Source organism: Bufo bufo, chromosome 2, assembly GCF_905171765.1.
Source record: "Bufo bufo chromosome 2, aBufBuf1.1, whole genome shotgun sequence".
In the NCBI taxonomy this organism is placed as follows: domain Eukaryota; kingdom Metazoa; phylum Chordata; class Amphibia; order Anura; family Bufonidae; genus Bufo; species Bufo bufo.
The window spans coordinates 210,677,036-210,821,214 of NC_053390.1; the positions used below are offsets into that span (position 1 = coordinate 210,677,036).

Below are 144,179 nucleotides of genomic sequence, written 5' to 3' on the forward strand. Positions count from 1 at the left end.
ACAAAAGGCACATTCATGGCGATATTTACATGATGCCGGCCACCTACACTGTGCTTCATTGAAAGCAAAGTAGGTGCCCTTTTTTAACAATTGAGACTGCGGTACTGCAGAGGCTGACTGCTGTTTTGGGGCAGAATAAGATGAACGTTGCGGCAACAATAAATTAAGCCACAGCCCAACATCCTTTGTGCCCCACCGCATACTAGGATATACGGACAGCCTCTGTCTGAAATTTTCGTCATACACAAACCAACCTATCCCTCCAAAATTCTTATATGCCTCCAAAACATTATCTAAATGTTGAAAAAGGCCTGAACATTTTGCAGGAAATTTCTCACCCATCACGCTGCAAAAGATACAGTATGCCTGCAACCAATTATTAAAGGTACGAGGGATCGGGCGTCTCCTATCCTCTTCAGACTTATCCTCCCTTCTATCTAATTTAGCGACAAAATCTTTTGAAGCAGGTAACAACGACAATATGTCCACAAATTCATTTCTCCATATCTTCTCTTTGACCGACATGGAGAGATGAAAGCCCAAAGGCGAAATATCACATGGCAACATTTCTTTATAACATGACTCTGACACTCCTCCACGTTTAGCCACCGCTGGAAGAGGGAGAGAGTCATCACTATCATAATCCCCTCCCGTCCCCCGACCGCTAAAACGCCAAGCATCAGAAAAATCACCTGCCGTACCAGCCGGTTCAGGAGCAGGGGGGGGAAGAGGAGCAAAACTCTGTAAAGAAGAAAGTACAGAAGACAAGGACGCAATAACGGTGCCCAGTTCCCTGGGGAACTCACCACCCGCTGGAGCAGCACTCCGGACACCAGAAGAAGATGCGGATGCCTCTGGTCTCTGCTGCGTCACGCTTTCTAAGCACACACCGTCCCGCTGCTCAACGCCGGAGCGGCAGAGACTGGTGCTGCACAGGCTGTGGCTCAATTCTGCGTCGTCTGCGTCCATGTTGCCGCGAAGTATTTCCAGGGGGCTCAAGCGATGATATTCTCACAGCAGGACCTTCCTGGGAACCAAAATGCTGCAGGGCAGAAGCGGAACCAAAAAACTGCTCCAAGTTTCCTGGGGACGCAGATTCAGGACGGACCTCAGCCTGTGATGTCATCCCCAAGCGGCCACTTCCGGTTTCTTCCACAGCAGCACTTCTCCTCTCTGATCTTCTCCGCTCCGGAACAGACCTACAGGGTGAAGGAGAGAAACGGGTGCGCTGCCTCTTCTCTCTTCTTGAAGAGCGCAGCGCAGGCACCACAGGGAGATTTCCAGATAGGTCAGCCGCAGACACCGCCGGGACCGGAACATCGCCAGGATCGCACACCACTGCCGGAACAGCCGCAGATGAAGACCAGTCAGCTAAGCAGGATTCTAGCCAGGACGCCGTCTCTCCATCTCCCGCACGCCTCCGCAGCTCAGCAACGAAATCCTCCATCACCAGGTACGCAGACAGGCAGCACCTCCTCCAGACGCTGATGAGATGACAGCCTAACACTGCCTGCTACCGCTACTATATAGCCCTAACCAAGGGGGGCCCTGAAACTGTCCCACCAATGAACTAACTGTTGCTGGGCATCCCAGGCTACCCTGCCCAGCAACACTACCCCATAGGTCACTTAATGACCCAATAATTTACCTCTGCCCCAAACCCCCCAGCAACTAACTATATTTAGCTCACCTATACACACTTTTAGGCGGGAAAATTTCCTGCCACAACTATACCCAAGCTAATGGGATGATTATAATCCCATGTGGATCCCTCTATATAATTCCGGGATCCATACATTCAATACATATGGAACAAAATCACAGAAATATAGTGGCCAATATGGGGGAACTGCTCAAACCCCAAACACTGTAGCGTGTTTCTCATTGGGGGAGCAGCCCCACCACATGTGGACCGCAGCAAACGACCATCCCCAGCAAAAAATGCGTACAATGGAGGATGCCGACACGGTCCACATGCACCACAAAGGCATCCTACACAAAACGGAGCATTGTGCGTTGAAAATATAATTATATAAATCACAAAAAAAAATGCACCAAACGGATATGCCACTGACTATACTAGCTAGTCATACAAGCAGATATTAAAAGCTGAGACTTTTGCCAATATATTCCTGTCAGGAACACATCGGAGCCCATCATGATGGGCTCCGATGTGTTCCTGACAGGAATATATTGGCAAAAGTCTCAGCTTTTAATATCTGCTTGTATGACTAGCTAGTATAGTCAGTGGCATATCCGTTTGGTGCATTTTTTTCTGTGATTTATCTATTGATGACCTGTCCTCAGGATAAAGAGGTAAGTATAGCAGCATTTTTTATTTTGCAGCATTTGAGGCATGTCTGAGATTTTCTGTTATCTTGGACAACCCCTTTAATCTTTGAGATGTTTCAATATTATTTCATCTCATATGGTCAAATGTGTCCTTAAACTTGAATAAATCGGGTATTGTTCAGAGTACCAATAGATTTGGACAACTGACTCTGCTCAAGAGCTCAAATGACCAAAACTGTTTAGCAGGAGAAGGACTCAGGACTTCAGTTCTATTTGGTTATAACATGATGTCTGGCTGCAGACTGCGGTAAGGAGACTTCATAATGAGAATTTCCTTTTCAAAGCCAATTTAGGCACAACTGTCTTCACCAATGGTTGGCCTATGTTGTGCCATGTGACTGTTCCCTATCAGCATCAATAGGAGCTGTCATTTCCCTTACTTTGTCTTGTAGCCATAGACTAAAGATCACAACACGCAGAAGGGTTAAAATATTGTGGCAACAGAAACTGGTCCTGAGGCAAACCAGATAAAGTTATTTAAAGGGAGTGGGTCCCCAGGAAATTCACTGTTAAATCAGACGCTGGATGTAATGCTGGGTGCAATCCACTCTGTGCACCCTTGTTCCTCCTGCTTCCTCTGTCCGCCTCTCCTTCTCCTCCTTAATTGAGAGTGCTCCGGCACAGTCATCTTGCCTGGCCCTGTTAATCATGGAGAGGGAGGGACTGGCAGAGGAAGCACAATGGGCAAGGGTGCATAGAGTGACTTGGATGGGCCCTCGGTCCACTTAAAGGGGTATTTCAGTTACAAGTCCTGTGGACAGAGGATAACTATATCAGTGTCCATTCCAAGCCTGACACTATTCAGACAGTGTGTGATAACTATGTGGACAGAATCCTGGGTTTAGTAATGAAGAGATGCAAGCTATATTATTGTGTTGCCATGTAGGCAGTACTACCAGCTGTCATAGAGACACCGGACATATAACACCCGCTGAAATACTGGACATAGGACACATTTACATATAACTGAAATGTCTTTTTCTCTCCTCTTTAGAGTCAATTATTCCGGTCAGCACGAGTTCCGTTTACTAGGAAGAAAGAGATCTGCAATTCATGGCCGGACTGAGTCGTCCACAGTGGGAAACAGTGCATCTTTGCTTTTGCTAACAGACATGGGAAATTCTTTCCCCTCTATGATATCCACATGTTCTACCTGGCCATATAGAATGGAGACACCCTCTTTAAGGCTACTTTCACACTCGTGTTTTGTGCGGATCTGTCATGAATGGATCCATTCAGATAATACAACCATCTGCATCCGTTCAGAACGGAACGGATCAGTTTGTATTATCTTTAACATAGCCAAAACGGATCCGTCTTGAACTCCATTGAAAGTCAATGGAGGATGGATCAGTTTTCTATTGTGCCAGATTGTGTCAGTGAAAATGGATCAATCCCCATTGACTTACATTGTGTGATAGGACGGATCTGTTTGGCTCAGTTTCATCAGATGGACACCAAAATGCTGCAAGCAGTGTTTTGGTGTCCATCTCCAGAGCGGAATGGAGGCAAACTGATGTATTCTGAGCGGATCCTTTTCCTTTCAGAATGCATTAGGACAAAACTGATCCATTTTGGACCGCTTGTGAGAGCCCTGAACCGATCTCACAAACGGAAAGCCAAAACATCAGTGTGAAAGTAGACTTAGTGAGACACTCAAGTACTGTACCTCTTCAGATGTCCTCTGCTTATACTACCCACATCACTATAAGTACTTTAACCGTTTCTCGCAGCATGACAAGTAGTATATTCTCGAACTATGCTATACATTTACAGCATAGTGATGGAACCGGCTCACTTACTGATACCCTGCTGCAACAGCTGCAATCGGAGCTATCTCTGATCCTGGCCATGACTGCAGCACCTAAGTGGTTTACAGAGGAAGGACACAAAAGATAAAATTGCTTGTTTTATAAAGCGGTCTGGCCACCTGTGTAATAAATAGAGCTCAGCAGGCCGAGCTGTATGAGATTGTGCATTGGGTGTGGGGATCAGGGGCAGATCAAGTGCATGATAGGCCCGGGGCTGTCTACCCATCTCGGGTCCCTCCCTCCTAAAAATTTTTTTTTAATGTTTTTATTTAAGACATAGTACTTTATACATACAACAAAATGTATAATCAACACATATTAACATGTCCTGCATATTAACATGTCCTTTATTGTAATCCAGCGAGTGCCTTCCGTAGATCATATTCCAGCCATTGAGTGAGAGTGAAGGGTCTCATAATGTTTTCAATCTCCAAGTTAGTGAGGAGTTGTGCCAGAAACCCACGCCATTTTATTATATTTTTTTAAACCATACATTTTATTTTTTATTTTATTTTTTTCTTTTAAACAATCATACATACATATAGTAAATCTTTTCTGGTACAATTATGTAAATAAACATTTCTCTTACAATGAAAGTATCATGGTTACAGACCAATGTGTAAACATGATCATCCATACATTTTTCGTTCTTGTGCATCTTTATCCAGAACTATTAGAAAAACTTCAATAAACAAACAATACCTTTCCCGCCCTCCCCGCCCCTGTCTCTTTTATCTTGTTGGTTTTTCAGAGTGCTTGCCTAACAATCAACATCCATCTAATTGTTTGGTGTGAAAGATAAAAGATAATGCTTTTTTTTTTGTTGCTAAATTAATTGACTAATTTGTAAACATTGAATGCCATGGATCCGATGTTCCCAGTTTCAAGAACCATTCAGTGTGTTGGAAGGGGCTTACCGTTGTCAGAATTTCCTCTTTTTTGAGGAAGGAAGACATATATGGCCTTCATTTTCCAATGAAGGACTTAGTTAGCCTTGATTTATAATACTCTGCTTCTATTCGTTCTAACGTCAGACATCTCGTGGTAATTTGCATTGTCTCTTTTGTTGATGGAATTTCTGAGCATAACCAGTAATTTAATAAACTTCTTTTTGCTGCCAGTAATAGCACATTGAATACTGGTGGGATTTTGACCTTATGCGCCTCACTCTTTGTATGGAATAATAAGATCAGTGGATCTAGAGGGATTTTTATCTGGTTTCTGGTTTCAATCATGGTTAAAAGATTGTGCCAGAAATCCTTGACTTTAGGACAGGACCATGGGTTATATCCGTGTTAGGTATCTGACATTTAGGGCAGAGAGTTATCCTGCCATCTCTATTTAATGAAAGATCTCTAGGAGAATGAAAACCATATATCGCTCTATGAAGTATTTTAAATTGTGTCTCCCTCCAAACTTCGCTACATACATGTTTTCAGATCAGAGCCCAGCCCTCTAGTAATTGGTCCAGAATGATCAGGGATGAGAATTCTTTATGCCAAGATTTAAATTAACCTGAGTCTCCTTTTTTAGACTTGAGATCCCTAATAGAACTATAAATGAGCTAGCTTTTCCCACCAAGTATGTAAGAGCATCAAAGGGATTGATGGCGAATTCTTTCAATAGGTCTCTCACTCTAAGCCTTAGGAATGCCATGAGGTGTTTATTAAGCCAGGAAGTGAGAGCTTGGGATTTGATATGTAGTTTGAATTTCCTGAAAGGGGATAGAGCTCTTCTCCAATTGATTCCACATAAGCCGAACTTCTACTATACCCCACACTGGCCACTGTATAAATTGTTTGTTTGTTTATCGAATGAGCTTGGAACTCTGGATGCTTCCATAGTGTCATTCGTTTAGATAGCAATGCTGGAAGATCATACAACTTCCTGATTGCTTTCCAGGTTGCTAATGTGTCGCGTAGTAGAACGCTAAGCTTAATTTTCCTAGGCAATAAGGAGTATTTTGCATGTAAAATGGCATTAAGACTCCAAGGGCTAGCCAATTCCATTTCAATGGGTAAGACCGAAGAGTGGGAAGTCCCTTGTAACCAATTCAGGCAGTGCCTCATTAAACTTGCTAAATTATATTGTCTAATATCTGGAAATTAGATACCCCGTCTGTTTTTAGGCCTAGATAGAGTGATAAGGGATATTCTAGTAGTGATGGACGAACATCGGCCGGGACGGTTCGAAAGTTCGCGGCGGGCCCCATTCACTTCAATGGCAGGCGAACCTGAAAAACCTTCAGCTCATATTTGCAGCAACCAAAAACTTAGTAAAAGTGCACAAATAGTCCCACAACATAGACAGTGACATACTGGAGGGGGATCAATAACAAAAATTCCAACAAAAAAATATGTGAGTAGTATAGGGACCCATGTCTCATCAAACTCAAAGTGACAGGTGCCCCGCCCCCTTTTCCACACCATAACCCCTCCCAGAAACGCCCTAACCCCACCCAGATCCACCCATTTCTCTCCCCTCGCCCGTCCCAAACCACGCCTAAATGCCGCCCACTTTGATATGCTTTTCATATCATTTTATACGGCTTAATATAAATTTTATATCAAATGATAAGCTTTTTATATCACTTTATAAGTCCTTATCAAATGATAAGCTTTTATTAACACTTTTTATCCCATTTATAACATTTTGATACGATTTTATGCATGGATATCAAAATGATATCATTTTGATATGCCTTTTATATCATTTTGTGCTTTGATATCACTTTGATATCATTTTGATATGAATTTTATATACGTCCATGCTTTTTTCATATCACTTTATAAGACCTTATCAAATGATAAGCTTTTATTAACACTTTTTATCCCATTTAAAACATTTTGATATGATTTTGTGCATTGATATCACTTTGATATGCCTTTTATATACCTTTTATATCATTTTGTGCTTTGATATCACTTTGATATCATTTTGATATAAATTTTATACAAACCGGATTCCGAAAAAGTTGGGACACTAAACAAATTGTGAATAAAAATTGAATGCAATGATGTGGAGATGGCAAATGTCAATATTTTATTTGTAATAGAACGTAGATGACAGATCAAACGTTTAATCCGAGTAAATGTATCATTCTAAAGGAAAAATACGTTGATTCCAATTTTCACGGTGTCAACAAATCCCAAAAAAGTTGGGACAAGTAGCAATAAGAGGCTGGAAAAAGTAAATTTGAGCATAACGAAGAGCTGGAAGACCAATTAACGCTAATTAGGTCAATTGGCAACATGATTGGGCATAAAAAGAGCTTCTCAGAGTGGCAGTGTCTCTCAGAAGCCAAGATGGGTAGAAGATCACCAATTCCCACAATGTTGCGCAGAAAGATAGTGGAGAAATATCAGAAAGGTGTTACCCAGCGAAAAATTGCAAAGACTTTGCATCTATCATCATCAACTGTGCATAACATCATCCGAAGATTCAGAGAATCTGGAACAATCTCTGTGCGTAAGGGTCAAGGCCGTAAAACCATACTGGATGCCCGTGATCTCCAGGCCCTTAAACGACACTGCACCACAAACAGGAATGCTACTGTAAAGAAAATCACAGAATGGGCTCAGCAATACTTCCAGAAACCATTGTCAGTGAACACAATCCACCGTGCCATCCGCCGTTGCCAGCTGAAACTCTACAGTGCAAAGAAGAAGCCATTTCTAAGCAAGATCCACAAGCTCAGGCGTTTTCACTTGGCCAGGGATCATTTAAAATGGAGTGTGGCAAAATGGAAGACTGTTCTGTGGTCAGACGAGTCACGATTCGAAGTTCTTTTTGGAAATCTGGGACGCCATGTCATCCGGACCAAAGAGGACAAGGACAACCCAAGTTGTTATCAACGCTCAGTTCAGAAGCCTGCATCTCTGATGGTATGGGGTTGCATGAGTGCGTGTGGCATGGGCAGCTTGCATGTCTGGAAAGGCACCATCAATGCAGAAAAATATATTCAGGTTCTAGAACAACATATGCTCCCATCCAGACGTCATCTCTTTCAGGGAAGACCCTGCATTCTTCAACAAGAAAATGCCAGACCACATTCTGCATCAATCACAACATCATGGCTGCGTAGGAGAAGGATCCGGGTACTGAAATGCCCAGTCTGCAGTCCAGATCTTTCACCTATAGAGAACATTTGGCGCATCATAAAGAGGAAGGTGCAACAAAGAAGGCCCAAGACGATTGAACAGTTAGAGGCCTGTATTAGACAAGAATGGGAGAGCATTCCTATTTCTAAACTTTAGAAACTGGTCTCCTCGGTCCCCAGACGTCTGTTGAGTGTTGTAAGAAGAAGGGGAGATGCCACACAGTGGTGAAAATGGCCTTGTCCCAACTTTTTTGGGATTTGTTGACACCATGAAATTCTGATTCAACATATTTTTCCCTTAAAATGGTACATTTTCTCAGTTTAAACTTTTGTTCCGTGATTTATGTTCTATTCTGAATAAAATATTAGAAGTTGGCACCTCCACATCATTGCATTCAGATTTTATTCACGATTTGTATAGTGTCCCAACTTTTTTGGAATCCGGTTTGTATATGCCCATGCATTTTTCATATCACTTTATAAGTCCTTATCAAATGATAAGCTTTTTATAATCAATGCCTTACAGACAATGACATGTCTGGACAAGCCTTTTTGGTTTAACCCCCACCACACTGGACAACTTAGTCAACACACTGAATTTGAATTAAAAACCTGAAATGCCACATTCCTGCTATACTACTTGTTAGTTCATTTTAACTCAAGAAATGCAGCTGTCATGAGTACGTCCTGTCAGCTAGGCAACCATTTCTCATGCACTGTACATCCTACCGGAAGCATAATGACACCTCTTCATATTGACACCTCTTGTCACTAATTAAAACACCTCAATACATCTTCCCACAGGACCACACGCGTACATTAGATTGAAACGGGTTATGATCATAGCACAGGACGACAGCTGTTACCTGAAACTCACGGGGCCATACATTCTAACATCAAGCTTTTCATTTCCTACAAGACCTCACATGCGTTCCAGGGCGCAGCTGTGTCCATAGCAGGTGTTATCGCGAAACTCGCATTTCCTACAGGACCTCCCCACACATGAGTTTCAGTGTGGTATCGTTGCAATAGCTGCGGCAAACACTACGCAGTATCTATCCATATTTTATAGCAGCTCTTTTCAGGAAACAAAATGAATGTGATTGTCTGTATCACCGCCACCTATTGCATATGCTAATGGTAAGAAAACCCAAGCAGGATTTGTATACAGTTGCAAGAAAAAGTATGTGAACCCTTTGGAATTATATGGATTTCTGCACAAATTGGTCATAAAATGTGATCTGATCTTCATCTAAGTCACAATAATAGACAATCACAGTCTGCTTAAACTAATAACACACAAATAATTTAAATGTTACCATGTTTTTATTGAACACACCATGTAAACATTCACAGTGCAGGTGGAAAAACTATGTGAACCCTTGGATTTAATAACTGGTTGAACCTCCTTTGGCAGCAATAACTTCAGCCAAACGTTTCCTGTAGTTGCAGATCAGACGTGCACAATGGTCAGGAGTAATTCTTGACCATTCCTCTTTACAGAACTGTTTCAGTTCAGCAATATTCTTGGGATGTCTGGTGTGAATCGCTTTCTTGAGGTCATGCCACAGCATCTCAATCGGGTTGAGGTCAGGACAATGACTGGGCCACTCCAGAAGGTGTATTTTCTTCTGTTTAAGCCATTCTGTTGTTGATTTACTTCTATGCTTTGGGTCGTTGTCCTGTTGCAACACCCATCTTCTGCTGAGCTTCAGCTGGTGGACAGATGGCCTTAAGTTCTCCTGCAAAATGTCTTGATAAACTTGGGAATTCATTTTTCCTTTGATGATAGCAATCCGTCCAGGCCCTGACGCAGCAAAGCAGCCCCAAATCATGATGCCCCCACCACCATACTTCACAGTTGGGATGAGGTTTTGATGTTGGTGTGCTGTGCCTCTTTTTCTCCACACATAGTGTTGTGTGTTTCTTCCAAACAACTCAACTTTGGTTTAATCTGTCCACAGAATATTTTGCCAGTACTGCTGTGGAACATCCAGGTGCTCTTGTGCAAACTGTAAACGTGCAGCAATGGATTCTTTTGGACAGCAGTGGCTTCCTCTGTTATCCTCCCATGAAATCCATTCTTGTTTAGTGTTTTACATATCGTAGATTCGCTAACAGGGATGTTGGCATATGCCAGAGACTTTTGTAAGCCTTTAGCTGACACTCTAGGATTCTTCTTCACCTCATTGAGCAGTCTGCGCTGTGATCTTGCAGTCATCTTTACACTTTACAGTGCAGACAGCCACTCCTAGGGAGAGTAGCAGCAGTGCTGAACTTTCTCCATTTATAGACAATTTGTCTTACCGTGGACTGATGAACAGCAAGGCTTTTGGAGATACTTTTATAACCCTTTCCAGCTTTATGCAAGTCAACAATTCTTAATCGTAGGTCTTCTGAGAGCTCTTTTGTGCAAGGCATCATTCACATCAGGCAATGCTTCTTGTGAAAAGCAAACCCAGAACTGGTGTGTGTTTTTTATAGGGCAGGTCAGCTGTAACCAACACCTTCAATCTCATCTCATTGATTGGACTCCAGTTGGCTGACACCTCACTCTAATTAGCTTTTGGAGATGTCATTAGTCTAGGGGTTCACATACTTTTTCCACCTGCACTGTGAATATTTACATGGTGTGTTCAATAAAAACATGGTAACATTTAATTCTTTGTGTGTTATTAGTTTAAGAAGACTGTGATTGTCTATTGTTGTGACTTAGATGAAGATCAGATCACATTTTATGACCAATTTGTGAAGAAATCCATATCATTCCAAAGGGTTCACATACTTTTTCTTGCAACTGTATATACATGTGGGACAGATCACCACAGGGCATAATCATTTGACATTGAGGCTCTGCAAGAAAACTTATTTCAAGGCAAGCGTAGCTCCATATTACCCTTCTTTTTACTATTTTTAACATGCCAGTTTTAAATTCTTTATTGATGCAATATAACATGCAACATTTGACTAATTTCTCTGCGATTATTACGCCGGATCGTGTCATACATTTATATATCTATCTATCCACTTTATCTATCTATCCATCTATCTATCCACTTTATCTATCAATAGAGATGTCGCGAACATAAAATTTTCCGTTTGCGAGCAGCGAACGTGAATTTCCGCAAATGTTTGCGAACGGGCGAACCGCCATAGACTTCAATAGACAGGCGAATTTTAAAACCCACAGGGACTCTTTCTGCCCACAATAGTGATGGAAAAGTTGTTTCAAGGGGACAAACACCTGGACTGTGGCATGCCGGAGGGGGATTGTGGCAAAACCAACCTCGCCACTGGGTTTCGGAGGGGCCTGGCTACCAGCCTCTTGCCTCAGGATTATGGCCCATACTAACTTTAAAGGAGAAGACAGACCGGCCGCACAGCTTAAATCTGTCTTTGGAATTGTATTTTATGTTATGTGAGGGTACCCAGATAGCTAATTTTATTGTATTCATGTAGTCTGAGTGCCATTCACCTAATAATATGAACTCAGACTTGAGCTATCTGGGGATATGTTAAATGTCTGTGTTTACTGTAAGGGTTGTGACATTGCATGTTTAAATGGTGATTTATGTCCTGTTGTCCCCACATGTGTATTGGTGATTTCCCTTTGTCTTGAGAGATAATTGAATTACTCCTCGGGTGTCTCCAGGGCAGAGAGGAGGAAACCATGATGCATTGTGGGGATGTATTGTGTCTGTGTATCCTGAATTGCTGCATATCTGTTCTGTGTCGCAGTCTTCCTTCTGGTCCCCTAGGGGCGTGTCCACCAGATGGGGACCTGCATAAATACGGGCGGGTAGCCCTCAATAAAGAGTGCCTGTTTTATCCTTCATCATGTTGAGGCTGGTGTTTGGGTAACTGATCAACACTGGGGGATTGCTATACGCTGAAGATTTGCTATACTCCCCTGGCTATAACTACTAGCTCTTGTAAGAGCTGTTCCTGCTCTCTGGATTTAGGAGAGGTTCACCCACTGGAGCCTGGAGCCTTGTCGTAGGTCCAGGGTGGGTAGGAGACAGCGAGACCTCAACCAAGCTTTGGCGGTTTGTGGGGTCTGCAGTGTTTACAGTGTCAAGTGGAGTGCTTGGAGTCCTCGGGAAGCACTAGGAGCAACTATCAACGGAGGTACCCGGTTGGGTTGCTAGGAGATCCGTTACATTGGTGGCAAGCAGTGGGATGGCGTTCTAGTGTGAGGAGAAGCAGCTCGGAGACACCATTCGTGGAGTATATTGAGGGCAACGCTAGTATCCGTACAGCGCCCCTGGCTACAGCAGGATGGAATCGGCTAGTCTTCGGACAGCGTTCTATGACGAGGAGGAGGAGGTAGCCGCAGACTACAGGGATGCAGACAGAAAGGAAGTTTGGTATGATGCCCTGGAAAATGCCCAGCGGCAGCGAGGTGAGAGTCTCCCCAGTTATAAGCAGCGGCTACAGAAGCGTGTGGCGATGCGGATGGGTCTCTTGGGAGAGCAGCCCCTGGATGACTGGGTAACAGAGCTCCAGAACCTGGTATGTAAGGAGCTTTGGCTAGAGGACGCTTACCAGGCCCTAAGGTGGCATGTCATTCAACATTCCCCCTGGATGGCTGAGCACGACAGACCCGAGGGTGAGGATTATGATGGACCTGGGTTACTATGGGATGCCTTGGAGGAGGACATTGATCTTGGCAGCACAGAGGAGTCTAGGTTTTGGGACATCTACGACTACCGGATAGGCATGCATGTTTATGCTGACGAAAGGGAGGTGAGCAAAGACATGACCCACCTGGTAACAAGGGACTGGGAGCTGAAGCAGACCTACCAACACCTGCTCAGCTCCATTCATCCCCAACCTACTCGACAAGCAGAGCCAGATCTGTCCTCCTACAACTGGGAAGACTTGCCGGCGATACCCCCTGCTTCCCTACCAACTCGCAAAGTAGGGAACTTTATCGACTGGTTCTGGGAAGACCTCCCGATGGCAGGTGGAGATGGGACCGAGGTCTCTCCACCGGCCCTACAGAGATGCTGGGCAGTCGGCCCAGATCCCAAACGGCAGCCGGAGTTTCAGGGAGTTGAGACAGTTGGTCTGACTCCCCAGCAGCAGTTTGTTGTAAAGAAGAGACAACCGATCTCTCTCCCCAACCACAGGGGGACAGCACCCCTAACTCTGATGGTGCAGATGGGACCGCGGTCTCTGCACCAGGCCTACCGGGATGCTGGACGGCCGGTTCAGATCCCCCACCAACCCTGCAGGAATGCCAGGAGGAGGAGGTAAGCGATTCCTCCTCTCCACAGCCGATCTGCAACAAGGTCCTGGGGATAGGATTCCCTGACCACATCCCAGCGGAAGAGCTGGCATCTGGGCAGAGCGCAGTCGGCCTCTGGTCTCCTCTATCCTCTTATCCAGAGCCTGACTCCCCACAGGCTACTACCCCAGCAGAAGAGCTGGCATCTGGGCAGAGCGCAGTCAGCCTCTGCCCTCCCCTATCCTCTTCTCCAGAGCCGGACATCCCACAGGCTACCCCAGCAGAAGAGCTGGCATCTGGGCAGAGCGCAGTTGGCCTCTGCCCTCCTCTATCCTCTTCTCCAGAGGCTGACTTTCCACAGGCTACCCCAGCGGAAGCACTGGCATCTGGGCAGAGCGCAGTCGGCCTCTGCCCTCCCCTATCCTCTTCTCCAGAGCCGGACATCCCACAGGCTACCCCAGCGGAAGAGCTGGCATCTGGGCAGAGCGCAGTTGGCCTCTGCCCTCCTCTATCCTTTTCTCCAGAGGCTGACTTTCCACAGGCTACCCTAGCGGAAGCACTGGCATCTGGGCAGAGCGCAGTCGGCCTCTGCCCTCCCCTATCCTCTTCTCCAGAGCCGCACATCCCACAGGCTACCCCAGCAGAAGAGCTGGCATCTGGGCAGAGCGCAGTTGGCCTCTGCCCTCCTTTATCCTCTTCTCCAGAGGCTGACTTCCCACAGGCTACCCCAGCAGAAGAGCTGGCTTCGGGGCAGAGTGCAGTCAGCCTCTGCCCACCAAGTACCTACAGCTCCAAGCTAGAGAGCAACAAGGAAGCAAGGAGTAGCAGATGCCCCCTCAACAGCTGGGGACATACAGAACAGAGCCAGGCCCCAAAATTCAACAGGTCCAGTATTGGGTTGTGGGTGGACTGCCAGACTAACTCAGATACCGACTGGCATGAGGTCAGGTATCTGGTTAGTCTTCCCTGGGAGGGGGAGATGTGTGGCGAAACCAACCTCGCCACTGGGTTTCAGAGGGGCCTGGCTACCAGCCTCTTGCCTCAGGATTATGGCCCATACTAACTTTAAAGTAGAAGACAGACCGGCCGCACAGCTTAAATCTGTCTTTGGAATTGTATTTTATGTTATGTGAGGGTACCCAGATAGACTACATGAATACAATAAAATTAGCTGAGTGCCATTCACCTAATAATATGCACTCAGACTTGAGCTATCTGGGGATATGTTAAATGTCTGTGTTTACTGTAAGGGTTGTGACATTGCATGTTTAAATGGTGATTTCTGTCCTGTTGTCCCCACATGTGTATTGGCGATTTCCCTTTGTCTTGAGAGATAATTGAATTACTCCTCGGGTGTCTCCAGGGCAGAGAGGAGGAAACCATGATGCATTGTGGGGATGAATTGTGTCTGTGTATCCTGAATTGCTGCATATCTGTTCTGTGTCGCAGTCTTCCTTCTGGTCCCCTAGGGGCGTGTCCACCAGATGGGGACCTGCATAAATACGGGCGGGTAGCCCTCAATAAAGAGTGCCTGTTTTATCCTTCATCATGTTGAGGCTGGTGTTTGGGTAACTGATCAACACTGGGGGATTGCTATACGCTGAAGATTTGCTATACTCCCCTAGCTTTACTACTAGCTCTTGTAAGAGCTGTTCCTGCTCTCTGGTTTTAGGAGAGGTTCACCCACTGGAGCCTGGAGCCTTGTCGTAGATCCAGGGTGGGTAGGAGACAGCGAGACCTCAACCAAGCTTCGGCGGTTCGTGGGGTCTGCAGTGCGTACGGTGTCAAGTGGAGTGCTTGGAGTCCTCGGAAAGCACTAGGAGCGTCTATCAACGGAGGTACCCGGTCGGGGTGCCAGGAGATCCGTTACAGGGATCCATGGCAAAACTCCCATGGAAAATTACGTAGTTGACGCAGAGTCGGGTTTTAATCCATAAAGGGCATAAATCACCTAACATTCCTAAATTGTTTGGAATAACGTGCTTTAAAACATCCAGTGTGTGTATACGATCAGGTATGATGTTGTATCGATCAGGTAGTGTAAGGGTTACGCCCGCTTTACAGTGACAGACCAAACTCCCCGTTTAACGCACCGCAAACAGTCCATTTGCACAACCGCAAACTCCCCATTTGCACAAGGTTGGATACCAAGCTAGCCATGTCCCGTTCCTTGCCCTCACTGATGTCATTGAAGGTCTCTTCCTCCACCCAGCCACGTACAACACCAAGGGTCCCCGAAAGGTGACAACAAGCCCCCTGGGATGCCTGCTGTGGTTGGTCTTCCACCTTCTCAAAGCCATCTTCCTCCTCTGACTCCTCTTCTTCAGACTCCTCTCTCTGCGTTGCCGCAGGTCCAGCAATCGACGAAGACAAGGCTGCTTCTGGTGGTGATGGTGACCACAACTCTTCCTCTTCATGCTCATCTACGGCCTGATCCAGCACTCTTCGCAGGGCACGCTCCAGAAAAAACGCATATGGGATGAGGTCAATGATGTTGCCTTGGGTTTGACTGACCAGGTTTGTCACCTCCGCAAAAGGACGCATGAGCCTACAGTCATTGTGCATGAGCGTTCAGTAATGCGGCCAAAAAATACCCAGCTCTGCAGAGGCTATCCTCTTTTTTTTATTAAAAAAATCTGTTCTTACCAGTTTATTCTCTGTTTTGTCCCCTATCAGGGGGCGGTGTGGTGTATGGAATAGATTTTAGGAAACGGGAGATGGAAAAAGATGCTTGGTTGGTCCTCTTACTTCCAACTTGGGGCACTGCACGTGCGCCGTGCAATTTACTGTGCTACCAGATATGAGTGGTATGTTAAGTAGTACTGTTCCTATCAGTTTAATCCCTGTTACGTCCCCTATCAGGGGCCGGTGTATGGAATAGATTTTAGGAACCGGGAGATGGAAAAAGATGCTTGGTCGGTCCTCTTACTTCCAATTTGGGGCACTGCGCGTGTGCCGTGCAATGTACTGTGTAATCCCAATATGAGTGGTATGTTAAGTAGTACTATTCCTATCAGTTTAATCCCTGTTACGTCCCCTATCAGGGGACGTGTATGGAATAGAGTTTAGACAACCGCAAAGAGTTGTCAATAGTTGACACACTCATGACATAAATTTTATTCCTCTATGCTTCAATCTTGGTGTAGTGATGACTGTGCTTGTGCGCACGTTTGGGAGATTGCAGTCGATGGCGGTTTTTCAAAGCCTATGGTTGTGCTGAGGTAGTTCAGTGACAGTTAAATGACCCAGAAAACAATGATTCTGCAGTGTGGGCCCATTGTTGGCCTAGTAGGCTTTAATGATCACCTTAGATGCTATAGGCAACACTTCCATCAATCTTAACCACTTTATTACCAGAGTGTTTATCCCCCTTTCTTACCAGGCCAGTTTTGCAGTTGTAGCAATGGGCATTTCTAACTGCAAATAACTAATTAATTTCTGAGCCAACCTAGATGTATTTGATATTTTTCACGGGACACCTTAGACCTTTCTTTTGTGCCATTAGATAATGGATATAAAAATATTTAATCTTTTTAACTATTACAAAAGGTTTCAAGACAAAACATTTCTAAAACAATTACTGTACGCTTGTACCCTGAAAATGGACACTATTTATGTAATTTATCTACTGGCTGAGCCAGCCGCAAAACTTAAAGTCTGGAGCGCATTTTGTACAGCACCAAAACGTTTCAAGCCCCTTTAAAGTGACTTTTTTTTTTAACCCCTTAAGGACGCAGGGCGTATCGGTACGCCCTATTTCCCGAGTCCTTAAGGACTCAGGGCGTACCGGTACGTCCTGATGTCGCCGTGTGCTCCTTTGTCTCGTTCTCACAACTGAAAACGACCGCCAGAAGTACAATCGGGAAATCCCTGGTGTAGTGTGCGTCGATGTGTGCGCAATTCCTCCCAAATAACATCAGAGAGATGTTCTCAAGTAGGTTCCAATAATGTGCCTGCTTTTAACAGCTAGGCGTGGTTTATTTATACCAGAAGATGGGAGGTGGTCTTACAATCATGACCAATGAGGAGACAGGTTATGGTATGAAGTGATTGGCTTGAAGGCGGTCTTACAATCATGACCAATGAGAAGACAGGTTATGGTATGAAGTAATTGGCTGGCAAAGATGTGAATGATCGCGCGAACTTATGTTCGCGTGTTCACACACATATTCGCGCCCTTTCCATTGCCGCGCTTATCCTCGTGGATGAAGAAACCCTCGCTCGACGGTCCCCATCCCTTCCCTCTCAGCCGGCGCCATGACACTGGTATCCTGCAGTAATACCAGGCCGGGCACAAATCAGCTAAAGGTCCAGGGGTTAATCAGAACGGGATTTCGGCTGAAATCATTCAGCCGGCATCCTGTGACAACGCCAGGGGGGTCATGTGACCCCCCCCGTGTCGGCGATCGCAGCAAACCGCAGGTCAATTCAGACCTGCGGTTTGCTGCGCTTTTTGCAGTTTCTGATCCCCGCGGTCCCTGACCGCGGGGATCAGAAACTTTTGAGTGCCTAAAATCAATATTTTTCACCCCCCCCGCACCCCTGCACGATTTGATGCCGGCGGGTGGTGCGGGGGGGTGTCGCATGCGGTGGGGGCGTTGCGGAAGGCGGGCGGTGCGGCAGGCGGGATCGCGATCCCCCGCCCGCCTCCCCATGAATGATCGTTGGCTTCTAGTGGGTATACCAGGGTGCCAGCACATTGCTGGCACACTGGTATAAACGGCTGACATCTGTGCAGATGTCAGCCGTTTAACCCTTTCCATACCGCGGTCCGTACGGACCGCTGTATGGAAAAAGTTAACTGTCATCGGTCAGGGAGCTCCCTCCCTCTCCATCGGGGGGCTGCTGTGCCTTTGCAGCCCCCCGATGGAGAGGGAGAGAGCCCCCCGACAGCCCCCCTCAGCCCTGTGCTTACCCTTCCCCGAAGTAGTGGCAGACGGGGAAGGTTCCCATGGCAACAGGACGCCTGCTCAGGCGTCCTGCTGTCCATGGTGCTGAACAGATCTGTGCTAAAAGCATAGATCTGTTCAGTGTAAGTAAAATACAGTACAGAACAATAGGGTCAAAAAAAAAAAAAAATGTAAAAAAGTGTGAAAAAAAAGTTAAGATAAAAAAAAAAAAACATTCATCACTGAATAAAAATAAAAAAAATAAAATACACTACACATATTAGGTATCGCCGCGTCCGTAACGACCTGATCTATAAAACGGTCATGTTACTTTCCGCGCACGGTGAACACCATAAAAAAAAAATAATTAAAACTATGAGAAAATTGAAATTTTGCCCACCTTACTTCCCAAAAAAGGTAATAAAAGTGATCAAAAAAGTCACATGTACGCCAAAATAGTGCCAAACAGTCATCTCATCCCGCAAAAAATGAGACCCTACTCAAGATAATCGCCCAAAAACTGAAAAAACTATGGCTCTCAGACTATGGAAACACTAAAACATGATTTTTTTTGTTTCAAAAATGAAATCATTGTGTAAAACTTACATAAATAAAAATAAAGTATACATATTAGGTATCGCCGCGTCCGTATCGACGGGCTCTATAAAAATATCACATGATCTAACCCCTCAGGTGACCACCGTAAAAAATAAAAACGGTGTAAAAAAAGCCATTTTTTGTCATCTTACGTCACAAAAAGTGTAATAACAAGCGATCAAAAAGTCATATGCACCCCAAAATAGTACCAATCAAACCGTCATCTCATCCCGCAAAAAATGAGACCCTATTCAAGATAATCGCCCAAAAACTGAAAAAACTATGGCTCTTAGACTATGGAGGCACAAACTTTTTTTTGGTTTTAAAAATGAAGTTATTGTATAAAACTTACATAAATAAAAATAATTGTATACATATTATTAGGTATCGCCGCGTCCGCGACAACCTGCTCTATAAAATTACCACATGATTTAACCTGTCAGATGAATGTTGTAAATAACAAAAAAAAAAAAAAAACGTGCCAAAAATCTATTTGTTACCTTGCCGCACAAAAAGTGTAATATAGAGCAACCAAAAATCATATGTACCCTAAACTAGTACCAACAAAGCTGCCACCCTATTCCGTACTTTCTAAAATGGAGTCACTTTTTTGGAGTTTCTACTCTAGGGGTGCATCAGGGGGGCTTCAAATGGGACATGGTGTAAAAAAAAACAGTCCAGCAAAATCTGCCTTCCAAAAACCGAATGGCATTCCTTTCCTTCTGCGCCCTGCTGTGTGCCCGTACAGCGGTTTACGAACACATATGGGGTGTTTCTGTAAACTAAAGAATCAGGGCCATAAATAATGAGTTTTGTTTGGCTGTTAACCCTTGCTTTGTAACTGGAAAAAAAATATTAAAATGGAAAATCTGCCAAAAAAGTGAAATTTTTAAATTGTATCTCTATTTTCCATTAAATCTTGTGCAACACCTAAAGGGTTAACAAAGTTTGTAAAATCAGTTTTGAATACCTTGAGGGGTGTAGTTTCTTAGATGGGGTCACTTTTATGGAGTTTCTACTCTAGGGGTGCATCAGGGGGCTTCAAATGGGACATGGTGTCAAAAAAAACAGTCCAGCAAAATCAGCCCTCCAAAAACCAAACGGCGCACGTTTCACTCTACGCCCCGCTGTGTGGCCGTACAGTAGTTTACGGCCACATATGGGGTGTTTCTGTAAACGGCAGAGTCAGGGCAATAAAGATACAGTCTTGTTTAGCTGTTAACCCTTGCTTTGTTAGTGGAAAAAATGGGTTAAAATGGAAAATTAGGCAAAAAAATGAAATTCTCAAATTTCATCCCCATTTGCCAATAACTCTTGTGCAATACCTAAAGGGTTAACGAAGTTTTTAAAATCAGTTTTGAATACCTTGAGGGGTGTAGTTTATAGAATGGGGTCATTTTTGGGCGGTTTCTATTATGTAAGCCTCGCAAAGTGACTTCAGACCTGTAGTGGTCCCTAAAAATTAGGTTTTTGTTAATTTCTGAAAAATTTCAAGATTTGCTTCTAAACTTCTAAGCCTTGTAACATCCCCAAAAAATAAAATATCATTCCCAAAATGCTACAAACATTAAGTAGACATATGGGGAATGTAAAGTCATCACAATTTTTGGGGGTATTACTATGTATTACAGAAGTAGAGAAACTGAAACTTTGAAATTTGCTAATTCTTTAAAATTTTTGGTAAATATGGTATTTTTTTATGCAAAAAAATTAACTTTTTTGACCCAATTTTAGCAGTGTCATGAAGTACAATATGTGACGAAAAAACAATCTCAGAACGGCCTGGATAAGTCAAAGCGTTTTAAAGTTATCAGCACTTAAAGTGACACTGGTCAGATTTGCAAAAAATGGCCAAGTCCTTAAGGTGAAATAGGGCTGAGTCCTTAAGGGGTTAAAGAGGACCTTTCACAGATTATTACACTATGAACTAACTATACAGACATGGAGAGTGGCACCCGAGGATCTCACTGCACTTACTATGATCCCTGGGCGCCGCTCCGTTCTCCTGCTATGCCCTCCGGTATCTCCGTTCACTAAGTTATGGTAGGCGGAGTCTGCCCTTGATCTGCTGTAGCGCTGGCCAATCGCATTGCAGAGCTCACAGCCTGGGAGAAAAGAACCTCCCAGGCTGTGAGCTCTGCGCTGCGATTGGCCAGCGCTAGAGCAGAACAAGGGCAGACTCCGCCTACCATAACTTAGTGACTGGAATCTCCGCCTATTATAACTTAGTGAGCGGAGATATCGGAGGGCATAACGGGAGAACGGAGCGGCGCCCAGGGATAATAGTAAGTGCAGTGAGATCCCCGGGCGCCACTCTACATGTCTGTATAGTTAGTTCATAGTGTAATAATCGGTGAAAGGTCCTCTTTAAGTTTGTCCCCCTAAGGTATTCATATTGTGGAAATTTCAACACTTTAAAAAAGGTTTTGTTTGTTTTTTAAGAAAAAAATAAATAAAAAAATGCACGTTTGTATATTTTACGCAAAAAACCCTGCTATACAAAATATAGCTGAAATGAATACCTAGAATTTTTAAAATAAAAAAAAAGTGTGTATGTTTGTATATTTTACGCACAAATTCCACTATACTATTACTAAAACTAATAAATAAATATTTATTTTTTATGAATAAAAAAAAAAGGGGGAGGGTATTTGTATGGGAGTGAACATAGTCTGCTATGCTATTGTTAATACTAGTAACTATTGCTACAACTTAAATTTTCTGTATTGCTCTTTTTCTGAAATTGTATTTATAACTTATTTTTAAGTGAATTAACCCCTTCCTGCCACAATCAAGGCAGGAAGAGGTTAATTCACAGCATGCAGGCTGACAGTTAAGTTTACAGCCAGCAGGTGACGCGCTTACATAAGAAAAAACACTCCCTGCCTGCTTTTACATTTTATACTGTGATAGTTACTTGCAGCTGAGTGCTGAAAGCATCTTTCACAGCCAGACCGCTCCAGCTAGTCATGACACTTCTCCCTGTGACCGCAGCTGTCTAATGACAGCGTGGTCACAGTGATCGAAGATCGCAATGTAACCAGTCGATTTTATATATCGGGTTCCAGATAGGTGCCTACCACCGCGACGTATAAAGTCGTGCAGCGGTAGGCAAGTGGTTAACCTGATTTCATTAAAGAGGCTTGCTGTAGTGAGTAGCAGCAGCATCATATCTGGCCTGGAAGTACAAGACCACCAGTAAGAAAAACTCTATACCTGGTGGCTGGTCCATTATGCTTTATTTTGGCCCAATATTAAAAAGATTTTATACATATTTTCGGACTTTAATAAATGTGATTTTTGTACACATTTAAAACAATGTACATGTTTTATACTGTGAGAGATTAGACATTAACAAATTATACAACATCTTTTAAGTTTCTTTGCGCTGCACTCGTGCTACACAAACACAACCTCTATAAAAATCTTTTGAAATAGATATTTTCAAGGAAAGTAACAATCCACTTATTAATTTCAAGCAGTGGCTGGGTTGTAAGGCTCGGGGAATATGTTGTTTTGCTGTAATAAAGTCTGGAGTCTTGAAATCTCTTGTTCCTGGAAAACATAAGAATATCTATTTAGATTGAACTCTTAGATGGGATCAATTGAAGAGTCAGTGCAATTATTAGTACAGAAAATAAGATTCCCATTCCATTACACGGCCCCCCTAACAAATCAGGTCACTACTGTACTTTCATTTGAGCAACATCACAATAATTTTTTTCTGCCAGTTAAAACCAGATACAATATATAAAAATATGTTTTGCCATTTCCTGGACACTTATGGGGGCTGCCATATTGCCCTAGCTTTTAACAGCATTTAGAGAGAGGCTTTAGAACAGCGACCGAGGGCCATAAACACAATGGACAGGAGGGGACCTCATTGACTTCTATGAGAGAGTTTTCTGGGCATATTCTGTGACCTGTGCAGAGGTCATTGTAAAAGGAAGTAGTGGATAAGCTTTTGACAATCACCTATTATGAATGGTGGATTCTGTGTTTCCTGTGATGATTGACTACTAAAGTGAACCAAGAAGTGGGTTCTATTTGGATGCTTAGTAGCCAGTGCAAAAACAGCAGGATTTTTTGTTAACAAAGTGACATGGAAACTAAACCAATTTTTTTTTAACCTCTTAAGGACACAGGGCGATCATCCCGCCTGCCCCCTCTCATTTCCAGGATGGCTGAGCGGTGAGCAAGCAGACACTCTGCTTGAAACGGCTGACATCTGTGCTGTGATGTCAGCCGTTTAACCCCTTCAATGCCGCGGTCCGTAGGGACCGCTGAATAGAAGGAGTTTATAGGGAGGGAGCTCCCTCGCCTTTTCAGCCCCCGATTCTTGACGGGATCACAGAGGGAGGGGGCCCCCCTCCCTCCCCATCACTCGTGCTCTGTTGTGGCAGTGAGTGATTATTACCATGGCAACCGGACGCCTTCACAGGCTGACACAGAAGGAAGACGTCTGATCAGACTTTGTAAAGTGAAAATACAGTACACTATATAGTGTACTGTACTGTATCATACAGACATCAGACCTACTAGATCTTCAAGACCCAAGTGGGTCTGGGTTAAAAAAAAATAAAAATAAAAAAGTAAAAACACATTTATCACTGATAAAAAAAGTCGCATGTACGCCAAAATAGTACCAATCAAACCGTCATCTCATCCCGCAAAAAATCATACCCTACCCAAGATAATCGCCCAAAAAATGAAAAAAACATTGGCTCTCTGACTATGGAGACACTAAAACATGAATTTTTTTGTTTCAAAAATGAATTGTGAAAAGTTGACATATTCGGTATCGCTGCGTCCGTAATAAACTGCTCTATAAAAATAGCACATGATCTAACCTGTCAGATGATTGTTGTAAATAACAAAAAAAATAAAAAAAATTGTGCCAAAAACAGCCATTTCTTGTTACCTTGCCTCATAAAAAGTGTAATAGAGCAACCAAAAATCATATGTACCGTAAAATAGTACCAACAAAAACTGCCACCCTATCCCGTAGTTTCCAAAATGGGGTCACTTTTTTGGAGTTTCTACTCTAGGGGTGCATCAGGGGGGCTTCAAATGGGACATGGTGTCAAAAAAACAGTCCAGCAAAATTTGCCTTCCAAAAACCGCATAGCATTCTTTTCCTTCTGCGCCCTGCCGTGTGCCCGTACAGCAGTTTACGACCACATATGGGGTGTTTCTGTAAACTACAGAATTAGGGCCATAAATATTGAGTTTTGTTTGGCTGTTAACCCTTGCTTTGTTACTGGAAAAAAAATGGATTAAAATGGAAAATTTGCCTAAAAAAATAAATAAAAATAAAATCTAAATTCAGAAATTTTATCTCCATTTGCCATTAACTCTTGTGGTACACCTAAAGGGTTAACGACGTTTGTAAAATCTGTTTTGAATACCTTGAGGGGTGTAGTTTCTAGAATGGGGTCATTTTTGGGTGGTTTCTATTATGTAAGCCTCACAAAGTGACTTCAGACCTGGACTGGTCCTTAAAAAGTGGGTTTTTGAAAATTTCTGAAAAATTTCAAGATTTGCTTCTAAACCTTGTAACATCCCCAAAAAATAAAATGGCATTCCCAAAATAATCCAAACATGAAGTAGACATATGGGGAATGTAAAGTAATAACTATTTTTGGAGGTATTACTATGTATTATAGAAGTAGAGAAATTTAAACTTGGAAATGAAGTGAAGGGAGGACGGGTAAGGGGCAGGCTTAGCTTGAGGAGGCCGCTGCCCCCTTGACTTAAAGCTGACTGAGGATAGCGAAAACACAGATTAAAACAGCGTAAATATACAACAACCAGTGGAGGAATGAAAAACATGATTAGGAACACACTGGGGGCTACTGTAAGGTAATGATGTTGGTTTAAAATGTGTTTTGGAGGTGACAGGTTCCCTTTAATCAATAGGTCCTTTTCTGATGACACATTCCTTTTAAAGTTGTGCTAGTCTTTATTTTGTCTACAAACTATTACTTAGTGAGGTTATACCAACAAGAACTTTGCGTGAGGTCTTCCCTGTGTACTAATTGTTTGTAAAAACGTTCACCATAAAAGGTTCTCCAGTAAATATTATTTTGAGCATGCAGGAAATTCATTTAGATAACACAGTATCCAATACTCACCTATTTAACCCATTAAGGACTTGCACCATACATGTATAGCAGATGTCTGCATTTTAAAATGGCATCCGTTCTGGAATTGCCAGGTTTCTGCTGACACCTGAGGCTATTGTCTGCGTTTGCCAATAACACTGATCAGACATTTAACCCTCAGAAGCTATGGTCAGTTGTTACCATGGCATCTGAAGTGGTTTTCCACAGAAGCACTGTGCTTCCAGGGTGGAAAAGGCTTCCATGCTCCAAGATCAGGGAAGCAGTTTGTTAGGAAGGCTCAAGGCTACCAGAGCAATACATTTCATTGGAGTCAGGGCTGTGGCAGGAACATATTGAATATTCCACAGACTGTAATGGTAATTCATTGCAAATAATTCTCATCATGTGAGGCGCCCTAAGGCTGCATTCACAGGGCCATATGTGGTCTATGTGACTGTCAAATTTCCAGGACAGACCGTGGCCCATATGAGCTGCACTCGCTACATCATAGTGATCTATGATGCTTTGGTTTACAGCCTAACCACGGGTCTTATGTCCTGTATTCAAAGCATCATTTTAGTACGGGACATTAGACCCGCAGATAGGCTGGAACTAACAAGATCATAGATCACAAATGCAGTGAGTTTGCCTCACATGAGTCAGTCGGTCCAGGAAATGTGTCCTTCATACGGACCACATTGCATGGACCACATACACGCACCTAAAGAATTATTAGGAACACCATACTAATACGGTGTTGGACCCCATTTTGCCTTCAGAACTGCCTTAATTCTACGTGGCATTGATTCAACAAGGTGCTGATAGCATTCTTTAGAAATGTTGGCCCATATTGATAGGATAGCATCTTGCAGTTGATGGAGATTTGAGGGATGCACATCCAGGGCACGAAGCTCCCGTTCCACCACATCCCAAAGATGCTCTATTGGGTTGAGATCTGGTGACTGTGGGGGCCATTTTAGTACAGTGAACTCATTGTCATGTTCAAGAAACCAATTTGAAATGATTCGAGCTTTGTGACATGGTGAATTATCCTGCTGGAAGTAGCCATCAGAGGATGGATACATGTTCTCATTCTGTTTACGCCAAAAACAGCCTGTTTCAGTTTATTCGTTGTTTTCATTAAATTGAATGCTCAAAAAATGTTTTGTCTCACTCTCATTTCTTCTTGTTGCATGTGGAAGCTCTACTCGGTACCTTGTTAAGATCCAGCCATGCTAAATATGATTTTCTGCCATTTTTCAAGTGGTCTTAAACTTTTGATCAGGACTGTATATTATACTGCAGATTTGCAACATGCATATCTGCACGCAATACACAACGTGAATGTGGCTTTTAAAGGGATTTTCTGAGATTTTATTACCAATGACATGTCCTCTGGATAGGTCATCAGTATTTGATCAGTGAGGGTCTGACACCCAGGACCCCCACCGATCGGCTGTTTGAGAAGGCACTTGCGCTCCTGGGAGCGTCGTGGCCTTCTCAGTTTTTCCTAGGCCGAGTGATGAAACTTTTAAGTGTCACGTGGCCTAGGAGCAACTCTGCTCTATTCAAGTGAATGGGGCTGAGCTGTGATACCAAGCACAGCCGCTATACAATGTACAGTGCTGTGCTTGGTAAGCTGCGAGAAGGCCGTGCTGCTCACAGGAGCACTGGTGCCTTCTCAAACCGCTGACTGGTGGGGTGTCGGATCCCCACTGATCAGATACCGATGACCCATCATGAGAATCTTGGTATTTCAGTTTGATGTGCTTAGTCTCTTGCTTCATATGGCATTGCGCATGGAGAGCTGTAAGTTTATGCTGGGATGTTGGTTTGTTGAGACAAACATCCAAAACCTACCAAGAATTGTCCCACTAATTAGGATGGGGCCCATACACAATATTCCCTAGCCTCAGAACCTGGCTGCTCAGTGTTCAGGTGAGTCCTGGACAATTCCTTTAAGAATGCAAGGAAAGTATTTTCAAGGTGTGTCCAACTATAAAGGCTTGGACTCTGAAAGTAGAAAGAAAAAGCCAGCCATTAAATGAAATGGCCAACCATTAACAGAGTGGACAATTCTCGGTTTTAGCTCATAGAGGAGGGAAATGGACAGGGATTTTCTGTATGACACTTCCGCTTTAAGGATTTGCCCTTTATACAATTTACAAATATTCTTAACAGTTGCTCCAAAGCCTTCCATTGAATGACAGTGTGAACAGTACCTGCTGGGTGCACTGCTGCTCTAGCTGTGAGACTCTGGCTAATAGGGTCTCCTGTTTCTCCTTTAACTTGTGGATCTTTTCTTCTGCTCTGCTCTTCACAGACAAAATGACACCTGTAAAACAAACAAAGTAATCCATATAAAATGAGTAGTTCCTGGATGAAGTGTAGATGCACAGTTCCACTCCATCAAAATGTGAGAAAATTAGGAAACATGTAACACTTTATCTTGAATCTTAATACAGAGGCATTGTGCTACAGCTACCACTGGAGATCACTAGCGGCTGCTTTCTGCTGGTGCTCACCTATCATACATATAGTTTATGCCAACTGACCTGATGTAGTCTAGTAGTAAAGTGAAAAAGGCAATGGGCTATCTGGTTAAAGCTATTATCCTTTACTGCTGATCTAGAGGAAGCCAAAGCAAATATCCATGAGGTAGTAAAGAATCATCCTTATTTTAGTGGAATAAATCCCTGAATCAAAACAAAAACTTTTCAGCCAGAGAACCAGACCACTTGAATCATCAAAGTGAGCATATATTAAAATGGACTCAGTGAGGTGAAGCATATTAGATCGGCATCCCACAGAGGTCGTAGTTAGCTGCCCCTCTCCTACCCTAGCTCACATAATATATTTCAAGGAAAGACAGTAAGATGTAGTTATATTGCTTTAAATACGAGTCAAATGTATTCATCCAGCCACAAAAAAAGAAGAAAAAAAAGTGCATCATGTACAACACAAGTAAAATGCGATAGCTTTCAGCTTGAAAAAGGTCTCTTACCACAACAGCCCAAAACCTTACCTTTGTGATGTACATGATGCACACTTTTTGGCTGAACGAATATATTATGCACGTATTGAAGCAATATAACTACACAGTGCTGTCATTCATTGGAATACAATATTACAGAAATTCGTTGGTGGGATGGATAAAAAGATGGGCACCTATAAAAGCACTGGGTTGAGTGCAGTTGCCTCTTGGAGATGAACAACAGCTCACATATGTTATGGTTGAAGACCTCCATGCTCTTACAGTAAATTCCAATCCAGCTCAAATTAACCTTCATAACATAATGTGTGAATATACACTTAAAAGAGTAACTAAACTTTTAATTAACTTTTTGGTAAGACGTCCTAAATGCCCTAATAACACATGTAATATACTTGAATAATGCATTTTTAATTTTTAATAGACCTTTCCCTCCCTAAAGTGCACCTTTCCCTGTGCACTTAAAATCCCCTTTCCTGTACACCGCTGACTTGTCAGCAGTGTACGGAGTACGGGCTCTACAGTTTATGAATGGGGCCACCGTGCACATTGTAGGGCAGGAGCTCACATTACTGTTCCTGAGTCAGTTCAGTTTGTACAATATGGAGTCACCTACTCGCTTACAGATGACAGAGGCATGGTAACATTATGTGGGAGTGACAACATGTGGGACTTTGAAATTAACATGCTGTAATCCATTGGCTAATTTGCGACCGGGAACATATGACTGCATGGATAGTGAATGGTAGTGAAGATTCTGGGATTTTCTTTTTTTTCTTTTTTATGTAAGGGGTCACCAGCTCCAGCAAGGATGCATCAGACATCTGCAAGTAGTTGTGCAAGTCATCCGGAGTGTTGTCTAGTATCTCAGGGAGTTATGGCATGTGACAAAAGGAGTCACACTTTTGAAGCCACTGCTTTGACCAAGTTAGTCTTCGACCCTTGGTTGGATAACCATAGACTTCAATGTAAGCAACATGCACTAAAAGTTCCAAAGCGAAGTCAAGATGGTCCATAAGCGACATCTTAATTGCAACCTTAAAAACAAGGCAAACTGTTCTCAAAATTGAGTTTTTTTCCTTCGATATGGACCACCTATGGTGCTACCTATACATAACCAAGCCTTTATGACAACTTCCTGCATTGTCACACCTAACATTCTACCTGAAGCCCACATTGCTAAACTGCTACAAGAGGACATAATTTTAAATTAGAGGGGCAAAAGGTTTAAAAGTAATATTAGGAAGTATTACTTTACTGACAGAGTGTAGTGGATGCATGGGATAGCCTTCCTGCAGAAGTGGTAGCTGCAAATACAGTGAAGGAGTTTAAGCATGCATGGGATAGGCATAAGGCCATCCTTCATATAAGATAGGGCCAGCGGCTATCCATAGTATTCAGTATATTGGGCAGACTAGATGGGCCAAATGGTTCTTATCTGCCGACACATTCTATGTTTCCATTCAAGCATCTGTACACTTAATATACAGTGACGACTTTGCAGTGAAGTGAAAGTATGAACGAACATCGCTCTATGTAATAAGCAAATTTTTGGCCGCAGAGTTGAAAAACCTTTGATTTATAATAGTTATCTGCAAGACATCTGCTGGTCTAATACAAGCCTTACAGTAAGAAAACTAATATGAGGTCTCCTATACCTAGGTGTGAAAGGAGCTATTCATAAATGGAAATAAAAGGTCATTGTTCCCTTAAACGTCGTACTCACCTGATCACCACCGCTGGGTTCCGATTCCCACTCTGCGCAGTCTGGTCTGCAGGTCAAGTTTGATGCTGGGGCACATGACCGCTGCAGTCAATCACTGTATGCAGTGGTGTTGTGTCTCCAGTGCAGTGTTGCATGGGTAACACATCACTGCTGCAGCAATCACATGCCCTGTATTAAACTAAATGTTGACGCAAAGAGACCCAGGACTTGCAAAGCCAATGGAGCAGCGATGAAGTCATAAGCCAGCTGGGGCATTTTTTTTATTTTTTTTTTATTTTGGACAACTGCTTAGGGTTATGGTTACACTGACAGCAAGTCGCCGAAAAGTAACACAACACAAATATATTTGCAATTTGTCTGCAACTTGCTGTCACGCAACTATTTTAGAACTCTGAAAATACAGCCAAGTAACATGTAGAGCGCGACTTCCTTTAAAGTCAAACTGAGGTAAAGCTGCATGCGACTTAAAATCTGACATGTCTGGATTTTTACTGACAAACATTACATGATACGCGATTAGCCGTACCCTTAAGATGGCAAATACACGTCAAATATATATTGCAAGAAAAATAGTTACCATTGACAATTCTGGCCACTCTCCAAAGTCTGAGTAAGATTAACAGCCCGACTGCGTTGAAGATATCTTCCCGGGTTATATAGACCACGTCGATGATAAATGATATTATAACAATAACTGCATCAAACACCTCAAACTTGTGGTGGAAAAACTCCAGTCGAAAGGCATATAGTTTACCAACAATTTCCAGCAAAAAGAAGGACAATACAGAAACGCTCAAATAATGGAATATCTGGGGATGAAGCAAAATAACAAGAAACACATTTGTTTATGCAGAAGCACTTTATGTGTGTATTCTATGCTGAAATATAACATTATAAACATACATACACAGTATATATCTTGCAGCTGCAGGGCCAAATCCTAAGATTGCATTACGAGACATTCTGATTTCTGTTCTACATTATGTATACACACACGCACTTTTGCCAATAGAAGCAAATTGTATGTAGCCATTTTTTAAAATACAGTCCTGATCAAAAGTTTAAGACCACTTGAAAAATGGCAAAAAAAAATCATATTTAGCATAGCTGGATCTTAACAAGGTTCCAAGTAGAGCTTCAACATGCAACAAGAAGAAATGGGAGTGAGAACACATTTTTTGAGCATTCAATTTAATGAAAACAACGAATAAACTGAAAGAGGCTGTTTTTCAGCTGATCAAAAGTTTAGGACCACATGCCTTTAAAAGGCCAAATCTGTGCAAAGATGTGGATTCATTGTCATTTTCTGTCAGGTAGTCACACCTTGTGATGGCAAAGGCAAAAAAAACTCTCCCTTTTTGAACGTGGTCGGGTTGTTTAACTGCATAAGCAGGGTCTCTCACAGCGCGCCATCGCTGCTGAGGTAAAAATTCTTAAATGATCCTGAGGGTTATGGAACAAAAAAGTCAAGTGGAAGACCCAAAAAAATTACATCAGCACTGAGCCGGAGGATTCAATTGGCTGTCCGTCAAGACACTGGACGATCCTCAACCTAAATTAAAGGCCCTTACTGGTGCAGACTGCAGCCCCATAACCATTAGATGGCATCTGAGACTGAAGAGCTTCAAAAACAAAAAACGTCTTCAAAGACCTCGTCTCCTTGAATGCCACAGAACTGCTCGTTTGGACTTTGCAAGAGCACCAAACATGGGACATTCAAAAGGTGGAAGAAAGTTTTATTCTCTGATGAGAAAAAATGTAACCTTGATGGTCCTGATGGTTTCCAACGTTACTGGCATGACAAGCAGATCTCACCTGAGATGTTTTCTATGCGCCACAGTGGAGGGGGCGCCATAATGGTCTGGGGTGCTTTTTCCTTCAGTGGAACAGCCGCTGGCTATGTCCAGATGTTGCAGAGAGCATTCCTCATGACTGAGGGCCCTCGTCTGTGTGGTAAGGACTGGGTTTTTCAACAGGACAATGCTACAGTACACAATGCCCACAGGACAAGGGACTTCTTCCAGGAGAATAACATCACTCTTTTGGCCCATCCTGCGTGTTCCCCTGATCTAAATCCAATTGAGAACCTTTGGGGATGGATGGCAAGGGACGTTTACAAAAATGGACAACAGTTCCAGACAGTAGATGGCCTTTGTGCGGCAGTCTTCACCACTTGGAGAAATGTTCCCACTCACCTCATGGAAACGCTTGCATCAAGCATGCCGAAACAAATTTTTTAAGTGATCAACAATAACAGCTGAGCTACTCATTACCGAGTTAATGTTTTCGAGGTTGGATTTCTGTTTTGAGGGGGTTTAGGTTTTTTTTGGAGGTGTGGTCCTAAACTTTTGATCAGCTGAAAAAACAGCCTGTTTCAGTTTATTCGTTTTCATAAAATTTAATGCTCAAATTTTTTTTGTCTCACTCCCATTTCTTCTTGTTGCATGTTGAAGCTGTACTTGGAACCTTGTTAAGATCCAGCCATGCTAAATATAATTTTTTGCCATTTTTCAAATGGTCTTAAAATTTTGATCAGGACTGTATATTTTTGAGTATATTAACCACTTCTGTTTACCCCCCTTCCTTACCAGGCCAATTTTTCAGTTTTAACAATGGGCAGATCAATGCAAATAACTTATATTTATTTCTGAGCCAAGTATTTGATATTTTTTCACAGGACACCTTCACCTTTTTGTGCCATTAGATAACAGATATAAATATTTTAAAAAATATATTTAAAGATAAACTGAAAATAAAAAAATAATATATTATATACACACACAGTGAAAATTAAAAGTATACACACACCCCTGTTAAAATGTCAGATTTCTGTAATGTAAAAAATGAGAAAACAGAAATAATTTCAGAACTTTTTCCACCTTCAATGTGACCTATAAACTGTACCACTCAATTTAAAAAACAAACTGAAATCTTTTAGGTGGAGGGAAGAAAACAAAACAAAAACACTAAAATAATGTGGTTGCATAAGTGTGCACACCCTCTTATAACTGGGGATGTAGCTGTGTTCAGAATTAAACAATAACATTCAAAATCATGTTAAATAGGAGTCAGCATACACCTGCCATCGTTTAAAGTGCCTTTGATTAACCCCAAATAAAAGTTCAGCTGCTCTAATTGGTCTTTCCTGAAATTTTCTTAGTCGCATCCCACAGAAAAGCCATGGTCCACAGAGAGCTTCCAAAGCATCAGACGGATCTCATTGTTAAAAGGTATCAGTCAGGAGAAGGGTACAAAAGAATTTCCGAGGTATTAGACATACCATGGAACACAGTCATCATCAAGTGGAGAAAATGTGGCACAACAGTGACATTACCAAGAACTGGACATCCCTCCAAAATTGATGAAAAGACGAGAAGAAAACTGGTCTGGGAGGCTACCAAGAGGCCTACAGCAACATTAAAGGAGCTGCAGGAATATCTGGCAAGTACTCTGAGAAAAGGTGTTATGGTCTGACGAAACCAACGTTGAACCTTTTGGCCATAATTCCAAAAGATATGTTTGGCGCAAAATTTAAGATTACACTCACCTGTAATCACTTTTCCATGAGCCCATGACAGCACCCTTGAGACCGCCTCCATCCAGGACAGGAAACAGGAACTTTCGTGGAGAGCTCTTAAGGAGGGGCATTGCTCCTATACCACCAGTTAAATCGCAAGAACTTGTCCTAAAATACACCTTCACACAAAAATCCTCTATTTTTTTTATATTTTTTTTTATAGGGCGGGAATAAATCCCGGGTGCAGTCATGGGCTCATGGAGGGAAGCACAATGTCTTGGGTTCTATGGAACATGGATACTACTTTTGGAAGAAAAGAGGGATCTGGTCTGTCATCCAAGATGTTAGTATAGGGCGGAGATGTTGAGAAGGCTGAAATTTCCCCCACACATCTGGCTGAGGTAATCGCTACCAGGAAGGCAGTTTTAAAAGATAGAAGTTTCATAGATAAGTCCTGTAAAGGTTCAAAAGAAGGTTCCATCAAACTGGGTCAGGACTAGGTTAAGGTCCCAGGGGGGAACCGAGGGTCTGACTACCGGTTTGATTCTACCGATTGCTTTAAAGAATCTCCTAACCCAGGGGTGGTTTGCAATTGGAAAGTCAAAAAAGGCACTGAGGGCAGATACTTGTACCTTGAGAGTGCTAGACCTTAGGTTCTTTTCTAGACCGCTTTTGTAAAAAAAATCTAGGATCTTAGACATAGGAGGAGGATTCAAGGGATTCACCGTTTTTTTTTTAAAAGTTTAGGAAAGTCTTCCAAATTCTAAAAAGGTAAATGGTGGAAGTAACCTTCTTCCTACAGAATAGTAAGGTAGATACCACTTTCTTGGAAAGGCTTCTGCGTTCTAGGATCTCCCCTTTAAGTACCATGCTTCGATGTAGTGGTCTCACATTCGGGTGGAAGATAGGGCCTTGAAACAGGTCTTGTCTGTCTGGGAGAATCCAAGGGTCTGCTAGGGAGAGTTTCCTCAACCAGGTTCTTCGAGGCCAAAAGGGAGCAATCAGGATGACCCTCGTCCTCTCCTGTCTCAGCTTTTGTAGAACTCTCGGAAGGAGTCTCAGCAGGAAGAAGGCGTACTGGAGTTGATCTAGCCAAGGGAGGGAGAAGGCATCTATCCCTGTTGGCGAGTCTTTTGACTTTAGGGAAAATAATAGGTTTGCATTTCCTGTTCTCCCTGGTTGCAAATACAGTAGGTCCAGTTGAGGACAGCCCCAGAGGTGAGTTATTTGGTTGAAGATTTCTTGATTTAGACACCATTCTCCCTGGTCCAAAATATTTCTGCTTAAGTAGTCTGCTAATTTGTTTTTTGTTCCCTTTAGATGTACCGCCTTGATAAATGGAACGCAAGCTATGATTAGGGAATAAATGTCTGCAGCCGAGGACACAAGACCCTGATCTGATCTGGTCCCTCCTTGTCGGTTTATATAGGATACGACCGTGGCATTGTCTGAGAAAAATTTTAGACCTTTCCCCCGAAATAATGGTAGGAATTCTCTTAGGGCAAAAAAGAACTGCTCTGAGTTCTCTCATGTTTTGAGAGTCTTGACTCTCCACTGTTCTCCATACCCCCTGTCAGAAATCTCCCTGACAATAGGCACACCAGCCGAATGGACTTGCGTCTGTGGTGATGACTACTAATTCCTGCGGATTCTAAGGGAGACCTTGAGACAGAATTGAAGGGTTCAGCCACCAGTGTAAGGATTGAATTACCTGAGGGGCGAGTGGTGCATCCAGCGGGGAGAAAGCGCCTTGACATTCCTTCAAGATCTGCCATTGAAGGGGTCTGGAGTGAAACTGGCTCCAATTGACTGCAGGTATCGTAGAAGTCATTCTGCCTAAAACAGCAATTCCCTGCCTGATTGTTCATTTTTTTTGCTACCATCAGGGATCGTACCTCTCCTGTTACTCTGTCTATCACTTTGTCGACACAATGCTGACATAACATTTTTTGACCAGGAAGGGGCAAGCTTCCTCTTGCAAACATTCTTTCCCTCTGGTCTTTGGGGTAGCCCTTCTAGGGCCCTCCTTAATTGTCTAAAAATAGAGACAAGAAAAAAAGACCCCCTTTAAAAACTATTAACAAAAGAAAAGGCTGGGGAAATACCCCTTACCCCACCAGGGGTAACGGTCTAACTTAGTGACCCTCCTGCGGGTCGGCGTGCTGACTGCTCTCATCCTCCATGGTAGAAGGCAAGGACTGAGCGTTTTCCATAGTAGGTTCAAGTCTTCCTGTAGGCTGGCTGGTCTCCTGACCGCGCGCTTAAGGGACCATTTGAATCCCTAGGTCAGGTCCCTGCTGGTGCTCCCAAGCGGCCTTTAGTAGGAGAACTCCTCCCCCACTTCCAGAACGCACTCTGCGTGTGTTCCAAATACTGGAAGTTTCGCCACGCACCTCCGTTTCTCGCCCGCTCACGCGAGATTTCACCTCTCTCTGCTCCCCGCCACGTAATGCGCCCAGGCAGGAAAGCCGGAGAGGAGACCCCGGACCTCCTAAACACCGCCAGGAAGCTCCGGCGTGGCGGCCACACCTCCCAGTGCCGCTGGGACTGCCCAGGAACACCAGCCCGAAAAAGAATTCCAGGACCCAGAAGGGAAAATCCAGACTTACCAGGCTGCTTCTAGAGGAGACTTACGCCGAACCATTAACCCCCATTCAGAGTATTCCGGGGACCTGCAGCCTAATCCTTTGCTCTCCACAAAAGTGTCCTATCCATAGGACAGGATACAGGAACTGGTGGTATAGGAGCAGTGCCCCTCCTTAATAGCTCTCCACGAAAGTTCCCGTTTCCTGTCCTGGATGGAGGCGGTCTCTCAAGGGTGCTGTCATGGGCGTAAGGGAAAATACTGCACATCACCAAAAGAACACCATACCCACAATGAAGCATGGTGGTGGCAGTATCATGCTTTGGGGCGGTTTTTCTTCAGCTGGAACTGGGGCCTTAGTTAAGCTAGAGGGAATTATGAACAGTTCCAAATATCAGTCAATATTGGCACAAAACCTTCAGGCTTCTGCTAGAAAGCTAAACATGAAGAGGAACTTCATCTTTCAGCATGACAACGATCCAAAGCATACATCCAAATCAACAAAGGAATGGCTTCACCAGAAGAAGATTAAAGTTTTGGAATGGCCCAGCCAGAGCCCAGACCTGAATCCGATTGAAAATCTGTGAGTGATCTTAAGAGGGCTGTGCACAGGAGATTCCCTCGCAATCTGACAGATTTGGTGTGTTTTTGCAAAGGGTGGGCAAATCTTGCCAAGTCAAAATGTGCCATGCTGATAGACTCATACCCAAGAAGACTGAGTGCTGTAATAAAATCAAAAGGTGCTTCAACAAAGTATTAGTTTAAGGGTGTGCACACTTATGCAACCATACTATTTTATTTTAAAAAAAATTCTTCCCTCTACCTAAAATATTTCAGTTTGTTTTTCAATTGAGTTGTACAGTTTATAGGTCACATTAAAAAAGGTGGAAAAAGTTCTGAAAAGATTTACCTTTGTCTCATTTTTTTACATCACAGAATCCTGACATTTAACAGGGGCGTGTGCGTAAATATATATATATATATATATATATATATATATACACACATACATACACACACACATACATATACACACACATACACACACACATACATATACACACACATACACATACACACACATACACATACACACACATACAAAAAAACACGTGGTGTACATACTCTGCTATACTATTGCTAAAATTAGTAACTATAGCTAGTAACTAATTCTTTAAATTTTCTTTATTTCACTTAATTTCTTATTTATTAATTATTTTTGTACTTTTAATTTAAAAAAAACTGAATTAACCTCTTCCTGCTAGTCGGTTGGAAGTGGCTTGCAGGCTAACAGTTGATTTTACAGCCAGCAGGGGGCGCTCTCACATCAAGAAGAGCATTCTGCTGCTGTTCTGCTTTTACATTTTGATGGATTGTTTTAGCACCCTGCTACAATGATGCCACCCAGAGACCGCTTCTGTTGGTCTCAGAGCTCCATACTGTGACCGCAGCGGTCCAATGATCACACGTTCACAGTGATCTGAAGTGTCACGGCGCCGACAGATCGTAATGTAACCAAACATTTTTAAATGTTGGATTACAGTTAAGAGCCTACCATCTCAACTTTTAAACTCGTGTGGCAGTAGGCAAAAGGTTAAATATCAGTGTTTTTCCAGTCTCTTCAAACAGATTGCCTGTCCTGAGGATAGGCCATGAGTCTGACACCCCACATCTTCAACAATCAGTTATTCTGCAGTAGCTCTTATATGTAGTTACCAGAGCCAATTACTGCAGCACTGTTTTCATTCACTTCAATGGTAGCAGCGGTGCGGTAAGTGCCCTCTCCTAAGGATAGGCCATCAATATAAAAGGATCAGATTTTGCAGATTTTCTGTTTACGTTAACAATCCCACTGAAGTCTAGGGGTAAAATCACTCTACAGAAGGTGAGGAATCGCACGAACCATTAACGCTGCAGATTTTAAAATCCGCACAACAGGTCAATTTCTGTAGCCAAGAAAAAAAAAAAAAAGTGTATACGAGATTTGATCTCATTCACTTTCCGGGAACTGTATTACGCTGCGGTTTTTCCACGTGGAAAAAAAAAAATGCATGTAATCTGCATCGTGTGCAGGTACCCTGAAACTTATGCAATCTTAAGGCTGCTTAAGGCTTATACCAAAGTTTTTTTGTCAAACATTTGAAAATAAAGTTCTGTCTTACCTCTGGTACAATGTGGTCAACTTTGTCATGTAATAATTCCAAGTCCAAAAGTACCTCGATAAGAACAAATAAAGCATCCAGAATAACCAGGCACACAATGACAATCTGTAAAAACAATCATGAAATAGCATGGAGGGATGGATACCACTTCATTACAGTGCAATATGGAAAATAAAGGAAGCAGCCAATAGCTAATGTATAGTATAAGGCTATATTAGCTATCACCTACAATATCAGAACTGCGTATCCAGAAATACTCTACAAATTAGATATGTAAGCAGATGGTGACAAGTCTATACAGAAAGTACCTGAAACTTGTGGCTACCAAAAAGCCACTTTAGAGCATCTCTGAAGGAGTATGAAGAGGTAAATGGATGGGGCGTCTTCTGAGGCTCTTCTTCTGGCTGCTTCTCCTCATCCACGTTCCACTGCCTTTGATTTTGTTTGTCACCCACAGAGGTAAAATGCTTCAGGTACTTGGACATGGTTGTCAGCAGCTAAATGTTAATCACTCTGAGCAGTAGGACTGACGTGATGTACGGTTACACCAATCTAAGATCTGGGAGAGAAGAATGTTCACATTTACAAAAACATACAGGGGAAGATTTAAAGGTGGCTTTCTGTGCTGGTCTCAATATCCCCTGAGCCGCCGGAAAATGCACCACATGGGTGACGAGGCACACATCTAGACAAATTAGGTGCATTCTCCTGCAGTCCGTGCACCTAAGCAGAAATCTACGACAGCTCAGATTTCCGGCTTCATTTGCACCTGAAGATTTAGCCACGCCCCCTTCCCACGTTCCCTTTAGGGAAAGTGGCGAGGGCAGCGTAAAACTGATAGATGTGACAATTAAACAAAAACATACTGTATAAAAAAAAAATTGCAGTTAAAAAGGTTACACCTGCGACATTTTAGATCCAATAGTTTTTATAGATTATAAAACACAAGTTAAGCATAAGTAGCGGACACAGCCGCCGGGATGACAAACACACCAGCTACACAATCCTATGTGACAGATAAATGGAAAAAGGTATACATCATTCTTACATTTGTAGATGAATTCCAGGACATCCGTTTGGATGTAACCAACCTGGTATCCTGACCTATTGGCGTTTGTGGCCACTGAGGTATGACCTGATTAACACTCTATTAGTGGTTGAACACCTAATTATAAAATATAGCAAGCTTGACAATAATCTAGATCGTTTATACTATGTAGTACCACTGGTGTATGCAACAAATCCTTAATGTAATAACTAAGGATGAGAGAAAAAAAAAAAAAAGGCAACAATCAATCAACGACAACAAAATAGATCAGTGAACACTCGATTTTTGCATTAAATCAGTAAGATTCATAAGTGTGAGACAATCAGACTGAAGACCAAACAGAGCAGTGGACGTTGCCATATGTTAGGGTTGTGAGTTAAATGTGCCAATAGACCACAAATGCCATTCATTCTTGAGATATTTTGTTGACAAGATAGGAGTTAATGCCCTCTCATATTGCCAAGTGGTATGGATAGTGGAAATTACTTCTTCCATTGAAGGAGCCAAAGTTTCTTTCCAGTGCCTGGTAATTACTAATTACTATTCTACTGCTTGGAGGCAGTTTTTCTAGATCTAAGTATAGTAACGCGATATGTGCTCTGTTCGGATACGAAACACTTCTTCCCAATATTTCTGAAGGGCCCATAAAATGTGTAACAAGGAGCCTTTTTGGCCACAGTTTCTCCAACATAACGGAGAAGTCGTAGGATATAACCTATGAAGTCTGTCAGGTGTCATATACCAACGTAAAAAGGTTTTCATGGCGGCTTCGTAATGCGTACTGCATTTGCATGCTAATTGGACTACTTTGAAAGCAGATTCCCATTGTTTTGTTTCAAAGACACATCCCGGATCCTCTTCTCATCGTGCATATGGTTGTGTTTTGCAAAAGAAAAATTGGGAGTCGATTAACGCATATGCATATCTCATGATTTTAGATTTATACTTATGAATGGACATTGCTTGTGTGCTACCAATGTTGATACCTTTTTGATGGGTGTTAAGGAAGTGTCGTATACGCAAGTATTTTAAAAAAGTCGGTATTAGGGATAGGGTATTTCCCTGTCAATTGTTCAAAGGTTTGTAGGAGTCCTGTGTCATAACTGAGATACCTTTTTCTGTCCAATTCGAGCACCTGCGACATTTTAATGCCACTTTTCAGGTGCAAAGAAAATGATAAACCTTCCCCACAGTAAATTGGAAAAAATTGTTATGGGTTATGAAGCACAAGGTCATGTCACGCTCAGCTATTGCAAGCCTTCTGAATACAAAATATATCTGTCTTGATACCCCCTGCACTGTCGGAGGATGCGCCTAATTTTTTATATAAATTAGGGTACTTTCACACTTACAGCAGAGAATTCCAGCAGGCAGTTCAGTCGCCGAAACTGCTTGCTGGATCTGGCAATCCAGATGCAAACTGATGGCATTTGTCAGACTGATCCGGATCAGTCTGACAAATGCATTGAAATACAGGATCCGTCTCTCCGGTGTAATCCGGAAAAACAGACGCGGTATAATTTTTTTTGGGCATTTTTAAAGGTCTGCGCATGCGCAGACCGGAAGGCCGGATCAGTTTTGCCGGAACACTTAATACCGGATCCAGCATTTCGGCAAGTGATCAGTATTTTTGGCCGGAGAGAACTGCAGCATGCTGCAGTATTTTTTCTGTCCAAAAAACATAAGAGGGACTAAACTGATGCATCCTGAACGGAATGCTCTCCATTCAGAATGCATTAGGGTAAAGCTGATTAGTTTTTTTTCCGGTATTGAGCCCCGAGGACGGAACTCCATACCGGGAAACAAAACACGCTAGTGTAAAAGTACCATTCTCCTGCAGTCCGTGCGCCTAAACAGAAGTCTAAGACAGCTCAGAGTTGCCGTACATTCCAGGTCTTAATCTGCGCCAGAAAACTGGCGTAAATAAGATTAAATTTGTCGGAGCTGCTTGTCACACCCCCTTCCTGCCCTCGCCACACGCCCTTTATGAAAAGGGACTAGGGCAGCGTAAAACTAGTAGATGCAATATTTTTTTTAAAAGTTGTAATTGACTTTTTAACGCCACTTTTCAGGCACGATCTCCCCCATTGTGTTTCCATTGAAGAACATTCCTGGTGGAATAGCGGAAATAAAAGGACATGTACAGTAATCTAAAATGTACAGTGTATGAGATTAGGATCAATATCTAAGATTTCTTTACTGCACATAAATACACATACACAAGACAAAGCCCTGTACGTGGAGCCTGGACTTTAGGGGAGACACGGTATAGTGCGCCTGTATCACATGTTCTGCCATAGAAGCAATGCTTCTCTAATACAGCACGAGAGTGAACATGGCATGGTGTGCGTTTGTTTTTTGCTTTGCCTCATACAGAATTCATCGAAGCATCCAGAGATGCAGTACAATGAGCCCTCAATGTGATAACTTGTCGGAGACCATTCACTGCTGTTGGCCTATTGTCGGCGGTCGCCTATAACCACAATGAGGTCCTAGGAATGTGTGGTTATATACATTATATGGGTTGTGCAGGAGCATTTCACCATCAGTGGTGATGATCAGTTCCTAACGTGTACAAGCGTGGCCACCGTTGCTAGATTACAGGGTGTTTGTTACCAAGGAAATGAGCGGTGTAAAATGTGAAAAACCTAAATCAAGCCAGCAAAGGAGACAATATGGACGATAATAATATATTAGTAAGTGGCTTGTATTAACTTCCTCTACATGATAAATGCTATGTGATGAAAGGAGACAACCCTTTTAAGAGCAGAGTTCTTGTTCAAGTCATTTTGCAATCTCTACATAGAAATATCGATGCTCACGGAAATTACCTAGTGGAGTTAGTAATAATAGTTTGAATGGAAAGTTATCAGACATTTACACAAAATACCCAGGACAAACCAACACGGAAGTTCCTTTGTATGTTGGCCTACTTTCGAATCCTCCCCTCCCAATCCCTGCCCCCTGCAGTTGGCAGCAGGAACTGCTTGGCACAGGAGGCCAAGCATGAACCTCCTTGCACTTGCTAGGGCCCTAATCGCGCTGTAAAGCCCTGTACCGAGTCTCCATGTGGGCGCTGAATGCAGCAGGAGCGGTCAGCCACAGGTTGGTGATGCAGTCTGAGAAACACGCAGATTAGAGTAACGGGAGCCACTCACGGATACACTGCCGAGTGCAGGGCACATTGGAGTTCAGTCGCCGAAACTGCTTGCTGGATCTGGCAATCCAGATGCAAACTGATGGCATTTGTCAGACTGATCCGGATCAGTCTGACAAATGCATTGAAATACAGGATCCGTCTCTCCGGTGTAATCCGGAAAAACAGACGCGGTATAATTTTTTTTGGGCATTTTTAATGCGCAGACCGGAAGGCCGGATCAGTTTTGCCGGAACACTTAATACCGGATCCAGCATTTCGGCAAGTGATCAGTATTTTTGGCCGGAGAGAACTGCAGCATGCTGCAGTATTTTTTCTGTCCAAAAAACATAAGAGGGACTAAACTGATGCATCCTGAACGGAATGCTCTCCATTCAGAATGCATTAGGGTAAAGCTGATTAGTTTTTTTCCGGTATTGAGCCCCGAGGACGGAACTCCATACCGGGAAACAAAACACGCTAGTGTAAAAGTACCATTCTCCTGCAGTCCGTGCGCCTAAACAGAAGTCTAAGACAGCTCAGAGTTGCCGTACATTCCAGGTCTTAATGTACGGTTGGTCATTTATTTCCATTGTACAGGGCATCTAGATATTTCGCTTTCTAAATAATGTCATTGCAAAAGCAGCGACACAGCCAAATAAAGAATATTGCTAATACCACAAAAACACCCATCTAAATCCATATGCAGGGAGGTCAGTCATGTGGAGACAAAGTTTGGGTTCGGGCAGCATCAGACTCGTCTCTCTTGCAGAGCTGTTGATCACTGTGGGCTTAGGCAGGTCAGTACTATAAAAGTACTGAATGCCATGACAGTCATTGAAGAAAAAAATTGCTGCACTCCAATAATATGATACAATTAAAGTGCAATTTATTTTTACAAAGAGATCGAAGGGCCCCCATGTCCCATACATAGAACCACCCACAACCCATTTATGGCCCCTCCCCTTTCCCTCCCTAACAAAAACACATACCTTGAAGAGGCACAAAATACCTCCCCAGCCCCCCCCCCCCTTCGAAGTAAAATATACCCAGCATTATTGTTCTCGGACAAACCCTCCCCCATTGGCAGCAGCATGGTTTTCATTTAAATGTCTCATCCAGCACGTAACTAGAATCGATTGGGCCCCACAACAAATTTTGAATGGGCCTCCTCCCTCAATGTAGACCGGACCAAAATGGGCGTTTTCACTTTTTGTGCGGCACTATGTCTAGGCACACATGGAGAGAAAATGGGAGGACCTTCTTTTACCCAGTCCACTCTAGTCTCAATGAAGAGCTTTTCTTGCAGTTCTCATCTGCGCCGTCAGGGAGTGAAGGACCTGTGATGAGGTCATCACAGGTCCTGGGAGCTAACCTTCCTAAGGGTACTTTCACACTAGCGGTTTTCTTTTCCGGCATAGATTTCCGTCACAGGGGCTCTATACTGATCAGACATACAGTACAGACCAAAAGTTTGGACACCTTCTCATGCAAAGAGTTTTCTTTATTTTCATGACTATGAAAATTGTAGATTCACACTGAAGGCATCAAAACTATGAATTAACACATGTGGAATTATATACATAACAAACAAGTGTGAAACAACTGAAAATATGTCATATTCTAGGTTCTTCAAAGTAGCCACCTTTTGCTTTGATTACTGCTTTGCACACTCTTGGCATTCTCTTGATGAGCTTCAAGAGGTAGTCCCCTGAAATGGTTTTCACTTCACAGGTGTGCCCTGTCAGGTTTAATAAGTGGGATTTATTGCCTTATAAATGGGGTTGGGACCATCAGTGTCGTTGAGGAGAAGTCAGGTGGATACACAGCTAAAGTAAAGAAAAACGAGTGGCCATCATTACTTTAAGAAATGAAGGTCAGTCAGTCAGTCAGCCGAAAAATTGGGAAACTTTGAAAGTAAGGGCTATTTGACCATGAAGGAGAGTGATTGGGTGCTTCGCCAGATGACCTGGCTTCCACAGTCACCGGACCTGAACCCAATCGAGATGGTTTGGGGTGAGCTGTACCGCAGAGTGAAGGCAAAAGGGCCAACAAGTGCTAAGCATCTCTGGGAACTCCTTCAAGACTGTTGGAAGACCATTTCAGGGGACTACCTCTTGAAGCTCATCAAGAGAATGCCAAGAGTGTGCAAAGCAGTAATCAAAGCAAAAGGTGGCTACTTTGAAGAACCTAGAATATGACATATTTTCAGTTGTTTCACACTTGTTTGTTATGTATATAATTCCACATGTGTTAATTCATAGTTTTGATGCCTTCTTAGTCATGAAAATAAAGAAAACTCTTTGAATGAGAAGGCGTGTCCAAACTTTTGGTCTGTACTGTATCTCCATGCATTCTGAATGGAGAGTAATCCGTTCAGGATGTCTTCAGTTCAGTGATTTTGACTGATCAGGCAAAAGATAAAACCGTAGCATGCTACAGTTTTATCTCTGGCGGAAAAAAACTGAAGACTTGCCTGAATGCCGGATCCGTCCTTCCGGATCTGGTAAAAATGTGAAAAAAAGATACAAGACGGATCAGTCTGTCTGCATGACAAGCGGAGAGACGGATCCGTTCTTGCAATGCATTTGTGAGACAGATCCGCATCCAGTCCATTTCAGTCCCATCCAGATTGGCGGATCCGCCAGGCAGTTCCGACGACGGAACTGCTTGCCGGATCACACTGCCGCAAGTTTGAAAATAGCCTAACCTGGGAACTACACCATTCTCTGTACAGTTCCTTTACTAGATGGTGCAGGACCTGTGAGACGTCATCACCGATCCTTTAGCTTTCTGAGCCTCTGGATCATTAATGCAGTTACTGTTTAATCTTACCAGGCAGCACCCTGACAGCAGGCACTCAGGAATTAAGAAAAATTTGTCAAATGTCATGCAATGCTGATAAATTTGTCACATCTTTAAACATGTCAAGAGATGGTTCTTCATTTGTATGCCACCCACCTACAGGCGGTTACACAACAGTTTTGCAATCAGTTACAGTTCACAAATGTCTCTAAATCTTGGCCAAGCAGTAAGCTGCACCCATTTTTCACTTCATTGTTACAAACCGACGCGTACGGCACAAAGAGTTGATATACATATACATATGTCCCACAGAAGATAAGGCTTGTGTCACACTAGTGTTCGTCATCAATGGCAGGCTGTTCTAGTACATATTCACTATAATAGGCAACCCATCAAACATGCTGAGAAGCAGCCGGATGAAAGCCACTGCACACAGCGGTATTTGTCAGGCCACTTATAGTAAATGGGGGTTGGACAGCGATCTGGAATGTTCCCTGCCAGATCTCAAAATGCTAGCATGAAACTAGTCATCAGGGTGGCTCCCCACTGACTTCTCCTGCCTGGCTAGACTGACAGGATCCACCCTACAGTGTATTAATATAGACCTTTCAATTAACCCAAGCTAGACCAGGGGAAATCCAGCTTTGCACATTTTACTACAAAAGGAAATACTATTACCAACATTGATTCACCTTACTCAGATTTTTGGGAAAAGGTTAAAAATATCCCTATTGCGGATCTCTTTCATCTCAGCAGGATGCCATCGCGAGAAAAAGCTACAAGACCTGCTACAATATGCACCTATTAACCAGCTTTATTTAGCACATTTTCAGAGAGTAGCAGAGAGATTCTTACAGGCCTTCTCCTTCAAAAGGCAACTTACTTCCTTTGAAACTGTTCTATCTACTGGTTTCTTAGCACCAAGGAAAGTGAGAAAAAACTCTACGCCTTACTCATCACTCCACAAACCTTTTCGAGACCTACTTTCATCTCCTCATAGGAAAGGGAGCCGAACATAACTCCCAAAGATGAAGTACAGGCAATCCTGCACACATCACATGGTTTTTCACAGTGTGTAAAACTGCAGGAAAATAACTACAAATTGTTAACCCGGTGGTATAAAACCCCGGAATTTCTCTATGCACATAAACTATCCCAATCCAGAAATTGCTGGAGATAAGAGTCAAATGTTGGCTCCCTTTCCCATATTTGGTATGACTGCCCGCTCATCTCCACTTACTGGAAACGGGTAGAGGGGACCATTCAGGAAGTTTGCTCAACTTCCTTCACTTAAGCTAGATCAAATGGCCCTAGCGAGAGCAAGCTCATCTTACTTACCGTCCAAGAAAAATGTAATCACCCACCTGTCATCCCTCTTTATTGGCTTAGCAAGGATCCATCATCTTTTCAAGAATGTATCTGAAAGGTGAACCAAATATGCCAATTTGAGGAACTCACTAGCATGGCAAGTAGAACCAGGGACAAATCTCTTAAACTCTGGGCACCCTGGAGATAGTGTTTAAGTTTCTAGTGAACTTTGTATCTGGAACTCACTTTTCCACTTTCCTCGGCAAGACCTTCTCAATGTGGCATGTTCATCACACTACGTACTTGTATATCATATACAATCAACGTAATTTTGTATTGACAAAATTGTACTTTTGTTACAACTATGTTCTAGATGGTCATTGTACTTTGCTTTATTGATGAAAAATAAAGAATTTACAAAAAATAAATTGGTGAATTGGGAATTGCTGAAGGAGCAATCTATTGATATTAAAGGGGTTGTCCGGGTTCAGAGCTGAACCCGGACACATCCCCATTTTCACCCAGGCAACACCTCTGACAATTCATGCTCCGATGCTCTCCTTTGCCCTGCGCTAAATCGGGCAGGGCAAAGGCATTTTCTGCAGTTCCAGTGACGAAATGGGCTCTCCATAGGGCAGCCAGGCGGAGACTTCTGCCCAGCAGTGAGCCCGGTGACATCACCGGCACTGATGGGCAGGCTTTAGCGCTGCCCTAGCCGGTAAAACGGCTAGGGCAGCGCTAAAGACCGCCCATCAGAGCCGGTGACATCCCCGGCTCACTGCTGGGCAGAAACCTTGTGATCCAGAGCAGGGCAAGGGAGAGCATCAGAGCATGAAATGCCCTGATGCCAACATCAGGGGGGCTGCCTGGGTGAAATTATGGCTATGTCAGGGTTCAGCTCTGATTGAAAGTTGGAGAGTACATCTGCCGATTTTTATCTCACCATCATACTACGAGAAGGGAATCATAACATGATGATTACCAAATTATTGTTCAGTTAATAGGGTTAGGATTTTTGAGCGCCAACTTTCTACACGTGGAGAACAATACCTGCGTGAAGTAGTGCAAGTGCTCATTCACACGACCGAACTGCGGATCCGCAAAACAAGGATGTCGGCTGTGTGCGTTCTGCAATTTGCGGAACACAAGGGACAAGATAGAAATTCCTATTCTTGTCTGCAAAACGGACAAGAATAGGACTTTTTTTTTTTTTTTGCAGGGCCCCAGAATGGAGTGCTGTCCACATCTTTTGCAGCCCTATTGAAGTGAATGGGTCCGCATCTGATACGCGGACCCAAACAACGGTTGTGTGCATGAGCCCTAATCCAGATACCTCTGTTATAGGAGCTTCCATGGGCCTACTAGCATACAGTATATACACCTTTAGAATGCCTCATTGTTCCCTCACTGCCCCTATCTGGACCGTTGTTTGTACTCCTGCAGCATTAAAAGTCATCGATAGGGACGCTGTACTGTAATGACAGCGGGCTATCACAGACTATCCTATTGTAGGGACACAACAACACAAACAGTTGACGTTGGGGGTATTGGAGGTGGGTTTGGCCAGTGAAGACTTCTATAATATAATCAATATACTGAGAATTTTATCAATGGGACAACCAGCGCTGGTGTTCCGGTGGTCCTCCCGGTCTTTAATTACAAGTGACCAGCATGTGATCACTGCTGGGTTTATTACCAGCACCATGGTGCAGTGCTGAGCAGTGATGCTGTCCAACTACAGCACGTGACCCCTACAGCCCCTGACTGGTAGAAGTTGGATATATAGTCCAGGATAGAAGAAATCATTACAGGTAGTGCAAGTAAAATGCAGATAGGGGAACGATAATGCCAGTGTACATTTCAAATGGATATTAGGTGACCTTCAAATGGGGTAATGTTCGCTCCTGAGTCACCGTACTGTGTGGACTAGGAATGGAGTGCAGTACTACAATAAAGTGGAGATGTTTACATATAACATACCTACAATTTCACTTAACCACAGGTCAAACCTTTAGCAAAAGGTTCAAATATTTCCATATATCAAAGCAGTGTATGAGCGGGATGAAGAAGGTCTATAAATACACATAGCATCATAAAACTACCGAAAGTAAAATTAGCTGTATACAAAACACATTTTTATTGATTCTAAATTATAATCAATAAAAATTTGTTTTGTATACAGCTAATTTTACTTTTCGATAGATATAGAGAGATATATATATATATATATATATATATATATATATATATACACACACACACACACACACACACATATATTTTGTGGGGATTTGCTCTGGTAGACAGATTAGCGGATGCAGTATAGAGGCAAGGAACCAGGTTGTAAATCAAACTTCAGTGTTTTATTCACACTTAGCAAAACATAACAGTCTTGGTGCTTGTTCACACACCGCAAAAACAAAACAATGTTCACCTGGAATCCTAGGTGTCGGTTCACACCTGGCTGAATGCTCAGCCATAGAATAGTTCACTGGCAGGCTTCCATGCGTCCTGTATGCCTGTTTGCAGTCTTCAGCCTGGAGGACTCCACACCACCTGATAGTGCTGACTGCTTTTATAAACCTGCCAAGACCCGGCCTGGAACATGGGGAGAAGCTGCCCACCCAGGACTTTAGCTACTCCCAGTAAGAGCTGGCCCGGATCAGCTTTACAGCCATACTAAACAGCTGAAGTGTCAGACTGCAATCTGCAATAATGACACTTTAGGAAGAAGAAAAAAAACAAAACACAACGCTCTTACCTCACCGAGGCCAGGAACCTCAGTGACACGTACCGACCATCAATGGCCCCTTGTTCCTTCCTACAATAATAATAATTATAATTAGGAAGGCGCAAGGGTCAGTCATTGACGGAAGGTATGTGTCACCAAGATTCCTGGCATCGGGGAAGTAAGGGCCGGTATTTAGGTGTCAGCGTCAGCTAATGCTGATTGACACTTTTCTATTTTAGTATGGCTATATAGCTGATCCGGGACGGCTCTTACTGGTAGTAGATGCCAGTAGCACAAAGGTTAAGAAATGAAAAGCTCAGATTCTTGTCTACAAATGCTCGCAGTTTAGGGAATAAGATTAATGAACTTGAGGCTATAATGGCATCTGAGAATATAGATGTAGTGGCTGTTACTGAGACGTGGTTCAAGGGGAGTAATGACTAGGATATAACTATACCAGGGTTCTCTCTATACAGGAAAGACAGAAGGCAAGAAGGGGGAGGGGTGGCCCTGTATGTGAAAGATAGCATAAAATCTAATTTGATACAAGTTAGCGAGAACAATTTAGAGTCAGTTTGGGTTACCTTGCAGCTTGATAATCATAAGGTAACTCGTGTAGGTGTGATATATAGACCACCTACCCAAGTCAAAGAATTAGATGATCTACTAGTTGAGGAAATAGCTAAAATGACATTGAAGGGGGAAGTTATCATTATGGGAGACTTCAATCTTCCAGATGTAAACTGGAAAACCAAAAAAGCTAGTTCTGCCAGGAGTACAGATCTTCTAAATTCCCTACTGGGATTATCTCTACAGCAAGTAGTTAAGGAGCCAACCCGAAAGGAGGCCATTTTAGATTTAGTAGTCACAAATGGGAATTTGGTATATGATATTACTGTAGGGGAAAGCTTGGGATCTAGTGATCACCAGTCAGTGTGGTTTACAGTGACTGAGTCACACCACACAAAAACAAAAAGTTTTAGATTTTAGAAAAACTGACTTTTCTAAAATTAGATTAGTGGTATAAGAGTCCCTATCAGATTGGGACAGTTTCATTGGAGTCCAGGAGAAATGGGACTACTTAAAAGTGGCACTATTGAAGGCAACAGAAAATTGCATTAGGCTTGTCAGCAAAAGCAAAAAAAAGGAAGAGACCACTGTGGTACTCAGCAGAAGTGGCCAAAATCATTCAAAACAAAAAGATAACATTTAGGAATTATAAAAAACAAACAAAAACAAAACAAAACACGAGGATGACAGGCAAATTTATAAGATTAGGCAGAGAGGGGCCAAACAAGTTATAAGAGCTTCTAAAGTACCGGCAGAAGAGAAATTAGCTCAGTCAGGGAAAAAGGCGATAAGGCATTCTTCAGATACATAAATGAAAAAAGGAAACTAAAACAAGGAATTTTACCAAATTAAAAACAAAAGGAGGAAGGTATATGGAAGAAGATAAAGAACTAGCTGACTGCCTCAATGAATACTTCTGTTCAGTTTTTACAAAGGAAAATGAAGGAAAAATGACCTCAGTTAGGAAAGAAGACAAATGAATCTTTTGATGCATGTGTCTTTACAGAGGAAGAGGTTCTAAGTCAGCTGTCTAAAATTAATACAAAAAAGTCACAGGGGCCTGATAGGATACACCCAAAGCTATTAAAAGAGCTCAGCCGTGAACTAGCAAAACCATTTTGTCACCCCCCAAAAGTCATTTTTCATTTTTGGGCTAATTAAAATCCTTATAGTGCGATTATTCAATATATAGTGCTCTTACCTTTTTCTGTGGCTTAGTTTCTTGAAAAACCACACTTATAATATGTTAATTACCTCGCTACCAGCAAGTAGGGCAGTTATTTGCTGGTAGCCGCCGCATCCTCCTTTCAAAAAAAGCCCCCTCCTCCTGTTGATTGACAGGGCCAGCGAGGGCTCTCCTCCTCCGGCTGGCCCTGTCAGCATTTATTCCCTCAGTGCACCTGCGCCGATGACGACACCTCTAAACCCGAAAGAGAAGACGTCATCGGCGCAGGCGCACTGAGGAAGTGCTGAGGAAGCGAGCGTCCTTCTCTCAGAGCGCCTGCGCCGAATGAAGACACGTAAGGCGCAGGTGCGGGATTTGAATTGCTGACAGGGCCAGCCGGAGGAGGAGAGCGCTCGCTGGCCCTGTCAATCAACAGGAGGAGGGGGCGTTTTTTTGAAAGGAGGATGCGGCGGCTACTAGCGAGGTAATTAACATATTATAAAAGTGTGGTTTTTAAAGAAACTAAGCCACAGAAAAAGGTAAGAGCACTATATATTAAATAATCACACTATAAGCATTTTAATTAGCCCAAAAATGAAAAATGACTTTTGGGGGGGGGGGGGGGGTGACAGAAGCCCTTTAACAGATTTAACCAATCACTGGCAACAGGAGTCGTCCCAGAAGATTGGAAATTAGCAAATGTTGTGCCCATTCACAAGAAAGTTAGTAGGGAGGAATCGGGCAACTATAGGCCAGTAAGCCTGACATCAATAGTGGGGAAATTAATGGAAACCATACTTAAGGAGAGGATTGTGGAACATCTAAAATCCCATGGATTGAAAGATGAAAAACATTATGGGTTTACTTCAGGGAGATCATGTCAAACTAATCTTATTGATTTTTTTGATTGGGCGACTAAAATAGATGGAGGAGGTGCAGTAAACATCGCTTATCTAGACTTTAGTAAGGCTTTTGATACTGTCCCACATAGAAGGCTTATCAATAAATTGCAGTCTTTGGCCTTGGACTCCCATATTGTTGAATAGATTAGGCAGTGGCTGAGGGACAGGCAACAGAAGGTTGTAGTCAATGGAGTATATTCAGACCAAGGTCTTGTTACCAGTGGGGTACCTCAGGGATCTGTTCTGGGACCCATATTGTTTAATATCTTTATCAGCAAAATTGCAGAAGGCCTCGATGGTAAGGTATGTCTTTTTGCTGATGACACAAAGATTTGCAACAAGGTTGATGTTCCTGGAGGGATACACCAAATGTAGAGGAATGGTCAAAAATCTGGCAACTAAAATTTAATGTTGATAAGTGCAAGATAATGCACCTGGGACGTAAAAACCCAAGAGCAGAATATAAAATCAGTGATACAGTCCTAACCTCAGTATCTGAGGAAAGGGATTTAGGGGTCATTATTTCAGAAGACTTAAAAGGTAGGCATACAATGTCATAGAGCAGCAGGAAATGCTAGCAGAATGCTTGGGTGAATAGGGAGAGGAATTACCAGTAGAAAGAGGGAGGTGCTCATGCCGCTCTACAGAGCACGAGTGAGACCTCATTTGGAGTATTGTGCGCAGTACTGGAGACCATATCTCCAGAAGGATATTGATACTTTGGAGAGAGTTCAGAGAAGAGCTACTAAACTGGTACATGGATTGCAGGATAAAACTTACCAGGAAAGATTAAAGGACCTTAAAGGGTTTCTGTCACCCCGCAAAACTCATTTTTTTTTTTTGGATAGTTAGATTCCTCATAGTGCGATATAGGAGAATATAATGCTCTTACTTACTTTCATGCGGCCGATTCTTTATAAAACGAAATTTTATAATATGTAAATGAGGGCTCTACCAGCAAGTAGGGCGTCTACTTGCTGGTAGCTGCTGTAGAAATCCGCCCCCTCGCCGTGTTGATTGACAGGGCCAGCCGTGATCTCCTCCTCCGGCTGGCCCTGTCAGTAATTCAAAAATCACGCGCCTCGCGTCATTCGGCGCAGGCGCTCTGAGATGAGGAGGCTCGTCTCCTCAGCACTCCTGCGCCGATGACGTCTTCTCTTTCGGTGATGTCATCGGCGCAGGCGCACTGAGGGAGTGCTGAGGATACGAGCCTCCTCATCTCAGAGCGCCTGCGCCGAATGACGCGAGGCGCGCGATTTTTGAATTACTGACAGGGCCAGCCGAAGGAGGAGATCACGGCTGGCCCTGTCAATCAACACGGCGAGGGGGCGGATTTCTGCAGCAGCTACCAGCAAGTAGACGCCCTACTTGCTGGTAGAGCCCTCATTTACATATTATAAAAGTTAGTTTTATAAAGAATCGGCCGCATGAAAGTAAGTAAGAGCATTATAGTCTCCTATATCGCACTATGAAGAATCTAACTATCCAAAAAAAAAAAAAAAAATGAGTTTTGCGGGGTGACAGAAACCCTTTAACATGTATAGCTTGGAAGAAAGACGAGACAGAGGGGATACGATAGAAACTTTTAAATACATAAAAAAGGAATCAACAAGGTAAAGAGGAGAGAATATTTAAAAAGAAGAAAAACTGCTACAAGAGGACATAGTTTTAAATTAGAGGGGCAAAGGTTTAAAAGTAATATCAGGAAGTATTACTTTACTGAGAGAGTAGTGGATGCATGGAATAGCCTTCCTGCAGAAGTGGTAGCTGCAAATACAGTGAAGGAGTTTAAGCATGCATGGGATAGGCATAAGGCCATCCTTCATATAAGATAGGGCCAAGGGCTATCCATAGTATTCAGTATATTGGGCAGACTAGATGGGCCAAATGGTTCTTATCTGCCAACACATTCTATGTTTGTAGTCAAAGTGATGGGTGGGTGACTACTACCCACGTTCCAGGCCGGGTCTTGACTGGCCTATAAAAAAAATATAATATAATATAATATAATATAATATATATATATATATATATATATATATATATATATATATATATATATATATATAATTTAAAAAACAGCCGGTGGTGTCAGCTGAGAGTGATTACCTCTCTCCAATCGCTGGTGTGGGAACTGAGCCCTGTGCTGGGCTGAAAAGCTGAGTGTGTGTTGGGAGAGCAGGCCACCTAAGGGCTGTTTCACACGAGCGAGTCCATTGCGGGAATCACGCTCCATGTGTGAGTGTCCGCTCTGGACTTGCAGGAGCGCACAGCATTATCATGATTTATAATGCTATGTGTCTCTGCATGGCCATTTTTCCACAGAATCATAGTGACAAAGTTGTCAGTATTATTCTGTAGAAATAAGGTCAAGCAGAGACAATAGCATTATAAATCATGATAATGCCGTGCGCTCCTGCAAGTCCAGAGCAGAGGATCACACTCACACACGGAGCGCAATTCCCGCAATGGACTCGCTCGTGTGAAACAGCCCTAAAGCCTGCATTTTGACTGCTGGAGGCAGAACCGCCGACAAGGTGATGCTTTTTTGTTATGTACGAACTTTCTACTTGGTGTGAACAAACACCAACCTTGCAAAGAGTGTTTTTTGTTTGACCTTATGTGTGAATAAACACGGACATTTGAATTACGAACTTGTACTTTGCCTCTGTACTGCACCCGCTTATCCCAACTACTACCGATAGAGCGAATTCCTACAATTGGTGGATAATATTTTTGTTTTTCCGGGCACAGTTGTACGTCTTACATCAAACCAGCGAGATTACAACCCAAGTCCCTCAACAAAATGGAAGCTGTCGTGAATGCCCTCGTGGAAGCCAACCTGCAACAGTGGGACGCCAATAAGCAACAGCAGGAAACAAACCAGCTGCTGTTACAACATATGATGGCTTTACAAGCAACAGGAGCATCCCAGAGCGTCCACGATGCCCGGAAAGCGGTCCATGCGGCAATCCCCAAGATGACCCCTGCAGACGACGTCGAGACCCATTTGGCAATCTTCGAGAAGGTGGCATGTGAGAGAGAAGCTACCCTGGGAGCAATGGGCTGAGGTCGTCGCTCCGTTCCTGGCGTCTGGACCCCAACAGGTGTATTTTGACTTACCGGATGATCAAGCGGCTGATTATCCGACAGGAGGAGTTTAACCCGGCTGAGCCCACGAGACCCCAGTATTATACCCTATTACACCTGTTGCAAAAATGGCTGCGACCTGACGTGCTGAGTCCCACTGCTATGTTGGACTGTCTGTTCGCTGATGTGTTCTGGAGGGCTTTGTTGTACCGCCTCCAGCACTGGATCGGCCAGGTGTCTCTTGAGATGGTGAACCTGGTAAAGCCCTTGAGATGGTGAACCTGGTGGAATGGTATGAGGCTAACAGGAATTTGAAAGGGGGTTCGTTTGGGAGCGGGGCAGCCAAACCCCAGCAATCTCCATCCCAGACCCAGAGACTTGTGCCAACCAAGCCCACCCAGCTCCGATAGTATGCTGGCAGTGTCAGGAACAGTCAGCCCTTACGTAGCCAGGCTCCAATCGGGGCGAACCCATGGAGACCAACTATGGATATCGCAACTCGTTGTACACCAGGAAGCTGTGTGCATCAGGTATCCCAGAGACTATAGACAATAACCACCTGTGCCAGGTAGAAGTGGGAGAAACTGGCAGTGGCTTTGTTGGACTCAGGGAGTCTGGTTTTCCTGGTAAGAACTACCCTGGTGCGGCCTGACGAGTATACGGGTTGAAAAAAAAAAAAGAAAAAAAAAAAAAAAAAAAAGATCGGGGTCTTGTGCATACATGGAGATTTAAAGGACTATCCCACCGCCCTGGTGTCTATCCACGGGAGGTGGCAAGTGGACCCATGAGGTGGCCGTTGCCACCACTTTACCTTATGAACTAATAATAGGGAGAGACTTTCCGGGCTTCCCGGCACTGTGGCCGTCTGAGTTGTTGATGCCCCTGAGTCAGGTGCAACTTCAGCAGAGTGACCTGGCTCGGGCGGGAGGCCAGAACCCTGGGAACCAGAGGCCGAGGGGCCAGCGGTAGGGGTGACCGCCACTTTGGTGGAAGAGGGGGAGACAACCCTGCCGAGTGTGCTGGTAGGAGACGTTGAGGACTTGCCGCCGGGTCCTGAATTGGCAGACCTTAATATCTCCGGTGAAAATTTCGGAACCGCACAACACCGGGACCCAACCTTATCCCGGGTCTGGGAGAATGGTAATAATTTATGGTGAACCACAAAAACCTGGGGCCGAGTCGATGTTTCCCCGTTTTGTTGTTCACCAGGAAATGCTGTATTTGGTAAACCAACTATGGGGTGAGCATATTGAACAGCTGGTGGTGCCCAAGCTTATATTGGAGCTTGCCCACAAAAATGTTCTTGGGTGTCACTTGGGGTGGCAGAAAACGAAGGACCGTATAATACAGCGGTTTTACTGGCCCAGTGTGTTCAGAGAGGTAGAAGAGTTTTGTAAGTCTTGCCAAACCTGCCAGATAAATAACCCCCAGCTACATTTTTGGAGCCCCCTGGTGCCTCTCCCAATTATAGAGGTCCCATACGAGCGAATCGCTATGGATCTCATAGGCTCAGTACCGAAGTCCGCTAGAGGGCACCAACACATCTTAGTCGTCCTCGACTACGCCACTCGGTTACCGGAGGCGGTGCCACTGCGACATACATCAGCCAAACTCATAGCTAAGGAGTTAATAGAGATGTTTTCCCGAGTGGGACTACCTAAAGAGGTTCTGACTGACCAAGGGACCCCTTTAATGTTCAAGGTCATGAGGGAAATCTAAGTTGCTCCACATAAAAAAGCTACGGACATCCGTGTATCATTCGCAAACGTGTGGCCTGGTAGAGAGATTTAATCAAACATTAAAAAACATGTTAAAAAAATTGGTGTCTAAGGATGGGAGGTACGGGGACCTTCTTCTGTCCTCTCTCATGTTCGCAGTGCGAGAGGTGCTCCAGGCCTATACTAGGGTTGGGCGATATACCAGTGTTGGCGGTATACCCTGGTATTAGGAAACATCGATATCGCTGTTTCCTAATTACCGCAGTATTTTGTGACGTCATAGAAGCGGTCACGTGCGCTGACCGCTTCAAAACCTGCGTCCGTGGCCGCCTGCCCCAGCATGATTCCATACCAATTGCTGCCCTTAGCGGCTACCCTGGCTCCTCCATGCAGGCTCCCATAATGCAGTCTCCACCCACTGACGTCTGAATCAGATGACAGACGAGGCTGCGAGGCGCAGGACAGGACAGGAGCGCCACCAACACTTCTGCTTACAGCCTGCAATACACCTTCTAGTATGAGATGATACAAAGATTACTATAAACCACTCGTTCTGGTACAGAATTAACCCTGTAATGTTTTTGTGGTTACTAGAAGTCAATCGAAGTCACCAGATGGTTTTTGTCTCTGCAGAACTTTAAGTTCTTGGTAGAACACAGAACAGGCCAGTTACAGGGAAACGCGGATGCCCTGTCCCGGGTACACTGTCTGGCGTGTGTTCACCCCCTCAGGGTTGAACAAGGGGGGTGTGTATGTGACACAGTGAGAGATTTTGTCTGGTTAAACAGGTATTTTCCTCCCAGCATGTGCTGCTGGGCTGATTTACAGCCAGGTTAGGTCAAATACCGGACTTTAAATGCCGGTCCGGGTTTTGGCAGCACCTGGCTGTCCTTAAATCGGCAGCTGGGCTCAGAAGCGAGGTCTCTGTGTTTTGGATCTGGGATCCTTGCTTCCTGTTTGGCGTAAAAAAAGGTTGGTGCTGCTATGGTCAAGGACTCTGAGGCAGAATTGTTGCATGGTGTAAATTAACACCAACACCGCAAGGTGACTTTTTGTTTGATTATGACTGCTTGTTTTCTCACTTGCCTAAAAAGTGTAAAAAACAAAACAAAAAAAAACACACACTGAACCGTTTCATCCAAAGAACTTGTTGTTGCCTGTATATTGCGTTCGCTAATCCTGTGTACCAGAGCGAAACCCTCACAATAAGTTAGGGATATTTGGCTTGTGGATGAAATTTCAGGATGAACCTAAAATGCACTCTTACTAGAGATGAGCGAATTTCCACTTATGGAATTCGTTCACACTTAGCCACGGACCATAACGCAATTCTATGACGGAATGCCTTTAGAGGCATTCAGTTATTCATTCCGTCATAATAGAAGTCTATGGGCTGCAAAACGGATCCGTCCTGTTTCCGTCATGCAGGGGAAACAAGACAGATCAATTTTGCAAAATATGAAATTCGCTCATCTCTAACTCTAACCTTTACAGCTGAACTTAAATGTGACCTTCTCTAAACTTTTGAATGCACAGGCCAACTGTTCAATGTTTCACTACTTTTTGCATAACTTGCTGTTCTCTAACAAGGAGCTTAACAACAAAATTCACAACAGGTGTTTGATCCATGAATCGCCCAATAACTTTTCTGGTTCAATTACACTTGGTATTTAAACAGTCCTCATCATGCCGTTCACATTTTGACATCATGAGACCAAGATGACAGCTAACAATTGATCAACAGTAGCTCGCCATTGCAAGGCTTCAAGCAGGATGTTCTCAGACGGAAGGGGCCACTGAGCTTAGAGTGTCATCAGCAGGTTGCAACACAGAGACTGGAAGAGTCACAGAAAGGCAGGGAAGTGGACATCCTTTGGCCACATTTCACACTGATGACCACTTCATTGTGAACAATGCCCTGCGGAACTGGATGATGAATGCCACACATCTCCAGTTATATTTAAAGGAGGTGAGAGGCACCCAAGTGTCAAGTCAGACCATTCGAAACCATTTACATCAGCGTGGTCTGCGTGCTAAACGACCTGCAAGGGTACCTGACCCACAGGCGTCATCGCCTTGCATGGGCCAGTGAGCATCTACGCTGGACGAGGGACCAGTGAGCGTTCACTGATGAAATTCAATTTCACGCTGAGCAGAAATGATGTCTGCCAATGAGGTTGGAGACGTCAAGGAGAGCGCTATGCATTGTCACCAGACAATCCTTTGGTGGTGGTGGTGTTAGTGTGGGCAGGTGTGTCTAGTTAATACAGAACTGCCCTACAATTTGTGAATGGTACAGTGACAAGCTCATACTACTTGAATATTATTAAATCCAGTAATTGTGCCTCTACATGAACACCACAGGCCTAATTTCATCTTCATGTGTGACAATGCTCCAGCTCATTGAGGTCACATCATTAGGGAAAGGCTGCTGGAGACTGGGGTACCTCAAATGGAGTGGCCTATACTGTCTCCAGACCTGAATCCCATTGAAAACCTATGGGATCAGCCGAGTCTCCATGTAGAGGCTCTGTACCCCAGAATCTCAATGACCTGAGGGCCACCCTTCAAGAAGAGTGGGATGCCATGTCTCGGCAGACAATAAGTCGACTTATGAACAGCATGACATGTTGTCAAGCTGTAATTGATGCTCACGGCCACATGACAAGTTATTGAGACACTGACATTTTTTGTGGGGGTATACCCACCACTGGTGTTGGCTTTTTTTTCAATAAATTGTTTGAGATGAAGAAAATCACCATTGCATGTTTCTACTTAAAATGCCCTACTTTCAGGATATAATATAACTGAAGCATGAACATTTTACGTTTTCCATAAATTTCACCCAAAAGCAAACTATATCTAACTTTTTGAGAGTAGAATGTAATTATATATACAGTTGCAAGAAAAAGTATGTGAACCCTTTGGAATGATATGGATTTCTGCACAAATTGGTCATAAAATGCGATCCGATCTTCATCTAAGTCACAACAATAGACAATCACAGTCTACTTAAACTAATAACACACAAAGAATTAAATGTTACCATGTTTTTATTGAACACACCATGTAAACATTCACAGTGCAGGTTGAACCTCCTTTGGCAGCAATAACTTCAACCAAACGTTTCCTGTAGTTGCAGATCAGACATGCACAACGGTCAGGAGTAATTCTTGACCATTCCTCTTTACAGAACTGTTTCAGTTCAGCAATATTCTTGGGATGTCTGGTGTGAAGTGCTTTCTTGAGGTCATGCCACAGCATCTCAATCGGGTTGAGGTCAGGACTCTGACTGGGCCACTCCAGAAGGCGTATTTTCTTCTGTTTAAGCCATTCTGTTGTTTACTTACTTCTATGCTTTGGGTCGTTATCCTGTTGCAACACACATTTTCTGTTGAGCTTCAGCTAGTGGACAGATGGCCTCAAGTTCTGCTGCAAAATCTCTTGATAAACTTGGGAATTAATTTTTCCTTCAATGATAGCAATCTGTCTATGCCCTGACACAGCAAAGCAGCCCTAAACCATGATGCCCCCACCACCATACTTCACAGTTGGGATGAGGTTTTGATGTTTGTGTGCGGTGCCTCTTTCTCCACACATAGTGTTGTGTGTTTCTTCCAAACAACTCAACTTTAGTTTCATCTGTCCACAGAATATTTTGCCAGTACTGCTGTGGAACATCCAGGTGCTCTTGTGCAAACTGTAAACGTGCAGCAATGTTTTTTTTGGACAGCAGTGGCTTCCTCTGTGGTATCCTCCCATGAAATCCATTCTTGGTTTAGTGTTTTACGTATCGTAGATTCGCTAACAGGGATGTTAGCATATGCCAGAGACTTTTGTAAGTCTTTAGCTGACACTCTAGGATTCTTCTTCACCTCATTGAGCAGTCTGCGCTGTGCTCTTGCAGTCATCTTTACAGAACGACCACTCCTAGGGAGAGTAGCAGCAGTGCTGAACTTTCTCCATTTATAGACAATTTGTCTTACCGTGGACTGATGAACAGCAGGGCTTTTGGAGATACTTTTATAACCCTTTCCTGCTTTATGCAAGTCAACAATTCTTAAGCGTAGGTCTTCTGAGAGCTCTTTTGTGCGAGGCATCATTCACATCAGGCAATGCTTCTTGTGAAAATCAAACCGAGGAATGGTGTGTGTTTTTTTTTTATAGGGCAGGGCAGCTGTAACCAACACCTCCAATCTAATCTCATTGATTGGACTCCAGTTGGCTGACACCTCACTCAAATTAGCTCTTGGAGAGGTCATTAGTCTAGGGGTTCACATACTTTTTCCACCTGCACTGTGAATGTTTACATGGTATGTTCAATAAAAACATGGTAACATTTAATTCTGTGTGTTATTAGTTTAAGCAGACTGTGATTGTCTATTGTTGAGACTTTATATGAAGATCAGATCACATTTTATGACCAATTTGTGAAAAAATCTATATCATTCCAAAGGGTTCACATACATACAGTTGCAAGAAAAAGTATGTATATATAGGTTATTGTGGGGTTTTGCTCTGGTAGAAAAGGGTAAGCGGGCGCAGTACAGCGGCAAAATACAAGTTCTTAACTTAAACAGTCAGTGTTTATTAACACTTGAGGCAATTGCACAAAACAGCACGTAACTTTGCAGTATTGGTGTTAATTCACATATAACACAAAAGTCACCTTGCTGGCAGCTCTGCCTCCAGTAGTCCACAGCAGGCTTTAGGGGGCCAGTTTCCCCAGTGTGCAGCTCTCAGCCCTCCAGCACTACACAAAGCCTCAGATCCCCAATACAGAGACCTCTCTGCTGAGCCCAGCTGCCTATTTAAGGACAGCCAGGTGCTGCCAAAACCCGAACCGGCACTTAAACTCTGGTCCGGTATTTGACCTCACCTGGCTGGAAACCAGCCCAGCCACACATGCTGGGAGGAAAATACCTGCCTTGCCAGACACAAGCCCTCACTGTGTCACATCCCCCCCTTTGTTCAACCCTGAGGGGGTGGACACACACCAGACAATGCACCAGGGACAGGGCATATGCGTTTCCCTGTAACCAGCCTGCTCTGTGTACTACCAAGAACTTAAAAGTTCTGCAGAAACAAAAACCATCTGGTCGTTATATATAGATGGTCCTAGGGACCAGAAATGGTCTCTTAATTACATGTGCTACCAATATTGCTTCCTAAAATGTAACATTTATTTCCTATCATAAAATAGTTTACTCTAACTTAAATGTAATTTAAAACTCTCAGCGGTGCCACCAAACTGGACTGCCATTTGCCCTATAACCAATGCTGGCACTGTTTATTCACAGTGCATTGAATAGCAGAAAGACTGAAGTGTAGTGTGTGTCCGTATCTCTTTTGACCAGAACCCTTCTGGACTATGCTATTAGTACAGTGCAGCCAGATCAAAAGGTACGCTCGCTGATTAAAAACATTTCACAAGCTGCCCCCCCCCCGACATGTTTCGCCAACTCATTGGCATCTTCAGGGGTTTCGGGCAGTCTGCTAGTGAAGGAAGGGGCGGGATCCAAGCTTTAAAGCTTCCCTATTGTGATGTCACTGCCCTAGTAGCTAATTAGTGACTACTTTGCTTCAAAGTTAATTCTCCTTTCCTATCAGAGGCCGATCAGAATGCCCACTGTGTCTTAACCACTCCTTTCTCACTGTGCGCCAATCATCACTTTGTGTCCATTGCTCAAGCGCTAAAACTTGAATACAGATCGGTTCTTCTATCTTTACTGCGAATGTCATAGAACTTATGTTCACTCTGAGTTTGAACTAGCTATTGCGCTTGAACTTTGAAAGTGAGGACACTGTTATCTAACATTGCGCAGGTCATGGGACTTCACTCATGTTGATCTAGGGCCAAATTTCTGCGCATGCGTCCAGACTTATGCTCCTTTACTGGTGAGATCTTTTCACTGCGCACACTCCAGGACTTAGTCTGAAGTCGGTGAGTTGCTCGTGTCTTATACGCATGCCCTTGTACTTATACTTAACTTTCTACTCAAATCTGTCCTTGGCGTCTTCTGCCCATGCACTCAGACTTCGACACAGATTGTCCCTAGGACCATCTGTAAATGACGATTGCCAAAGTGTCTCAAAATGTGTAAATGGGTCAGCTTGATAAAGTATAAAAACCATCTGGTGACCCGGGCATTCCTGTCTTTTTGACCTGCCTCATCCACTTGAGAGGGGAGTGGTCAGTCACCAGGCAGAACTTTCTCCCCCAACAAATAGTAGCGGAGAGACTCGAGTGCCCACTTGATAGCCAGGCACTCTCCCTCCACTATACAGTACCTGGTTTCGGCTGGGGTGAGCTTGCGGCTTAGGAAGACAACGGGATGCTCCTCCCCGCTGACTTCCTGAGACAGTACAGCACCGAGGCCTACTTCGGAGGCATCCGTTTGTACCACAAACTCCCTCTTCAAGTCGAGCGTCACCAAAACTGGTGACCCACACAGGGCCGACTTCAAAGCGGCAAAAGTCTCTTCCGCCCGATCATCCCAGCGAACCATCACTGATTTTCGTTCCTTCAAGAGTCCTGTCAAGGGCGCGGCTAGAGTAGCAAAGTTGGGAAAAAACCTCATGTAATAGCCCACCATTCCCAGGAATGACTATTTGCCTAGCGATTACAGGTCAGAGCCAATTCCGTATCACCTCTATTTTGTTTACTTGGGGTTTGATGACTCTGCGCCCAATGACATACCCCAGGTACTTAGTCTCTTCTAACCCTATCGCACTTTTTTGGGGTTAGCGGTTAGGCCGGCTTTCCGAAGGGAGTCCACTACAGCCTGCACTTTGGGTAGGTGACTTTCCCCAGTCGGTACTGTGGATGAAAATATCGTCCAGGTAAGCTGAAGTGTACTGACGATGTGGACGAAGCACAATGTCCATTAGTCACTGAAAAGTGGCGGGGGCGCCATGCAGACCAAAGGGTAAGACCTTATATTGATACAGCCCCTCAGGAGTGATAAAGGCAGTTTTCTCTTTGGCAGCCTCCATTAAGGGCACCTGCCACTACCCTTTTGTGAGGTCCAAAACAGAAAAATACCGGACTTGTCCTAACCTCTCGATGAGCTCATCCACCTGGGGCATGGGATACGCATCGAATTTGGAAACCTCATTAAGTTTTCAAAAGTAGTTACAAAACTGCAACGTCCCGTACAGCTTGGGTATCAATACTATAGGACTGGCCCACTCACTTTGACTCCTCAATGACATCTAGCTGCACCTCCTCAGATATGGCTTTTCGCCGAGCCTCGGGTACCAGATATGGTTTTAATCAGACTTTTGCCTGAGGCTCAGTGACAATGTCATGCTGGATTATGGAAGTGCATCCAGGGAGATCCGAGAACACATCCGTGTTCCGACTAACGAAGTCCCTGGCCTCCTGAGTCTGTTTAGAGGAGAGGCTGTCAGTAATTTTTACTGTGGCAGCCACCTCTCTTGCATCAGACAGAGGGGCCGGTACCTCTTCTAGAAAACCCGGCCGTGGGGGAAAATGGTGTCTTCTGTACAGGTTTCCCTATCTTTCCACGGTTTGAGTAAATTGACATGGTAAACCTGCTCCGGCTTTTGCCGCCCTGGATGGTGTACCTTATAGTTTACATCTCCAATTTTCTTGAGTACCTCGTAGGGCCCCTGCCGCCTAGCCAGGAACTTACTGTCCACGGTTGGCACCAGAACCAAAACCAGATTACCCGCGTTAAAGATCCGGACCCGAGCCTGCCAATTATATAGACCCGACTCTGGGCTGGCTGAGCTGCCTCCATATGCTCCCTAACAAGAGGCAACACTGTCTCCATCCGTCCTTGCATCTGGGTGACGTACTCAATAACACTTTTATGTGGAGTGGGTTGTTCCCACGCCTCTTTGGCCACGTCCAAGAGACCGCGAGGGTGTCTGCCATAAAGTAGTTCGAAGGGCGAGAACCCAGTAGAGACCTGGGGTACCTCTCACACTGCAAACATGAGATAGGGCAGAAGGAGGTCCCAGTCCTTCCTATCTTTAGACACTACCTTTTTCAACATATTTTTTAATGTTTGGTTAAACCGTTCTACCAGACCGTCCGTTTGCAGATGGTAAACGGACGTCCGTAGTTTTATGTGCAGCAACTTACAAAGTTCCCTCATCACCTTGGACAAAAAAAAAAAAGTCCCTAGCTATTTTATGTGGAGCAACTTAGAGTTCCCTCATGAACTTGAACATGAAATGTGTCCCTTGGTCAGTCAGAACCTCTTTAGGTAGTCCAACTCGAGAAAATATCTCCATTAACTCCTTAGCTAGGAGTTTGGCCAAGGTATGTCGAAGTGGCACCGCCTCAGGGTACTGAGTGGCGGTGGCGTAGTCTAGAATGACTAAGATGTGTTGATGCCCTCTGGCGGCCTTCGGTACTGGGCTTATGAGATCCATCGCTATTCAGTCAAACAGTACTTCGGTAATCGGGAGAGGTACTAGGGGACTACGGAAATGTGGCTGGGGGCTAGTTATCTGGTAGGTCGGGCAAGACTTACAAAACTCTTCCACTTCTTTGAATATGCTGGGCCAGTAAAACCGCTGTAGAATACGATCCTGAGTTTTCTGCAGCCCCAGGTGACCCCCGAGAACATGTTGGTGGGCTAGATCTAACACAAGCTTGCAGTAAGCCTTGGGGAACACCAACTGTTATATAGGCTCACCCCGTAGTTGGTTTACCCAATACAACATATCCTGATGAACTATAAAACGGGGAAACACTGACTCTTCCCCAGGTTATTGTGGGTCACCATCTACTATTAACACATTTTCCTAGGCGCGGGATAGGGTTGGGTCCAGACGTTGGGCGGTACCAAAATTATCCCCAGAGACATTAAGGTCTGCCAATTCAGGACCCAGCGGCAAATCCTCCACGTCTCCCGCCATCATACTTAGCGGGGCGGTCACCCCCTACTGCTAGCCCTTCGGTCTCAAGTTCCCAGGGTTCTGGTCTCCCCCCTGAGCCAGGGCACTCTGCTAGGGTACCCCTGTCTCATGGGCATCAGTCACTCTCATAGCAGGCCACAGTGCCGGGAAGTCTCTCCCTATTATAAGTTCGTAGTGTAAATGTGGGGAAACTGCCACTTCGTGAGTCCATCTGCCAGCCCTTGTGGTTAGAGACACCAGGGCAGTGGGATAGTCTTTTAAGTCTCCATGGATGCACATGACCCCGACTTTCCGGCCAGTATACTCCGCTGACCGTACCAGGGGAGCCCTTACTAGGGACACCAGACTCCTCGAGTCCAGCAGAGCCTCCGCTTGAGTGTTTCCTACCTCCACCTGGCACAGGTGGTTTAGAGTTTTTTGGGGTACCTGCTGCACACAGCCTCCTGGCATATAGCAACTGATGGTAGCCATAGTTAGTATCCATGGGTTCCACCTGATGGGGACAGTCAGCTCTTACATGGCCCGGCTCCTGACACTACCAGCAGAGCCAGGTCCGTAGAGAGTACACCCCGGGTGGTTTGGTTGGTACAAGTAGTCAGGTCTGGGATGGAGATTTACAGGGTTTGACTGCCCCCTCCCAAAATAACACCCTGTAAGGCCCCTTTCACACGGGCAAGTACTCCGCGCGGATGCGATGCGTGAGGTGAACGCATTGCACCCGCACTGAATACCGACCCATTCATTTCTATGGGGCTGTTCACATGAGCGGTGATTTTCACGCATCACTTGTGCGTTGGGTGAAAATCACAGCATGTTCTATATTCTGCGTTTTTCTTTTGCAAGAGGTGGAGTAAGTCATAATACTGGGTCCTTGCAGGCTCAGCCGGCTTAAACCCCCACTAATGTACCCGCTGAGCCAACTAAACTAACATTACTACATGTAGTAGAAAACATTCATACTAAATATTGCAGATGGCAAAGAGTGCAAGAGTTTTCTGCATACTGCTATAAAAGGAATTTAACCCCCTAACCCTAGGCAATTTTCATTTTTGTGTTTTATTTTTTGCGCATTTTTTTTTTTTATGGCACCATATCTTGGATTGAAATGTTAAAAAAATATTGTGGGATAAAACTGAAACAAAAGTGCAATTCTGCAGTTTTTTGGGTCTTGTTTTTGCAGCATTCACTGTGTTCTATGAATTACATGACAACCTTATTTTGAAGGTCAGTGCGATTATGGCAAAACCAAACTTATATCGCAGTGTAAGCCATGTTATACTACTTTTATCGCCATATTCTGAACCCCATAACTTTTTTTTTTATATGATCATCTATAGAGCTGTATGATGGCTTCTCCTTTGCAGGGTTAACATTTTGTGGTACATACAACTTTTTATTCAATATTTTAGGGAGGGCTGCAGGTCTCATAGCTATCAGACATTTGTGGCATATCCTAGTGATATGCCACCAATGTTTGAGATGACAACCCCTTTAATTCCTGCTGCAGGCATGTCTTAACAGGCAGTTTGCTATAGCAGCTCAGAGCTTTCACTAGGCCTCAGGCTGCCATAGAAACCAATCGGAATCCCACAATTATACTGTAAGGGGTCTGCTCGGAGGAAAAAAACGAGTCTCTTCCCTATGCTTTCCCGTTCAGAAGCCTTGTTCACCACATGGACCATGGCATCTGAGGGATTAAATGACCCGAATTCACATACCAGCCATTGCGTCAGAGTGTCACCTGTGTTACATAGCAGGCACCTGCCACATACATCATTCTGCTCTCTATAGTGGCAGCTGCAGGTAGCCAGAAGGTTGTTTAAAATTTATGACCATCAATACTTCTGCCTACCGTTCTCTACTACCTCCAGGCACTGCCTATACCAATTCCTAAAGCCCATTTCAAAAACTACAAGGTATATTTTCAAAATTTCTCTGGGGAAGTAAGAGATCTAGACTTCCTTTAAAAATACACAACCTTACATCACAAGAACGGCGGGCTAGGTACACCAGAACGATATACCTACCACAAAGTGGTAATTTGTCTTAGATGTTTAGTATTTAGGTCGATTAGACCTAATTGCTGAAGAGGACATGTCAAACCTCCAATTACACTCCTTAATCTTCACTGTATACACATTAGACATGTGGAGAGACTCTAACTGGACATCTCATTTATTACCAAACTACCTCACTCTGATGCACGTCCGAGATGTCCTCAGCCACTCCTCTACCCATTTCTGGGAAACCTTATCTGAACGTGCAAAAACGATTTCCACCCCTGTGTTATCCTTGTGTCCAGATAATGACACCCCTATCTACGGTGACTTGAAAAAGCACCCTATGTTAACTAACCTCTCCACTTTTTATATAGCCCACTTTATTCAATTTATGAAATCCCACCTGAAAAATTTCTCTGGTTCAAATGAACAGTCTTTCTTTGAAAAACTAGCTCTCCAAACCAAGGAATCAAAAGGAAAGATCTCCAAATTATACAGCCTTATAATGACCCCATCACGCCCGGACAAGTACCCCTTTATCTCACAATGAGAATCTGAACTGAATATCGAATTCTCACTAAAAGAACTACATAGCGCTCTAATAGTCCCCCACAAGGTGTCCAGATGTGTCAAACTGCAGGAAAACAGTTATAAAGTATTAACCCAATGGTATTATACGCCACAGCGCCTTAATCGTATGTTTCCTGAATGTAGTCCAGTCTGTTGGAGATGTTGCTCCGAAATAGGAACGCAAAGTCATATATGGTGGAAATGCTCTAAAATAACATCCTACTGGCAAAAAGTTAGCAAAATCATATCTGATGTTTGCGGGATCAACATACCACTCTCACCGAAAGTGCGTCTATTTGGGGTGTTTGGAAGTCTCAGATGCCCTATAGATACACAAACCCTAAGTAGAATTTTACTAGTTTCATTCAGACTACTCATAGCAGTGTGCTGGAAAAAACAACAGATCCACCACCAATTCAACACTGGATCCAAAAGCGTGATCAACTGTATCGTCTAGAACAAATTGCTCACTGGGACTCCCGAACGCCCCATCGCTTTGAGGATATTTGGAAGCCCTGGAAAACTTTTAGAGAATTTTCAGACTAAAATGCTACAGGTTATACTTTAGGGAACCTAAAAGCCTATGTAACAGTTTTGACGGCGTCGACCTATTACGCCTCTTTATATTAAAGGTAGCTATATCAATATATACGCTTTCATGTTACTTCTTTATAGGTACCAGCAAGAAACAAAGAAACCCCCCCCCCCCCCCACCCTGTTATACATAGGTCTTCCTAACCCCCCCCCCCCCTCCCTTCCCCCAGCTCGTTCTTTCTGGACCCATCTTCCACTTCTCGGAAGTAATTTCTCGTTTGGACATAGTACATTTTATATAAACATCACTGATTGTCATTCTTCCTATGTTCTGTAACATTATCAATTGTGGTCCTATGTTGAGAATATGGCATGTTAAGTTTATCATCGTAGCCCATATTTTGGGCAAAATGCTTGTACACCTTTTCCTTTGTTAAAAAAAAAAATAACACGGATGAAGTCCATGTGCATTCCGTATTTTGCGGAACGGAACAGCTGGCCTCTAATAGAACAGTACTATCCTTGTCCGTAATGCGGACAATAGGACATGTTCTATTCTTTTGCGTAACGGAAATACAGAAACAAAATGCACATGGAGTACCTCCGCAAAAGGCGTGTATTAGGGGGTGAAGAATGTCTAAATATGCCTAGCATCATAAAACTACCAAAAGTAAAATTGGCTGTATATAAAACACATTTTTATTGATTATAATAGTAGACCGGATATGAACTACCTCATGAATGATATTTTTTAGTTCTTACTTTCGGACCTTATATGAATCATAACAGTGCAGTAATAAACTGGTCTCCTTCCTGGTACAGAAAATGTGACTGCTCAGCGCCCCGTCAGCCAGTGAGCAGTCACATTTCTGTGTCCATAGGGACCAGGGAATAGAGACCAGTGAGGGCTTGGTGATGAGGAGAGTACGACTTATTAAAAAAAAAAAAAAATTGTCACCAGCAAAATCCTTTAGGATTGTGGTCACATTTTTTGATTGAATAGAATTTGTTTGTCTTATAAACCTGCAGCAAAGGAGATAACTATACAACGATAAATACTACGTCAATTTATGGAGATTAAATCTGATTAACTGCCTGAATAAAATTTTGCTAAAATAAACTCTTTATTAGATACTAAAGCTGGGCATCAAGGGCATGAGGGCACAATTTAAAGGGAACCCGTCACCTCTAAAAAACATCCCAAGCCGGCAGCAGTACCTTAGAGTAGCCAGCAGCATGTTTGTAACAATAATTTTCTTCCTGCAGGCAGATGAAGCAAAAGCTGTAAAAACGCTCTTTAATTCCCTGCCGGCGCGCTTCTCTAGTCAGGCCTGAAGTCACGGAGGCAGCGGCCTCCTTGCTTCAAGTCACGGTAACCACGCCCCCTTCCCTGCCCCTTCGCTGTGACTGACAGCGCTTATGAACGACAGTTCGGCTGGCTTTGCCGAATTGCCGGTTGTCAGTCACAGCGAAGGGGCAGGGAAGGGGGCGTGGTTACCGTGACTTGAAGCAAGGAGGCCGCTGCCTTCATGATTTCAAGCCCGACTAGAGAAGCGCGCCGGCAGGGGATTAAAGAACGTTTTTTACAGCTTTTGCTGCTGCTGGCTACTCTCAGGTACTGCTGTCGGCTTGGGATGTTTGTTGGAGGTGACAGGTTCCCTTTAAACATATATCTTGCGCTATCACATTGCCTATGTCCCAATAACAGAGTATGGAGCCGATGCAGGCTGGACGGGCCGATACGCGTCCTCAATATGTATCTGTATTGATGAAATAAAGAGACATTTTAAAGACGCAGAGCGTCCACTGGGATTTTTTGCTACATTTCCATTGGAGCGATTCCTTTCCTGTGCCGACGAACTGGAAGTCAGGTGCTGACCATTTTTGCAATTTACCAATAACAGAGTACGACACCGTGCTGTATTTTTATGCAACACTCCATTCATATGGTCAAACTCATATGTAGACTCAAAGCCCTGCACTGTGCCCCCCTATGTAGTGGGATGGGTTTTTGTATCGCAGAGCTGTGTCCTATGTGGCGGCTATTTACTACGCTGCCTATATATGATCAGTCAGTGCCTGCATTTGCTTTACTTTGTAAAGCTAAAAGCTTCTCGCAGTACACCCAGGTACCCGGATCAAAATAGCACTGCCCAGTCGGCTACATGAACCCTCTGCTATAATAATATCTATATTTGTACTGCTAGCTTATGTAAAGCTTCAGCCTTTCATCGGAGCAATAGCTTACAGACAAAAACACATGAAATATAGTAGCTGCACGTAACTGATAGCATGCAGCTCTGTAGTGGCCGTAGTCAGGCTCGGACTGGCCCACAGGGGTACAGGGGAATCCCCCGGTGGGCCCCTGAGCAAGGTGGGCCCCTTGTCTCCCACCACCTGCACATAACACAGTAGACTTACTGCACTACATAAATATATTGACTCAGCCCTATTTCACCTTAAGGACTTGGCAATTTTTTGCAAATCTGACCAGTGTCACTTTAAGTGCTGATCACTTTAAAACGCTTTGACTTATCCAGGCCATTCTGAGATCGTTTTTTCGTCACATATTGTACTTCATGACACTGGTAAAATGAAGTAAAAAAATAAATTAATTTTTATTTATAAAAAAAATACCAAATTTACCAAAAATTTGTAAAAAATTGCAAATTTCCAAGTTTCAATTTCTCTACTTCTATAATACATAGTAATACCTCCAAAAATAGTTATTACTTTACATTCCCCATATGTCTACTTCATGTTTGGATCATTTTGGGAATGATATTTTATTTTTTGGGGATGTTACGAGGCTTAGAAGTTTAGAAGCAAATCTTGAAATTTTTCTGAAATTTTCAAAAAAAACAATTTCTAGGGACCAGTTCAGGTCTAAAGTCACTTTGCGAGGCTTACATAATAGAAACCACCCAAAAATGACCCCATTCTATAAACTACACCCCTCAAGGTATTTAAAACTGATTTTACAAATGTCGTTAACCCTTTAGGTGTTCCACAAGAATTAATGGAAAATAGAGATACAATTTCAAAACTTCACATTTTTGGCAGATTTTCCATTTTAATAATTTTTTTTCCAGTTACAAAGCAAGGGTTAACAGCCAAACCAAACTCAATATTTATGGCCCTGATTCTGTAGTTTACAGAAACACCCCATATGTGGTCGTAAACCGCTGTACGGGCACACGGTAGGGCGCAGAAGGAAAGGAATGCCATAAGGTTTTTGGAAGGCAGATTTTGCTGGACTGTTTTTTTTTTACACCATGTCCCATTTGAAGCCCCCCTGATGCACCCCTAGAGTAGAAACTCCAAAAAAGTGACCCCATTTTATAAACCACGGGATAGGGCGGCAGTATTGTTGGTACTAGTTTAGGGTACATATGATTTTTGGTTGCTCTATATTACACCTTTTGTGAGGCAAGGTAACAAGAAATAGCTGTTTTGGCACCGTTTTTATTTTTTGTTATTTACAACATTCATCTGACAGGTTAGATCATGTGATATTTATATAGACCAGGTTGTCACGGATGCGGCGATACCTAATATGTATACTTTATTTATTTATGTAAGTTTACACAATTTATTTATTTTTTGTTTCAAAAAAGAAATCAAATCATGTTTTAGTGTTTCCATAGTCTGAGAGCCATAATTTTTTCAGTTTTTGGGCGATTACCTTGGGTAGGGTATGATTTTTGTGGGATGAGATGACGGTTTTATTGGCACTATTTTGGGGTGCGTGTGACTTTTTGATCGCTTGCTATTACACTTTTTGTGATGTAAGGGGACAAAAAAATTGTTTATTTAGCACAGTTTTTATTTTAATTTTTTTTTACGGTGTTCATCTGAGGGGTTAGGTCATGTGATATTTTTATAGAGCAGGTCGATAAGGACGCGGCGATACCTAATATGTATACTTTTTTATTTATGTAAGTTTTACACAATAACAGCTTTTTTAAAACAAAAAAAAAATAATGATGTTTTAGTGTCTCCATATTCTGAGCCATAGTTTTTTTATATTTTTGGGCGATTGTCTCAGGTAGGGGCTCATTTTTTGCGGGATGAGGTGACAGTTAGATTGGTACTATTTTGGTGGGCAAACGCCTTTTTGATCGCTTGCTGTTGTACTTTTTGTGATACCTAATATGTATACTCCCCCCCCCCCCTATTTTTTACTTTATTTGGGGAAAATTAAGTTTTTGTTTATTTTTACTTAAAACTTTTAATTTTTTGGGGGAAAACTTTATTTTTTACTTTATTTTTTGTCCCACTTTGGGACTTGAACTTTTGGCGGTCTAATCCTTTACAATGCATTCCAATACTTCTGTATTGGAATGCATTGGCTATATGAGTAATACTGTGTGTATTAGGCCTCATGCACACGACCGTTGTTGGGTTCCGTGTCCGTTGTTCCGTTTTCCGTGATTTTCTGCGGACCCATTGACTTTGGGTCCGTTGAAAACTCGGAAAATGCACCGTTTGTCATCCGCGTCCGTGATCAGTGTTTCCAGTCCGTAAAAAAAAATATGACCTGTCCTATTTTTTTTCACGGACAACGGTTCGCGGACCCATTCAAGTCAATGGGTCCGTGAAAAAACACGGAGGCACAAGATTGTCATCCGCGTCCGTGATCCGTGTCCGTTTTTTTCCTATCATTTTCAAGGCAAACTTTTTTTTTAACACTTTTCATGTCTGGTGATCCTCCAAAAATCAAGGAAGACACATGGGGGAAAAAAAAAAAAAAGGACACGGAACAACGGAACCCCGTTTTTGCGGACCGTGAAAAAATACTGTTGTGTGCATGAGGCCTTACTCATACAGCTTCCGGCCTGTGAGATCCAGGGGGCTGTTCCTATTAACCCCCGCCGCAATTTAGTTTTAAAGTTATGACGTACCGGTACGTCATGGGTCCTTAAGGGGTTAAATGTACATCACCTCAACCAGCCTATGTTTATATAAAAAATGTGTTAGATTTATTATATTTTAGTGTATCTGTACGGTGGGCCCCCCAAATAAAATTTTACTGGTGGGCCCTTGGTACCCCAGTCCGACACTGGCCGTAGTGCGGCCGCTTATTGCTGCTTCCTAAATAGATTTTTGCCACGCCCCCCGGGATGTGCTACAGGGCGGGAACAAATCACAGCAAGGGAGTGTCTGCTATGCCACTCCCCTTCCCGCCTCCAATACATCGGAGGAATCCAGGGGGAAAATAAATGAAAGAAGTGATGTAAGTAGCGGTTTTGTAACATAAGGGGCAATTTCCTTTCTGCATATGGCATGATAGCCCCCATGGTGGTAGTATAAAGAAGAACCACCTATGTTGCCATAGATGACTATATAAGCACATTAGTAACATACAGTGCAGGGAGAAGTGGAGCCATAATTTATGATCATAGATTGCTTATCTATGTTGCCCGTACATGCATTAATATGTTCAAACATGTATATGAATGCATGGATACATCATGGATGAAGCAAGATATGTAGGTGATTTTTGACCATCATAAATAATCATCCCCATTACTGCTCCACAATACAGCAGCCATAACCTTAAATCGAGGTCTGGTGTAAGAAATATAATCATTGAGCCCCAGTGGTTTAACTGTTTTTAGTCTAAATAGCCACTGGGTCTCTTTGTGCAACTATAGATTATTTACATCACCCCCCCTTATAGGTTTCAAGGGATGGAACATTATACAGTTATTGATACCAGGGTGGTGCGTCAGTATATGCTGCGAAATTGGAGTATCCGCCTGCTTATCGACATCAAGGAGATGTTCCCCTATTCGCCTCCTGAACTCCCTTCTTTGTTTTACCTACATACTGCTTGTTACAAACACAGGTGGCAACATAAACCTGTACCACCCCTACTGTCTTGCAGTTATGATCTGATGTCATAGCTCCTTCGGGTAGTTGAGCTTGTCACTTTGTTGCCTTTCTGAATTGCTTTGCAAGCAACACACCCTCCACATTTAAAGGTGCCATTTGCTCTTTTAGCTAGCCAGGTTTCATTCGTAGGGTTGGTAAACTTATCCCTGAGGTTGCTTCCTCGCCGATATGTGATGGACGGATAGCCACCAACTAGATGCCCAATCAGACTTGAGAATCCCCCAATCCACATTTTGGTATCCTCGCTGTCCCTGGTCTTGGGGTGCAATAAGCTCTCTATCACATGCAGCGGCATGTTGATACGCCTTTCTTAGGGTTGATTGTGGATATCCTCTGTGTGTGAATCTCCTTTGGAGGTCACTGGGTGCCATCCTAAAATCACCCCACTCAAACAGTTGCGCCGGACCCTAAGGTATTGACCTTTGGGGATCCCTTGTACGCCTCCAGGTTACACAACAGTTCTCCACTACCTTGTAGGTGGTTTGTGCCCATGGGTGAACTTATCTGCCCCCTCGGTGGGTTCAGACATTATAGCACTGGGTCTGTGTTTCAGCTAGGCCTGTGCAGACTGTATGTTCTCAGCTTTTTAAAAGGCCAGCATGCACACATCTCTTGTGCTCCCAGACCTTGGCAGTCATCCCCTAGGTATTTAAAGCATCATCCCACAGGGGCAGATGCCTGAGCAATAGTGTTTGTAGCTTGTAGCTTTGTTTCCCTGTGAGGGTGTGCCATATACACTTCTCACAAAAAGTTAGGGATATTTGGCTGGTAGGTGAAATTTCAGGATGAACCTAACCTGCACTCTAACCTTTACAGGTGAACTTAACGTGTCCTTCTCTAAACTTCTGAATGCACATGTCCAACTGTTCAATGTTTAAGTACTTTTTGCACAACTTGCTGTTCTCCAACAAGGAGCTTAAAGGGGTTGACCGGGTTCAGAGCTGAACCCGGAAATACCCATAATTTCACCCAGGCAGCCCCCTGATGTTAGGATTGGAGCATTTCATGCTCCGAGGCTCTCTTTTGCCCTGCTCTGGATCGCACAGGGCAAGCGATCTTTTATTTACAATAACACACTGCCGGGCGGTGTTCTGTGACGTTGCCGGCTCTGATGGGCGGGCTTTAGCACTGCCCTAGCCGTTTTACAGGCTAGGGCAGCACTAAAGCCCACCCATCAGTGCCAGTGATGTCACCGGGCTCACTGCTGGGTGGAAGCCTCCGCCTGGCAGCCCCATGGAGAGCCCGATTCATCACCGGAACTCCAGAAAATGCCTTTGCCCTGCACGATTTAGCGCAGGACAAAGGAGAGCATCGGAACATGAACTTCTTTGATGCTCAAGTCAGGGGGGCTACCTGGGTGAAAATGGGCATATGTCCGGGTTCAGCTCTGAACCCTGACAACCCCTTTAACGGCAAAACTAACAACAGATGTTAGATCCATGAATCGCCCAATACATTTCCTGGTTCAATTAGAACTGGTATTTAAATAGTCCTCCTCATCATGCTGTTCACATTTTGACATCATGAGACCAAGACAACGCCTAATAATTGATTAACAGTACCTCGGCATTGCAAAGCTTCAAGCAGGATGTTCTCAGATTGAAGTGGCCACTGAGCTTAGAGTGTCATCAGCAGGCTGCAACAGAGATACAGAGAGACTGGAAGAGTCACAGAAAGGCATAGAAGTGGACGTCCTTTGACCACATCCCACACTGATGACTGCTTCATTGTGAACAATGCCCTGCGGAACCAGATGATGAATGCAACACAACTCCAGGCACATTTAGAAGGGTTCTCCGGGAATAAAGAAATTGAAAATACTTAAATATTACTTCATTATAAATATATTACCAAATACCTTTCATTAGTTAGAAAGGCTCGTTTTGTCTGGGGAGCAATCATTAGAAAAAATAAAATGGCCGCCATCCTACTAGTCCACACAAAACCTGTCCTAATTACACAGGAAGACAAGTTAAAGTGTAACTCATTTTCTATTTTATTTACTAGTTAGAGCTAGGCATGTATACCTGAGTTAGTATGTCAAGGATTGTCAAAAGATCTGTAATTGCCTTATAATAACAGCTTTCATTAATGTCCTCTGTTCCTTTCCACTGCTCCCTTAAAAGACTGTTGCTATGGCTTGTCTGTCTCCAGCTAAGAAGAGAGGAAGACGCAGGGGCGGTCCTTCACACTGAATGCCTGCATTAGGCTTCAGAGTGAGGAGGTGTGTCTCTCAGTAATCCAATCTGATTGGCTGGCAGGGAGCTGCTGGCTACAGCAAGTGTGTATGGGTAGTGAGGGAAAGCAGTTTTGTCCTCAGAACTGGCAGAGGAGCCATCATGAGAAGGTCCTCCTATTGTAAATGTTTAAACAGCTGTAACTAAGGAAAAAAACTCAAGGAAAACTGTGGTATGTGAAGAAACTAAAGATTGCTTTATGCATAATGCTGCTGCAGTAACATATGCTAAAATTGATTTTGATGAAAACATGACAGTTACACTTTAAAGAGCTGCGACATCTTCCTCTCTTACTTGTCAGGGATTATGATCCTGAATACAGTTTAAGATGATCTTCAGATGAATCTCTGTAGGAATGGAGTTCATTATGAGACATGAAGTACAGAGAGGATAGTGGGGGCGTAGATAATGAGCAGCAGCACTTGTATGCAGTCTCCATTACCACAGTCTGTCCTGTCCATCCTCTCTACTTCAGGTGTCCTCATGAACTCCATTCCTACAGAGATTCAGCTGAAGACCTTATCAGCTGTATTCAGAATCATAATTCCTGATAAGCAGAGCAGAGAGGAGGATGAGGCAGCTCTTTACATCAGTGTTGTGAAGTGAATTTCTCCTCCTGTATGATTAGGACAGGTTTTGTGTGTGCCAATAGGACGGCGGCCATTTAGTTTCTCCTAATGATTGCTCCCTAGACAAAATTAACCATTATAGCTAATGAAATGTATTTCGGAATATATTTATACTAAAATAATATTTGAGTATTTTCATTTTCTTAGTTCCCAGAGAACCCCTTTTAACCCCTTAAGGACCTAGGACGTACCGGTACGCCCTATTTCCCGAGTCCTTAAGGACCTAGGACGTACCGGTACGCCCTATTTCCCGAGTCCTTAAGGACCGAGGACGTACCGGTACGTCCTGACTTAAAATCTGTATTCCGGCGCCCCAGGGGTTAATTGGAACGGGATTTCGGCTGAAATCATTCAGCCGGCATCCCGTAACAATGCAGGGGGGGGTCATTTGACCCCCCCGTATCGGCGATCGCAGCAAACCGCAGGTCAATTCAGACCTGCGGTTTGCTGCGCTTTTTGCAGTTTCTGATCGCCGCGGTCCCTGACCGCGGGGATCAGAAACTTTAGAGTGGCTAAAATCATTATTTTTCACCCCCCCCTGCACCCCTGCACGATTTTATGCCGGAGGGTGGTGCGGGGGGGGTGTCGCAGGCGGTGGGGGCGTTGCGGGAGGCGGGCGGTGCGGCAAGCGGGATCGCGATCCCCCGCCCGCCTCCCCATGAACGATCGTTGGCTTCTAGTGGTTATACCAGGGTGCCAGCACATTGCTGGCACCCTGGTATAAACGGCTGACATCTGTGAAGATGTCAGCCGTTTAACCCTTTCCATACCGCGGTCCGTACGGACCGCTGTATGGAAAAAGTTAACTGTCATCGGTCAGGGAGCTCCCTCCCTCTCCATCGGGGGGCTGCTGTGGCTTTGCAGCCCCCCGATGGAGAGGGAGAGAGCCCCCAGAGAGCCCCCCTCAGCCCCGTGCTTACCCTTCCCCGTCTGCGAAGTTCTGAGCAGACGGGGAGGGTTCCCATGGCAACAGGACGCCTGCTCAGGCGTCCTGCTGTCCATGGTGCTGAACAGATCTATGCTAAAAGCACAGATCTGTTCAGTGTAAGGCCTCATGCACACGACCGTATTTTTTTGCGGTCCGCAAAAACGGGTTCCGTTTTTCCGTGATCCGTGTCCGTTTTTTCATCCGTGGGTCTTCCTTGATTTTTGGAGGATCCACGGACATGAAAGGTGAAAAAAAAAACTAAGTCAAGTTTGCATTGAAAATGATAGGAAAAACGGACACGGATCACGGACACGGATCACTATGTTGTGTGCATCCGTGATTTTTCACGGACCCATTGACTTGAATGGGTCCGTGAACCGTTGTCCGTGAAAAAAATAGGACAGGTCATATTTTTTTCACGGACTGGAAAAACGGATCACGGACGCGGAAGCCAAACGGTGCATTTTCCGATTTTTCCACGGACCCATTGAAAGTCAATGGGTCCGCAAAAAAAAACGGAAAACGGAACAACGGCCGCGGATGCACACAACGGTCGTGTGCATGAGGCCTAAGTAAAATACAGTACAGAACAATATATATTGTTCTGTACTGTATTATACAGACACCAGACCCACTGGATCTTCAAGAACCAAGTGGGTCTGGGTCACAAAAATGTAAAAAAAAGTGAAAAAAGTTAAGATAAAAAAAAAACATTTATCACTGAATAAAAATTAAAAAAATAAAATAAACTACACATATTAGGTATCGCCGCGTCCGTAACGACCTGATCTATAAAATGGTCATGTTACTTTCCCCGCACGGTGAACGCCATAAAAATAAAAAAATAAAAACTATGAGAAAATTGAAATTTTGCCCACCTTACTTCCCAAAAAAAGTAATAAAAGTGATCAAAAAAGTCGCATGTACGCCAAAATAGTACCAATCAAACCGTCATCTCATCCCGCAAAAAATGAGACCCTACTCAAGATAATCGCCCAAAAGCTGAAAAAACTATGGCTCTTAGACTATGGAGACACTAAAACATGATTTTTTTTTTTTCAAAAATGAACTCATTCTGTAAAACTTACATAAATAAAAAAAAAGTATACATATTAGGTATCGCCGCGTCCGTATCGACCGGCTCTATAAAAATATCACATGACCTAACCCCTCAGATGACCACCGTAAAAAAATAAAAATAAAAACAGTGTAAAAAAAGCCATTTTTTGCCATCTTACGTCACAAAAAGTATAATAGCAAGCGATCAAAAAATCATATGCACCCCAAAATAGTGCCAATCAAACCGTCATCTCATCCCGCAAAAAATGAGACCCTACTCAAGATAATCGCCCAAAAACTGAAAAAACTATGGCTCTTAGAATATGGAGACACTAAAACATTTTTTTGGTTTTAAAAATGAAGTTATTGTATAAAACTTACATAAATAAAAAAAAAATGTATACATATTAGGTATCGCCGCGTCCGCGACAACCTGCTCTATAAAAATACCACATAATCTAACCTGTCAGATGAATGTTGTAAATAACAAAAAAAAAAAAACGTGCCAAAAAAGCTATTTCTTGTTACCTTGCTGCACAAAAAGTGTAATATAGAGCAACCAAAAATCATATGTACCCTAAACTAGTACCAACAAAACTGCCACCCTATCCCGTAGTTTCTAAAATGGGGTCACTTTTTTGGAGTTTCTACTCTAGGGGTGCATCAGGGGGGCTTCAAATGGGACATGGTGTCAAAAAAAACAGTCCAGCAAAACCTGCCTTCCAAAAACCGTATGGAATTCCTTTCCTTCTGCGCCCTGCCGTGTGCCCGTACAGCGGTTTACGACCACATATGGGGTGTTTCTGTAAACTACAGAATTAGGGCCATAAATATTGAGTTTTGTTTGGCTGTTAACCCTTGCTTTGTAACTGGAAAAAAAATATTAAAATGGAAAATCTGCCAAAAATGTGAAATTTTGAAATTGTGTCTCTATTTTCCATTAAATCTTGTGCAACACCTAAAGGGTTAACAAAGTTTGTAAAATCAGTTTTGAATAGCTTGAGGGGTGTAGTTTCTTAGATGGGGTCACTTTTATGGAGTTTCTACTCTAGGGGTGCATCAGGGGGGCTTCAAATGGGACATGGTGTCAAAAAACCAGTCCAGCAAAATCTGGCTTCCAAAAACCAAACCGCGCACCTTTCACTCTACGCCCTACTGTGTGCCCGTACAGTAGTTTACGGCCACATATGGGGTGTTTCTGTAAACGGCAGAGTCAGGGCAATAAAGATACAATCTTGTTTGGCTGTTAACCCTTGCTTTGTTAGTGGAAAAAATGGGTTAAAATTGAAAATTAGGCAAAAAAATGAAATTCTCAAATTTCATCCCCATTTGCCAATAACTCTTGTGCAACACCTAAAGGGTTAACGATGTATGTAAAATCAGTTTTGAATACCTTGAGGGGTGTAGTTTCTTAGATGGGGTCACTTTTAGGGAGTTTCTCCTCTTGGGGTGCATCAGGGGGCTTCAAATGGGACATGGTGTCAAAAAACCAGTCCATAAAAATCAGCCTTCCAAAAACCATATGGTGCACCTTTCACTCTACGCCCCGCTGTGTGGCCGTACAGTAGTTTACGGCCACATATTGGGTGTTTCTGTAAACGGCAGAGTCAGGGCAATAAAGATACAGTCTTGTTTGGCTGTTAACCCTTGGTTTGTTAGTGGAAAAAATGGGTTAAAATGAAAAATTTGACAAAAATATGAAATTCTCAAATTTCCTCCCCATTTGCCAATAACTCTTGTGCAACACCTAAAGGGTTAACAATGTATGCAAAATCAGTTTTGAATACCTTGAGGGGTGTAGTTTCTTAGATGGGGTCATTTTTGGGTGGTTTCTATTATGTAAGCCTCGCAAAGTGACTTCAGACCTGAACTGGTCGCTAAAAATTGAGTTTTTGTAAATTTCTGAAAAATTTAAAGATTTGCTTCTAAACTTCTAAGCCTTATAACATCCCCAAAAAATAAAATATCATTCCCAAAACAATTCAAGCATGAAGTAGACATATGGGGAATGTAAAGTCATCACAATTTTTGGGGGTATTACTATGTATTACAGAGGTAGAGAAACTGAAAATTTGAAATTTGCTAATTTTTCAAAATTTACGGTAAAAATTGTATTTTTTTATGCAAAAAAATTAACTTTTTTGACCCAATTTTAGCAGTGTCATGAAGTACAATATGTGACGAAAAAACAATCTCAGAACGGCCTGGGTAAGTCAAAGCGTTTTAAAGTTATGAGCACTTAAAGTGACACTGGTCAGATTTGCAAAAAATGGCCTGGTCCTTAAGGTGAAAATGAGCCTGGTCCTTAAGGTGAAAATGAGCCCGGTCCTTAAGGGGTTAAGGGAGGCGAGAGGCACCTAAGTGTCACGTCAGACCATTCAAAACCATTTACATCAGCGTGTTCTGCGTGCTAGATGACCTGCAAGGGTACCTTACCACAGGCGTCATAGTCTTGCATGAGCCAGGGAGCATCTACTCTGGACTAGTGGGCCCCAGTGCTGTTCACTGATGAAAGTCGATTCACGCCGAGCAGAAATGATGGCCACCAACAATGTTGGAGACTTCAAGGAGAGCACTATGCGTCAGCCACTGTTGTCACCAGGACAAGCCTTTGGTGGTGGTGTTGTTACAGTGTGGGAAGGAGTGTCTAGTCAATACAGAACTGTCCTACACTTTGTGAATGGTACAGTGACAAGCCCATACTACTTGAATATCATCATTAATCCAGTCATTGTGCCTCTGCATGAACAACACAGGCCTATTTAATCTTTATGGATCACAATGCGCCAGCTCATCGAGGTTGCATCATTAGGGAACAGCCGCTGGAGACTGTGGTACCTCAAATAAAGTGGCCTGCACCTACTCTCCAGACCTGAATCCCATTGAAAACCTATGGGATCAGCTGAGTCGCTGTGTAGAGGCTCTGTACTCCAGAACCTCAATGACCTGAAGGCTGCCCTTCAAGATAAGTGGGATGCTATGCCTCAGCAGACAATAAGTCGACTTGTGAACAGCATGAGACGTCATTGTCAAGCTGTAATTGATGCTCAAGGCCACATGACAAGTTATTAAGACACTGACATTTTTTGTGGGGGTATACCCACCACTGGTGTTGGCTTTTGTTTCAATAAATAGTTTGAGATGAAGAAAATCACTATTGCATGTTTCTACTTAAAGGGAACCTGTCACCGGGTTTTGGGTATAGAGCTGAGGACATGGGCTGCTAGATGGCCGCTAGCACATCCGCAATACCCAGTCCCCATAGCTCTGTGTGCTTTTATTGTGTAAAAAAACCCTGATTACAGTTTTGCCTGATCCCCGAGAATTCGGTGCGGGTGCAATGCATGAGGTGAACATATTGCACCCGCACTGAATCCGGACCCATTCACTTCAATGGGGCTGTGCAGATGAGCGGTGATTTTCACGCATGGTTGCTAGGAGATGATGTTAGTAAATTGATAAAAAAAGTCAATTTACTGTATTATTTTCCCTTATAAAATGGTTATAAAGGGTAAATAATGGCATTCTTAATACAGAATGCCTAGTACAATGTTGCTTGAGGGGTTAAAAAATAAAACAAATTAACTCACCTCATCCACTTGATTGCGCAGCCAGTATCGTCTTCTTTCAGGAGCTGCAAAAGGACTTTTCGATGACGTCATTGAAAGTCCTTTTGCAGGTCCTGAAAGACGACGATACTGGCTGCGCAATCAAGTGGATGAGGTGAGTTAATTTGTTTTATTTTTTAACCCCTCAAGCAACATTGTACTAGGCATTCTGTATTAAGAATGCCATTATTTTCCATTATAACCATGTTAAAACCATCTACACAACACCGAACCCAAACCCGAACTTCAGTGAAGAAGTCCGGGTTCGGGTCTGGGTACCACATTCAGTTTTTTTATCACGCGTGTGCAAAATGCATTGCACCCGTGGGATAAAAACTGAACAACGCAACCACAGCCAAAACTGACTGAAATTGTGTGCGCACCCGGGACGCCTGTCTGAAAGAGGCTTTAGTGTTCTGCACCCTGTGGATCAGTCACTTAAACTGGAGGATTTCACACAGGGAGCTCTACGTGGCTGTTTTTGTCATTCATGTAGGTTAGAGAAGTTGTTGTTTTTTTTTGTATTGTGTCACTTGTTTTACCCAATAGTTGTCCTCTACTAAACAGACTGTTTCATCACACTGTTTTTGCCATGTTATTTCATTAGAACTGTTGCCCAAAGCAAATCAGGAAGTAAAAGCTCCCTTTCCACATTTACATGATTATACAATACATTATTGCACATACCTCTCGTATGTCCTCATTAGAATGGCTTATTCATCTTCCATAAAAAATACACATTAGCTGAGCTATGCCAGCTATAAGCTGTGATAATCTGCACTATAAATGATAGCAAACCAGTTGGGCCACAGAAGGACACGCCCCTCCCTCAAAAGTGGAGTGGCAGAAAATTGAAAAGAGTCACATTTTTGGGCACAATGCCATTTGCACAAGAAGAAAACCGCTAGTGTGAAAGTACCCCAAGGCCCCTTTTACACGGGTGAGTTTTCCACGCGGGTGCAATACATGACGTGAACGCATTGCACCCGCACTGAATCCCGACCCATTCATTTCTATGGGGCTGTTCACATGAGCGGTGATTTTCACGCATCACTTGTGCGTTGTGTGAAAATCGCAGCATGCCCTATATTCTGCGTTTTTCACGCAACGCAGGCCCCATAGAAGTGAATGGGGTTGCGTGCAAATCGCAAGCATCCGCAAGCAAGTGCGTATGCGGTGCGATTTTCACGCACGGTTGCTAGGAGACGATCGGGATGGAGACCCGATTATTATAAGGAAAAATAATAGCATTCTGAATACAGAATGCATAGTAAAATAGCGCTGGAGGGGTTAAAAAAAAATATTAAAAAAATTATTTAACTCACCTTAATCCACTTGATAGCGCAGCCGGCATCTCCTTCTGTCTTCATCTTGGCTGTGTGCAGGAACAGGACCTGTGGTGACGTCACTCCGGTCATCACATGATCCATCACATGATCTTTTACCATGGTGATGGATCATGTGATGACCGGAGTGACGTCACCACAGGTTCTGTTCCTACAATCAGCAAAGAAGGAGACAGAAGGAGATGCCGGCTGCGCGATCAAGTGGATTAAGGCGAGTTAAATTATTATTATTTTTTAACCCCTCCAGCGCTAGTTTACTATGCATTCTGTATTCAGAATGCTATTATTTTCCCTTATAACAATGTTATAAAAGGGAAAATAATACAATCTACAGAACACCGCTCCCAAGCCCGAACTTCTGTGAAGAAGTTCGGGTACCAAACATGCGCGATTTTCCTCACGCGAGTGCAAAACGCATTACAATGTTTTGCACTCGCGCGGAAAAATCGCAGGTGTTCCCGCAACGCACCCGCACATTTTCCCGCAACGCCCGTGTGAAACCAGCCTTAGAAGAGGCCTTGAGCGCCTTTTCCTAGGCCAGTGACATCACTGTACATCAGTCACGTGGCCTAGTTGCATGCAGCTGAGCCCCGTTAAAGTCAATGGGGCAGAGCTGCAATACCAAGCACTGCCACTATACTATGTACAGCGCTGTCCTTGGAAAGCTGCCGGGAGCCTGCATCTCTCACCATAGCAGAAGCTCCCTGACACAGCTGATCGCCGGGGGTGCTGGGACTTAGACCCCCGCTAATGTGATAATGATGACCTATCCTGAGGATAAGTCATAAATATCTTTTTCAGGATTACTCCATTAGGCCTCATGCACACGACCATTCAGTTTTTTGCGGTTCGCAAACCGCGGATCCACAAAAAACGGAAGCCGCCCGTGTACCTTCCGCAATTTGCAGAACGGAACGGGCGGCCCATTGTAGAAATGTCCGTTTTGCAGACAAGAATAGGACATGTTGTCCGCATCTTTTGCAGCCCCATTGAAGGGAATGGGTCCGCATCCAAGCAGCAAAAACTGCGGCTTGGATGCAGACCAAAACAACAGGCGTGTGCATGAGGCCTTAAAGTTACAAAATAGAGGGTTAGCAACTTCTTGGGCTTATTTGCCCAAACAGGGTAAGAAATTGGGCACGGTTACCCATGTTAATTTATTTGTTTCATTAAATAATTACGGTACAATTCAAAAAAAAAAAAAAACAACTGCGGTAGTATTTCTAGTAGGGGTGCACCGAAATTCCGGCAGCCGAAAATATCGGCCGAAAATGCACCTAATCCACTTCGGCCGATATTGTTACATATCGGCCGAAAATATGGGGTGTGGGATTTGTCACCCACCATCTGCGGGCGGGCGGTTTACTTTGTCACTGCATCTTAATTTTACCTTACAATCGTGAGGCTCCAGTAACTAACAACTCTGCAGGCAGAGCGGAGGGCGGCGTAACGTCACTTACTCACGTGACGCGCCTGCTCCGCCTCCTTCATTCATAAAGTGGGCGGAGCAGGTGCGTCACGTGAGTAAGTGACGTTACGCCGCCCTCCGCTCTGCCTGCAGAGTTCTTACTGGAGCGTCACGATTGTAAGGTAAAATAAAGATGCAGTGAGTGATGCTGTGAGCAGCAGGGCCGGGGCTGTTATGGGTAGGGGGATCGGTCTATGGCACTGCTATGGGGAGGGGGGATCTGGAGGGGGGATCTGTGCACTGTTATGGGGAAAGGGATCTGTGCACTGTTATGGGGAAAGGGATCTGTGCACTGTTATGCCCATAACAGCGCCACCCACAGATCCCCCTCTCCATAACAGCGCCACCCACAGATCCCCCTCTCCATAACAGCGCCACCCACAGATCCCCCTCTCCATAACAGCGCCACCCACAGATCCCCCTCTCCATAACAGCGCCACCCACAGATCCCCCTCTCCATAACAGCGCCACCCACAGATCCCCCTCTCCATAACAGCGCCACCCACAGATCCCCCTCTCCATAACAGCGCCACCCACAGATCCCCCTCTCCATAACAGCGCCACCCACAGATCCCCCTCTCCATAACAGCGCCACCCACAGATCCCCCTCTCCATAACAGCGCCACCCACAGATCCCCCTCTCCATAAAAGCGCCACCCACAGATCCCCCTCTCCATAACAGCGCCACCCACAGATCCCCCTCTCCATAACAGCGCCACCCACAGATCCCCCTCTCCATAACAGTGCCACCCACAGATGAATTTCATTCATGAAAAAGAATTATTAATAAAATCATTTAAAAAAAAGTATTTTAAAAGTATTTGGGCAAAAAGGCCGTTTCGGTTTCGGTTTTCGGTCAAGGGCATCCTGAATTTTCGGTTTCGGACCAGAATTTTCATTTCGGTGCACCCCTAATTTCTAGGCAAGGTGTTCGATCAGGGTGCCTTCACACACAGCAGATTTTGTTGAAAGTTCAATACCACACATCCGAATGGGGGTCGTTTTGGCAGGAAGCACATGAATTTCAGCAAGCCTCATCAGATGAGTGAAACAGACTTCTGTGCGGACTGAATCTTACAGATCGTAGACCTATTCAAGTGAATGGATCTGCATCCACAAATTTGCAGCCACACAGCCAAGTGCATTGCGGTCTGCAGCACGGTCACAGGGCACACACATTTGTGTGCATGAACTCTTAGGCCCCCTTCACACGGGCGACAATTCCGCGCGGGTGCAATGAGTGAGGTGAACGCATGGCACCCACACTGAATCCGGAGCCATTCACTTCAATGGGGCTGTGCAGATGAGCGGTGATTTTCACGCATCACTTGTTGAAAATCACAGTATGTTATATATTCTGCGTTTTTCATGCAACGCAGGCCCCATAGAAATGAATGAAGATAGAAATCTTCTATCTTCATTCAGCAGGACCTGCGCTGACGTCACCACGTGGTGAGCGCGATTACATCACCGAAGCTCCTTTTCCAGCCAGGTCCTGCAAGAGGAAGAAGAAGAAGGAGAAGCCCGGCTGCGCGATCAAGTGGATGAGGTGAGCTACAATTTTTTTTTCATTTTTAACCCCACAATGGACCTTTTACTTAGCATTCTGAATTAAGGAAGGCTATTTTCCCTTATAACCATGTTATAATGGAAAATAATAAAATCTACAGAACACCAAACCCGAACTTCAATGAAGAAGTCCGGGTACCACAGTCAGTTTTTTATCACGCGCGTGCAAAACGCATTGCACCCGCGCAATAAAAATTAAACATCAGAACGCAATCAAAACTGACTGCAATTGCGTACCTACTCGCACGATTTTCCCTGATCGCAGACGCAACGCATCCGGACACGCTCGTCTGCAAGGGGCCTTAGGCTACCTGCACAAGTTGTGGATTAGGTGTTTTTTTTTCCCATGCAGAAAAAAAAAAAAATGCAGTGTAAACCCTCCTGCGCACAACCACAAATCATCCATGTTCAGGTGCATCCTGCAATTTTAACGAGACCCGCTGTAATAAAGCCTATTCTTGACCGCAAAACAGACAAGGTTCTATAGTTTGTGGCCGGGCAGCAGATGTGGGCAGCACACTGATGACATCCTTGTGCCATCCGTTTTTTTTCAGCAGACCCAGAGCAAATCAGACATGGACCAAAAATACGGTCGTGTGCATGAAGTCTTAGGCCCCCTTCATACGGGTGTCGTGGGTGAGGGCCGGATGCATTCAGGGTGCATTGCGGGAAACCCGCGCGAGTAGGCACGCAATTGCAGTCAGTTTTGTCTGCCATTGCGTTCCAATGTTCAGTTTTTTTTGCGCGAGTGCAATGCGTTTTGCGGGTGCGTGAGAAAAAACTGAATGTGGTACCCAGACTTCTTCACTGAAGTTCAGGTTCGGTGTTCATTATCAACTGTTGTAGTAAATATTAATAGTTGTAATCAGCTCGCATCAAAGTTTGTGTAAGGAAAAAGGTGAATCCCTTCCCTCAGCCCCAGTCCGAGAGAGACACCAATGTTACCATCTTGATAGAAAATTCTGAGAGACTCCTCCCGCCCTTCTCAGTCTGCTCACCTTTATTTACTAACAAAAGGTATAAAAAGGGGCTGGCCCAAGACAAGGATACAGGAAGTTATAACATGCAGGAAGTGATGTCAAAGGACAGGGCGGGGCAATCAATGTGGCTGGGCAGACAATGCACACGCCCCATCCCTGTATAAGGAAGGATGAGTCATGTCCATTGTCTGATCAGCCAGGTGGCCGCCCACCCCCCATCACTGTCAGCATGGACCTCATTCAATACTGCTCAAAGGTGATCAGTATCTAATAAAGACTGGTTCCCATAGGTCTGAAATTATCTTCGAGACATTGCTACAGCTATTGTCAGTATACGGTACTAGTATACCGACAAGGCAGATATGCATGTCTTAAAAGCAGATAATTCTCCAAGCCAATGAGAGGGTTTTCATACTGACGGTTTTGCCACTGGTCCCGATTCAGCCAAAGTACCCTCTGCTAGAGCGCTCCCTGGCTAAATCAGACACAGGGAGACAGATGACAAACTATAAAAACACACCCACATCCTAAAGTAAAATGTCCGCATAATAAAATTTCCACAACAGTGGTTATAATGGAAAATAATAGCATTCTTTAATACAGAATGCTACGTATAATGTCAACTGAGGGTTAAAAAAATAATAGAAACATAACTCGCCTCATCCACTTGATCGAGCACAGCCGGCATAGTCTTCTTTCATGCCGGCTGCGCGATCAAGTGGATGAGGTGACTTAGGTTTCTATTATTTTTTAACCCTCAATTGACATTCTACTTAGAATTCTGTATTAAAGTATTCTATTATTTTCCCTTATAAGGGAAAATAATACAGGGAATTGACTTTAATGGGGTCTGGGGTTGCTCATCCCTATCATCTCCTAGCAACCATGCGTTAAAAATTGCACCACATCCGCCCTTGCTTGCGATTTTCACGCAGCCCCATTTTTTTCTATGGGGCCCGTGTTGCATGAAAAACGCAGAATATAGAACATGCTGCTATTTTCACGCAACGCACAAGTGACAATCACTGCTCATCGGCACAGCACCATTGAAGTGAATGGGTCCGGATTCAGTGCAAGTGCAACACGTTCACCTTACGCATTGCACCCGCGCGGAATTCTCACCCGTGTGAAAGGGGCCTTATACAGTAGAACCAGGGTACTTGCCGGGCCTTAAATTGTGTAACATCTGCAAGCTAAGCTGAATTTGCCTGCACTTGTCAGATGGCAGATGTTACATAGCTTAAGGCAGGGGTGCACAACCCGCGGCCCGCATGCGGCTCCCAGAGCCATGGTTTGCGGTCCCCGTCCTGCTTGACAGCAACACAGCTGATCGTGCAATCAACTGTATTTCTGCCCGGAGAGCGGCACAATTGCAGGATTACAGCTCCTGTTCTCTAGCAGGAGCAGGTTAAGCCCCCGGCTATAAGGCCTCTTTCACATGGGGCGTTGCGGGAAAATGTGCGATTTTTCAGCGCGAGTGCAAAACATTGTAATGCGTTTTGCACGCGCGTGAGAAAAATTGCGCATGTTTGGTACCCAGAAGTTCACAGAAGTTCGGGTTTGGGATCGGTGTTCGGTAGATTGCTATTATTTTCCCTTATAACCATGTTATAAGGGAAAATAATACATTCTGAATACAGAATGCATAGTAAAACAGCGCTGGAGGGGTTAAAAAAAATAAAAAAATAATTTAACTCACCTTAGTCCACTTGATCGCGGCCCGGCATCTCCTTCTGTCTCCTTTGTTGAACAGGACCTGTGGTGAGCATTAATTACAGGAACAGGACCTTTGATGACGTCACTCCGGTCATCACATGATCCATCACATGATCTTTTACCATGGTGATGGATCATGTGATGACCGGAGTGACGTCACCAAAGGTCCTTGACCTATAATGAATGCTCACCACAGGTCCTGTTCAGTAAAGGAGACAGAAGGAGGTGCCGGAATCGCGATCAAGTGGACTAAGGCGAGTTAAATTATTATTATTTTTTTTTTTAACCCCTCCAGCGCTGTTTTACTATGCATTCTGTATTCAGAATGCTATTATTTTCCCTTATAACCATGTTATAAGGGAAAATAATAAGGTTCGGGTCTCCATCCCGATCGTCTCCTAGCAACCGTGCGTGAAAATCGCACCGCATCCGCACTTGCTTGCGGATGCTTGCGATTTTCACGCAGCCCCATTCACTTCTATGGGGCCTGCGTTGCGTGAAAAACGCTGAATATAGAGCATGCTGCGATTTTCACGCAACGCACAAGTGATGCGTGAAGATCACCGCTCATGTGAACAGCCCCATAGAAATAAATGGGTCGGTATTCAGTGCGGGTGCAATGCGTTCAACTCACGTATCGCATCCGCGCGGAATACTCGCCCGTGTGAAAGGGGCCTTAGTGACAGCGTGGAAGCAGAAGAGGTTTATCAGCACTTCTGCCTTCTCCTCATCGAGTGCTCTGCAGCGTGGACCCGGCGATCACATGATCTGGGCATCTTGGGGGCAGAGGAGCACAGAGCTGTAGGTCAGTAGACCCTGATCAGCTCTGCCTTGTACAAAGCCCCCCCTGCAGGCTGGTTTCTCCTGTAACTGGGGCTCTTTTGGATGCTCCAGTTACAGTGGAAAAAAAAGTCTGTGTCCCCAAAGGTCTTTCATGGACCTTTTGGGGACAAATTATATGGCAAATAAATATATTTAAAAAAAATATATATATTTTTTTGAAAACACAAATGGTAAAAATATATAAAAAAAAAATTAATTAAACAAAATTGGAAAGTAAAAAGTTCAATATAAAGTTGTTCATTGTCCCCCAACGGGTTTTTTTTATGACCTCTTGGGGGACATATTATGTGGTAAAAATATATTTCAAAAATAAGTAAAGTGATTATAAAAAAAATACAAATAAAAAAAAAAGGAAAAAAAAAAAATTAAAAAAAAGTCAGTGTCCCCAAAGGTCTTTTTGTAGCAGAGATACATAAAAAAAAAAATAAAAAAAAAAACCACAATAAAAAATGCCCATTAACGTGAAACTATAAATTTTATATAATAAAATGGGAAATCATTATAATAATTTGCATATTTAAAGAATGTGCTATAGTTTGAATAAAAATATATATTTTTTGAACAGTTTCCACCTAATAAAAATTTATTTATATTTGTTTTAAAAGCCCTGTGTCATGTAATAAAAAGCTGCAGAAGTTATTGAACCACGTGCGCTAAATCACAAAAAAAAAGTGACTGGTCATTAAGGGGTTAACCAATAAGTGCTTTCCCCGCTAGTAAGGCCTCAGACACGACCTTACCATGTTTTGCGGTCTGCAAAACACAGACACCAGACAGGTGCTCAACAGCAGCGGATGCAGACAGCACACGGAGCGCTGTCCGCATCTTTTGTGGCCCCATTGAAGTGAATGGGTCCGCATCCAAGCCAGAAAAAATGTGGATCGGATGCGGACCAAACCACGGTAGTGTGCATGAGCCCTCAGGGAAAGTGCTTGCTGCTTATTGCAGGGCACCTACAGTATATCTGGGGCGCAGGAGGCGGTAAGAACCAGTGAGCGCCGTCCTCTGCAGCGAAGTAAAGCTCTCATTTGTGAATAGGAGACGGGAAGGAAATGTCACCACTTAAAGGGGTTTTCCCCCCAAAAAAATTTTTAACAAGTTCCTGCAGCATGGTCCCTGACACAGAAGATTCCTACTTTCCTGCTCCGTGCTGCTCTCGCTGTCTCCATCTTCCGGTCCCGGAGCACCTCTCTAGTCAATGACACCTTTATTTTTATTGGATTTTTTTATCCTTTTGATTTGATTGTGGATTTTATAGAAGCCGATGGAGAAGCAGAGAAACCTCAACCAAATAGTCTCCTAAATCTAGCACTAAATTACAAATCTGCACTGATCCTTCTGCCGTGGATGTTAGCCGTATGACCTCATCATCGGTACCGATCCATTAGCGCAGTCACGTCTCCATTATAGACAGAAGCCATGACGTTAGTGATCTGGGAAGTCATTTCATTTTAGAAAAGCTTTGGGGCAACGCCACACAAAGGGTTTTTATCAGAGATATTATTATTATTATGAAAAAACACTTCAGCGAAGGACCTGCAAAAGGACCTTCGCTGACGTCATCGCGCTCACCACGTGGTTGACGTCATCAAAAGTCCTTTTGCAGGTCCTGAAAGAAGACGATGCCGGCTGCGCGATCAAGCGGATGAGGTAAATTATGTTTTTATTATTTTTAACCCTCAATTGACATTGTACTAAGCATTCTGTATTAAGAATGCTATTATTTTCCATTATAACCATGTTATAATGGAAAACCATAAAGTCTACAGAACCCAACCTTCTTCAGTGAAGAAGTCCGGGTTCGGGTCTGGGTACCACAATCAGTTTTTCTCACGAGCTCGCAAAACGCATTGCACCTGCGCGGAAAAAAAACTGAACATCGGGACGGAATCACAGACAAAACTGACTGGAATTGCGTGCCTACCCGCACGGGTTTCCCGCAATGCACCCTGAACGCATCCAGCCCTCACCCGCGACGCCCGTGTGAAGGGGGCCTAAGGCTTTTGGAACATTTTGGTCCATTGTATTTTTCAAACTGCAGCATGTTCTGGGTCATTGCTTTTCTATAGCATGGGACAGCCACCTTCAGCACTCCAGCTGTAGGGTAACTACAACTCCCAGCATGTTTCATTCACTTCTATGGGAGCACCTAGCCAACAGCCAAGCAAGCCTGTACGTTGGGAGTTGTAGTTTTACAAACACACTGCCAGAACACAATATATATATATGAATTTCAGAGTTTTTTTCTTTTCAAGCCCCTAAAAAAACACCACGAAAAATGACGTGATCCATACAAAGGCCGTATAATCTGTGTGACAGGGGAGACAGTCCAGGAAGACGCTGTGCACTGAGCAGGCTGACATGTATACAGCTCCTGTCACATATAGTTCACACAGTGCGGTTTTCTATCCTGAGACCCTCAGTGATGGCAGGAGGTACGCTGTCTGGTAAGGACCGTTCACCACAGACTCGCACCCACAAGATACATACCCCGTGTCCTACTCACCTGTACAAGAGGCGGAGGTAAGTGCCCGCACTGTCACTTCTCGCTCACTAACTTCACACTTCATTTAAATTGCCGTGGATTGATCCCTTTCTTGCACGTTTCCTTCCGCCGCTGTAATGTGGTCGGGAGACCGATCACAGTGAAAAAGTAGTTCCCTCCCTGCCTCCTGAGTCGGCGAAGTTCATTTCCTCAGACATCGCAGCACGTGATGCTTCCTGCTCCGGGGGCTGTATGGCCTGGGTTCACCGTAGTGGTGCCAGGGGAAAGGCTGCTTCTTTCCAATTAGGGAATTTCGTTGGAAAAAAGACACTTTTTGTAAGGGTTTTGGCAACATCTCTGAAATATGAATATAGACTAAAGCCATGTTCATTGAACAACAATGGGAAAGACTCCGTGTGAACGGGACCTAAGACTTGCTTTATATGCTTTTTCTGTGGTGTGCTGTTTTGTCTGACATTTTTTGTTTAAAACATTTTTTTTTGGAATCTTTTTTTATACAGTCATGCGTTTTTTTCTGTATAGAGAAAAAAAAACACCTTAAGGGCTCATGCACAAGACCGTATGTATTTTGCGGACTGCAAAATACAGATCCGCAAAAAAATACAGATGACATCTGTGGCGCATTCCATATTTTTCAGAATGGAACAGCTGGCCGCTAATAGAGCAGTGCTATCCTTGTCCTTAAGGCCTCTTGCACACGACCGTATGTATTTTGCGCAAAAAAGGGATCCGCAAAAAATACGGATGACATCCGTGTTGCATTCCGTATTTTGTGGAACGGAACAGATGGCTTCTAATAGAACAGTACTATCCTTGTCCGTAATGCGGACAATAATAGGATGCGTTCTATTTTTTTTGCGGAACGGGCATACGGAAACGGAGTGCACACGGAGTAACCAGTTTTTTTGTAGACCCATTCAAATGAATACGTTAGTGTGCATGAGCTCTAAAAAAATATTGGGGGTCATTTACAAAGACCGGAGTCTTTGATTCATCCCCTCCACTACCGGAGGATGCGCAAAAGTTATGACGAGGGGTAAGCTTCGTCATAAATTAGATGCATCCAAATAGTACATGCACCTGAGTAAAAAAAATACTTCACCCCTGAGTGGTTTTTCACCGTTTACACCTATATCCAGGCGTAAATGTTAGCAAATTTATGGGGACTAATGTTCCGGCCCCCGCCATTCCCAAGAGGCAAGGATGTTTAAAAAGTCGCAAAAACTTTTTTTTTTACGCCAAAACTGGCATAGAGATCTTAGTAAATGACCCCCAGTGTGTTGCCTTAACGCTAACTAGCTAAAGAAGATGTTTTTCAAAAAAAAACATATACAAGGGTATTTATGAAGTCTTCTACATCAGTTCTCTATCATGAAAAAGTTGCCAATTTTGGCAACTTTTTGTAATTTTACAAAACTTGCCACTTTTGAAAAGTGGGTGAGAAAGTGGTCGTGATTAGCTAGGGGGGTAGGTTTTAAGCCAGATTTAAAGGGGGTTATCCAATACCAACCCTTTTTTTACTGACCTCTTCAGAGTGGCTGGACCCACGGTGGGGTTAATACTTATTTGGTCCCCCGATGCTGTATTCCGGCTGCATCGTCAGGTCCTGGATCTCTGGGAATCAACATCTTGCTGACCGGCGTCACGTTACCTCTGCAGCCAACCACAGGCCGCAGTGGTGACTTGTGACCCATTCGGTACATCATAGGGACATGTGCCACACGGATGACGGGTCACCGCTGTGGCCAGTGATTGGCTGCAGTGGTCATGTGACACCCATCAACAGGATGTTGATTCGTAGAGACCTGGGAGCCAACGATGCAGCCAGAATCCAGTGAAAGTATGAACCCCACTGCGGGTCCAGACACTCTGAAGAGGTCAACTAGAAATGTTCAGTGTTGGATAACCCCTTTAAGACCCTGCATTTTCAAAAAGTTGTAACAGATGTGACAATTTCACTCTAAGGCCACTTTCAGGCCTCGTCCAAGGCCTCAGTCAGTGTTTGGTCAGTGATTTACATCAGTGATTGTGAGCCAAAACCTGGAGTGGAGCCTCCACAGACATAAGGTATAAGGGAAAGATCTGCACCTGTTCTGTGATTAGAGCCGCACCTGGTTTTGGCTCAAAATCGCTGATGGAAATCACTGACCAAACACTGACGTGTGAATGTTAGGGCTCATTCACACACCCTTGTGTGTTCTGCAATTTGTGGAATGGAACGGGCGGCCCATTAAAAAAATGCCTATTCTTGTCCGCAAAACGGACAAGAATAGGGCATGTTCCATATTTTTGGTGGGGCCATGGAACGGAGCAATGTATGCGGACTGCACACAGTGTGCTGTTCATGGGCCAGATTTATCATTACTCTGACAGCTCACTCCACTTTCACATATGGCTAAAGTCAGTTTTGGCCAAGTCAGATTTATGATCGGCCCTTTAAGACTGTGATAAATGTGGCTTGACGGTAGCGGTTTATCCGTCAGTAAGCGGCTATACAAAAGTTGCACGTCTTTACGAAAAAGTTGCGTGTTCTTTTAAAAAGTCGCATAAGATAAGCATGGTCCTCACTGGAGTGATTTTACGCATTTTTTTGCGACTTTTTAAATTGTCGCAATAGTAAATCTGTCTAGAGATTCATTTACATAAGAAAACACGCCCACTTTCAGAAAACTGGCAAGCATAGTGCAAAACCAATAAAAGTCGCAAATTTTTGCGAAGTTTAAGCGATTGCGCAAAAATTTGCGACTTTTTCACTCCATTATTCTGACTTGAGCTAATGATAAATGTGGCCCCATATCTTTTTCAGCCCCATTGAAATGAATGGTTCCGCAAAATTGCGGAACGGATGCAGACCCATTCATATGGTCGTGTGAATGAGCCCTAAGACATTACAAAGTGGCCTCCTAGAGGGGTGAGGGAATAACATCTCCAGATATATTTAACCAGTTCAAGACCAGAATATTTTTCCCCCTTCATAACAAGACACATTTAGATTTTTTTAGTACATGCAGCTTCAAAACCCATAACTTTTATCATTTGGTTATGTAAGATTAGGAGATGTAATCTCGCTATTTTTTTTACTGATTCGCTGCTCTGTTCTCCCACTGTGCACCCTGTTCTGTTTTGGCGCCATGTATGCTAATCCATAGCATCAGTACAGGGAGGAGGATACGGCCCTGTTTCTCAATGGGCATCTCCTTCTCCCTGGCTGTAGCGCTGTCCAATCACAGTGGAGAGCGTCAGAGCCAGGGAGAAGATGAGCTGTTTTTTTTCTCCCTGGCTGTGACACTAATGTAACGCCCCAGAGGTGCATTACCAACTTTTACACCTTCCCACTATCTTCTATGGTTGATTTTATATCATCATGTGTATTTATTGCCAGGGCCTGCAAAATGTGTATTCCCATTTCCCTGTAACGTTATGTTCAGTTGTAATGTGCCTGATTCACCAGCAGATGGCGTCATCAAGGGCAGAGCTATTTTGCCTGGAATGGAACCTTCTTTCCATTCTAGCCCTTTCTAACCACCTCAGCTCCCCTAGCTTAACCACCTCCGGACCGCTGTACGCAGATTCGCGTTCCGGAGGTGGCAGCCCTGCGCTCAGCGACGCATATACGCGTCATCTCGCGTGAGCCGGGATTTCCTGTGAACGCGCGCACACAGGCGCGCGCGCTCACAGGAACGGAAGGTAAGAGAGTTGATCTCCAGCCTGCCAGCGGCGATCGTTCGCTGGCAGGCTGGAGATGTGTTTTTTTTAACCCCTAACAGGTATATTAGACGCTGTTTTGATAACAGCGTCTAATATACCTGCTACCTGGTCCTCTGGTGGTCCCCTTTGTTTGGATCGACCACCAGAGGACACAGGTAGCTCAGTAAAGTCCCACCAAGCACCACTACACTACACTACACCCCCCCCCCCCCCCCGTCACTTATTAACCCCTTATTAGCCCCTGATCACCCCATATAGACTCCCTGATCACCCCCCTGTCATTGATTACACCCCTGTCATTGATCAACCCCCTGTAAAGCTCCATTCAGACGTCCGCATGATTTTTACGGATCCACTGATAGATGGATCGGATCCGCAAAACGCATACGGACGTCTGAATGAAGCCTTACAGGGGCGTGATCAATGACTGTGGTTATCACCCCATATAGACTCCCTGATCACCCCCCTGTCATTGATTACACCCCTGTCATTGATCAACCCCCTGTAAAGCTCCATTCAGATGTCCGCATGATTTTTACGGATCCACTGATAGATGGATCGGATCCGCAAAACGCATACGGACGTCTGAATAAAGCCTTACAGGGGCATGATCAATGACTGTGGTGATCACCCCATATAGACTCCCTGATCACCCCCCTGTCATTGATTACCCCCCTGTCATTGATCAACCCCCTGTAAAGCTCCATTCAGATGTCCGCATGATTTTTACGGATCCACTGATAGATGGATCGGATCCGCAAAACGCATACGGACGTCTGAATGAAGCCTTACAGGGGCGTGATCAATGACTGTGGTTATCACCCCATATAGACTCCCTGATCACCCCCCTGTCATTGATTACACCCCTGTCATTGATCAACCCCCTGTAAAGCTCCATTCAGATGTCCGCATGATTTTTACGGATCCACTGATAGATGGATCGGATCCGCAAAACGCATACGGACGTCTGAATAAAGCCTTACAGGGGCATGATCAATGACTGTGGTGATCACCCCATATAGACTCCCTGATCACCCCCCTGTCATTGATTACCCCCCTGTCATTGATCAACCCCCTGTAAAGCTCCATTCAGATGTCCGCATGATTTTTACGGATCCACTGATAGATGGATCGGATCCGCAAAACGCATACGGACGTCTGAATGAAGCCTTACAGGGGCGTGATCAATGACTGTGGTTATCACCCCATATAGACTCCCTGATCACCCCCCTGTCATTGATTACACCCCTGTCATTGATCAACCCCCTGTAAAGCTCCATTCAGATGTCCGCATGATTTTTACGGATCCACTGATAGATGGATCGGATCCGCAAAACGCATACGGACGTCTGAATAAAGCCTTACAGGGGCATGATCAATGACTGTGGTGATCACCCCATATAGACTCCCTGATCACCCCCCTGTCATTGATTACCCCCCTGTCATTGATCAACCCCCTGTAAAGCTCCATTCAGACGTCCGCATGATTTTTACGGATCCACTGATAGATGGATCGGATCCGCAAAACGCATACGGACGTCTGAATGAAGCCTTACAGGGGCGTGATCAATGACTGTGGTTATCATCCCATATAGACTCCCTGATCACCCCCCTGTCATTGATTACACCCCTGTCATTGATCAACCCCCTGTAAAGCTCCATTCAGATGTCCGCATGATTTTTACGGATCCACTGATAGATGGATCGGATCTGCAAAACGCATCCGGACGTCTGAATGAAGCCTTACAGGGGCGTGATCAATGACTGTGGTGATCACCCCATATAGACTCTCTGATCACCCCCCTGTCATTGATCACCCCCCCTGTCATTGATCACCCTCTGTAAGGCTCCATTCAGACATTTTTTTGGCCCAAGTTAGCGGAATTATTTTTTTTTTTTCTTACAAAGTCTCATATTCCACTAACTTGTGACAAAAAATAAAATCTCACATGAACTCGCCATACCCCTCACGGAATCCAAATGCGTAAGATTTTTTAGACATTTATATTCCAGACTTCTTCTCACGCTTTAGGGCCCCTAAAATGCCAGGGCAGTATAAATACCCCACATGTGACCCCATTTCGGAAAGAAGACACCCCCAGGTATTCCGTGAGGGGCATATTGAGTCCATGAAAGATTGAAATTTTTGTCCCAAGTTAGCGGAACGGGAGACTTTGTGAGAAAAAAATAAAAAATATCAATTTCCGCTAACTTGTGCCAAAAAAAATAAATTTCTATGAACTCGCCATGCCCCTCATTGAATACCTTGGGGTGTCTTCTTTCCAAAATGGGGTCACATGTGGGGTATTTATACTGCCCTGGCATTCTAGGGGCCCCAAAGCGTGAGAAGAAGTCTGGAATCCAAATGTCTAAAAATGCCCTCCTAAAAGGAATTTGGGCCCCTTTGCGCATCTAGGCTGCAAAAAAGTGTCACACATCTGGTATCGCCGTACTCAGGAGAAGTTGGGGAATGTGTTTTGGGGTGTCATTTTACATATACCCATGCTGGGTGAGATAAATATCTTGGTCAAATGCCAACTTTGTATAAAAAAATGGGAAAAGTTGTCTTTTGCCAAGATATTTCTCTCACCCAGCATGGGTATATGTAAAATGACACCCCAAAACACATTCCGCAACGTCTCCTGAATACGGCGATACCACATGTGTGACACTTTTTTGCAGCCTAGGTGGGCAAAGGGGCCCACATTCCAAAGAGCACCTTTCGGATTTCACTGGTCATTTACCTACTTACCACACATTAGGGCCCCTGGAAAATGCCAGGGCAGTATAACTACCCCACAAGTGACCCCATTTTGGAAAGAAGACACCCCAAGGTATTCTGTGAGGGGCATGGCGAGTTCCTAGAATTTTTTTTTTTTTGTCACAAGTTAGTGGAAAATGATGATTTTTTTTTTTTCATACAAAGTCTCATATTCCACTAACTTGTGACAAAAAATAAAAACTTCCATGAACTCACTATGCCCATCAGCGAATACCTTGGGGTCTCTTCTTTCCAAAATGGGGTCACTTGTGGGGTAGTTATACTGCCCTGGCATTCTAGGGGCCCAAATGTGTGGTAAGGAGTTTGAAATCAAATTCTGTAAAAAATGACGAGTGAAATCCGAAAGGTGCTCTTTGGAATATGGGCCCCTTTGCCCACCTAGGCTGCAAAAAAGTGTCACACATCTGGTATCTCCGTATTCAGTAGAAGTTGGGGAATGTGTTTTGGGGTGTCATTTTACATATACCCATGCTGGGTGAGAGAAATATCTTGGCAAAAGACAACTTTTCCCATTTTTTTTATACAAAGTTGGCATTTGACCAAGATATTTATCTCACCCAGCATGGGTATATGTAAAATGACACCCCAAAACACATTCCCCAACTTCTACTAACTTGTGACAAAAAATAAAAGATTCTAGGAACTCGCCATGCCCCTCACGGAATACCTTGGGGTGTCTTCTTTCCAAAATGGGGTCACTTGTGGGGTAGTTATACTGCCCTGGCATTCTAGGGGCCCAAATGTGTGGTAAGGAGTTTGAAATCAAATTCTGTAAAAAATGACCTGTGAAATCCGAAAGGTGCTCTTTGGAATATGGGCCCCTTTGCCCACCTAGGCTGCAAAAAAGTGTCACACATCTGGTATCTCTGTATTCAGGAGAAGTTGAGGAATGTGTTTTGGGGTGTCTTTTTACATATACCCATGCTGGGTGAGATAAATATCTTGGTCAAATGCCAACTTTGTATAAAAAAATGGGAAAAGTTGTCTTTTGCCAAGATATTTCTCTCACCCAGCATGGGTATATGTAAAATGACACCCCAAAACACATTCCCTAACTTCTCCTGAGTACGGAGATACCAGATGTGTGACACTTTTTTGCAGCCTAGGTGGGCAAAGGGGCCCATATTCCAAAGAGCACCTTTCGGATTTCACAGGTCATTTTTTACAGAATTTGATTTCAAACTCCTTACCACACATTTGGGCCCCTAGAATGCCAGGGCAGTATAACTACCCCACAAGTGACCCCATTTTGGAAAGAAGAGACCCCAAGGTATTTCGTGATGGGCATAGTGAGTTCATAGAACTTTTTATTTTTTGTCACAAGTTAGTGGAATATGAGACTTTGTAAGAAAAAAAAAAAAAATCATCATTTTCCGCTAACTTGTGACAAAAAATAAAAAGTTCTATGAACTCACTATGCCCATCAGCGAATACCTTAGGGTGTGTACTTTCCGAAATGGGGTCATTTGTGGGGTGTTTGTACTGTCTGGGCATTGTAGAACCTCAGGAAACATGACAGGTGCTCAGAAAGTCAGAGCTGCTTCAAAAAGCGGAAATTCACATTTTTGTACCATAGTTTGTAAACGCTATAACTTTTACCCAAACAATTTTTTTTTTACCCAAACATTTTTTTTTATCAAAGACATGTAGAACAATAAATTTAGAGCAAAATTTATATATGGATGTCGTTTTTTTTGCAAAATTTTACAACTGAAAGTGAAAAATGTCATTTTTTTGCAAAAAAATCGTTAAATTTCGATTAATAACAAAAAAAGTAAAAATGTCAGCAGCAATGAAATACCACCAAATGAAAGCTCTATTAGTGAGAAGAAAAGGAGGTAAAATTCATTTGGGTGGTAAGTTGCATGACCGAGCAATAAACGGTGAAAGTAGTGTAGGTCAGAAGTGTAAAAAGTGGCCTGGTCTTTCAGGGTGTTTAAGCACTGGGGGCTGAGGTGGTTAAACACCCTTAATGACCAGGCCACTTTTTACAATTCTGCACTACTATTGCTCGGTCATGCAACTTACCACCCAAATGAATTTTACCTCCTTTTCTTCTCACTAATAGAGCTTTAATTTGGTGGTATTTCATTGCTGCTGACATTTTTACTTTTTTTGTTATTAATCGAAATTTAACGAAAATTTTTGCAAAAAAATGAAATTTTTCACTTTCAGTTGTAATTTTTTTTTTAAAAAACGACATCTATATATAAATTTTTCTCTAAATTTATTGTTCTACATGTCTTTGATAAAAAAAAAATGTTTGGGTAAAAAAAAAATTGTTATAGCGTTTACAAACTATGGTACAAAAATGTGAATTTCCGCTTTTTGAAGCAGCTCTGACTTTCTGAGCACCTGTCATGTTTCCTGAGGTTCTACAATGCCCAGACAGTAGAAAAACCCCACAAATAACCCCATTTCGGAAAGTAGACACCCTAAGGTATTCGCTGATGGGCATAGTGAGTTCATAGAACTTTTTATTTTTTGTCACAAGTTAGCGGAAAATGATGATTTTTTTATTTTATTTTTTTTCCTTACAAAGTCTCATATTCCACTATGCCCATCACTAAATACCTACCCACCTAGGCTGCAAAAAAGTGTCACAAATGTGGTATCGCCGTACTCAGGAGAAGTTGGGCAATGTGTTTTGGGGTTTCATTTTACATATACCCATGCTGGGTGAGATAAATATCTCGGTCAAATGCCAACTTTGTATAAAAAAAATGGGGCCCTAATGTGTGAGAAGTATTTATTTTTTGTCACAAGTTAGTGGAATATAAGACTTTGTAAGAAAAAATAAATAAAAATAAATCATTATTTTCCACTAACTTGTGACAAAAAAAAATAAAATCTAGGAACTCTCCATGCCCCTCACGAATACCTTGGGGTGTCTTTCCAAAATGGGGTCACTTGTGGGATAGTTATACTCCCCTGGCATTTTAGGGGCCCTAATGCTTGAGAAGTAGTTTGAAATCAAAATGTGTAAAAAATGCCCTGTGAAATCCGAAAGGTGCTCTTTGGAATGTGGGCCCCTTTGCCCACCTAGGCTGCAAAAAAGTATCACACATGTGGTATCGCCGTACTCAGAAGAAGTAGGGCAATGTGTTTTGGGGTGTATTTTTACATATACCCATGCTGGGTGAGAGAAATATCTCGGCAAAAGACAACTTTTCCCATTTTTTTATACAAAGTTGGCATTTGACCGAGCATGGGTATATGTAAAATGACACCCCAAAACACATTGCCCAACTTCTCCTGAGTGCGGCGATACCACATGTGTGACACTTTTTTGCAGCCTAGATGCGCAAAGGGGCCCAAATTCCTTTTAGGAGGGCATTTTTACACATTTGGATCCCAGACTTCTTCTCACGCTTTAGGGCCCCTAAAATGCCAGGATCCGCAAAACACATACGGACCTCTGAATGGAGCCAGCCTTACAAGGGGGTGATCAATGACAGGGGGGTGATCAGGGAGTCTATATAGGGTGATCACCCCCCTGTAAGGCTCCATTCAGACGTCCGTATGTGTTTTGCGGATCCGATCCGTGGATCCGTAAAACATATACGGACGTCTGAATGGAGCCTTACAGGGGGGTGATCAATGACAGGGGGGTGATCAGGGAGTCTATATGGGGTGATCACCCCCCTGTCATTGATCACCCCCCTGTAAGGCTCCATTCAGATGTCCGTATGTGTTTTGCGGATCCGTGGATCCGCAAAACATATACGGACCTCTGAATGGAGCCAGCCTTACAAGGGGGTGATCAATGACAGGGGGGTGATCAGGGAGTCTATATAGGGTGATCACCCCCCTGTAAGGCTCCATTCAGACGTCCGTATGTGTTTTGCGGATCCGATCCATGGATCCGTAAAACACATACGGACGTCTGAATGGAGCCTTACAGGGGGGTGATCAATGACAGGGGGGTGATCAGGGAGTCTATATGGGGTGATCACCCCCCTGTCATCACCCCCCTGTAAGGCTCCATTCAGACGTCCATATGTGTTTTGCGGATCCGATCCGTGGATCCGTAAAACATATATGGACGTCTGAATGGAGCCTTACAGGGGGGTGATCAATGACAGGGGGGTGATCAGGGAGTCTATATGGGGTGATCACCCCCCTGTCATTGATCACCCCCCTGTAAGGCTCCATTCAGACGTCCGTATGTGTTTTGCGGATCCGATCCGTGGATCCGTAAAACATATACGGACGTCTGAATGGAGCCTGACAGGGGGGTGATCAATGACAGGGGGATGATCAGGGAGTCTATATGGGGTGATAACCCCCCTGTCATTGATCACCCCCCTGTAAGGCTCCATTCAGACGTCCGTATGTGTTTTGCGGATCCGATCCATGGATCCGTGGATCTGCAAAACACATACGGACCTCTGAATGGAGCCAGCCTTACAAGGGGGTGATCAATGACAGGGGGGTGATCAGGGAGTCTATATGGGGTGATCACCCCCCTGTAAGGCTCCCTTCAGACGTCCGTATGTGTTTTGCGGATCCGATCCATGAATCCGTGATCCGTAAAACACATAGGGACGTCTGAATGGAGCCTTACAGGGGGTTGATCAATGACAGGGGGGTGATCAATGACAGGGGGGTGATCAGGGAGTCTATATGGGGTGATCACCCCCCTGTAAGGCTCCATTCAGACGTCCGTATGTGTTTTGCGGATCCGATCCGTGGATCCGTAAAACACTTACGGACATCTGAATGGAGCCTTACAGGGGGGTGATCAATGACAGGGGGGTGATCAATGACAGGGGGTGATCAGGGAGTCTATATGGGGTGATCAGGGGTTAATAAGTGACAGGGGGGGAGTAGTGTAGTGTGGTGCTTGGTGCTACTTATTACAGAGCTGCCTGTGTCCTCTGGTGGTCGATCCAAGCAAAAGGGACCACCAGAGGACCAGGTAGCAGGTATATTAGACGCTGTTATCAAAACAGTGTCTAATATACCTGTTAGGGGTTAAAAAAATCACATCTCCAGCCTGCCAGCGAACGATCGCCGCTGGCAGGCTGTAGATCCACTCGCTTACCTGCAGTTCCTGTGAACGCACGCGCCTGTGTGCGCGCGTTCACAGGAAATCCCGCGTCTTGCGAGATGACGCATATATGCGTGACTCTGCCTGAGACTGCCGCCTCCGGAACGCGATCCTGCGTTAGGTGGTCCGGAGGCGGCTAGAGAGGGAGGAGTTTAGTTAGTGAAGGTCAGTCTAGCCTACCCCTTCTTGGGGAGAGGTCGAGTCTAGCTTACCCCCTGTATGGGGAAAGCTGTGTGCCAGCCAGCAGAGCACCCCTATTCTCTGCTGGACATGGAGGCCAAAGCTGCAAATCTTACAACCAGGAGTAAAGTTCCCTGGATAAAGACAAAGACAGACCACAAAAAGTAAAGCACAGCAGAAAGGAAAAGATTCCTGTTTAAACCTGTTAGCACAACAGAGCTAAAGAGTTTCAGAGCTGAGTGTGTTTTCCTGCCAGAATTTATGCCAAAGCCTGCCAAGATAAAGTTGGAAGATTGTTCTCTGATGCAAGTTTATTCAAGTAAAGCTATTTTTCAACTTTAATACAAGTCCCCTTCATCAACTATCCTTTGCACTGCTTTGGACGACTGCCCCTGGGGTTCCAGGATATCCAGGTAGGAGCATCGTGACATGTGCACAGCCACACCTAAGGTTCCATTCACACATCTGACCTGTGGAAGTTTTTTTTTGTCAAAATGGCGACCTGGATGAAAGATGCTCCGGTGTGGCGGAAAGTTCGCATACCGGAGGTGATGTCCTCTGGGGGAAGTGGCTCGGTTTGGCGGAAAACCGAGGCCACTGAGAAAGTAATGAAGCAGCTGGTGCAGGAAACAAATGCCTTGTTGTGGAAGCTGGAGAAAAATATGTATGCCGTTGCCAAGGGCAACCAACAGGAAGAAAACCAGATGGAGAGTGGTTTGGCTCTCAGGAGTGCCTATATTCCATGTCAGTCTGTACAGAGTCCAGGAGAGGAGGTGCAGAGGAACCGTGATGCTGTTGCTAGGAACAACCACTGCTCGGTGAAAAGTGGTCCGGTCTGGTGGAAAACCAGTGCCACAGAGGAAATCATGAGGCAGCTGGTACAGAGATCGGATCGTTTGTTAATGGAGCGGAGTGCTGCCCTTGGGAGCGCCGACCCTGTGACGTCTGTGGGTAAGAGCGTTCCAATTATTCTGTGTGTTGCATAGGATCAGGTGATCCTGGTTCAGACCAGCCCGGGGGCTGAGAACTATGTGCGGGACATTCATGGGGATAATATGAACTGTCCGGTGGTTCTCCCTGAGTGTGAGACTCCAGTGCAATCTGGGACTGGTGAACTTCGTGATGCAGTTTCACGAATACATGATGTGTTATTGGGCCGTGATATCGGTTTGTTGCTGTGGGGTAAGGAAGACACTTCTGCAGATAGTGACGAAACTCCTGCAGAACCTGTACCTGTCCCTTTAAGTGAAGGTCTAAGGGAGCTGCCCTTTGACCTGCATGGGGAAAGAATATTGACCATTGAAAACAATGGTACTGGTAAAGTGCAAAGTGATGATGACAAGAGTGCGGAAATGCATAAGGAAAATATGATGTCATATGAAATATGTGGTGACAGTGATATACCTTTTCCGTTGCAGGTTGTGGTCAGGGGAGAAGCGCCCCCTGGTGGTAAAAATGTAAATGATGATGAAACTTTATTTTCTGCATCTGCTATGTTTCATGAAGTGCTATATGACTTGTTCAAAAGGTTTGAAGACATGCCTATATATAAGTAGTGTAGGGCAAAGCCCAGCTCCAGCTCAGTGTTTGAAGGTGCCGGAAAATAGGATAGGGTTAGAGGGTGTACCGCACGGACCAGAGGTGGAAATGCAGTCTCCACAATGTTGGTTGGTTACTAAGGAAGTGTCCCAGGTGGGGATTAGCTCAGCGGTGCCCCTAGAGGTCAGAATTAAAAATGACACGAGCGGTATAGGTGACGTATGTGCTGTGACCGATAGCAACCCAGAGAGTGAAGCTACCATGTCAAGGTCCTGCGAAACAAAGGTGGTTACTAGTAGCAACCAGACAGTTATATCTGACGAGATGGGAATTAAGTCGGGTGACGTCAGCCTAGTGTCTGAGGCCCATGTCCAGGCAGTTATAGATGACCTGACACGACAGTACAGCTGCAAAAAGGAGGATGATCTCTCTCTCTCTCTCTCTCTCTCTCCTCACGCTCCCTAGAAACGTTAGAGATGGGGCTGGCAGTCTTCACAAAACAACTGAAGAAGGCTTCAGAAAGGGCAAAGGAGGAGAGCCAGAAAGAGAATGGTGATACTCCTACATCTGCTGCAGCAGAGCCGAACAAACTTCAGCGAGAATTGGATGATCTGATGGTGGACCTGGACCACCAGAAGCAAGTTATGTCTAATCTAGCAAAGAAACAGGAGAAGTTTGACTGGCTCCTAGCTGAAGAGAAATGCACCTCGGCTCGATATGGTGGAAAACGTGACCAAACAGAGACTGATGCTTGGGAAAAGGAGACCAAGGCCCTCTCCTTGGCTAGAGCCCTGGAAGAAGCGCTTGAGGAGCATGCTGAATTGTAGAGGCTGAACAAGCAACTCATAGCAGAGACGGAAATTCTCATGAGCTTAAAAGATGAGTTGGAGAAATCTAAGTGTGCTCTCGAGCAGCAGGTGGAAGGTGAGAGACTTGAAGAGGAGAGTTCTCTGAAGGACGTTAAGAAGCCAGAGCCTGTTAAAAATGGGACTGGAGATGGTGGCACTGTGGTGCTGGTTGTGGCAGAGAAGATGGAAGATGCTTCTGCTGAACCAGTTGATGTCCCGCTGGATTTACACACTAGGTACAGTCTCACCCACGGGCCTTAATGAGCAGCTCAATTACAGCTGTTTCATCTAGCTAGCCTGTATTTATGTGTATACTTCATAATCCTGTATACTCCATTTTTAGCTCTCTATTTTATATATCCCCTTTGCCCTCTCCTCCTCCCTCTCTCTGCAGTCCTCCCCCCCCTTTTTTGATTGTTACTCTATTCCACTCCCTCTCTTCCTTTTCATATGTGTCCGTATACCGCCAGCATATTCATGATTCTATTACTTCCCTTTTTGCCATTAATGCCATATATATAATAAGCACAGCTGCATATCAGGAGCTGTGCTGTCCGACAGTGCCTGGAAACAGCGTCCCGATTGCCTGGCAACTGTCGCGTCATCTCGTGTGAACAAACGAGATTGGACGCGGTGACGTCATCTTCATCACTCGCGTCCGCCCATTGACCTCCCCTTCTCTCCATGTGATCCGTCGTTTTGTGCATGCGCAGGCGTGCACCGCATCCTCTGAGTGAGGTAGGAGTGTCCCAGCCAAGCCTCGCTCTGAGGCCGGCTTTCTCTTTAAAAGGTAGCGGTTTTCTGCGCTACCTCAGGCTACATCAGCCCATGCGCCAAGAGTCTGTTAATAGGAGAGGGGTTCTGTATCAGTTTTTCCCCTCTTACCCTATAGCTAGTCTGCCCACTTGTATCCACATCAGGATCGTGGTCACACTTTGCCTCTGTGCAGAGTGCACATCCGACATTACTGTCAGTGCACCCTGCACAGTTTCAGCCCAAGCTCCCGTGTTTCCCCTGATGAGCTTTTTACTCATCTTTTTCAGCGAAACATGCGTGTAGGGATCAGGTAGGCGAGGGCTTTCTAGGGCGCACTAATTCCAGGGTGAGGTTCCTGCTTTTGACTGGTCACGGGGATCCGTGGTCAGGTCACTTAGGTCATTGTAGGTCCCTAGGGTATCACTAGGGACAACTAGCCTAGCATACTGCCCTGCGTCTTACAACTGCCTCTAGCAACGGTGTGCTCCTCCATTAACACCGGCTAGGCATCTGTTGTACCAAGGAGCATTTCATCAGAGCGGTAGGACCACCTGGTTATTTTCTGGTGCCGCCGAGCACCTTTTTTTTCTTCTTTAATGTGTTTTGGTTGCTAGCACCACTTATACCTGTGTGGTGAACCGCCGCGTTGCTTCCTTTTGTTTATGTTATGTATCTAATTATCGTGGGACTTATTTTCTAAAGTTTATCACATTAAATGTTAAGTTTTAATCATTGACCACTTACTCTATAATTTCTGTCTGACTCAGGTGGTCTCCAATAATTATCTAGTTTGTTACTATTTATTGATTTTCCTTGGCATGGCAGGTTTCCTGACTGTTGGCCTCAATACGGACACATGGTTTGATGAGGCGAGGGAGGTTTTTTCGGATAAATCCTATGTGCAAAAAAAGTTTATTCCCTTCTTCAAAACTGCTTTTAAGGAGCTGAGTAAATTATATAAGGAACACCTATCAAGCTGGTGGGAGGTGCAGAGCCTCGATAATTATATAAAACATAGCATTGTTCCCAGGGGCTTAAGGATTTCACTCACCCCCGTCAATAGACAGAGGAGCCCCGGCTTCGGTAACTGCTGGGAACAATTAGCCACTGCCAGCTCCTTCAATTTATGGCCCTATTGCTGGAGGAGGAGAAGATTATTCTTGAGAGTCTTGGGGAGAGATTAAAAGCTCAGATTGAAGTTACCAAAACCTTCACCCAGGACCCCGATTTTAATAACAAAGAAAAGCAGCTGCAGTCTTCCATAGAGAAATATCAATTCTACCTCAGGGAACGAAAGCATCGGCAGTTTACTAAAGATCTCGCTGAATTCAAGGAGAATAAGGCATATTCTGTCCTCAAAGATAAAGTCACTATCAGGGAGGTGGCCTCTGAATTGTCTACCACTGAGACCGACCTCTCAGATAGTGAACGCGAGCAAGCAAGCACATCAACAAGGAGGAAAAATCTGTATAGAAGGGGTAGGGGAAGGGGAGGTAGAGGTAGAGGACAACCCCAGAGTTTTTTAGACCAGGCTATACCATATCCGTTGAGAAACAGATCGAGGACACGGGACCAACATGCCCCGAAGTAATACATTTATCTCAGAGAACACTCAGTAGTACTGAAATGGCCGTCCTTAGCAAAGGTCTATCTTTTGTTTCTACACGCCGCTTTGACGCCTTTACCTGGACCAAAGACTTACACCTGTTCATCAGAAAACTGAGGTGGCGCAAATTCTTTATACATAAGGATGAGCGGCAGTGTCAGGAACTCGGGATACCTTTTGAGCATTTTATCCGATGTCAGGTTGATGCACAGTTTGGAGGAATTAGACGGTGGCCCAACTGGTCTGGGTCCGTTCACGACCCTAAGGAATAAAAGCACTAAGATGCCCCCTTCCAGTGACGTATCGTGCCTGGACATCTTCCTCCAACTTGTGACAGCAGACCTTAAACAAGTAGCACCAGGTCCCCTGAGTAATAACTGTACCAGGGAAGAATGGGAAGCAATTACTGCCCTTAAAAACGACTCCTCGATCACTGTGAAGCCCTCGGACAAAGGGGGCAACACGGTGATCTTGGATACGGCCGATTATAAGGATATGTGTGAACGGATCCTTCGGGATAAAAATAGCTATGAAGTCCTGTCATCTAATCCAACAGACTCATACCTATTAGAACTCAGGCACATCCTTCAGGATGCTAAAACTAAAAAGCTAATTTCTGCAGAGGAACTGGACTTCCTGTATCCAAAACACCCGGTAAATGCCACGTTTTACAGCCTGCCGAAGGTCCATAAGGGGACAACTCCCCTGAAAGGGAGGCCCATTGTTTCGGGGGTTGGTTGCATTAGTCAGAATCTGGGTGTGTACATTGACAAGGTCCTAATGCCCTTCGTAGTGTCCCTGCCATCATATGTCAGGGACACTATCGACCTACTCAAAAGACTTGATGGTGTCAGTATTGAACCCCAGGCTATCCTGGGCAGTATTGACGTAGAGGCGCTATATTCGTCCATTCCCCATACAGCTGGTCTTAAGGCAGTAGGTCACTTTCTCAGTATGAGGGGCTGTCAATTTTCTCAGCACAATGCCTTTGTGTTGAGACTCCTTGAGTATCTGTTGACACACAACTTTTTTTTATTTTGGGACGAAGCTCTACCACCAGCTCAGGGGCACGGCGATGGGCTGTTCCTGTGCGCCGGCCTACGCTAACCTGCTCCTGGGCTGGTGGGAGGCAACTAGTGTCTTCTCTGAGGAGATGTCGTCGAGTACCGGGCCTATAGGACTGTGGGCCCGTTACATCGACGACATCTTCATCATTTGGAATGATTCCAAATCATCATTCTCTGACTTTGTCGATAAATTGAATTGTAACGACATAGGTCTGAGATTCACACATGAGTCTGATCCAAAGCGCCTCCCTTTCCTCGATATTTCCATCTCTAGAAAAGGTATTGATGAATTTTCAACCACTATCTTCAGGAAGCCCACTTCGACTAATTCGGTCCTTCATTGGAGCAGTAGTCACCCTACCCCCCTCAAGAGGGGTATTCCGTGTGGCCAATACCTACGCCTTAGGCGTAACTGCTCCGAGGGACCAGAATTTAGGAAAAGGGCGAACGATCTGAGGACTAGGTTCCTCAACAGAGGGTACCCAGACAATGTACTCAGGCAGGCCTATCACAGGGCGACCGACACGGCCAGTTCGGACCTTCTGGTGCCCAGGGTGAGATCAACTGAGGACCAGAAGATCCGACTGCTAGCCACCTTTGATGGCTGTGCTGACAGAATACGAGGGATCCTTGGTAAGCACTAGCCCATCTTAATGATGGATCCGGATATCAAGGAAGTCATACATGACTACCCCCAGATAACTTTCAGAAGGGGTAGAAATCTTAAGGATCTCCTCGTGCACAGCCACTTTACACCTGTGCCCAGGCAGAGTACCTGGCTTGATCGTAGGCCCACGGGCTGTTTCAGGTGTAGTGGCTGTGTAGCCTGTAGTATTGTCCAGACAGGTAAAACTTTGTTTAGCTCCAATCTGAAAAGAACATTTCCCATTAAGGACTTCATCAATTGCAAGACGCAGGGCACAATTTATAAGATCACCTCTGATTGCAATTTAGAATACGTGGGAAAGACCAGACGTGAGTTGCGCAGGCGTCTGGGTGAGCATCTCGGCGACATTGCCAATAATAGGGACACAGTAGTGTCCAGGCATGTCCATGACTGTCATCAGGGTAACCCCAGCTGCCTAAAGGCAATGGGAATCGAAAAGGTTGGACGTTCAATCCGTGGTGGAGACTGGGATCGTGTGTTACTCCAGAGAGAGTCCCGCTGGATTTACACACTAGGTACAGTCTCACCCACAGGCCTTAATGAGCAGCTCAATTACAGCTGTTTCATCTAGCTAGCCTGTATTTATGTGTATACTTCATAATCCTGTATACTCCATTTAGCTCTCTATTTTATATATCCCCTTTGCCCTCTCCTCCTCCCTCTCTCTGCAGTCCTTTCCCCCTTTTTTTGATTGTTACTCTATTCCACTCCCTCTCTTCCTTTTCATATGTGTCCGTATACCGCCAGCATATTCATGATTCTATTACTTCCCTTTTTGCCATTAATGCCATATATATAATAAGCACAGCTGCATATCAGGAGCTGTGCTGTCCGACAGTGCCTGGAAACAGCGTCCCGATTGCCTGGCAACTGTCGCGTCATCTCGTGTGAACAAACGAGATTGGACGCGGTGACGTCATCTTCATCACTCGCGTCCGCCCATTGACCTCCCCTTCTCTCCATGTGAGCCGTCGTTTTGCGCATGCGCAGGCGTGCACCGCATCCTCTGAGTGAGGTAGGAGTGTCCCAGCCAAGCCTCGCTCTGAGGCCGGCTTTCTCTTTAAAAGGTAGCGGTTTTCTGCGCTACCTCAGGCTACATCAGCCCATGCGCCAAGAGTCTGTTAATAGGAGAGGGGTTCTGTATCAGTTTTTCCCCTCTTACCCTATAGCTAGTCTGCCCACTTGTATCCACATCAGGATCGTGGTCACACTTTACTGTCAGTGCATCCTGCACAGTTTCAGCCCAACTCCCGTGTTTTCCCTGATGAGCTTTTTACTCAGGTGCACTGACAGTAATGTCGGATGTGCACTCTGCACAGAGGCAAAGTGTGACCACGATCCTGATGTGGATACAAGTGGGCGAGGGCTTTCTAGGGCGCACTAATTCCAGGGTGAGGTTCCTGCTTGTGACTGGTCACGGGGATCCGTGGTCAGGTCACTTAGGTCATTGTAGGTCCCTAGGGTATCACTAGGGACAACTAGCCTAGCATACTGCCCTGCGTCTTACAACTGCCTCTAGCAACGGTGTGCTCATCCATTAACACCGGCTAGGCATCTGTTGTACCAAGGAGCATTTCATCAGAGCGGTAGGACCACCTGGTTATTTTCTGGTGCCGCCGAGCACCTTTTTTTTCTTCTTTAGTGTGTTTTGGTTGCTAGCACCACTTATACCTGTGTGGTGAACCGCCGCGTTGCTTCCTTTTGTTTATGTTATGTATCTAATTATCGTGGGACTTATTTTCTAAAGTTTATCACATTAAATGTTAAGTTTTAATCATTGACCACTTAATCTATAATTTCTGTCTGACTCAGGTGGTCTCCAATAATTATCTAGTTTGTTACTATTTATTGAACCAGTTGATGGGGCTGATGTGGATGCCGAAGACCACAGACCCGTGGTAGCGGGTAGCCCAGGCCTGGAAGAAGTCCCCTCTGCATACAAGGCCTTCCAAATAGCCAGCAGCCTGCTGGGGAAGAAGTACGAGGAGGTGAACGATCAGTTTTTGGATCCGGGCTATTACGATGGGCTGTATCTCCTGACTCCTCCCCAAAAGGAGAACAGTATCCTGGGTGAGCATCTGGAGAAAATGACAGAAGACGAGAAGTCTGCTGAAAACCCTGGTGCCTCCGGCCTCGATGAGAAAGAGGGGGAGGAGTTAACAGGGCAAGTGTATGGTGCCATGTCCGAGAAGGATGAGAAGGCGGTCAAAGAGACTGGAGACTTCGAGAAGACAAAGGCTGGAAAAGTTAAAGAGGACCTTTCACCGATTATGACAATGTGAACTAAGTATACAGACATGGAGAGCTGCGCCCGGGGATCTCACTGCACTTACTATTATCCCTGGGCGCTGCTCCGTTCTCCCGTTATGCCCTCCAGTATCTTCGGTTACAAAGTTATGGTAGGCGGAGTCTGCCCTTTTTCTGCTGTAGCGCTGGCCAATCACATTGCAGAGCTCACAGCCTGGGAGAAAAGAACCTCCCAGGCTGTGAGCTCTGCGTTGCATTTGGCCAGCGCTACAGCAGAACAAGGGCAGACTCCGCCTACCATAACTTAGTGACTGAAATCTCCGCCTACTATAACTTAGTGAGCGAAGATACCGGAGGGCATAACGGGAGAACGGAGCGGCACCCAGGGATAATAGTAAGTGCAGTGAGATCCCCGGGCGCCGCTCTCCATGTCTGTATACTTAGTTCACATTATCATAATCGGTGAAAGGTCCTCTTTAAGGCCGATGTGTTGGTTGACGTGAAGTCCCCAGGTGCTGCAGAGACCAAAGTTAAGCCAAAGGGAGCCGCGGCCGAAGTGGAAAAAGCCACTAAAAGAGCAGAGGTCTCAGAAACTGCCATAGTAGCTGGGGTAACTACTGCTGGAAAGAAGGAAGAAGTGACCCAGATGCACGTAAAAGAAGCGATTAGGAGCAAGCATGCTCTGCTGAAGGAGCCCAGCAAAGCAAAGGAGAAAGTGTCGGGACATGACCATGACTGGGAACAGTTCAGTCAAGAGCTGCAGCAGTTCAAGAAAGGACATGAGGCGCATGTGCGGGAGCCAGAGGATCTAAAAAGAGAGAGGGATCAAAATATACGACAGCGCGTCATTATCACCCGGGAAAGAGTAGAAAAAGAGTACCGGGCCATGAGATGGGCACATGAGGCCTTTAGGCAGTTTAGATTGGGCAAGATGCTAGTTTGGGTGATAAACCAAGCTCTGCTGGCGAGGGTCTGGCAGAACAAGGGGAAGGTACGTGTCACCGAGGTTCCTGGCCTCGGTGAAATAAGAACCAGTAATTTTTCTGTGTCAGCGGCAGCTAGTGCTCGCTGAAACTGTTACTTAGTGTGGCTGTAAAGCCAATTTGGGCCGGTTCTTATTGGGAGCAGCCAAAGAGCAGGGTGGGTGGCTGTTCCCCACGTCCAGGCCAGGTGGATACCCTCTCACCTGCCTCCCGTGGTTATGCAGGTGTTCACCCTCACGGGCTTGAACAAAGGGGGGGGGGTGTATGTGAGACAGTGACAGGTCTCACGCAGGTTGGAGGCAAGGAAGGGGTGGATAGTGCGGTCCACGCCCCCATTCCACCACAGGTGAGACCAGCTGGATGTAGTCAGGCTGGCATAAAGCACCTCCCAGGGTGTCAGAAAGGGGGAAGTGTGTTACCTGTAGACAGAGGCCTGGAGGCTCTGTCTGTGTGGTCTCAGCTGGGCAAGGCTGAGGGACCACAAGGCTGGGAGATAGCCTGGAGTTGGGGGACGCAGCGATGCCTGGGAGGGTCGCAGGGCCATAGTCAGGCAGACTACTGAGCCCCAATCCCCCACAAGAAACAGTGAACTAGAGACAGTGGGCATACTGTGCTCTGTACAGCCAGGAGGCTGTGGGACATTGGCTGACAAAGCCGCACGAGTTCACAGGGTGTGAACTGTAACTTAGGTGAGTCAGGAAACTCTGTGTTAGGGCTCATTCAGACGGCCGTATGCTGTCCGCAAAAATACTGAATGCTATCCGTTTTTTTGCGGATCCGCAAAAAAAATGAAACATGTCCTATACTTGTCCGTGAAAATCAGGACATGGCCCCATTGAAGTCTATGGGTCCGCAAAAATACTGAATGCTATCCGTTTTTTTGCAGATCCGTTTTTTTGCGGATCCGCAAAAAAACGGATAGCATTCAGTATTTTTGCGGACAGCATACGGCCGTCTGAATGAGCCCTTAGTTAGAGCCTAGCTGGGCAAGTGTTTATTATTTTGTCATTTTGTTGTTGCTGGTGTTGCACAATAAATGCCCTGTTTGGACATTATATCCGTGTCTGGTGAAGTAACCTGTGAGAATGACCCCCGGAGAAGAGCTAACCCCCCACACAGGTTAAAGGGATTCTGTCACCTGGATTTTGCCTATAGAGCTGCAGACATGCTCTGCTAGACCGCCGCTAGCATGTCCACAATTTACATTCCCCATAGCTCTTAGTGCTTTTATTGTGTTATAAAACGATTTTATATATACAATCAGGTCCATAAATATTGGGACATCGACACAATTCTAACATTTTTGGCTCTATACACCACCACAATGGATTTGAAATGAAACGAACAAGATGCGCTTTAACTGCAGACTGTCAGCTTTAGGCCTCATGCACACGGACGTTTTTTTTTTGCGGTCCGCAAAACGGATTTCCGTTGTTCCGTGATCCGTGACCGTTTTTTCGTCCGTGGGTCTTCCTTGATTTTTGTAGGATCCACGGACATGAAAAAAAAGTCGTTTTGGTGTCCGCCTGGCCGTGCGGAGCCAAACGGATCCGTCCTGTCTTACAATGCAAGTCAATGGGGACGGATCCGTTTGACGTTGACACAATATGGTGCAATTGCAAACGGATCCGTCCCCATTGACTTTCAATGTAAAGTCAGGAGTCCCTATTATACCATCGGATCGGAGTTTTCTCCAATCCGATGGTATATTTTAACTTGAAGCGTCCCCATGACCATGGGAACGCCTCTGTTAGAATATACCATCGGATTTGAGTTAGATCGTGAAACTCAGATCCGACAGTATATTCTAACACAGAGGCGTTCCCATGGTGATGGGGACGCTTCAGGTTAGAATATACTAAAAGAACTGTGTACATGACTGCCCCCTGCTGCCTGGCAGGTGCTACCAGGCAGCAGGGGGCAGACCCCCCCTCCCTCCCCCCCTGTATTTAACACATTGGTGGCCAGTGCGGCCGGCCCCCCCTCCCTCCCTTGTATTTAACACATTGGTGGCCAGTGCGGCCGGCCCCCCCTCCCTCCCTTGTATTTAACACATTGGTGGCTAGTGCGGCCGGCCCTCCCTCCCTTGTATTTAACACATTGGTGGCCAGTGTGGCCGGCCCCCCCTCCCTCCCTTGTATTTAACACATTGGTGGCCAGTGCGGCCGCCCCCCCCCTCCCTCCCTCCCTTGTATTTAACACATTGGCGGCCAGAGCGGCCGCCCCCCCCTCCCTCCCTTGTATTTAACACATTGGTGGCCAGTGCGGCCGCCCCCCCCCTCTAATTAAAATGACCGACCCCCCCATTATTGGTGGCAGCGGAGAGTTCCGATCGGAGTCCCAGTTTAATCGCTGGGACTCCGATCGGTAACCATGGCAACCAGGACGCTACTGCAGTCCTGGCTGCCATGGTTACTTAGCAATTTTAGAAGCATTATACTTACCTGCGATGTCTGTGGCCGGCCGGGCGCTCCTCCTACTGGTAAGTGAAAGGTCTGTGCTATAAGCAATGCGCCGCAATCCATACTCATTGTTTATCTGCGGGCAGGCAGATAAACAATGGAGTATGGACCTGGTTGGTCCACTCCTGGTCTGAATTTTGGTGAGTCACATCTGCTATTCCATCTCCCGGTTTTCTTCCATTTAGATGTACATTCATTGTCAGGGTTTTCCTGCTGGCCGGGTGTATATGTCCATGTTAGCGTGGGCCCTGCAGTTACTTCTGACTCGCCTTCTTCATCCATACTCATTGTTTATCTGCGGGTAATTTATTTTCTTACTATACATTCATCCCGCCGATTTTACACATTAACAACTCATGACCGGAGTGCTCCTTCCAGGGTGGCGCCATTCTTCCCTCCCCCTGCTCCTTTTTTGTTCCCTGCCTTATATTTATTGATGACCTATCCTCAGGATAGGTCATCAATATCAGATCGGCTGGGGTCCGACACCCGACACCCCCGCCGATCAGCTGTTTAGCTGTTTGAAGAGAAGGCGCGCACCGTGTCAGCACTGCCTCCTCTTCATTGTTTACCTGCTCGCCATTGCATCTGCAGCAGTGAGCAGGTGTAATTACACCCAAGCCGTCCCATTCATTTCAATGGTACGGATCGCTCCTATACAAGTGTATGGAAGCAATCCGTACCATTGAAATGAATGGGACGGTTTGGGTGTAATTACACATGCTCAACACTGCAGATGCAACGGCGAGCAGGTAAACAATGAAGAGGAGGCAGCGCTGACACGGTGCGCTCCTTCTCTTCAAACAGCTGATCGGCGGGGGTGTCGGGTGTCGGACCCCAGCCGATCTGATATTGATGACCTATCCTGAGGATAGGTCATCAATAAATATAACTTGGACAACCCCTTTAAATATTTGCACTAATCTTTTCTCTTTTAGCAACATTCAAGAACTGTTGCCCATTGTGTGTATTATTTTGCAGGTGCCGCAATGTGATTATATGCATTTTGTACAGACTTTGGTCGTATTTTTCGCCCCATAACACGCACTTTTCCCCCCCACCAAAAGTGGGGGGGAAATGCCCCTGCGTCTTATGGGGCAAATGCTGCCATTTTACATCGCAGACTGCGATGTATCAGCTGGAGGGGGGAGGGAGGAGGGGCCGGTGTCATGCAAATGCGGCAGGGCCGGTGCGGTCACTGTACTCCGGCCCCGCCGCTCACTCACTTCCTTAATGCCTAAACCTTTTATAATAATAACTTTAATTGAAGTTCCGATCCCCAGCCCCATCTGTACTACTTACTAAATGTCCTGTAGCAGTCAGAGCAGGGCGGCCGGCCGGCCGTAACTCACTGACGTCACGTGCCTGCGCCGCCTACTTCATTCATAAACTTAGGTGCGTCTTATGGGCCGGTGCGTCTTATATGGCGAAACAATACGGTTATTTTGCAGTTAACCAGATAGTAAGCACTTTAATGCTTAGCTTTTATGGACTGCCTTTGAGGACGTCGGTGTACGTCACAAGCAGATCTAACATCACTGTTGCTCATTATGGACTGCCTCTGAGAATGTAAAATACTAATGATTGTTATGTACCTTGTGTTAGTTTAGCCTATTGCTACATAGGGGAACCAAGTGGTAAAATTCACAAGCAGGTCTAAGATCGTGAAGGTAATCCGCTGCTTATTATATGTGTGTATGGAGAGAGAACCGTCTCTTCCTCCTTGTTTAGTGTGTCCTAGGGCAAGGGGTCCTGCCTTAGGCCTCCTGCTCACGAACGTTGCCGTATTGCGGACCGCATTTGCGAATTTGCAATACACGGGTGCCGTTCTGTGGGCATTCCAAATCACGGATTCGGACCCATTCACTTCAATGGGTCCGCAAATCCAGAGATGCAGAATGGAGCGGGACAGAAGCACGCAACGGAACCCTACGGAAGCACTACGGAGTGCTTCCGTGGGGTTTCGTCCCGTACATCCGTTCTGCAAAAAGATAGAACATGTCCTATCTTTTTGTGGAACGGCCGGATCGCAGACCCATTAAAGTGAATGGGTCCACGATCCGCTGCGGCTGCCCAACGGACGGTGTCCGTGCATTGCGGCCTGCATTTTGCGGGCTGCAGCACGACCACGGAGCGCACATGTTCGTGTGCAGGAAGCCTTAGGGAAAATGTGTTTAGGTACCAGTTTAGTCATCAAGGTAACCGTATGAGAAGCTAGACCTTGGTGTTTGGAAGGGATTACAGGATGAAGCCACCCTTCTGTTTGCGGGCGTCTCAAAGAATATGGAGGGATTACAGTACATGACACCCCCACACTCCCTAGATGACTATGGCCAGGTTGTCATGGAGTGTTGAACGCTTAGTGTAGTATAAGTTAAGCGGTACTTAAAGGATAACTGTCACATTTAGACCCTAATTTCAATTTTCATATAAGTAGTTACTAATAACATGATATTCCAGAATCAGTTACTATTAGACTGACTTACCCCATATTTAATAAGATTCAGCCCTTCGCAACCAGTCTGCATAAAACTGCAATTTCACTATTCAGTTAAGATGGCCGCCACTGCCCTCACCCTGAGGCTAATCCCGCCTGCCCTCACTACCCACAATGCATTGAGCTCCTCACATGCACTAGCCAGTAACAATAGCCCCCAAAAGTGTCAGTAACCAGAGCTCTCCCCCCTAAAGGATTAATCTCCTGCAGCACAAAGGGGTCCTATTACCACATGTTGCTTTCATTTATACACTGAGCAGATGGCAGATCTCCCTTTTTAAGGTTAAAATGTATACTGTGGGATACCAGCTCACTATATCTGCGGTAGGAATGTATCCGCGTGCTCGGTGTCCTGGTTTTTCAACCTCCTTGTTCAGGTACATAGAAAATGAGTAAAATTAGACTCCAGCACTCACTTTTTTTCGAAGTATCAAGTTCTCCATTTATTCAAGTTACACACGGACAGTACAGGGCTCAAGATCTCTCTTGGTACATGCTGTTTTTGACGAGTTTCGAAAAGTCTTATTCGTAAAAGTGGAGTGCACTTGGTGCTCTCAGGTTTAAATAAGAAGTCAAGTGTGTTTGATAGACGCTATAATTTCTCCCACCTGTGACTATGCACTGGGTGGAGAGAGGGAATAGCACGGGGCAGTCATGGTTACTCCCCTTTGCACAACACTTATTTCAAATAGTGGCCACCTGGAGCGTCAAAATCATTCCAATCAAATATCTGACATACATAGAGTTACATAGTATTTCATTAAAACCAAAATTATCTCAGTATGCACAGATATCTCTTCCAGCATATTAAAATATCATAGCTTAGAAAAAATAAAAAACACTGAGAAAAGAGACAGATATAGGAAAAGGAAGAAAAGAAAAGAAAACTCTGCTAGGAAAATCACTGCATTGAGTAGGGATCCGTTCAGATTATATGTGCTTTATTTCTCGATTTATCTTTGAAGAAAAATTATTGAGAAACATATTCATAGTTGTGTACTTTGACATGATTTATGCACAATATGAGTGCAAACAGTAAAAAGAAAAGACAGCAAAAGGGAACATGAATACATTGAACCATTCACAGCCGTGAATAATCAATAAAAGTGCATGATCTCCCTTCTTAAATTGAGGCCTCTTGGATATCTTGTCTCCAGCTTAAAAATCCAATAGGCCTCTCTCAAATTGACTTGATGTTTTATGTCTCCTCCTCTAATGGATACTTTTACATGTTCTATAGCATATGTTTTGAGGTATTTTGGGCTACGGTTATGTCTGTCAATGAAGTGTCTGGCGGCGTTTGATATATTGGTATAGGAAGGATTATTTATATAGTTGAGGTGTTCTAAAATACGGTTTTTAAATTTCCTTATGGTACATCCTATATACATTTTATTGCAGTATTCGCAGAGAATTACATAAACTACTGCCTTTGTATTGCAGTTAATGTAGGACTTTATGTTGTAAGTCTGTGTCTGATCTGCATTGGAGAAGGTTTTTGTATTTTGTACATAGTTGCAGGTTCGGCAGCGTTGGCTGCCACAGCGTGTAAAGCCCTTGTATTTCAGCCATGTGTCTATTTGTGGACAAGATTCACGTATAAACATGGATGGGGACAGGGAATTCCCTATTGTTTGTGGTCTTTTGGAAACAATCCTACAACCTTCTTTAAGTACCGTATTAAGTATATTATCCTCGTGCAGAACTGGAAGGTATTTTTTAACAATGTTGCGGATCAGATTGTATTGACGACTATATGTCAGTACTAGGGTAGGTTGTATAATTTTATTTTCATTTATGTTTTTTTCTTCTTTTGGCTCCTCTTTTGTACTTTTTAATTCCGCATAATTGTTATTTGTACCTCCAGTATGAACTGCTTGTTTTTGGATTCTTTCCTTTCTACATTTATCAATTTTACCTTTGGTTATTTTATTATGTTCGTTTATATTTTTGAAGAGCAATGATTCCCTACATTTATTTTTAGCTATTTGTAATCCTCTTGAGACCATCCATTCTGGATATTTTCTTTCTAAGAGGCGTCTCCATATTATATGGCATTCACGTCTAAAGGCCTCCAGTGTATTACAATTTCTCCTGGCCCGTATAAATTCTCCCACTGGAATGGATTTGATAGTATGGTGACAGTGATGACTGTCAGCTCTTAGAATTGTATTCCCCGCAATTTCTTTGCGGTACGTTTCTGTCTGAATGACTTTATTGGGAATACCCGTAAGTTTTAAATCCAAAAAGTTCACCATGCTAGAATCCTCATTGTATGTGAATTTAAGGTTGTAGGTATTGTTTTGTATATATTGTATGAACTTATGTATGGCAGGTACATCGCCACTCCATATTATGAGCAGATCTCCCTTCCCTGTTGTGCGCTGCTCCAACTCTGCATTCTCCAGCTCTGCTGAGTGAGGGAGCGACTGCCAAGCGCAGGGACAGGGAGAAGTGCACACAGCCCAGGCACTGTTATCAGCTGCTGGGGAGGACCTGGCTTTAATCATTTACTTACAGTCCCTGGCTGTCAGTAATGTGACCCTGCACGCTGCATGCTCCGTCTAGACGGACCATGCCTAGCAACCCTATTTTAAGCACAGGTAAAGTAGGCCGTACAGGGGACAAAACTGTGGAATTAAGGGGTAATTGAATACAGTGAAAGTGAAATAGGGCCACCAAGGTGATATTAATCACCACAATCCAATACTCCAAAAAAAATATATATATACGTCAGTTATCCTTTAATGAAGTGAAGTACATTTATTTAGTGGTAGCCGTCTTATATGTTAGTATGTCAGTGTATTTTCATGCAGCACTTGGTATTTTTCCAGGTACCCTGAGAGCAAATATAGGTATTTATGTATACCCTAAGCACAAGCCGAGGGCAGCTTGGTTCTTAAGTGCCCCAGAGGTGCATTACCACCTTTTACACCTTCCCACTATCTTCTATGGTTGATTTTATGTCATCATGTGTATTTATTGCCAGGGCCTGCAAAATGTGTTTTCCCATTTCCCTGTAACGTTACGTTCAAATGTAATGTGCCTGGTTCACCAGCAGATGGCGGCATCAATGGCAGAGCTATTTTGCCTGGAATGGAGCCTTCTTTCCATTCTAGTCCTCTCTAGAGAGGGAGGAGTTTAGTTAGTGAAGGTCAGTCTAGCCTACCCCTTCTTGGGGAGAGGTCGAGTCTAGCTTACCCCCTGTAAGGGGAAGGCTGTGTGCCAGCCAGCAGAGCACCCCTATTCTCTGCTAGACATGGATGCCAAAGCTGCAAATCTCACAACCAGGAGTAAAGTTCCCTGGATAAAGACAAAGACAGACCACAGAAACTAAAGTACAGCAGAAAGCAAAAGATTCCTATTTAAACCTGTTAGCACAGCAGAGCTAAAGAGTTTCAGATGTAGCAGTGCCGAGTGTGTGTGCCTGCCAGAATGTATGCCAAAGCCTGCTGGTGACCAAGATAAAGTTGGAAGATTGTTCTCCGGTGCAAGTTTATTCAAGTAAAGATGTTTTTCAACTTTAATACAAGTCTGGACTCAATTCATTCCTTTATCCCCTTCATCAACCATCCTTTGCACTGCTTCGGACGACTGCGCCTGGGGTTCCAGGATATCCAGGTAGGAGCACCGTGACACATGCACATCCACACCTAAAGGAACATTATAGGCTACCTTTACACCACTCTGGCATTCCTACACATGTGTACCACCATCTCCATCTACTTAAGGGGACTCTGTCCCTCGTTGCTGAAATGCAACTGGCGTCATGAGGAAACTCTTATAACACCAAAAAAAGGACCCCAGTACCGTCGTCGGTAGCGCTGCACTTTCCACTGCGATTGGACAGCTCACAGCCAGGGAGAAGGGGACTGCCTCTGAAAAACGCGGCCGTCTCCTCCTCCCTGTACCGATGGTATTGATTAGCATACAGGGCTCCAAAACAGAACAGGGGTCATAGCGGAGGAACGTAGCAGCGTATCAGTATCGGTCTTATCGGTCTTCTGTAACCCTTTCAAGGCCCTGGGATTTTTTGTTTCTGCATTTTCATATTTTTTTTTCTCCCTGCCCAGAGCCATAGCTTTTTTATTTTTTCATTCACATGAAGGCTTGTTTGTTGCGGGACAAGTTACAAGTTCTAATGTCACCATTTAATATTGCATATCATGTAGTGGGAAGCTGGAAAAAGATTCCAAATTGGGTGAAATTGGGAAAAAAATGCAACTCTGCCGTAGTTTTATGGATTATGTTTTTATGATGTTCCCTATGAGGTAAAACTGACCTCTTTCCTTCATTCTCTAGATCAGCGGTCCCCAACCGCCGGGCCGCGGCCCAGGACCGGGCCGTGGAGGATTGCTAGCCGGGCCGCGGCGATCAGGGCAGTCTTTAACTCTGTACTAATGAAGCGCTTCCATTATGGAAGCGCTTCATTAGTACAGAAGGACCAGGGAGCGGTGAAGGATCTGTACTCACCGCTTCCTGGTCTTTGGCTCGGCTATCGGCTGTGCATGTCTGCGCACAGCGTGAGGTCGCTCTGTGACCTCACGCTGTGCGCCGCTATACACAGCCAGCCGACAGCAGAATGAAGAGGATCGCGATGGTGACCAGGCGCAGGAGAGGTAAGTGTTTTTTTATTTTTTTTTATTTGATTTGCACTGATGGCTGACCTGGGGGGCTTATGGGCTGGCTGACATGGGGGGCTTATGGGCTGGCTGACATGGGGGGCTTATGAGCTGGCTGACATGGGGGGCTTATGGGCTGGCTGACATGGGGGGCTTATGGGCTGGCCGACATGGGGGGCTTATGGGCTGGCTGACATGGGGGGCTTATGGGCTGGCTGACATGGGGGGCTTATGGGCTGGCTGACATGGGGGGCTTATGGGCTGGCTGATATGGGGGGCTTATGGGCTGGCTGACATGGGGAGCTTATGGGGGGGGCTTATGGCTGACATGTGGGGCTAATGGGGGGCTTATGGCTGACATGAGGGGCTAATGGGGGGCTTATGGCTGACATGGGGGGCTTATGGGCTGGCTGACATGGGGGGCTTATGGGCTGGCTGACATGGGGGGCTTATGAGCTGGCTGACATGGGGGGCTTATGGGCTGGCTGACATGGGGGCTTATGGGCTGACTGACATGGGGAGCTTATGGGCTGGCTGACATGGGGGGCTTATGGGCTGGCTGACATGAGGAGCTAATGGGGGGCTTATGGCTGACATGAAGGGCTAATGGGGGCTTATGGCTGACATGAAGGGCTAATGGGGGGCTTATGGCTGACATGAAGGGCTAATGGGGGGCTTATGGCTGACATGAAGGGCTAATGGGGGCTTATGGCTGACATGAGGGGCTAATGGGGGGCTTATGGCTGACATGAAGGGCTAATGGGGGTTTATGGCTGACATGAGTGGCTAATGGGGGGGCTTATGGCTGACATGAAGGGCTAATGGGGGGGCTTATGGCTGACATGAAGGGCTAATGGGGGCTTATGGCTGACATGAGGGGCTAATGGGGGCTTATGGCTGACATGAGGAGCTAATAGGGGCTTATGGCTGACATGAGGGGCTAATGGGGGCTTATGGCTGACATGAGGGGCTAATGGGGGCTTATGGCTGACATGAGGAGCTAATAGGGGCTTATGGCTGACATGAGGGGCTAATGGCTGACATGAGGGGCTAATGGGGGCTTATGGCTGACATGAGGAGCTAATAGGGGCTTATGGCTGACATGGGCTAATGGGGGCTTATGGCTGACATGAGGGGCTAATGGCTGACATGAAGGGCTAATGGGGGGCTTATGGCTGACATGAAGGGCTAATGGGGGCTTATGGCTGACATGAGGGGCTAATGGGGGGCTTATGGCTGACATGGGGGGCTTATGGCTGACATGAGGGGCTAATGGGGGGCTTATGGCTGACATGAGGGGCTAATGGGGGGCTTATGGCTGACATTGGGGGGGGGGGTTATGGCTGACATTGGGGGGGTGTATGGCTGACATTGGGGGCTGATAGATGGCTAAAGGTTTGGTGGTTGATCTGAGCCATTGGGGGTCTAATCTGAGGTCTGATTAACATTGGGGGTCTGATTGCTGGTCTGACCTGAGGTGTAATGAAAAATATTTTTTTCTTATTGTTCTCCTCTAAAACCTAGGTGCATCTTATAGGGCGAAAAATACGGTACAGTGCAGCAGAGACCAGTGCAGCAGAGACCAGTGCAGCAGAGACCATAGTCAGTTTATATAGTGTTATATATTTTAATATGCACATTTGTGTTTTGTTATGCGCGTGAATCAGTCGGTCCCCCCCCCCCCCCTAAGCCCCGCCCCAGAACTCCGCCCCCTCCCCCCCCCCCCCCCCTTCCCAACCGGTCCCTGGGAAAATTGTCTTGCATGAAACCGGTCCTTGGTGCAAAAAAGGTTGGGGACCACTGCTCTAGATGATTACTTTTACAGGGACACCATTATTTATTTATTTTTACTTATTAGCCCCCTTAGGGGACATGAACATTGTCTCGTATACCGGAATGAGCCTAAGGCCTCCTGCACACGGCCGTTTTTTTTCCCGTTTACTGGCCGTTTTTTGCGTTCCGTATACGGTCCGTATATGGAACCATTCATTTCAATGGTTCCGCAAAAAAAAACGGAATGCACTCCGTATGCATTCCGTTTCCGTATTTCCGTTTTTTCGTTCCGTTTTAACATAGAACATGTCCTATTATTGCCCGCAAATCACGTTCCGTGACTCCATTCAAGTCAATGGGTCCGCAAAAAAAAACGGAACACATACGGAAATGCATCCGTATGTCTTCCGTTTCCGTTCCGTTTTTTGCTGAACCATCTATTGAAAATGTTATGCCCAGCCCAATTTTATATAAGTAATTACTGTATACTGTATATGCCATACGGAAAAACGGAACAGAAACGGAAACAAAAAACGGAACAACGGATCCATGAAAAACGGACCGCAAAACACTGAAAAAGCCATACGGTCGTGTGCAATAGGCCTAAGGCCACTTTCACACGACTGTATGGAAATCCATGAGTATTCTGCCTCCGGAATGCTCATGGATTCCAGATGATATATCATCCAGACTGTCATCAGTATTTCATCCAGTTTTACATGCCTATTCCTTCCTTCCTGCATTTTTGATGCACTCACATAGACTCTAATGGGTGTATTCGGAAGCAAATACGCACAAAACTAGGACATGCTGCCGATTTCAAATACTGATGGAAATTATACGCTCGTATAAATAGCCCTATTTATTAACATTAGGAGTGGATACAGTACATTAAAACCGGGTCATATATATGGCTTGCAAATACGCTGGTGTGAAAGCGGCCTATGGGACATCCAGTATGTTCCTATGGGTTCCTGCCTCATAGTTAAATATTTATCAAATATTTGATCAATTCGGCACAAATTATGACAACAAGACTCAAACAAAAATGACTTTAAAACTCCCCCTTTGTGTGAAATTCGTAGAAAAGCCTTAATATTTAAATGCAGATTTAGGGCTCATTCAGACGACCATATGAATGGGTCCGCATCCATTTCGCAATTTTGTGGAACTGGTGCGGCCCCTTTCATATCAATGGGGCCACATTGTCCGCATCCGTAGTTCCGTTTCGCGGCCCCCGCAAAAAGATGTCCTATTCTTGTCCGCAATAGCGGATATCGTATTTGTGGACCGCAAAACACTTATGACCGCCTGAATGAGCCCTAAATGTCACACATTTTGCTGTGGATTTCTCCCTATGCTTTGCCAAAGTTTGAAATCTGTTGGGAAAATCCGCATACCGAATTGACATGCTGCAGATAAAATCCGCTCCAGATATCAATTTACTTTGCTGATACTATAATATGCTGTGGCTTTTCCACCTAGAAATCCAAGTGGAAAATCTACAGAATGCCTGCTATGTATGAACATAGCCTTATATACTGTAGGTCTTATTTCCTAGCAAGGCTACCTGCACACTTAGCGGATTCCGAGTGGTTTTTCTGCCTGGATTTTCATTCAGAAAACCTGCAGCATAATACCATACCAGAAAAGTGTATAAGATTAGACAAATCTCATGTACACTTTGCTTTTTTTCTTAGGTGTGGAAATTTACCTGCTGTTCGGATTTTGAAATCTGTAGCATGTTAATTTTTTATAGCGTTTTTCTTGTGCAGATTTCACCCTTTTCAATGGAAGGTTGAGATCTTCAGAAAATCCACATCAAATCTGAATGCAAAACCACATAAAAATCATACAAAAAAACACACCAAAGACATGACAGATAGTGTGGATTTATGTGCATTTTTTGTGCAGTTTTGATGCGAACTTAATGTGGATTTTCTGCACATAAGGGCTCATGCACATGAACGTATTTTCTTTCCGTGTCTGTTCCTTTTTTCTGCGGACTGTATGCGGAACCATTTATTTCAATGGGTTCGCAAAAAAAAAGGAAGTAGAACATGTCCTATTATTGTCAGCATTACGGACAAGAATAGGACTGTTCTATTAGGGGCCAGCTGTTCTGTTCCGCAAAATACGGAATGCACATGGACGTCATCCGTATCCACAAAAAACGCATCCGCAAAAAATACGGGCATTCCGTATTTTGCAGAACGGAACAGCTGACCTCTAATAGAACAGTACTATCCTTGTCCATAATGCGGACAATAACATGTTCTATTTTTTTGCGGAACGGAAATACGGACATATGGAAACGGAATGCACAGAGAGTAACTTCCGTTTTTGTGTTTTTTTTTGCGGACCCATTGAAAGGAATGGTTCCGCATACGTCCACAAAAAACGGAACAGCAATAGTTAGAAAAATACTTTGTGTGCATCAGCCCTAAGGCGGATATTATGGATTCTATCCATTCATGTGAACATATGGTTTAATCAACATTGCCAGAAAATGTAATAAACACAGTCCAAAGACCATAGATGTGATTTGTCTAAATGAAAGTGTATAAAGCAAACAGAGGTAAAGAGAAAATAGGTAGAACGTATAAGAAGAAGGAGAAAGGGAAAGAAAACAAAAAAACTAAATAATCTATAGATCATAAAAATCGCTGAAGAATAGGAAAAGCTTCTGCAGTTACCCTGGGTCGCTTCTGCCCAGCCACTGAGAAAAGTTGGGGATAGTTCTGAAGTTATCTCATAGAGCCCATGTACGGTGAACCGCCTCCGAGGTGTCTCTGCCCTCCGCCACCACGATCTCCATACACTCCAACAAGTCAACCTCCGCGACCCACTCCTGAATTGATGACCAATCAGCACTTAATTCTGTGGTTAAAGGGATTCTGTCACCTCTAGTGTTGAGCGAACAGTTCGAGCATAGTTCGGGTCCGTACCGAATTTTGGGGTGTTCGTGACACGGACCCGAACCCGAAATTTTTCGTAAAAGTTCGGGTTCGGGTTCGTCGTTCGGCATGTATTTTGGCGCATTTTGAAAGGCTGCAAAGCAGCCAATCAACATGCATCATACTACTTGCCCTAAGATGCCATCGCAGCCATGCCTACTATTGGCAAGGCTGTGATTGGCCAAGTGCAGCATGTGACTCAGCCTCTTTATAAGCTTGTGCGCACGTCGGGACGTGCTCACTCCCGATGTGAATAGAACAGGGATAGACGCAGCTGATGCTAGGGCGAGAATAGGCAGGGATAATTGAATAACTGGAAGCAAATTTCTCTCCTCCACCTGTGATTCATCTGAACAACTGCAGCTGAGCTGCTTTTTTGATAGGGATTGGCTATTTTTAGAGTGGCCAGAGTGATTTTTCCATCCACATGTACCTGGGCTGACCGCCGGCCGCCATTTTGCGACTTGTAGTGCTGCAGCAGAAGCTGCCACAGTGTGCATTCCAAAGCTCCAAACAAGTCAGACATCTACACCTGGGATTCAGACCAATAGCGATTTAGCAGCACAGTCCAAGGCTATTTTTTTTAAAGGTTGTGCAGACCATTTTGTGGCACATGTTACTGGGCTGATAGGCGGCGGCCATCTTGGGACTAGTGCTGCAGCACAATCTCTCCCAACGTCCTTTAATCACTTGTAATAGTGGTCTGTGCCATAGAAATCCTACATCAGGGACTTGGGTGTGCTTGTGTCACCCCTACTAATACCAGTCCACCTGTAATCCATACAGTGAAAAGCCATAAAGTATTCCAGTGAGGGAATTTTTTTTTTATTTAAAAAAGGCCAAGTTAGTTTATCTGGCGTTCAATATACTAGATACAGTTAGGCCTGCGTTTCATACATCTGGAATTAGCAAACTAATGTGCTGGGGTTGGGAAAACATATATGTACCCATACTAGAATCTGTCAAAGAAAGCGGTACTCACATATAACAGTCATTCCATCTGTAATCCATACAGTCAAAAGACTGAAAGTATTCCAGTGAGGGAATTTTTTTTATTTAAAAAAGGCCAAGTTAGTTTATCTGGCGTTCAATATACTAGATACAGTTAGGCCTGCGTTTCATACATCTGGAATTAGCAAACTAATGTGCTGGGGTTGGGAAAACATATATGTACCCATACTAGAATCTGTCAAAGAAAGCGGTACTCACATATAACAGTCATTCCATCTGTAATCCATACAGTCAAAAGACTGAAAGTATTCCAGTGAGGGAATTTTTTTTATTTAAAAAAGGCCAAGTTAGTTTATCTGGCGTTCAATATACTAGATACAGTTAGGCCTGCGTTTCATACATCTGGAATTAGCAAACTAATGTGCTGGGGTTGGGAAAACATATATGTACCCATACTAGAATCTGTCAAAGAAAGCGGTACTCACATATAACAGTCATTCCATCTGTAATCCATACAGTCAAAAGACTGAAAGTATTCCAGTGAGGGAATTTTTTTTATTTAAAAAAGGCCAAGTTAGTTTATCTGGCGTTCAATATACTAGATACAGTTAGGCCTGCGTTTCATACATCTGGAATTAGCAAACTAATGTGCTGGGGTTGGGAAAAAATATATGTACCCATACTAGAATCTGTCAAAGAAAGCGGTACTCACATATAACAGTCATTCCATCTGTAATCCATACAGTCAAAAGACTGAAAGTATTCCAGTGAGGGAATTTTTTTTTTATTTAAAAAAGGCCAAGTTAGTTTATCTGGCGTTCAATATACTAGATACAGTTAGGCCTGCGTTTCATACATCTGGAATTAGCAAACTAATGTGCTGGGGTTGGGAAAACATATATGTACCCATACTAGAATCTGTCAAAGAAAGCGGTACTCACATATAACAGTCATTCCATCTGTAATCCATACAGTCAAAAGACTGAAAGTATTCCAGTGAGGGGATTTTTTTTATTTAAAAAAGGCCAAGTTAGTTTATCTGGCGTTCAATATACTAGATACAGTTAGGCCTGCGTTTCATACATCTGGAATTAGCAAACTAATGTGCTGGGGTTGGGAAAACATATATGTACCCATACTAGAATCTGTCAAAGAAAGCGGTACTCACATATAACAGTCATTCCATCTGTAATCCATACAGTCAAAAGACTGAAAGTATTCCAGTGAGGGGATTTTTTTTATTTAAAAAAGGCCAAGTTAGTTTATCTGGCGTTCAATATACTAGATACAGTTAGGCCTGCGTTTCATACATCTGGAATTAGCAAACTAATGTGCTGGGGTTGGGAAAACATATATGTACCCATACTAGAATCTGTCAAAGAAAGCGGTACTCACATATAACAGTCATTCCATCTGTAATCCATACAGTCAAAAGACTGAAAGTATTCCAGTGAGGGGATTTTTTTTATTTAAAAAAGGCCAAGTTAGTTTATCTGGCGTTCAATATACTAGATACAGTTAGGCCTGCGTTTCATACATCTGGAATTAGCAAACTAATGTGCTGGGGTTGGGAAAACATATATGTACCCATACTAGAATCTGTCAAAGAAAGCGGTACTCACATATAACAGTCATTCCATCTGTAATCCATACAGTCAAAAGACTGAAAGTATTCCAGTGAGGGGATTTTTTTTATTTAAAAAAGGACAAGTTAGTTTATCTGGCGTTCAATATACTAGATACAGTTAGGCCTGCGTTTCATACATCTGGAATTAGCAAACTAATGTGCTGGGGTTGGGAAAACATATATGTACCCATACTAGAATCTGTCAAAGAAAGCGGTACTCACATATAACAGTCATTCCATCTGTAATCCATACAGTCAAAAGACTGAAAGTATTCCAGTGAGGGGATTTTTTTTATTTAAAAAAGGCCAAGTTAGTTTATCTGGCGTTCAATATACTAGATACAGTTAGGCCTGCGTTTCATACATCTGGAATTAGCAAACTAATGTGCTGGGGTTGGGAAAACATATATGTACCCATACTAGAATCTGTCAAAGAAAGCGGTACTCACATATAACAGTCATTCCATCTGTAATCCATACAGTCAAAAGACTGAAAGTATTCCAGTGAGGGAATTTTTTTTTTATTTAAAAAAGGCCAAGTTAGTTTATCTGGCGTTCAATATACTAGATACAGTTAGGCCTGCGTTTCATACATCTGGAATTAGCAAACTAATGTGCTGGGGTTGGGAAAACATATATGTACCCATACTAGAATCTGTCAAAGAAAGCGGTACTCACATATAACAGTCATTCCATCTGTAATCCATACAGTCAAAAGACTGAAAGTATTCCAGTGAGGGGATTTTGCTTATAAAAAATAATATATTTCATTGTGGTGCGAGTTGAATCGCAACAATGAAGAAAAATACTATTAAGGGACGAGGACGCGGTCGTGGTGGTGTCCGTGGAGCCTCTGTTGCTGGTAGAGGACGTGGCCGTTCGGCCCCAGGCGCACACAGTAGGGAACGAACTCCCTCAACTAGCCGGCAGAATGTACCGCAATATCTCGTGGGGCCCAATGCCGCTCTTAGGATGGTAAGGCCTGAGCAGGTACAGGCATTAATCGATTGGGTGGCCGACAGTGCTTCCAGCACGTTCACCACATGGTCTTCCACCCAGTCTTCTGCGGAAAGCGCACAGGTGGCACCTGAAAACCAAGCCCATCAGTCTGTCACATCACCCCCAAGCATATCAGGGAAACGGTCTGAGCCACAAGTTATGCAGCAGTCTCTTCTTCTGTTTGAAGACTCTGCTTCCAGGGTTTCCCAGGGGCGTCCACCTAGCCCTTCCCCAGTGGAGGAAGACATACCATGCACTGACGCACAACCACTTATGTCTCCAGATGAAGAGGACATGGGAATACCACCACAGCAGAGTCACCGACTCTCTGATGATGACGAAACACAGGTGCCCACTGCCGCGTCTTTTTGCAGTGTGCAGACTGAACAGGAGGAGGTCAGGGAGGGAGACTGGGTGGAAGACGATGCAGAGGACGATGAGGTCTTAGACCCCACATGGACTGAAGGTCGTGGCGATGACTTTCACAGTTCAGAGGAAGAGGTAGTGGTGAGACCGAGACAACAGCGAAGCCAAAGAGGGAGCAGGGGGCCAAAGCAGACGAGCCGCCGCCCCCAGAGTTCGCCTGCTACTGGACATCGCCAACAGGGACCCAGCCCCACAAAGGCAGCTTCAAAGAGTTCCCTGGCATGGCACTTCTTTAAACAATGTCCTACCGACAAGACCCGAGTGACTTGCACGCTCTGCCATCAGAGCCTGAGGCGAGGCATTAACGTTCTGAACCTCAGCACAACCTGCATGACCAGGCATCTACATGCAAAGCATGAACTGCAGTGGGGTACACACCTTAAAAACCAGGCACTCGCTGAGGCTCCCCCTGCTCCCTCTACCGCTGCTGCCTCGGCTTCCGCCTCGAGAGGAATGTTGCCACCTGCCGAATGTTGCCACCGACACCACCACCACCGCCACCGTCAACTAGCGTCTCCACTATATCACACAGCAGCGTTCAGCTCTCAATATCTCAAACCTTAGAGAGGAAGCGCAAATTCCCCCCGAGTCACCCTCGAGCCCTTGGCCTGAACGCCAGCATTTCTAAACTGCTGGCCTTTGAAATGCAGGTTCCCAGCCGCCACTACTTCTCCAAGACAGCCGTGCCTTCCCTGCACATGCAAGTGTCCGATAAAATCAAGTGTGCACTGCGCAACGCCATTTGTGGCAAGGTCCACCTAACCACAGATACGTGGACCAGTAAGCACGGCCAGGGACGCTATATCTCACTAACTGCACACTGGATGAATGTAGTGGCGGCTGGGCCCCCGGCGGACAGTTCCTTGGCGCACGTCCTTCCGCCCCCTAGGATCGCAGGGCATCATTCTCTGCCTCCTGTAGCCTCCTCCTCCTACTCGGCTTCCTCCTCCACTGCTTCCACCAGCTCATCCGGTCAGCCACACACCTTCACCACCAACTTCAGCACAGCCCGGGGTAAACGTCAGCAGGCCATTCTGAAACTCATATGTTTGGGGGACAGGCCCCACAGCGCAAAGGAGTTGTGGCGGGGTATTGAACAACAGACCGACGAGTGGTTTCTGCCGGTGGGCCTCAAGCCAGGCCTGGTGGTATGCGATAATGGGCGAAATCTCGTGGCAGCTCTGGGACTAGCCGGTTTGACGCACATCCCTTGCCTGGCGCATGTGCTGAACTTGGTGGTGCAGAGGTTCATTCACCACTACCCCAACATGTCAGAGCTGCTGCATAAAGTGCGGGCCGTCTGTGCGCGCTTCCGCCGTTCACATCCTGCCGCTGCTCGCCTGTCTGCGCTACAGCGGAACTTCGGCCTTCCCGCTCACCGCCTCATATGCGACGTGCCCACCCGGTGGAACTCCACCTTGCACATGCTGGAGAGACTGTGCGAGCAGCAGCAGGCCATAGTGGAGTTTCAGCTGCAGCACGCTCGCGTCAGTCGTACTGCCGAACAGCACCACTTCACCACCAATGATTGGGCCTCCATGCGAGACCTGTGTGCCCTGCTGCGCTGTTTCGAGTACTCCACCAACATGGCCAGTGGCGATGACACTGTTATCAGCGTTACAATACCACTTCTATGTCTCCTTGAGAAAACACTTAGGGCAATGATGTTAGAGGAGGTGGCCCAGGTGGAGGAGGAGGAGGAGGATGAGGGCTCGTTTCTAACACTTTCGGGCCAGTCTGTTCGAAGTGGCTCAGAGGGAGGTTTGTTTAAGCAGCAGAGGACAGGTTCACAAGTCGCCAGCCAAGGCACTGTACTGGAGGACGAGGAGGATGAGGAGGAGGAGGTGGAGGGGGACGAGGATGACGCAAGTTCACAGCGGGGTGGCAGCCCAGGCCCATCACTGGTGCGTGGCTGGGGGGATACGGTGGACGATGACGATACGCCTCCCACAGAGGACAGCTTGTCCTTACCCATGGGTAGCCTGGCCCACATGAGCGAATATATGCTCCAATGCCTGCACAACGACAGCAGAGTTGCCCACGTTTTAACGTGTGCAGACTACTGGGTGGCCACCCTGCTGGATCCCCGGTATAAAGACAATGTGCCCACTTTAATTCCTGAACTGGAGCGCGACCGTAAGATGCGCGAGTACAAGCGCACGCTGATAGAGGCGCTCTTGAGAGCATTCCCACATGTCACAGGGGAACAGGTGGAAGGTGAAGGCAGAGGAGTGGCAAGAGGTCGCCAACGCAGCTGTGTCACGGCCAGCTCATCTGAGGGCAGGGTTAGCATGGCAGAAATGTGGAAAAGTTTTGTCTCCACGCCACAGCTATCTGCACCGACACCTGATACGGAACGTGTTAGCAGGAGGCAGCATTTCACTAACATGGTTGAACAGTATGTCTGCACACCCCTCCACATCCTGACGGATGGTTCGGCCCCATTCAACTACTGGGTTTCGAAATTGTCCACGTGGCCAGAGTTAGCATGTTATGCCTTGGAGGTGCTTTCCTGCCCGGCGGCCAGCGTTTTATCTGAACGCGTATTCAGCACGGCAGGGGGCATCATTACTGACAAGCGCAGCCGCCTGTCCACAGCCAACGTGGACAAGCTGACCTTCATAAAGATGAACCAGGCATGGATCCCACAGGACCTGTCCCTCCCTTGTGCAGAGTAGTCCTTATTAACTGCCTAAAACATGTCTTGTTGTGCTACGGGCCACTTCTTTATTTGATACAAATTTTATGAAACCCACAGTTGAATGAAACTCTTCTCTGTCTGGGCGCCGGGGCCTAACCAGATGAAAGTGGCCGGTTAAACTAACGGGTGACATGAAGCCATAACCTCTGCCATGCTACCTCTGTCTTCTGTCTGGGTGCTGAGGCCTAAGTCAAATAAAGCGGTCTTCTGCTGTGCTGGGGGATATGAAGCTAATCTCTGACCTCTCTCCTCTGTCTGGGTCCAAAGGCCTAAATCACTGAAAGAGGCCTTCTCCTGTGGTGTGTGATATGATGCCAGAATATGTGCTGTGGGGCCTCTCTCCTCTTCCTGGGTGCAGGGGTCAAATAAACTAAATTGTGGCCTACTCCTGTGGTGGTTGATATGATGCCTGATTCTCTGATGTGGAACCTCTCTCCTCTGTTTGGGTGAAGGGGTCAAAGTAACTAAATGGTGGCTTCTCCTGTGGTGGCTGATATGATGCCAGAATATGTGCTGTGGTGCCTCTCTCCTCTTCCTGGGTGCAGGGGTCAAAGTAACTAAATGGTGGCTTCTCCTGTGGTGGCTGATATGATGCCAGAATATGTGCTGTGGGGCCTCTCTCCTCTTCCTGGGTGCATGGGTCAAAGTAACTCAATGGTGGCTTCTCCTGTGGTGGCTGATATGATGCCAGAATATGTGCTGTGGTGCCTCTCTCCTCTTCCTGGGTGCGGGGGTCAAAGTAACTCAATGGTGGCTTCTCCTGTGGTGGCTGATATGATGCCAGAATATGTGCTGTGGTGCCTCTCTCCTCTTCCTGGGTGCGGGGGTCAAAGTAACTCAATGGTGGCTTCTCCTGTGGTGTGTGATATGATGCCAGAATATGTGCTGTGGGGCCTCTCTCCTCTTCCTGGGTGCAGGGGTCAAATAAACTAAATTGTGGCCTACTCCTGTGGTGGTTGATATGATGCCTGATTCTCTGATGTGGAACCTCTCTCCTCTGTTTGGGTGAAGGGGTCAAAGTAACTAAATGGTGGCTTCTCCTGTGGTGGCTGATATGATGCCAGAATATGTGCTGTGGTGCCTCTCTCCTCTTCCTGGGTGCAGGGGTCAAAGTAACTAAATGGTGGCTTCTCCTGTGGTGGCTGATATGATGCCAGAATATGTGCTGTGGGGCCTCTCTCCTCTTCCTGGGTGCAGGGGTCAAAGTAACTCAATGGTGGCTTCTCCTGTGGTGGCTGATATGATGCCAGAATATGTGCTGTGGTGCCTCTCTCCTCTTCCTGGGTGCGGGGGTCAAAGTAACTCAATGGTGGCTTCTCCTGTGGTGGCTGATATGATGCCAGAATATGTGCTGTGGTGCCTCTCTCCTCTTCCTGGGTGCGGGGGTCAAAGTAACTCAATGGTGGCTTCTCCTGTGGTGTGTGATATGATGCCAGAATATGTGCTGTGGGGCCTCTCTCCTCTTCCTGGGTGCAGGGGTCAAATAAACTAAATTGTGGCCTACTCCTGTGGTGGTTGATATGATGCCTGATTCTCTGATGTGGAACCTCTCTCCTCTGTTTGGGTGAAGGGGTCAAAGTAACTAAATGGTGGCTTCTCCTGTGGTGGCTGATATGATGCCAGAATATGTGCTGTGGTGCCTCTCTCCTCTTCCTGGGTGCAGGGGTCAAAGTAACTAAATGGTGGCTTCTCCTGTGGTGGCTGATATGATGCCAGAATATGTGCTGTGGGGCCTCTCTCCTCTTCCTGGGTGCAGGGGTCAAAGTAACTCAATGGTGGCTTCTCCTGTGGTGGCTGATATGATGCCAGAATATGTGCTGTGGTGCCTCTCTCCTCTGTCTGGGTCCAAAGGCCTAAATCACTGAAAGAGGCCTTCTCCTGTGGTGTGTGATATGATGCCTGAATATGTGCTGTGGTGCCTCTCTCCTCTTCCTGGGTGCGGGGGTCAAAGTAACTCAATGGTGGCTTCTCCTGTGGTGGCTGATATGATGCCAGAATATGTGCTGTGGTGCCTCTCTCCTCTTCCTGGGTGCGGGGGTCAAAGTAACTCAATGGTGGCTTCTCCTGTGGTGGCTGATATGATGCCAGAATATGTGCTGTGGGGCCTCTCTCCTCTTCCTGGGTGCAGGGGTCAAAGTAACTCAATGGTGGCTTCTCCTGAGGTGGTTAGTATGATGCCAGAATATGTGCTGTGGGGCCTCTCTCCTCTTCCTGGGTGCAGGGGTCAAAGTAACTCAATGGTGGCTTCTCCTGTGGTGGCTGATATGATGCCAGAATATGTGCTGTGGTGCCTCTCTCCTCTTCCTGGGTGCGGGGGTCAAAGTAACTCAATGGTGGCTTCTCCTGTGGTGGCTGATATGATGCCAGAATATGTGCTGTGGGGCCTCTCTCCTCTTCCTGGGTGCGGGGGTCAAAGTAACTCAATGGTGGCTTCTCCTGTGGTGGCTGATATGATGCCAGAATATGTGCTGTGGGGCCTCTCTCCTCTTCCTGGGTGCAGGGGTCAAAGTAACTCAATGGTGGCTTCTCCTGTGGTGGTTAGTATGATGCCAGAATATGTGCTGTGGGGCCTCTCTCCTCTTCCTGGGTGCAGGGGTCAAAGTAACTCAATGGTGGCTTCTCCTGTGGTGGCTGATATGATGCCAGAATATGTGCTGTGGTGCCTCTCTCCTCTTCCTGGGTGCGGGGGTCAAAGTAACTCAATGGTGGCTTCTCCTGTGGTGGCTGATATGATGCCAGAATATGTGCTGTGGGGCCTCTCTCCTCTTCCTGGGTGCAGGGGTCAAAGTAACTCAATGGTGGCTTCTCCTGTGCTGATTGATATAAAGCTGATGGTTGTGCCATCTGACATGGTTGCCAGGGTCTGATTCAATGGGGGCCTACTCCTGTGGTGGGTGATCTAAATGCCTGATTCTCTGCTGTGAAACCTCTCTCCTCCGTCTGGGTGTAGGGGTCAAAGTCTTTCAAAGTCGCCTTCTCCTGTGCTAATTGATATGAAGCTGATGGTTGTGCCATCTGACATGGTTGCCGGGGTCCCATTAAATTGTGGCCTACTCCTGTGGTGGTTGATATGATGCCTGATTCTCTGATGTGGAACCTCTCTCCTCTGTTTGGGTGAAGGGGTCAAAGTAACTAAATGGTGGCTTCTACTGTGGTGGCTGATATGATGCCAGAATATGTGCTGTGGGGCCTCTCTCCTCTTCCTGGGTGCAGGGGTCAAAGTAACTCAATGGTGGCTTCTCCTGTGGTGGCTGATATGATGCCAGAATATGTGCTGTGGTGCCTCTCTCCTCTTCCTGGGTGCGGGGGTCAAAGTAACTCAATGGTGGCTTCTCCTGTGGTGGCTGATATGATGCCAGAATATGTGCTGTGGTGCCTCTCTCCTCTTCCTGGGTGCGGGGGTCAAAGTAACTCAATGGTGGCTTCTCCTGTGGTGGCTGATATGATGCCAGAATATGTGCTGTGGTGCCTCTCTCCTCTTCCTGGGTGCAGGGGTCAAAGTAACTAAATGGTGGCTTCTCCTGTGGTGGTTGATATGATGCCTGATTCTCTGCTGTGAAACCTCTCTCCTCCATCTGGGTGTAGGGGTCAAAGTCTTTCAAAGTCGCCTTCTCCTGTGCTGATTGATATAAAGCTGATGGTTGTGCCATCTGACATGGTTGCCAGGGTCTGATTCAATGGGGGCCTACTCCTGTGGTGGGTGATCTAAATGCCTGATTCTCTGCTGTGAAACCTCTCTCCTCCGTCTGGGTGTAGGGGTCAAAGTCTTTCAAAGTCGCCTTCTCCTGTGCTGATTGATATAAAGCTTATGCTTGTGCCATCTGACATGGTTGCCGGGGTCTGATTCAATGGTGGCCTACTCCTGTGGTGGGTGATCTAAATGCCTGATTCTCTGCTGTGTAACCTCTCTCCTCCGTCTGGGTGTAGGGGTCAAAGTAACTAAATGGTGGCCTACTCCTGTGGTGGGTGATATGATGCCTGGTTCTCTGCTGTGGGACCTCTCTCCTTTGTCTGGGTGCTGTGGTCAAAATAATAGTAAGTGACCTTCTCCATTGGTGGGTGACTTGAAGCCTGATTCTGTGCTATGGGACCTCACTCCAATTAATATTGTTTAATTTTTATTTATTTTATGTTAACTCATCATTTCCCTATCTACATATGTTTGCAGGGGATTTAACTACATTTTGCTGCCTTTTGCAGCCCTCTAGCCCTTTCCGGGTGTGTTTTACAGCCTTTTTAGTGCCCAAAAGTTCGGGTCCCCATTGACTTCTATGGGGTTCGGGTTCGGGATGAAGTTCGGGTCGAGTTCGGATCCCGAACCCGAACATTTTTCGAAAGTTCGGCCGAACTCGTCGAACCCGAACATCCAGGTGTTCGCTCAACTCTAGTCACCTCCCCTAACCCAAAATCGGATTTTAAAGCAGTCATGCAGCACAGCTTACCTTGAATCGGCTGTGCTCTTCTATCTTGTAATCCGTCCAGTAGTTTATGAGAAAAACGACTTTTATGATTATGTAAATTAGCCCTGAAGGTGCCCAGAGGGGCGTTTTATTCCCCTTAGTGTGCCCAGTAACGCCCCTCTTACAGTGCCCAAAACGCCTTCCTTCCTACTGCCTAACCGCCCACAGCCTCTCATCCCTCTCCTCCCCCTCCCTCACGGCCGAACGAACTCTCGCGCAGGCGCTGTACCCACTGAGGGCTGCGCCAGTGCGATCTGCAGGAGACTAAGGGCAGGAGCTTCATCCTCGTCACTGGGCATGCGCCGAGCCCAGTGACGTCCGATGCTCGCTCTTCCCTCAGTCAGCCTGGGAGGAAGCGCAGAGGATTGCCGATTGGCTGCTGCACCCTGCGTTTTCTCCAGCCTGCCTGCCTGCCAGCGATTTCTTTCCCCACCCTCCCTCCTGGAAACAAATCATTATTACTGGGCTCGGCGCATGCCCAGTGACGAGGATGAAGCTCCTGCCCTCAGTCTCCTGCAGATCGCACTGGCGCAGCCCTCAGTGGGTACTGCGCCTGCGCGAGAGTTCGTTCGGCCATGAGGGAGGGGGAGGAGAGGGATGAGAGGCTGTGGGCGGTTAGGCAGTTGGAAGGAAGGCGTTTTGGGCACTGTAAGAGGGGCGTTACTGGGCACACTAAGGGGAATAAAACGCCCCTCTGGGCACCTTCAGGGCTAATTTACATAATCATAAAAGTCGTTTTTCTCATAAACTACTGGACGGATTACAAGATAGAAGAGCACAGCCGATTCAAGGTAAGCTGTGCTGCATAACTGCTTTAAAATCCGATTTTGGGTTAGGGGAGGTGACAGAATCCCTTTAAAGCCAAGGTCTTATCTTTATCTAAAATTGTGCAGCCTTTGATCGCCACTGCAGATTTTGTGGACTGTAAAACATGTGTATTTCGCTGCAACAGGTATTTTTCTTTGCAAATGGCATCCTGTTTGAACAATAAAGCCTCCTTCCCACACATGCACTCTTTTTTTTTTTTAGCTTTTTCATTTTTTTGTAAGTGGCATTTCTATACCTCCTTGGTACTTTCCCAAAAAAGGTGGAGTGATGACGGTAGAAAGGGGCAGGGCTAGCAGGCTCGGCATATTTTTCTTCTTTTATGCCAGAATACTGAAATCTACACCAGATCAGAGATTTCAGAGGTTTCACTTTAGGCGCATGGACTGCTGGAGGATGAGCATAACTTATGATGAGGCATGCACCACAAGCTACAAATTGTCAATATGCATTTTGGCAAATTCTAGTCTCACTTTTTTATGATTTGTTTTCAACAGTGGTTTCCTCCTTGGTCGTCTTCCATTAACCTGTTAAGGACACAGGGCGTACAGGTACGCCCTAATGTCCTGGTACTTAAGGACACAGGGCGTACCAGCCCCCTGGATCTCACAGGCCGGAAGCTGTATGAGTAATACACACAGTATTACTCATACAGCCAATGCATTCCAATACAGAAGTATTGGAATGCATTGTAAAAGGGATCAGACCCCCAAAAGTTGAAGTCCCAAAGTGGGACAAAAAATAAAGTAAAAAAATTTTTTAAAAAATGAGTTTTCCCCCCAAAAAATTAAGTTTCCACAAAAAATTAACAAAAACATTTTCTCCAAATAAAGTTAAAAAAAATTGGTACAAAATAGGAGGGGGGGGAGTTGACATATTAGGTATCACCGCGTCCGTATCGTCCGGCTCTATAAACATATCACATGACCTAACCCCTCAGATGAACACCGTAAAAATGTGTGCTAAAAAAACAATTTTTTTGTTACCTTACATCACAAAAAGTACAACAGTAAGCGATCAAAAATAAATAAAATAAAAAAAACTATGTATCAGAATATGGAGACACTAAAACATCATTATTTTTTTGTTTTAAAAAAGCTATTATTGTGTAAAACTTAAGTAAATTAAAAAAAGTATACATATTAGGTATCGCCGCGTCCGTATCGACCGGCTCTATAAAAATATCACATGACCTAACCCCTCAGGTGAACACCTTAAAAAGAAAAAAAACAACAAAAAAAAAACTGTGTAAAAAATGCCATTTTTTTGTCATCTTACATCACAAAAAGTGTAATAGCAAGCGATCAAAAAGTCATATGCACCCCAAAATAGTGCCAATCAAACCGTCATCTCATCCCGCAAAAAAATTAGACCCTACCTAAGATAATCTCCCAAAAACTGAAAAAACTATGGCTCTCAGACTATGGAGACACTAAAACATGATTTTTTTTTCAATTACAGAGTAGCGGCATGACGTAGGACGTGGATGTGCTGCACCCCGCCCCCTACCTTCCTCGCTCAACAGTACCACCACTCCATCGCTTTCCATGCATCCCCAGGATGGCTGGGTGATTCTGGCCGTGTGGCTTCTCTTCTGCTCGCCCGTGATTGGAGTACGCACTGTCTCTTTGCAGCGTGGCGGTGTAGCGCACTGCCTGGAGTCGAGTTTCGGAGGCGCCTGATGTGGAAATCTGTTGTGGACGAGCGTGGAGCTTTCTTCCTCTTCGGTCTTCTTGGCGTCTCGGCTTAACCATTTGGCGGCGGTTGGAGGACACAGATGCTGTCTGCCTTTACCGGTGCAGGGGCACGGAACAGGATTCCCTTCAGCTTTAAGGCTGTGAGTGTCCAGGGCTGAGGGGCTCCCTTGGTGAGAGAGAGAGAGTGCTCCTGGCTGCTTACTCCACAAGTTGATCTTTATCTGGTCCCTGATGGTGAGGGGGCTGAAGATCAGGTCCCTGTGAGAGAGGGTGAGACCTCCTCGCCTACACGCTTCTTCATCGAAGTTTGGGCCTTGGCGCCTTACCTCCGGAACGCTTCGAAAATGTGGTTGTAGCTGTATGCGTGTGTTTGCTCTGCTCTAACTTAACTTTTTTGAGGTTCTTTGTTTGTAATGCCAACTCCTGCCCTGTTTTTTTTTATATATTGCCTAGTAACGCATTTAGTCACAATGCCCCCCAAATATCGGAAATCTTCCTGCAATAGTGGCCTTTATTAGAGACTCATGCAACGGTTGATAAGCTCCCCCAATTGAAGAGGCGATGGGCAAAACTGGAATATCACTCGCACCTCTCTTCATATTCGAGAGGCGTGAGTGTATATATTTATCGTGGGGTTGATTTTCACCCATTGGAGGTTAGGGTGGATAGGGAGGGCAGATTAGTTTTCCTCTATGGCCGAAAGAGAAGACGTCATCGGCGCAGGCGCACTGAGGGAGTGCTGAGGAGACGAGCCTCCTCATCTCAGAGCGCCTGCGCCGAATGACCAGAGGCGCGCGATTTTTGAATTACTGACAGGGCCGGCCGGAAGAGGAGATCACGGCTGGCCCTGTCAATCAACACGGCGAGGGGGCGGATTTCTGCAGCAGCTACCAGCAAGTAGACGCCCTACTTGCTGGTAGAGCCCTCATTTACATATTATAAAAGTTCGTTTTATAAAGAATCGGCCGCATGAAAGTAAGTAAGACTATTATATTCTCCTATATCGCGCTATGAGGAATCTAACTATCCAAAAAAAAAAAAATGAGTTTTGCGGGGTGACAGAAACCCTTTAACACAGATTATAAGATTTTCGCAAAAAATTTTGCGAATCGCCTTAAAAGGGTAGTTGCATCCCTGGTCCATTTGACAGGGTGGAGTGGTCCTGTCATGCCCTGCTCAGATGATGTGCGGAGGTCTACCAGATTAGCAGCACGTGTCTAGTCATTTGTTTTGTTTTGGAGTCATGCTAGATCCGCCTCCCTTCAGGTGCTCTGGGTGGGGTCGTTGGTTTAAATTACTCTCACTCCCAGGGTTCCATGCGGGTTATAGCTTCTGTCAAGCTGTGGAAGCAAGGAAGGAAGGATTGGCTGTTCCTGCTTTGATAAGATAAGTTGGTTTCTGATTTCTTTAGTTTGCTGTCTAGG

General features: G+C 44.8%; 1 protein-coding gene across 2 annotated transcripts; it reads right to left on the minus strand.

Moving 5' to 3' along the window:
* Positions 1 to 22,195: 22,195 nt before the first annotated feature.
* LOC120988565 (voltage-gated hydrogen channel 1-like) lies at positions 22,196 to 93,468 on the minus strand. Of its 2 annotated transcripts, none has more exons than XM_040416091.1 (6): positions 93,323 to 93,468; positions 38,372 to 38,622; positions 38,064 to 38,168; positions 30,378 to 30,609; positions 27,305 to 27,417; positions 22,196 to 22,533 (listed from the first exon to the last, which is right to left on the minus strand). In XM_040416091.1, the coding sequence occupies exons 2-6, from the start codon at positions 38,546 to 38,548 to the stop codon at positions 22,453 to 22,455; spliced, it is 708 nt and encodes a 235-aa protein (XP_040272025.1). In that variant the 5' UTR covers positions 38,549 to 38,622; positions 93,323 to 93,468; the 3' UTR covers positions 22,196 to 22,452. The 2 variants fall into 2 exon arrangements, with proteins under 2 accessions (XP_040272025.1, XP_040272026.1); XM_040416092.1 differs by lacking the exon at positions 93,323 to 93,468 and adding an exon at positions 49,122 to 49,174.
* Positions 93,469 to 144,179: the final 50,711 nt, after the last annotated feature.

Bases quoted from the DNA above. Each gene is read 5' to 3' on its own strand.
- LOC120988565 (XM_040416091.1), bottom strand. From the start codon at position 38,548: ATGTCCAAGTACCTGAAGCATTTTACCTCTGTGGGTGACAAACAAAAT. The intron at 30,610-38,063 runs GTAAGACAGAAC...CTTCATCCCCAG, and splicing joins TTGACCACATTGTACCAGAG to ATATTCCATTATTTGAGCGT. The intron at 27,418-30,377 runs GTAACTATTTTT...TTTGTTTTACAG, and splicing joins AGTGGCCAGAATTGTCAATG to GTGTCATTTTGTCTGTGAAG.